At 35.6% G+C, this 124,183-nt stretch overlaps 3 protein-coding genes and 1 long non-coding RNA gene across 13 annotated transcripts; 2 read left to right on the top strand and 2 right to left on the bottom strand.

Moving 5' to 3' along the window:
* Positions 1 to 3,342: 3,342 nt before the first annotated feature.
* LOC6583620 (fat-like cadherin-related tumor suppressor homolog) lies at positions 3,343 to 42,802 on the bottom strand. Of its 6 annotated transcripts, none has more exons than XM_015162975.3 (23): positions 42,545 to 42,802; positions 30,815 to 31,690; positions 25,212 to 27,789; positions 25,050 to 25,156; positions 24,783 to 24,990; positions 24,655 to 24,716; positions 20,745 to 20,900; positions 20,263 to 20,635; positions 19,176 to 20,184; positions 18,909 to 19,094; positions 17,618 to 17,792; positions 17,252 to 17,514; positions 15,939 to 16,656; positions 15,678 to 15,861; positions 15,164 to 15,604; positions 14,687 to 15,087; positions 14,317 to 14,625; positions 8,870 to 14,162; positions 8,531 to 8,809; positions 8,268 to 8,450; positions 8,167 to 8,196; positions 5,157 to 5,285; positions 3,343 to 3,592 (listed from the first exon to the last, which is right to left on the bottom strand). In XM_015162975.3, the coding sequence occupies exons 2-23, from the start codon at positions 31,658 to 31,660 to the stop codon at positions 3,450 to 3,452; spliced, it is 14,073 nt and encodes a 4,690-aa protein (XP_015018461.1). In that variant the 5' UTR covers positions 31,661 to 31,690; positions 42,545 to 42,802; the 3' UTR covers positions 3,343 to 3,449. The 6 variants fall into 6 exon arrangements, with proteins under 6 accessions (XP_015018461.1, XP_032587488.1, XP_043866245.1 ...); XM_032731597.2 differs by having other exon boundaries at positions 8,268 to 8,447; XM_044010310.1 differs by having other exon boundaries at positions 42,620 to 42,802.
* Positions 41,808 to 47,734, top strand: LOC26528723. Of its 3 annotated transcripts, none has more exons than XR_006357711.1 (4): positions 41,808 to 42,127; positions 46,137 to 46,228; positions 47,028 to 47,184; positions 47,247 to 47,734. It is a non-coding gene; the product is annotated as an uncharacterized LOC26528723 (long non-coding RNA). The 3 variants fall into 3 exon arrangements; XR_006357712.1 differs by lacking the exon at positions 41,808 to 42,127 and adding an exon at positions 42,988 to 43,093 and having other exon boundaries at positions 47,038 to 47,184; XR_001449188.3 differs by lacking the exon at positions 41,808 to 42,127 and adding an exon at positions 42,989 to 43,093.
* A 3,681-nt stretch (positions 47,735 to 51,415) lies between these two features.
* Positions 51,416 to 60,981, top strand: LOC6583619 (mitochondrial import receptor subunit TOM20 homolog B). Its single transcript, XM_002009249.4, has 3 exons — positions 51,416 to 51,699; positions 51,780 to 51,855; positions 60,507 to 60,981. Exons 1-3 carry the CDS (start codon positions 51,570 to 51,572, stop codon positions 60,808 to 60,810), a joined length of 510 nt encoding a protein of 169 aa, XP_002009285.1. The 5' UTR covers positions 51,416 to 51,569; the 3' UTR covers positions 60,811 to 60,981.
* A 138-nt stretch (positions 60,982 to 61,119) lies between these two features.
* LOC122757508 lies at positions 61,120 to 64,074 on the bottom strand. 3 transcript variants are annotated; one of them, XR_006357568.1, is made up of 2 exons: positions 62,318 to 62,719; positions 61,120 to 61,874 (listed from the first exon to the last, which is right to left on the bottom strand). XR_006357568.1 is itself a non-coding variant. In XM_044009813.1 (2 exons), exons 1-2 carry the CDS (start codon positions 64,029 to 64,031, stop codon positions 61,840 to 61,842), a joined length of 453 nt encoding a protein of 150 aa, XP_043865748.1. In that variant the 5' UTR covers positions 64,032 to 64,074; the 3' UTR covers positions 61,120 to 61,839. The 3 variants fall into 3 exon arrangements, 1 of the variants encoding a protein (XP_043865748.1); XR_006357567.1 differs by having other exon boundaries at positions 62,350 to 62,719; XM_044009813.1 differs by lacking the exon at positions 62,318 to 62,719 and adding an exon at positions 63,614 to 64,074.
* Positions 64,075 to 124,183: the final 60,109 nt, after the last annotated feature.

Here is a 124,183-nt window from a genome sequence, read left to right as displayed (position 1 = left end):
TTCATGTTTAGTGCTGCGGTAAATAAAAAGAACACTTTATATTTCAAAAAAAGGAAAACATTACTAATAATATATACTATAAACTGTCAATTCCAATTTTTGGGTGCATTTGTTTCATTGTCTAATTTTTCTATATTTTGATGTCGTGTATTTAACTAAAAAATAAAAAAAAATGTTCGTTTTTAGTGAAGTATAAGTTACAAATAGAGGAAAGTAGTGATGAAGCTTAATTGTAAACGTGTTGTCTAAACCCTCTATTATTAGAGGATATTAACCGTTTTTGCTCCTTTTTGCTCCATTTCGAAAAAATAACAATTTTCTAGTAAAAGATGAGTTAAACGCTGAGAATTTGTAGACGTATGGTCAAGCAAAAATCGCCAAGTAGAGCAAAAAAAAATTTTTTGATTTTATTAAAAATATTTGCCAAAAACTAGCCGGAATCTATAAAAATTCAAAATAGGTCATTCATGGGTATAATATTGAGAAACTTAAAAGCCGAGGTCCTCGCGAAATAAAATTCTCCATAAGGAATTTAATTATGAAGAAGCTGGCACTCAAGTGCAAATAAAATTTGCTACTGATCTTGCAAGACAAGAGGAACACACTATTTGCTGTCTTTTCTTAGCCTTATATAAATAGTGAAAAATTTAGAGCGTTCTGCGCTCAAATATTGAAATATACATGAATAGCTATGCTTCGTATCCCATGTCCCAACTGTGAATATAGTTTTGATCCATTGATACCAGTTGATGGATAGGTGCTAGTATTCTTGAAGAAAGCGCATCAGAAGCTCGGAACAAAATTTATACAAAGATGAAACAACATTAGGGATGTTTTTCAGAGGGTATTAGACTTATCTGATCAACTCTTGTTGTCTTTGTCTTCAAAAGAGGCAAAACATTTCAAAATAATTAAATTTTCAAGTGAAGTGATTGGTTGCTCTGATTGAGCGTCCGTCAAACGCGCCTCAGTAAAGATAGGACGATATAAGCGAAACCGGAAATTCAAAAGGAAGACGAATTAGGTGAAAAATATTAAGATTATTGATGTTAATTTTCTAAATATGTTATAAGTGAAACAGAAAAAAAAAATTTTTTTTTTAAATTAAAAAAAAATTTTTTTTAAATAATTTTACAGGGTATAACTGAATTGTCATACACTTTTACATTTTTGTATTATATTATGACTTATTTTAATAATTTTTATCAGAAAATATGTGCTGTAAGCTTTATGTTGAATATTAGTAAAAATTATGTCTAAAGAACTCATAATTGAAATAACAGGTAACAAGGTGGAGGGGCGAAGGCATGGTCTAATACGATTAGAAAAATTCGAAATTCTAAATTAATCTATCTTAGGTGTATGTAAAATTTCAACCTACTAGCTCTATTTTTAGAATTGATGCCAAAATTTCGGGCTTTTTTCCTATAGTGCAGTGGTGGCTTGGTATGGGAAATTAATTGTTTAATAACTTTTCTGGTAAATTAAAAAAAAAAAATCCGGAATTCTATCAAGTGCATATGAATCTAAATTTAAAATTTTGCGACTCTAGCCTTAAAGATGTAGCAGATATAAATTTATTACTGGTTTTCGATGTGTTTAATCGATAGCAAAATAACGGGGCAAGTTATCGATTTTTGAAGCAAAACTCGATATCCGCGTGGTATACATGGACCTAGGAAAACAATTTCAAGTCTCTAGCTCTTATATCTTCTGAAATTGACGCGTTCAAACATACGTACAGACAGACAGACGGACAGGGCCAAATCAACTCAGCTCGTCGCCCTGATCAAGAATATATATGCTTAATGGGGTCTGCCACGCCTGCTTCTGTCTGTTACATATGTACATTTCAACAAAACCATTATACCCTGATTTTCCATTTTCAATGGGTTCAGGGTATAAAAATACCTATAAACGATCGCATTCCGATTTGCACACTGGGCCTAATCAGGTACATTACATTACATTATTTTTTAATTCATTCTGACAGTCAAGCCCACGATCATTGAAATAAAAGCATTTACTTACCTATAAACGCGATTCTGCAATTCGAGCCCAAAATTGTTCACACAATTCTAAGTTGTGGTAGGCACACGCCAATGTTCATGTCCCATGCATACACACACGCACATACACACATGCATATAGGCATTCAAATGCTTCAAGTGATATCCCATAATTGTGAGCATCGCGTCCCCTGCGTACAAACAATCAAACGTATGTATGTAAATGTGTGCAGTTCACAATATCTACGAAATGCTGGGCTTTAAAAATGCTACAGGCAGCCAGAGCTTCGTACACGCCCACAAATAATGATAAAAACGTAAACTTTTTGCACGAGCATGGTAAACAGTTTTGACGAGTTCGGAATACTCTTCACTCAGAAGGAAAGACATGGGTTCTTGCTGCGAAGAAATTTCAATTTTTGTGAGCTGCTGCTTGTGCTCACATGCATGCATACATATACATATTTGAGAGAGCAGAGAGCAAGGGAACATTGAGCATAAAGAGATCTTTTGTTTAACAGCCGACCATCTCGGTCGAGCGCATGAAGCGAAATGATTGTGCTTTCGTATATTTTCGTAGCCCGAACCTAAAATTGAGGAGCCGAGCAAAGACGAAGTTGTGTGGAACGCAAAGCTCGAAAAAGAGTGTACAAAACGCTTTACACTACGTGTCCGGTCTATGTATGTGTTCAATGGTAAGTGATGAGACGTTGAAGATGTTTCAGTTTTCATCTTCTTAATCGGTTTCACCTAAGCAATCTGAGATTGTTAAACAATTTTGAAAATTTACATATTCACTATGATATTTAGGGGTATACTATTTCCATTACATAGTTTTTTAAATCTAAAAACTTCTTTTTTGAAATACTTAACTTGCTCCTATATAAACTTTTAATATTTTGATTCAAGTTTGATATTTAAATATTTTTTTTTCGTGTTTTCGAAATGTTCATAATGTAAGTCAATTTGATTATTAAATAATTTTTTGGCAAAAATATAATTTCGCAATTATGCTTCCGACTTGATGCACTATGGAATGTAAATGCAAGATTTAGATATTTTAGCGCAAAAGCTATACAATATATATTTTATGATTGAATTTTATGCCGTGTAGGCGATACGTAGGGAATTAGAACCAAATATTAAGTCTACTATTCTGAGATCGACGAGTACCTTCATAACCCTTTTTCTGCCTATATTTAAATGGAATCATTATATCCTGCCTTTTTCAATTGGTTTAGAGTATGAAAAATGTTTATTTTTATATATACATATATAATTTTATACTCACTCTTCAACTATTTAAATATATTACTATAAAAACGCAGTATAGTTAAAAATATAATTATAGTTGTATAGTTTAATTTTATATAAAATCAGTAGAAAAAGAAACGGAGTCATGGCCGAAGTTAAAATCTATTGTTTTATACATTTAATATGTCATTCACTACTATATCTTCCTTGTAGCGGTTGAAAGTCTTCTAATTCCGAGTCTTCAATTTCGCAAAGTCGAACGGAGAGATTGCTGTCTGACCCAGACTTTCCAGTCGCATTTGGAAAAAGATATATTTCTTCTGAATTACCTGAAAACGAATACAAAGGTACCAATTGTTAAACTGTATACTTGAGAAGATTAAAACTATTAATCAGCGACCGCAAATAAGAGTTATGAATTTTAAAAAATTTAGGCTTAAAAGAAGCCCCAAGAAGAGACAGGAAATTACATATAATATATTTTTGTACGGCAAATTAAAAAAAAAGGATTTGCAATTTTTTGTAAAAAAAATCTTTTTAATAATTATAAATTTTATAAAAATCAAAAATAATTACAGATCAATTTTTATATAAAAATCAAATCACAGCTCTTGTTTTCAATTTTGACAGAAATCGAAGTTCTAAAAAGTACATATAAATTTACATTTAACATTTTGCGACTCTAGCCTTAAAGATATAGCAGATATAAATTTATTACTAGTTTTCGATAATGCATTTAATCGATAACAAAATAACGGGGCAAGTTCTCGATTTTCGAAGCAAAACTCGATATGCGCGTGGTATACACGGAACTAGGAAAAAATTCAAGTCTCTAGCTCTTATATCTCCTGAAATCGACGCGTTCAAACATACAGACAGAAGGACAGACGGACGGACGGATAGACGGACGGACGAACAGGTCTAAATCAACTCAGCTCGTCGCCCTGATCAAGATTATATAAGTTAAGCGCTCCCATACTAGAGTACTAGTGATTGGGGGACGCTGTGTTGGGTTCTTGTGAATATATAACAACTTTGTGTTCAATGAAATAATATATTTTATATAATTTGTAACAATAGGTCTAAACTCTCCCCAGTCCGAATATAAACTGAACTAAATCTGTTCAACTGGTTAGGTTCTCCCCTTGAATGTCTGAATGGACTCTCCAGCCTCCTTAGATTGTCGAAAGTCTTAACTCATCCCCATCTAAATATCTGCGTCCCGCAGATCAGGGTGCATATGTCCATTATAACGATATTCATCCAATATAAATTGTCCAATATAATGATAATTATCCAATATAAATTGCCCAATTGGATTGGAACAATTTATTTGTACTTGCCTTTTTAATAAGTTATTTTTATAGAATTATTGACACGTCACCATTTCCCTTTATTTCCGTGAAGAATGTGGGTCCCTGCTCGGGCGCCAGTTAAGCGCTCCCATACTAGAGTACTAGTGATTGGAGGACGCTGTGTTGGGTTCTTGTGAATATATAACAGCTTTGTATTCAATGAAATAATATATATAATATATTTTATATAATTTGGAACAATAGGTCTAAACTCTCTCTAGTCCGAATATAAACTGAACTAAATCTGTTCTACTCGTTAGGTTCTCCCCTTGAATGTCTGACTGGACTCTCCAGCCTCCTTAGATTGTCGAAAGTCTTAACTTATATACTGTGTGCGGTCTGCCACGCCTGCTTCTGCCTCTTACATACATTTCAACAAAACCATTATACCCTGATTTCCCATTTCCAATGGGTTCAGATTGGGCATCCTAACAAGTTCACAATAATAGTTTATTTCGTTTTTATAATATATAATACACATGTCGCCAATTTTTGCATCAAATGCATACGAATTGTAAATAAATATAATATACATTACCACTGATAGCTCTTCTTGGTAACTCCTTTTTCAGCATAGCTGTCTCATTATTGGAGCTTTCCGCCTCAGTGTCACTTGGAGTATGTAATGTAGGTAAATACGAATCAGGATGTCGCAAATATACTTTGCCTGGTAATGATGAAAAACAATAAATATTCTAAAATATTCATTTAAAATATAAATATAAATATATATAAAAGAGAGTTGTGTAAAAGTGTCTTAGCACTTATAACTCGAGATCTGCTGGACCAATTTTCATGGTTTTTGATTTGTTGGATTTGTCTCCTCCACGAGTAGGTCAGTAGATCTTTAAAATACTGAAAAAAATTTGACGAATACTTGAAAAACGCGGGTTTTTCCCTAAAGATTCAAATTTCCATTTATACTCAGTAGCCTTGACAACAGTGACTGTTTCGGTCCTATATAGAAGTAAATAAACAAATGTAGTCAGTCAGTCTACGGCACAGCCTCGAGCAGACCTGACTATTCAACAAATAAAAAAAAGACTATTCAACAAAAAAAAAAAAAAAAAAAAAAATTTTCCAAGTCAAATAGAAAAATATTTCAAATCAAAAATCTGCAAAAATTAAAAAAATCAAAAGATTAAAACTTTATAAATATTTCAAATCAAAAATCTGCAAAAATTAAAAAAAAAATCAAAAGAATAAAACCTGACTAATCAAAAATAAATAAAAAATTCAAAATTCGAAATTCAAAAAAAAAAAAGTTAATTATTAAAAAGTGTATGTTTGGCGCGTGCGTACAAAAGCTAAATATCTCGAATGTTCAGGTATTTGTTTGTCTCAAACATAAATTTGTGTAAATTATTTATATTTATATTTCTCGATTGTTTTATGTGGTTTTGTGCGAGGGCATATTCAGTGTTACTATTGATAAAAATGCCGCGTCCTAGAAGACCTAATCTTTCCCGGCGGACCCATAATGCAATTAGGCATCGGAATATCGCGAGTCAATTATCTGACGAAGAACGAGAAATCGTCCAAGAAAGGCACCGCGTTAGTACCCAGCAAAGAAGGGCCTTAATTCGTGCTTCTCAAAGAGAGGCAGCCCGTGAAACGGCAATAAGAGATGGTTCAAGGATTGATTTGAATCGAGCAGCGTTTCGATATGATTGCACCATTGACTATAGCTTGAATCGTTTAGTTTGCATTGGTCCAATGGACGTTGTTTACCAGCATTGTGGCGCATTGAAGTTTGCTGGTGAAACGCCCGGTTTGTGCTGCCTTAGTGGTAAAGTGACATTGCCATTAGTGGTCCCGCCACCAGAGCCATTGCGTTCCCTACTTTTCTAGCGAGCACTCAAAAATACAATGCCTGTTTCCAATTCGGGGCAGAGAAAAATCCAACAAATCAAAATCCATGAAAATTGGTGCAGCAGATCTCGAATTATAAGTTTTGTAACAAACTCTACTTTGTTTTATATATATAGAGACTGTTAGGCGGTACGAAGTTCGCCGGGACAACTAGTTTAAAATATAAACTAGTACAAGTAGTGGGCAATATTTCTTATTAATAATACAATCGCGCCGACCAGAATAATCGAATTCCAGAAGTACCAGAAACTTTCGTCCGTTTTTTTACCCTTGTGCACAGAATTATTCTTTGCATAAAGCGTTAAAAGTTTTATACAATAATTATAATAAAATTCGATCTTGTTTTCTCTCTTGAACTCACTCCCCCAGTAATGGAAACTTTGCTTTCAGATCATAGGAAAATCACACACAGTTCCCAAAGGTGAGCTGCTGCATAAACTAGATATTCGGGCATAGCTCCCACATTGTGTAGTGATTTCCCTTTTCAATTTATTATTTATTATATTTTCTTTTAATATTCTATAATTATTTTTAAGTTTCCTTAAAAATCTCTATATTCTTGGAATCAATAATACCACACAAGGCTATGAATTGCGGCATAGCCCCTCCGGACTGATGGTTATTATTGAAAAGTTTGTTTTCTGTAGGGTATATGACATATATATATATATGTTTTTTAATTGTTTCTTCTAAACTTGACTATATATTTTTCAATATTTAAAAAAATTTGAAACAATGAAATTTGAATGTTAATTCTAGAGTTGTCGAATTTTTAAGAAATATCGCATCGATGATATTTTAAGTTTTGGAAAAATATCAAAATGATATTTTTTTATGTAAGGCTGATGTCAGAGTGGCCGCGATAAGCGACGCGATGCTATAAGTGATAATTATCGCAGCGATCTGCAATGCGATGACATGACAGAGTGAAAGGTATCCGCAAAGAGAGAAATATTAGGAGTATTCAAATTGTTGTCATTGCGAGTGTTAAAATTTTAGTCTCAGTGGCAATGTTTTTATGAAAAACAGCAACGGGATCCATCCAATACTATTGACAGTTCAAGTATAATTGAGAGCAAATACATATATAACAAGTAAGAAAGCTCTAGTCGAGACTGCTCGACTACGAGATCCCCTGAACCCTTGGAGTAATAGCTATTTCAATAATTTTTTGCGTCTTTCAGCTTACACAAGAAACACGCACGCACACACACACCCACACACACACACGCACACACGCACACGCATACACAGGCATACATACATACACACACACATACACACACAAGCATAAACACGCATGGGCGGCAGTGTGCGCTTACTATGAGAACTCAATTATTTAATAACTTTTTTTCAGATTATGATTATAACATGGATATGCATGTATTTGCCAAAGCACAAGTCTCTAGTATTTAAAATACGCCTTTTACAAAAGTGAGGGTGAGGGGGTGAATATAGGGGTGGAGGGTAAATATTAACAAAAACCGAAATTGTATAAATTGCATACACCGAGGTAAGATTTACTTGGAGCTAGTGTACTTGGTTACTGCCTTTGTTACTTATTTCTTATCAAAGCTTACTTAAATAAATAAACAACGAAAAAGTCATGAAACTAATAAAGAATCACATAACAGGAAACTATGTATTTTGTAACATTTGTACGCAATTTAACTTACGCAAATGATTTGATTTAGATTGGAAAGGCACTGAATGCATGGAAATAAGATCGCTCCATAATTATTAAAAATCGATTTCAATTATCTAATATTATTCATACCTGTATTTAGTTTGTAGTCTTCATTCTCGCTTTTATTAAATGAACTGAGCCTTGAACGGGATTCATTATTTAAATTCGGCAATAAAAATGGTTGAACACAGCTTTCCATTTCTGAACCCACATATTCAAATACCATATCTTCATTTAGAGCATCTATATCTCTAGTTGGATCGATGTCTTCTACTGGAAATGTCAAATATTTATTGTATATTTTATTTTTTTACAAGTTTTTATTACCTATTCAGTTTATTTTACCAACTTACCATGAACTAAATATTTCCGTTTTGATTTAGACTCGTTACTGTCATTACTGTGGAAGCTTGAGGAGTCCGCGACTTCTGCGCCAGGAACTTCAGTTATGTCCGGTAAAGGATTATGGCTTTTCCGAACCCAATCGGAACAATCCCAGTGATATTGACCGTTTCCAGAGGAATCAACGAAGTTTCCATTTGATGTAGAATGACACACTTTAGGCATTGCAACCTGAATTAGTTTTCCGGTTGAAAGGCGGTTTACTGGAAAGCCATAGTCTAATCTCCGTTCTGTAAATTGATTTGATTTGTTTAATAGTCATTTTCAATAATCTATGCATCTACACTTACCGTTATTCAGCTTATTCTCGTTAAAAGTTTTTAGATGTATTTGTTCACACCACTCTTGCTTATGACCGGTGTCTCCGTCGATTAAATTGCTTGGATTTATATTAACATGTTGATTAGTTCGATTAACTTTTTGATATTCGAAAGGTATATTTTCAAGTTCATCACCAGCGGAGCCATAACTTCGTAAAATATCTAAATTATTCACAAATGTTGTGTTACTAACAAATAGGCTATCATTTATGGGAGGCGAATAGCTTATTGGGCGTTGACTGATTTCTAAATTGCTTATTTTAGCATTCGACTTGCACAGATTTTCCTTGTCGAGCAGTGAGTTAAGATTCGGTTGCTTCGTAGAGTGTTTATTTTTATTTTTTTCGTTTCGATTTCTGATTTTTGTAGATGTGTTTTTCTTAAAAGCTAGACAGACCAGTAATATGATGATGACAATGAATACGATAGTTATGCCCGATATTATTCCACTTATATGCTCCATTGAAAAGTTCTTTAATTTTGTAGAAATAGAATTAGAATAAAGAGGATCTCCGCAGCTTGCACCAGTAAGAAATGACGGACATATGCAACGAAAACTACCAGCTTCGTTAATACAAGTAGCTCCATTTCCGCATGGTTGATTTTCACACTCATTAACATCCATTTCACAATTTGGCCCTGTAAATCCACGGCACATGCAATGTGACACACCATCACCTTCTTCACATATTCCGCCATTTTTGCAAGGATTTGGAGTACAAAACTTTCCATATTCACATCTTCTTCCAGATAAGTGAATTGGACAAATACATGTGAAATTATTAACTGCTTGGTTTTCACAGCGCCCTCCAAATAAACACGGTGCTGAAGAGCAAGGATCCAAATCAATTTCACATAATTCTCCGGAAAATCGCGCATGACAAATACATTTGAAATTGTCATTTCCAACATCCTTGCAAACTCCACTATTTAGACATGGTTGGGTACCACACACTCCTAAACTGACTAGAACGTTTGCAGGATCACACTTAAACTCAACATTTGTGAATCTCTTAAGAGCAGCAATCGTACTACCTCCTGAAATGTATAAAGGTAAAGGCTCCATAGCAATTTTTATATTTGCCATACATCCGATAAAACCACGTTGAATATCTTCATAGCCAATAATTGATGGATGTGGCCGAACTTCAGCTCCAACGAATATATCATTTGACTGAATATTTAATATACCATTTACTCCAGGAGCACTACCCTGGGAAACATGTTTATTATCAACAATTAGTTTGGCACTGCTGAGAGTACGTTCCAATGTTATTGTGTGCCATGCGCCATCGGAAATATAAATGCTTGATACACTAACAACACCTTCTCCTGATCCTAAGTCGAATTTGTATCTTACAGCTCCATTTACAAGTTCTAATACATTATAATCAACTTTTCCGCTGGCATATAAGAGAGTTCCACTTTGTTGCACCGTTCTGATTTGTAGCGAGTAGGCAAATTGATTTTCCAATATGTTTTTGGCCTTCGCTTTATTAATTTTGTACTGAGCATAGCTTTTACCGCCAAATGATACTGCTGTTGATGAAAATTCATCGCATGTACCATTGTTGCACCTAGAAGATTTGATTTCACAGAATGAACCTGAGTATCCTTTTGGACATACGCATTGATACTTAGTTAAAGATTCTGATGGCAAACAGTTCCTCTGCGGAGGGCACGGTTCTGAAGAGCATGCATTTACTGTCTCATTACAGTACTTTCCATCAAATCCAGGTTTGCAAACACATTTATTTATTAAATTATAGGAAGGCGCTGCAAAACTAATAACATCAGTGTAAACAGTTGTAATATTGTTGGTTTCCATATTGATCAATTGTTTACAGATTCCGTTAATACAACTGTTTTCTTTACTTTTGCAATAGCTTGGTAATATTTCCTCAATGATTAAGTTTGAGTCGTGCTCAATTTCAATTTGTTTGCTGATTACAGATAAGCGAATTTCATCACTGCTGAAGAATGCGTCAGAATTTGGATTAATTTGTTGTTTGTGAACTGCAAAGACAACGTTTAAATCTGTAGAATATTGTTCACTGTTACCCAAAGAATTTCGAACTTGCTCCTGAACTGATATTAAAATCACGTCTTTTGGGCGACATCTCATCACGTTCCGTATGGATCGTATAAAGCCTTTTCTATGACTCAATAAGAAATCTGATGCAGAAATCTTCCTAAATCTAATCACTGTGGCTTCTTTAACCATTTCCATCGTTATCAGCTCAACGTTAATTTTAACAGTGGTGTATACCGTAAATTTTCCATCAGTGACAGATACATTTAGTTTATAAAGACCAATATCCAAGTTTAATGCTGAAAATATTTCACCAGTTTTTTCAGTAACTCTAAAGAGATGAGAAGATTGATATGTTTCGTCAATTGTTGAAGCAATAGAAAAGGTTAGTTCATCATATTGATCTTGATCAGTGGCATAAACTTTGCCTAAAAATGCAGTTGTAAATTCATCTTCAAAGGAATTTACATTAATCTCTAAAGGAGTTAAAATTGGAGGATATTGGCTCTCCTCAATGATTTTTATTGTCACCCAAGTGTCTGCATAGAGTGGAGGCGTGCCATTATCAAAAACGCGAATTTGTATTGTAAATGTATCTCGCAACTTGTGATTAAACCGTGAAGCTGTACTCAATGATCCATCTTGCTCCAATCGAAACAGTCCACCTTCATTTCCAGAGCGTATATCGTATGTATAAGGTATAGAATTAGGTGGCTCGTCAGCATCAGATACTTCAAAGGTAAGAAAAACATATCCCAGCGGTCTATTTTCTTGTAAGACTATGCTATAATTCGCTTTCGAAAATACTGGGGCATTGTCGTTTGCGTCCAAAACAATTATATTGACTTGTACAGTATTGCATTGCACCGGAGTCCCTAAATCACAGGCTTGCACATCCAGTATATATTCTGAAATAGTTTCTCGATCGAGTGTCCTTGCCAGATTTATTGTTCCGTTGCTATTGTTTATTTGAAATTGTCTTAAGCTATCGCCTTTCACAATATCATATTTAATGATGCCATTCAAGTTGGAATCCTCATCAGTGGCTTTAATATCTATTATGGGAGTATTCAGTAAACTATCCTCCTTCACACTGCTTCGAAATATGTTTTGCGTAAACGTTGGCATGTTATCATTAACATCATCTATGGAGATATTAACATATGCGATGCTGCTAAGCGGCGGGCTGCCTCCATCAATTGCTTGAACCGTAAGAAAATAAAATTTCGTTTTTTCAAAATCCAATGATCCATTGACCAATAACACACCTGTCCTGGAATTAATGTTAAATTTACGCTGTTCATTGCCACTTATTATAAAATATGATATTTCAGCATTAACACCAATATCTTTTGATGTAGCAAACACTGTGCAAACTTCATGCCCATGGGTGACATTTTCATATATATGATATGAATAGTGTCGCATTGTAAATTCTGGAGGATTGTCGTTTATATCCAAAATATTTATAACAATTTTTGCAATTGAAGACAGCTTTGGTCTCCCGAAATCCTCGGCGATAAGAGTTAAATTATACAATGATATAGTTTCACGGTCCAAGCTTTTTTCTAATTTTATTATTCCTGTTGACTTTGAAATTCTAAAATAATCACTATTTGTTCCTATTAATGAATAGCTTATCTTGCGGTTTATACCAAAGTCCTTATCAGTAGCATGTACTTTTGTAATCAACGTTTGTAATTGAGCATCTTCATGTATGCTTACTCTATAATAGGGCATAGTGAAAATGGGGGCATTATCGTTTATGTCATTCACAGTAATTATTATTTCAGACACACATTCTCTTAAGAATTCTTTCCCATCCTGAACGTGCGTAAAAATGTTATATTTTGAAATTCGCTCGCGGTCAAGAAGTTTTGCTACTCTTAAAATTCCACTATCTTTGGATATAGCAAAATCGTCGGAACTCCTCCCAGATAAGTAATAACGTAACTTAAAATCATTACTAGAGTCTAAATCTAATGCGTTCACTTCACCAATGGTTGAACCGACCGCTATCGATTCATTTATTGTAATGTGGTAACGAGGTTTCAAGCAGTATGGCATATTATCGTTAACATCTTTTATGTGCACTTGAACATTAGACTTGGCGGTAAACTTGCCGTCAGTGGCTAATATGCTTAAGTTGTAGAATGATATTTGTTCTCTATCAAGAGGTCGTGATATAAACAACTCTCCCGTTTTTCCAATTTGAAATTGCGCTTGATTATCTCCAGAAATAATGTAATACTCCATTACTTGCTTTTCGCTATCTGGATCTATAAGCAGCAAATTTTTGAGTACTGTTCCTGGAAGGGCGCTTTCTAATACAAATATCTGGTCCTTGGACAACTTGAATTGGGGTCCGTTGTCATTATAATCAATAACTTTAATAGACACTGGTATCTTTGAATCATGTTTTGGGTGACCGTTATCTGTGGCAATCACTTTAAAGTTAAACTCTGATTGTACTTCTCTATCCAAAGAAGACAAGAGAGTGATCATTCCGGTATAAATGTCGATATCAAAAACGTTTCGTATAGCATTTGATTCATCGTCAATATAGTAACGAACATCTCCATTCGATCCACTATCTGCATCAGTTGCCGTTATTTTTAGTATTGACGCTACTTTATCAGTATTTTCCGCGACATCAGCACTATAAATTATATTGTCAAATTTAGGATAATTGTCGTTTTCATCATTAACATGAATATGAACATCTGTATATGCATATAGAACAGGTAACGTTGCTGTTTCGGCAACTATTACAATATAATGTGTTTCCTGTTGCTCCCGATCCAATGTTTGCATTAAAATTAATTCCCCATTTTCAGATACTGTAAAAATTGAGCTCTTGTCTGAAGTAGAAAATTTTAATGAATAATTCCCATAAACGTTAAATTTAGTCAAGACAGTTCCCGGTGATGTAGATTCGATTATTTTAAGATTGAATTGAGATTTTTCAAACGTTGGAACCTTCACGTCCGAATCAACTATTTCAAGAGAAACCGGAATGTCGCTATGCAATGATGGCGCACCACAGTCAAACGCTCGAATGAAAAATTGTAAAACGCCCTTTTCAAGCTTTTCTGATTTCCTAATAATAACTATGTTTCCAGTACTTTCATTCAAATGAATTGTCTTTTCCAACATGGTTTTTATTGAGTTGGGGAAAATTGTATATTTAACAATGCCATTGACGCCTATATCTTTATCCATAGCCTTTACCTGAAATATAGAAATTTAATATTAGAAACGTAGAGATCTGGAGAAATTAAACTGTACTTGCAGTCGTCAAGATTTTTTTCTTTCATTTGATTACATATTTACATAATTACATTAATATTTGCATTACATAAATATTTGCATTATTTATACTTACTGCCAATATGGTATCAATGGGATTTATTAAAGAACTTATTACAAGCTTATATTCTTTCAAAGAGAATTGTGGCGCATTGTCATTAACGTCCTCAATGTATACTCTTAGTGTAGCAAACCCAAATTTACATCCACCATCAATTGCTTTTAACTGGACGACGTACTCATCTTTAATTTCTCGGTCAAATGAAACTTTCGATGTTATTATACCACTATTTCGGTCTATATTAAAATACTTTTTCATTTCTTCCGACGTGATTTCATAATAAACATTGGCGTATTGGCCAAAATCATTATCAACAGCTTTTACCTAAAATCAAAATTAAATCAAGAGTAATACGGAAAACAAACTGGCATAAACATATACAAACCGTGATTATTTTTTGTCCATTCGGAAGGTTTTCCGAAATTTTTGCTTCATATGTCACTTCATCAAATACTGGACTGTGGACATTTTCAGGGACTAAAATAATTTTTAATCTAGCATAACTTGTGTGAACTCCATCGGAAATAGAAATATTTAAAATCGTGACTGGTTTATCTGTAAAATTTAACATATTTTGAAGGTAAATAATTCCGCTTCGCTTATCTATGTTATAGGTTTGTAATTCATTTCCATCAACTATTTTGTATTGCAGAAAATTAATGTCAGACATGTCATTATCAAACGCTCTTGGCAATGCAACAAATTGACCGCGTGTCGCAGCTACTGACAGCTTCGTATTAAAAGAGGGCTCGATAAATTTCGGAGAGTTATCATTAAGATCTTTAACTGAAATAAACAAAAAATATATATATTAATACTTGATTTAGGTACAATTTTGGGAAGAATATAAATATTGATTTACCTGCAATAAAAACATTGCATTTTGATGATAATTGAGGAGAGCCGTGATCTTTAACGTGCACAACCACGTGATGGTGATCTTTTAGTTCAAAATCCAAAGATGCTTTCAAATATAAATATCCTTCATTAACGTCAATGTAAAAAGTATCGGAATTATTTCGACCATCGATTGATTCGATGAAATATGATAGTTTTCCATTAACGCCAGAATCCCTATCAGTTGCGTTTATTTTTAATATTTGTGATCCAAATGGAATATTTTCCGGTAATGTAATATTATAGTAGTCATTTTCAATATCGGGATAACAATCATTTACATCAATTACTGTTATCGATACTAAGACATCTGCATAAATTCCGGAAATACTATCAGTAGCTCGAATAGATATCTCATGTATATTTTTTTCCTCAAAATCAAGTTCGTTAACCACATACAAAGACCCTAAGAAAAATTTGAAGTATTTAAAGTTCACAAATCAAAAGTTTATATATACATAAAATGTTTGTTAATTTACCTGTTCTATAATCGATTTCAAAGAATTGTTCTGAATTATCAGCTGATATTGTGTAAATCAGTTTCCGTTTTAAAGGACTCTCAGCTTGGATAGATACAAATAGCGTAGTGTACATTTCAACATCTTCTTTCACGCTCACAGAATAAAATTGTTTTTCAAATATTGGCATAGAACGGTCAATAACCTTTTTAAAAGACAAGACAATTTTCAAATTTGGTATTAGCTTACAATATTTAATATACAGCATTTAATTAAGTATACCTTTATTTGAACTGGTACTTCTGTGCAGCATGAAATTACAGCCCCATCGCACGCTGCGACTATCAAGTCATATTTTCGATTATGACCTTCAATAATTTGTTTAATTGACAATTCTCCTGTTTTTCTATCCATTTTAAAAAGTTCCCCGTTTCCTTTTTTCAATTCATACCGAACTTCTCCATTTTCAGCACTGTCTAGATCGATAGCTTTAACTTTCATTATGATCGTTCCTTTTGTAAAGCCAACAGATACTGAAGCATAATATGGCATGTTGACAAACATGGGACAGTTATCGTTTATATCTAATACAGAGATATGAACTGAAGTGATTGCTCTGCGAATATTCGTATTGTCCTTATCAGAGATCGATGATTTTGCTTCAACAAATATCTTATACATGTCCTGCACTTCTCGGTCGAACATTACTCCGGTTGTCTTTATAGCTCCAGAAGTAATTCCGATTTCGAACATTTCAGTTGGATTAAGTATAATGTATTCAACATTTTCGGACAATGTATTTCCAATGACATTAATTAATCCTATTGTCGCAACTTTCGTTGTATTTTCAAATGTTGAAAACTCGTATATATTTTTTTTAAACACGAAGTTGGAATCAGCTATTGTCTCAATTTTAATATTTACGAGCAGAATGGTAGAATACAATCCATCAGAGGCACGGACGTGTAAAATGTATTCTTGACTTTTAAATTCATTATTTCTAAGAAAAAGAAAATTAAAAATATAAAAATTTCAAGTTGTCTACACCAAAAACATATATGTAAATTATTAATTTATTACAGGCTTAAGTTACTTAATACCGTGAGCTAAATCTCAATTGCGAACTATATTTTTTTACAACAAACAAACAAACAATTTATGATGAATATTTATAAAATATATTTCTCTGTCCGTCTGTCCGTCTGTCTGCCTATCCGTGTGTTTGAACGCGTCGACCTTAGAAGATATAAGAGGCAAGAGGTTGCAATTGGTTATTGTCCGTATTTTATCCAAAACAAAAAAGTATACCTTCTACAATATATATATATATATATATATATATATATATATATAAGATATACTTTTTTGTTTTGGATAAAGTCGATATCTGTATGTACGGACATTAATTGCAACCTCTTGCCTCTTATATCTTCTAAGGTCGACGCGTTCAAACATACGGACAGGCAGACAGACGGACAGAGATGGGTTCAGGAATTTATATCCTAATGTTTATATATTTTCTCCGATACAAGTAAGATTTAACAATTGTTGATTATTTAATTTAATAAAATATAGTAATATATATAATCATTTACCTTGTTGTTATTAATCCTGTAACGGGATGTATTTGAAAACATTCTTGGTTGTTTCCATCAACAATGTCATAACGAATGATGTCGTTATCGGCGTCAAATGCACAAACTCGATCCACAAATACATTTTCAAAAGTTGGTACAAACAATGTAACATTCAGGTCTCGATCTTTGAATACTGGAGGACAATCATTAACATTACTCACAATTATCATTACGTGAGCTGTTGTAACAGAATGTAACTTTGGTTTACCACTGTCACTGACCTGCAAATTAACAATTTTTAAATTTAACATAGTTTGCATTCAGCTTGCTTGTAAGAATATCTAAAAAAAAAGGGTATTTACTGAGTTATTAAAGGAAACTTACCGTTACAAAAAATGAATAATTTGTCTTCGTTTCATAATCCAGACTATGTAAAATTTCGATAGCTCCGGTAGTGGAATCAATCTTAAACATTTGGCTTGCCAAGTCGTCAAGTATATTGTATTGCAACATCGCGTTAGGTCCAACATCAGCATCAGATACATTTAGTTTTAAATGACTAATAGTATGTACGGTCAATAATATTTGTTTGAGCATGAGTATATGGATAAGAAAGCTCTAGTCGGGGTGGCCGACAAGTAACTCCGAATCATATGTATTTTTGAAATATACGCTTTTGGGTTTATTGGATAAAACAACAAAACCATTCAATTGAATCTTAACGTAAACGTAAAAAAAAACAAGTAAGAAAACTCTAGTCGAGAGTGCTCGACTAAATAGTACCCTGAACCCAAAAAATCAAAATGCCCATTTATTATGGCTGAAATTTCAATTTCGATGTATTTAAAAATATAAATAAAATACAAAACTCATTTAATAAAATATAAAAATATTTTGAAACAATTAAAACAGTTAACATCAGTTGCACCGATCGGGATTCGAACCGCGACTTCTCGATCGAGCGTCATGCAGCTAACACACTACGCCACCTCACTTCTGCAAGTGGTGCTGGCAAAACTCAAATAGATTCACTGCTGCAGCGCCATCTACCAAAACTAAACGAAACTAACAGCTGATGTGATTCAACGAATGTTTCTAGAAGAAGTTTGAATGTATGTGTGCACACGCATACGATGCTGTTGTAGCTGCTGCATGTGCGTTTGTTAATTGGCCAAATATTTGATTATTTTTTATTAATTTTTGTCTGAACGGAATTTAATGAAACTTTCAACATATGATTTACATATTATATTGAATATTTTAGAAATTAAAAAAAAAATTAAAAATCATTCACAATTAGCTATAGTGGCATCTGACTTGAACTTGAACTCAACGTCCGCGCTGTATATAAGGTCATTTAAAAAAAAAATGAAGTCTCTAGCTCTTATATCTTCGGAAATCGACGCGTTCAAACATACGGACAGACAGACAGACGGACAGGGCCAAATCGACTCAGCTCGTCGCCCTGATTAAGAATATATATATATACTTTGTGGGGTCTGCCACACCTCCTTCTGCCTGTTACATACATTTCAACATTATACCCTGATTTCCCATTGAAAATGTGTCCAGGGTATAAAAAACTACACAAAAAATTTGTAAGGAATATGTGTTTTTCGAGTTTTCTATACTTTATAGACGTAAACAGAATTAAAACTTTAAAAAATTTGCTTACCGTTTTTTCTTATCGTCAATTATATGTACATATGAACCCAAAGCAGCGGATTCCGAAACGCTTCCTATATATTCACTTTGCAGAAATTTCGGAATATTATCGTTCATATCTAAAACATGAATTATTACATTTTGACAAGAAGACTGGGAGGCCATATTCGTCGCTTTTACAGTTAGATTATAAATCCTGGAAATAAAAACGGTCCAAAGAATGTGAGAATATATGAATGATTTTATAATTATTATAACTATTGTACTGAATATTTACTTGATTATTTCATAATCGACATTAGTGTTGATAACAATAACACCTGTGGAGGGGTTAATTCGAAAGCTGTCATTGATGTTTCCAGATATTATATTAAAGAAAATAGATGAAGACGATCGAGCTTCAACTTGTGTTACAAATGACCCCACATTTAAGTTTTCAAACATTTCCAATGAAATCATATCGGTGAAAAACTTAGGGGGATCGTTATCAGACATGGTAACAATTATATGCACGGGGACTTGAGATGATAATGGAGGCTGCCCAAGGTCTACAGCCTTAACCTGCAGCATATATTCCTGCATTTTATTGATGTCCAAGGACGCAGTCAAATATATAATACCAAATGTTGAATCAATTTCAAACATACTTCCCACGTTGCCGGAAATTATTGAGTAACGAATTTCAGCATTTTTTCCACTATCTCGATCGATAGCCATAACTTGAACAATTTTTGAGCCTATTGCGGCACTCTCCGGAACTTTACTTTGAATAATTTTAGCTGTGAACTCGGGAGGATGATCATTATGATCATGTACATTTACTATTAATTTCGCGTAATTCCTCTTCCCTGGTGTCCCTTGATCCTTAACAAACGCAATTAATATGTGTTGCGATGTCTTTTCAAAGTCAAGTTTCTGGGTAACTATTACATTGCCGCTTATGGAATCTATTCGAAATAATGTTAGAGATGATGGATCTTGTGTAGCATGTAGTTGGTAAAATAATTTTTTATCCTCATCTCTATCAGTTGCATGGAGCTGCATAATGACAGATTCTTCCTCAATATTTTCTGATATATTAACATGATATATCTCTTTAGTAAATTGAGGTGCATTGTCGTTTGTATCAACAACTTGTATATATAGCCAAGTGTGTGCTATATTTGAGCCATCAGTTACACTAATTGATAGATTGTAAGAGGTTTGTGTTTCGTAATCCAAGTACTTTGACAACAGTACGTTTCCAGTATCTCTTCCGATGTAAAAGTAATTTCCTTCATTTCCTCCTATTAAAAATAAATTTCAAATTATTATAATAAAATCTATCTTCTTCTTCTTCTACATAAATAATTTATAGAACATACCACTGATATTATACCAAAGCTGATCGTTATCCTCGTCGATTGCCTGAATTTGCGTCACTAAGAAACCAGGCTTATCATTTTCCGTCAGATCTACAATGTTATTTATTGACTTTTTAGCGATTGAAGGAGAATTCGGTGAATTTGGTGATATAGGAAGAACCAGTATATTCACTAATGCTGTTTGACTTTTTTTAGGGATTCCATTGTCTTCAGCTTTAACATTAATTTCATATTCTGAGTCAGCCTCGAAGCTCTTTGTAAAAAATATATGCCCACTAAAACTATCAATACGGAACTTATTTTTCTTCTTTCCAGATTTGATTGAATACGTTATCCGACTGTTTTCCCCGTCATCGTTGTCAATTGCGTGAACCTAAATCATATAATTGAGATCCGATACAGATATAGATATATATAAGGTAGAAAATAAACAAATTATTCCGTAGGCAAACCATAAATACTATTTAGTAATTTATACGTACTTGAAATATAGATTCATTTATATGTGTCGTCGAAGGAACTTGTACTTTATACACACGTTGATCAAACACTGGGCTATTATCGTTAATATCTAAAACCGATACCACCACACGGGTAGTTGATGTCAATATAGGTGAACCATTGTCTGATATAGAGATCTAAAATAAATTGATATATATTAAGTAAAATTTAACTATTTCCAAATAATATATCAAAGTTTAAAGCAATATATCATAGTTTGAAGCTATTTTTTATATTTATTTTTATTACCCACCTGTTTGTACACACAGCATACGCAAAACAATTAAAGCTATAAATTGATTTAAGCTCTCAGCTCTATATTTTCAATTTCAAAACAATTCCTCCCCTATATTTTTCTGAAAAACTTTCCTATATTATCATCTATTAAATAATCATACCACTATAACGTTTTTTTATAGAAGACAACTAATAATTGCATTTTAAAGATATTGTAAGTTTCTACAATATAGTTTATAATACTCAAAAGGTATACTCAACATGAGCTGGTTGAGTCTACTTTCGTAGATATGCGAGATATACTCTTTTAATCGGTGTCATGGATATGGGCAAATAATGGATTGCTTGGCACAATAAATATATATACAGTGGTTCACAGCTTATTTCAACCCACACCACAAAAAAAGTCTGTTGGTCTATAAAATCTAAAATATGGGAAATATATAAAACTTAAACGTATGTTGTTAGTGTGGCGTTATAACTAATACAAAATTAATTAATTTATTTTAAAAATTTGTTTTTTTTTTCTTTGTTTTATTGAAAAAATATTTAAAAAATAAATTAATTAATTTTGTTATACCCTGAACACATTTTCAATGTCAGGGTATAATGGTTTTGTTGAAATGTATGTAACAGGCAGAATGAGGCGTGGCAGACCCCACAAAGTGTATATATTTTTGATCAGAGCGACGAGCTGAGTCGATTTGGCCCTGTCCGTCTGTTTGTCTGTCTGTCTGTCCGTCCGTCCGTCTGTCCGTATGTTTGAACGCGTCGATTTCAGAAGATATAAGAGCTAGAGACTTCAAATTTTTTAAAAAAATTTTATCACTAAAAATCGATAGTTCATCCGTTCTTTTTTATCGATAGAAAACTTTATCGAAAACCAGTTATAAAAACATATCTCCTACACCTTTATTGCTAGAGTCTTTAAATTTTTTATGTATGCTTATATGAAATTTATACAATTTTGGTTTTTGATAAAATTTACCCCCCACCCCTATATCCACCCCCTCACCATCACTTTTGTAAAAAGCGCATTTTAAATACTTGAGACTTGTGCTTTGGCAAATACAAGCATATCGATGTTATAATCATAATCTGAAAGTTTCATGAAGATCGTTTGTCCACAAAAAAAAGTTATAAAACAACTAATTTCTCATAGTAAGCGCACACTGCAGCCCATGCGTGTTTATGCGTGGGTGCTTGTGTGTGTATGCGTGTGCGTGTATGTATACCTGTGTGTGTGTGCGTGTGTGTGTGTGCGTGTTTCTTGTGTAAGCTGAAAGACGCGAACAATTGTTGAAAAAGCTATTGCTCCAAGGGTTCAGAGGATCTCGTAGTCGAGCAGTCTCGACTAGAGGTTTCTTACTTGTTTTAGTTATAACATCACATTAACAACCTGCGCACTATGCGCAAAAGTACCGATAGTGCGCATTAACTGTAAATTAAAGGTAAAGCCTTGAAATTTCGCGCACATGTTAGTAATATTAATACAATTTAGGATTTTTTTTTATTTGGGCCACGCCCTCACCCTTGTCCCCATACATGTGATTTATTGACCGATGAATATCGGTACGAGTGCAAGAAATTTCATAAATATTATAAGTTTTTAATGGAATATACACTACATTTGCATTTTAGTTGGCCTATTTCTGAGTAGGGAGGATAAATGTCACATCCATGCTTTTTATTAATTGCTTTTATGATGCGCTGCAATGTGGGCAATTTTATGAGAATTTATTTGTTTAATAATTTCTTTTGTAGACATAAAATCTTAATGAAACATTTAGAGCATAATCATATGGCTAAAATGTGTGTACATTCCAAAGCACAAGTCTCTAGTACTTGAAATGCGTGGTATCCAAAATCTGTAAATTACAAAATTTTTGTGTTTATTAACTCTATATACAACGCAAATTTGAAGTCTCCAGGTTTAAAAGTGTTCAAACTAGGCTGAAAAAACCAAGTAGATTTTTCGATTATTCTCGATAAAAAAGTTATCGGATGAGTTATCGAAAAAATAAAGCAAACTCGTACTGCCTATGGTATACACGAGTATGCATGCCAGATTTCAGCTTTCTAGCTCTTATATCTTCTGAGATCCTTTTGCTCATACGGACGGACGGACGGACAGACGGACAGGGCTATATCGACTCAGCTCGTCGTCCTGATCAAGAATATATATACTTTATGGGGTCTGCGATGATTCCTTCTGCCTGTTACATACTTTTCACAAAACCATTATACCCTGATTTCCCATTTTCAATGGGTTCAGGGTATAAAAAACGAGAAAAAACGAAGTCTCCTGTTGAGAGCGAGAGCGAGTGTGTATACAATTTTTCGGTTGTGTTCGTTATCAGAGCATACAGTTATTTGCAAGCTATGGTACTGAGGCATTCAATGATAGCTTATTTTCCATATCCCATAAATTGTCACTGCTCATAGTTTTTTGCAAGACAAGTTTTATTGGTTTCTTTTGATTTCTTTGATGAAACCAAATCAGCTTTCTGAGGCAAGTGCAGAAGCTAACTACCTCTCTAATCGGGATCCTACTTCATTATAGCTTAAGGTCTTCCGACCCCCCATATTCAGATTGTTGCCGTGGCAGTGTATCGTAAGCTTAACACTAGACGCTAGCCAAGGCGTATGTTTTTGCTTGAATCAATTCAGATTATGATTACATTTGCGCAAATTATATTTAATAAATGATCTAAAATTTTTGACTTTTTGCATAATAATGTCCAGTTGCACATAAGATATATTTTCGCTGTTTCCATTTTCAAATATACAATTTCTGACAACGCTGTCTTGCCTATTGTTGCTGTTCCAAACTTCTAGCAAAATCACGTATGTATCTGCAGCATACGATATTTGGCCAAATGGAGCAAAAAGCAGCAAAAACCCTTTATAGCATTTGATTAAGGAACGTTTAATGAATACCTTGCCACTTAAACATTTCACAACGGACTTTAACATTATAAGTTATCTTCCACGAAATACACAAATATTTTAAAGGTTACGGCTGAAAATTCAATTAGCAACACATTGGAGTATTTCACACTAAATCAAGAGGCACAGAAAATCTTTTGAAACATATAATTTAACATACTTTTGGACAAACTTTCCGTAATTAAACTTTTTCGTAAATTTTAATTGCAATGGACTTTTTTTACGCCGAAAGATGGGAATTATTTCTCACACTTTTTGCAATTCACAATGCAATCCTGAATCAGATGACTTCGACAAAGCTGAAAACATTACTGGCAGTCCCCAAAACTTAATAAAAATGTTTTTACCCCTATTCTTAATGCGATAACCGAAAAAAGTTGCGCATTCGAAAACAAAACTAAATTAGGTTTATGCCACACCATCGGTATTTTTGCCCATAGTGCTGCGTTTACATTTTTTGGATATTTCCAATAGTTTAGATTTTATAGACCAACAAACTATTTGTGGTACTGGTTAAAATAAGCTGTGAACCACTTTACATACATATGTTTGTTAAGGAGTCTACTGTATAAAGATTGTGAGGTCGATGTATACGGTGGCATATATGCACTTGGATACATCGACGTCCTCCCTGATCAAAATGTATACTCATGGGAACAATCCTTCTCGAATTTTCTGTTCTCATTGAATCACGGGTTAACTTACCTCTAAAATATGTTCTGCTTGATTCTCTCTGTCAAGTTTACGTTCTGTAGTTCTTAGAATTCCTAAATATTTTTAAATTTAATATTACTTATAATTATATTAAGTATTTCATTGCCTATTTTACTTACCTGTGTGTGGTTCTATGGAAAAATACCCAATCAGATTTCCAGATGTAATACTGTAGGTAATTGTTTGTGAAGGATCAATGTCGGGATCTGTTGCTTTGAGCTGAATAATTTCATGTTTTCCAGAGCTACCTTCTGTGACATTTACGTAATAGACTGGTTTGGTTGTCAATGGAATGTTATCATTTTCATTTTTAACATCGATATAAACCTTTAGGGCATTTGTTATTAGCAACATATACATAATTTACATTACGTGTCAAAGCTTACCATAACACAATTTGTTAAAGGCACGATAGCATTATCCTGAGCGCATAGTGTCAACCAGTAAAAACTCTTGGTTTCTGCATCCAGTTGGGTTAGAGACTGAATAGATCCTAAGGCAGAAATTAATTTAATAAATTGATAATAATAAGATTTGTTACTTCTTACCTTGTTTATTAACAGAAAAAATACCTAGCCCATCACCACCAGTGATAGAATATGATATTTTAGAATTAATATCCATTGAGTCCATGTCCCGCGCGGTAACATTCATGACTAAAGTGCCCTTTGGCATATTCTCTTGTATTTTTCCCTCATAAATGAAATCGTCAAATTCCGGGGCATATCGATTTTCATTTACATCAATTATTTCAATAATGACGGGCATATCAACTGTTAATGATGGGACTCCACAGTCTATTGCGCTTACAATAAGATTGTGTACCTGACGATTTTCATAATTTAAATAACCTTCTGTGCGTATAGCGCCAGTGTGTTTATCAATTTTAAAAAGATTTTGCTCTTGTGCATCCTCTTTAAGTGAGAAAAGAATTTCTGCACTTTTTCCCACATCTTTGTCAAAGGCTTCAATAACAGCAACGACAGTTCCTCTGGGCACATCTTCGCGAACTTTGAAAATATAATCTTGTACTCCGAAAATTGGTGCATTGTCATTAACATCATCAACTAAGACATATACCACGGCTTCTGATGATAAAGTAGGATATCCTAAATCTTTTGCAATAATATGTAACTCATATTTATCGTTCTGCTCTCTATCTAAGAATTCATTAAGAACAATGCATCCACTTGTTTTGTTAATAATAAATTCTTTGAACTCGATAAATAGGGTATAAATGATTTCTGCATTGATACCCAAGTCTGCGTCTGTTGCATGTAGACAATATACTATAGTACCTATTGGCGCATTTTCTGCAAGACGAAGTGTAGCTAACGATTTTTGTAAAATCGGAGGATTATCGTTTGCATCTGTTATTGTTATAGGAAGAATTTTTGAATCTGATTTTGTCGGCTGACCCAAATCATAGACTGTCAGGTTTAAAATATATTCACTTAACCTTTCCCTATCCAGGTAACCAATAATTTGTAGTTCTCCACTATCAGGATCGATGCGAAACACTGAATCGTAGTCACCATCTGCAATTGCAAATACGAGCTTTCCATTATAGCCCAAGTCTCGGTCTCTTGCCTCGATTACAGCTACCGTTGTTCCCAATTGTATGCTTTCATTTAAGGTGAGCTCTTGAGGAAAATTTACAAATTCAGGTCTATGGATGTTTTGACCATACCGACTAGGCGTTAATGCCAAATCGTTAACTTCAAAAGATGATACATTCTTAACATTGTTTTTCTCGGCCAATGCTAATGTTTCTGCCAGTCTTCTAGCTACACCAGTTTCTCGACACTCAAACGTTCCGTAGCCATGTAAACTATTGCTAAGATCTCTTGCGAAATCATCATCAAGATTTACATTGATAGTCAGCTCATCGGAAAAATGAGTGCCATCTGTGGCAGATACTTTAAGCACTCTTTCATTTACAGCAACATCCATCAAATTGCAACCAATAGATATTGTTCCAGTATTTGAATCTAAGTTAAAGCAACCATCTTCATTTCCAGATATGGACCGATAGGATATTACATCGCCCACATCGAGATCAACTGCAGAAATGGTAAATACTTCAGAGCCAATCGGTGCCGATTTAATTACTTTTCCGTGACAATTAACACGCTCAAATTGGGGCCTATTATCATTGATATTTCTTACAATAATATCTAAGGCAATTTCGGTTTGCCTTCTGTACGGTAGTCCCCAATCTGACGCACGCACAAGCAGTGTATAGTTTCTTTGCATTGTTTCATAATCAATTAGATTTGTTGTCTTGATAACTCCAGAAAAGTGGTCGATTTCAAATGGAACGTCATTTAGATTTGCTATACTATAAGATATGTATGCATTTTCACCAGAATCCTTGTCTTTCGCTGTGAGCTTTACCACAAAAAGGCCGGCTAATTCATTTTCACTTATTTCAATGGTGCTATTAATGTTTTCAAATATGGGATCATTATCATTCATATCATCAATAGTAATTTTTACTTTTGCAGATGATTGTTTTCGAGACCCAACATCCGCTTGATCAATGGCAGATACGGTTAATGTGTAAGTCGATTTTTTCTCAGCATCAAGGTGCTTTTGTGTATATAACATTCCCGAATCCGGATTTATTCTGAACTCTCCACCTTCGTTGCCACCAACCACTTCCAAGTACACCAACGCAAATTTCCCTAATTTGGGGTCGCTAACTTTTAGTCTAATGACTGGCATGTTAATCGGAGCCGTTTCTGGAATGGACACTTCATAAATTTCTTGTGTAAATATCGGAACATTTTTTATCTGCGGAATGATTTGTATCGTAACTGTTTTAAAAGTAAATTTGGAGGGTCTCCCACAATCTTCCGCTCGAAGAGTCAAGTTATAGGTGAAAATTTCATCATGTAACTTTGCGAATTTATTTAGTTCTATATAATATTCGTCTCTGGTATCTGCGGGAATTAATTTAAATATGCCATCTGGATTTCCATCTAGTATTTCCAACTTTTTTATTTCTCCATTTTTTCCAATATCCTTATCATTTACTTTTATTATCCCATAAATAAGGGAATCCGAGTTAGGTATCACACTCGAAAACGTTTTTGCATAAATTTCGGGAGCGTTTAGATTGACCTTTAAAAAACGAAATATTTTGTTTATCATTTATTTATTTCTTTATATACATTTTTACTATTACTTTTTCGAATATTTTATTAAATTGCATTCATACATGTATATATAGAAAATCGTTTTGGGATCTTATTTATTAAGTTTACTTATTATACCCTGAACCCATTGAAATCAGAAAATCAGATTTACTGTGTATATACATATGATGAATACAAACATTTTGTAATTTACATATTTTGGATACCACGCCCCCAATGTGTAAAAAACGCATTTCAAGTACTAAAGACTTAAGCTTTGGAATGGACATACATTTGAACATTATGATTACGTCCTAAAAGTTTCATTAAGATTGTACGTCTAGAAATTAAATTATTCAACAAATAAATTCGTATAACATTGCCCACATTGCAGCGCAGCCCAAGCGCAGTCGCTGCTTACTGCGCCGTCAGCAGAGCGCGTTGTTATACGTGCGTCTGGATGCATGTGTATGTATGTGTTTGTAAATATTTTAGTACATATCAATAATTTACCCTGTATAAATTACTGAGTTTGTTATTTCATTTATATTTTGAAACATAGCGAAATTGAAATTTTGAACCTTACAAATTAGATAGATTTAAATGTCACTCTGAACTGATCTGTCATGCCATTTAACAAAATTAAAAAAAAAAAAAGAAACCAAAGCGTAAAGGCGTAGAATCACTCAAGATTTTGCATGCATTTTCTACTTCGTAATTGTTCGGCTTTACAAACTCAGAGCACTGCGAGCGCTCAAACATACATGATACATACATACACATTTTCATATATACAAAAGTATTTTGACAACACATTGCAAAAACTCAAACCGCTTATTTCTGCGTGCTGAGAGAGTAACGGTACCCATTATATTTTTCAGAGAGAGCAAATATTAAAAGCTATAAGTGCCCAAAATATTGCATTGATAACATGACTCGTTCTTTTTCTGTAATTATTTGCATGGTAGATTGTCATTCTTTGGCTGGACAAAAGTATTTTGACATTAATATTTATTAAATAAAGTCAGACAAAAACTTAACAATGGTGATAGTAACAAAAATATTAATAAGAATTAAACCCTCCTTTAACATCTGCAAGCGTCTAGAGATCGATCTAACCAAATTTTGTAATTGTTCTATTGAAACATCCTGCTAAAGTCCTCAAACCTCAGGAATCCTCGGGCGTTCCTAATAAGTCTAAGCTAAGTTTTACTTTTGCATAAGCCCACACATTGTCTATAATATTGAGATCAGGACTCTGAGGTGGCCAATCTAATGTATTGACTTCAATATTCCCCGAAAATTCAGTTATAATATGGACCTTTTCTATTTTTGGATAATTTGGTAGTAAATTGCTCAAGAAGTACATTTTATATGATTGTAAGGTATTCCACGGAAATACCTGCATTATTCTTCGTGACCGATTGAATCATGCTTAACACGCGGGGACCTAAACAGCAACGACGTCTCCTCCTAATGAGCGTCATTAGGTCTGTCATCCTCTATGCTGCGCCAACATGGGCAAGAGCGATGGCAACGCCGAGCTACAGCCGAGGCATTTGCGCGATCTACAGGCTGAGCGCAATCAGAGTCAGCTGCGCTTTCAGGACTATCTCCGATGACGCGGCGCTCGTCATAGCCGGTATGGTGCCACTGGAGTATTTGGTCGCCGAAGCCGTGGAGCGGAATTCGCACGGGCCTACGCGACTCAACGCTGTCAGGGCGTACAGCATCGCACGATGGCAAAGAAGGTGGAGTAGCTCAGCTAAAGGGCGGTGGACGCACAAGCTCATCCCGGAGCTTGAACCATGGGTTAACCGCAAACATGGCGAGGTTAACTTCTACCTTACGCAGATCCTCTCGGGTCATGGATGCTTTCGGAGCTACTTGAAGCGCTTTGGCAACGAGGAATCTGACGAGTGCCCCTGGTGCGAGCGAGGGCATGTGGAAGACGCCAACCACATTCTTTTCGAATGTGGACGGTTCCTGGAGGAGAGGCGTCGTCTGGAAGAGGCAGTGGGCCGCTCCATCAGAGCGGACAACTTAGTCAACGCCATGCTGGAATCGGAGGAAGCTTGGGAACTAACAAGCACCTTCGCGGCCACGGTGATGATGGAGCTCCGCAGAGTCGAGCGATCGAGAAGACGAGCTGTCCCAGGCTAAGGTAGCGCATAGTGCTTGCGAAGCAATGCTTTACGGCCGTCCCGCAAGCACTGCGCGCTATCCTAGCCACCACGCAACTTGCAATTTGTAATAATTTTGTCAATAAATGAATATAAAAAAAAAAAAAAAAAAAAAACACACACACACATACACAAACATTTACACACACACATACACAAACATTTACACACACGCATACACAAGCATTTACACACACACATACACAAACATTTACACACACACATACACAAACATTTACACACACACATACACAAACATTTACACACACACATACACAAACATTTACACACACACGTACACAAACATATATACACACAAGCACCCACGCATAAACGCGCATGGGCTGCAGTGTGCGCTTACTATGAGAACTCAATTGTTTAATAACTTTTTTTGTGGACGTGCGATATTCATTAAACTTTCAGATTATGATTATAATATGAATATGCATGTATTTGCTAAAGCACAAGTCTCAAGTATTTGAAATACGTTTTTTACAAACATGATGGTGAGGGTGGATATAGAGATGGGGGTAAATTTTAACAAAAACCGAAATGCGTGCTATTATACGGGCATTTAAAAAATTTGAAGTCTCTAGCTCTTATATCTCCTGAGATCAACGCGCTCAAACATACGCACAGACAGAAACACGGACAGGGATAAATCGACTCAGCTCGTTACCCTGATCAAGAATATATATACTTTATGTGGTCTGCCTCGCCTCCTTCTGCCTGTTACATACACTTCAAGAAAACCATTATACCCTTACTTCCCATTTTCAATGGGTTCAGAATATAAAAATTAAACTTAAATAACGTCGTTTTACTTACCTGCTTTACAGTTATTGACACCTTCGCTTTGCTGGATTGATAAGACTGTTGGTTAATAGCTGCACCCCTGTCGTTGGCTAAAACAATAAGCTCGTAGTGTGAATTCTCAGCGTAGTTGAGCTGTTTCAGGATGGTTATATCCCCAGTAGTTGGGTGTATAGCGAAACTCTCGCTCTCTATTAAAAAGCTATAATAGATTTCACCATTGATCCCTAGATCAGCATCGTCAGCAATAACTTTTAAAATACTGTCGTGTTTTGGAGTGTCCTCAGGAACGGTTACCGCATACTCAGTTGGATAAAATAATGGACTTAAGTCATTTCGATCTAGTACTTTTACATGAATCGTCGTGTCAGTTTCATAGATAGAGTTGTTTTTACCATTGGCATAAGTAATAAGCGCCCGAACCTTTAGATTGTATTCCTCAGTTTTTTCTCTATTTAAAACGACATTACTCGTTCGCGTTCGAATACTTAAGAAGGCAAAGTTCCCAACAAGTCTTTCTTCGGCCTTAAACAGCTTCTCCTTATCGCCACTTATTATCCTATACTTTATATCGTATTTTGAATCGATTGTTATTCCGGCCAAGTCCTCATGTAATACTCCTTTAGCGTAGGTTTTACCAATACTGTTTTCTGGTATTGTAACATTATATGTTTGGTGGCTAAAGTCTGGTTTTGTAGCCAAAAGTGATTTTCCATGAGAGAGGTTAGCTCGGTACGCATTGTGTGATGAAAATGCAGGTTGAAGTAGGAAAACAAAACTAATTAATGATATCCACTGAAGTAAAAATCTTTTTTTTTTCGTAGCAGTGTGGGCATAATTGTTTAAATGCATATTAGACATTAGCTATTTTTCTCCGCATGGTATTCAGTCCTACAAATAAATAAGGATAAAATAAAAATAATTAAAACAATATTTACAATATTTTTTATATATTTGGCTAAATATACTCGTTCCACTTGTGACCGAGAAGTTTTAGAAAATAGATTATGACCTATCTAAGCTTGAGAATATTCAAAGTTTTCATAACTATTGCTGACCTCAGTGCATATTCACGCAGAGCTAGATGGAGAATGTTTATATACATATATTCTTGTTTAGCACTACGACCTAAATTTATCCATTATTTTTAATTTTTACGCATGATTTTAACAAAATCAGATGCTAGACGCCTGCAGCCTAAAATTAATTCAATCTCATTGCATTATGAAAATATCTTCCATTTACTTTATCTAACATAAAGGTAATTTAGAAATCTATGTCCCATAATACAGCTCTTTTTTACATAAACTATTTTAAGCTGCAGATCTACGTGCAGTGTGGAGTATCCTAGATTCTTCAGTTTTATGATTACTTTGCCTATGTCTATAAAAAGCTGAGCTCTAAGATAATAAAACCAATAGCTGTAGATTGTATGGAAGTCTGGACTTAATATGTATATATTCACCCAAATTTATGTAATTTTTATTTACAGTGACGAGCAAAACTGTAACACGAATTCAATGTTGCAACTTCAAGAGTTTGCACCCGGGTCATTTTTCAACAAATGTATTTATTAATAATTTTTTAATGATTAATGCATAGCTCTTTTGACTTTTTTTTGGTCATTAATGTCATTTGCCATCATTTTTGTGTACCGTCGCACTATTTCAGCAAGAATCGCGCACCAAATGTCCTTGTTCCTATCCCATAGCTCTATCATTCCACTTGGAGCCACCTATAATTCGCAGGCTGCGATTTCAAATGGCTCCATATATTTTCAATGATATTCATGTCTGAAGAATATTCAAGACACTCAAGCGACTTGAATCCTTGCCATATTGTCCACTTGTTTACCAAATTAGACGTGTTCTTTGAATCATTGTTCTGCATTTTTCAGTAGTAAAACCCATATGTTCACCTAATTCTCCCAAATTTTTTTGTAAAGTGATCAGGTACTATGCCGAAACGTTATTCCATCGATTAAAACCAAGAGTTCCAGCACAATTTTTATTTATTCTCCCTTAAACCAAAAGATGGCAGCCACCGCGCTTGACAGTTTGCCTTACTGCACTGTTACAGTCAACAGACTGGACTGTGGGATCTCTATGCTAATGCCAAGATTATCAATATGACTCAAAATGGCTGTTTAATGTTTCATCTGACCATATTAACAGTTTCAAGTCATATGGACCATTCTGGCCTGGCTTTAAGCTCGTTTCGGCATACTACCTGATCACTTTACAACAAAATTTGGGAGAATTAGGTGAACATATGGGTTTTACTACTGGAAAATGCAGAACAATGACTTGAGTGTCTTGAATATTCTTCAGACATGAATATCATTGAAAATATATGGAGTCATTTGAAATCGCAGCCTGCGAATTATAGGTGGCTCCAAGTGGAATGATAGAGCTATGGGATAGGAACAAGGACATTTGGTGCGCGATTCTTGCTGAAATGGTGCGACGGTACACAAAAATGATGGCAAATGACATTAATGACCAAAAAAAGACAAAAGAGCTATGCATTAATTATTAAAAAATTATTAATAAATATATTTGTTGAAAAATGACCCGGGTGCAAAACTGTAACATTTGACTTTCTTTACATTTTTATTTCTTATAATTATTCCAGCCAACCGAATGATTTCAAATTTTCAGGTAACATGGCTAAATATCATACTAACAAAATAAAATTAAGATCTTAAACATCCATAGAGTAGAAGCAAAAATATAGACTCTTCAAGTTGCAACATTGAATTCGTGTTACAGTTTTGCTCGTCACTGTATCTACATAAATACACAGAAACGTATTTCTTGGAGATCGATTACCTTAATAATAGTTTTCAACTTTCTCATATTTGTGTATTCACCAAAGCACTTAACATTTGGATTACATTTTGTGCAAATTTGGTGGGAATATAATCTCTGTACTCATTATATGGATATACATTTTAAATCTAAAGTCTGTCACACTTATATAATACGAAAAGTGGGGGAGTTATGAAAACAACAAGTAAGAACGTTGCAGTCGGGCGTTAACACTTTTTTTCCTAGCTCTACGAGTCCCAACCACTAATAATTTGAACAGCATGTCTTTTTTAATTTTTTGCAGTGCGCAATGTTCAACACATTATATTGTCAATACTACTAAGGATAAGGCATACCACTTTTTATACCCTGAACCCATTGAAAATGGGAAATCAGGGTATAATGGTTTTGTGAAAAAGTATGTAACGGGCAGAAGGAATCATCGCAGACCCCATAAAGTATATACAGTACCGAGCAAAAATGAGTGAATGTTTCACAACTTTGACTTTCATCACGCATAAAAATTAAACCATACAAGCAAATTAAGATTTTGTTTTTTATACTTGTTTATTAGTTTGTTCTTAACAAATAGAAAAAGTTGCAACGCTAAATCAGCTAAACTCAATTAATGAAAAATAAAAAACCAAAAAAATCCACATAAACTCAATTTTGCACGTTTCATAATTGCCAATACTTTGGCTCTTCTACTTCTCTTCTCAGCCGAAATCATCCAGATTTCCCCATAACTTAGCTCCTTGGGTATTCTTCTTAGTCGTAGATTGAGCATGTAGATTTACCGTGATCTTAGTCCTTTTAATATTCTTATTTGTAAAGCGATTTGAAGCACATTTTCTTTTCGCAACAAATTTAAAATAATTGATGAAATATAATTATAAAATGTGGAAAATTTCAGTCGACATTGAAAATAGCGGTGTGTGCTTGACCGGGAAGGGATTTCCTTCGCTTATTATTGCCGAAAAGCTTTGAATCAGCCGAAATTTGACTCCGAAAACTCAAGTCAAAGGTTGCAAAAAACTGTTCTCGGGCTCTGATGCTCGCCTAATGATGTCGAAAATTAAGAAAAACAAGCTGCTAGCACCAAAGGGTGTTTCTCTAGCAATTAATAAAAATGTTAGCAAATGGACTGCTAGAAGAGAAATTCGTGGCTTCGGATATGTATCATTCGTTAAAAAACAAACCTGCATTGTCCGAAAAGAATATGAAGGCGCGTTTGAAATTTGCAAGGGATCACAAAAACTGGAGCATTTATGATTGGAAACGAGTTGTTTGGTCAGATGAATTAAAATTTAACCGTTTCCAATCAATTGGAAAGCAATATTGCTGGTGCAGACCTGGGGAACGCATTCAACGACATCATGTAAAGGAAATCGTCAAACATGGCTGCGGCAGCATTATGGTTTGGGGATGCTTCTCTTAGTAGAACGTTGATCCTCTACATAGAGGAAGGATTATATGAATAATCTTCAAACCCATCTTCCCAAATTCACTGATAAATGTGCGTGTCCCCACAGAGAAAGGGTTTTCAACAAGATGGCGATCCAAAACATACTGTAAAGATTATTTAGGAATGGATAGGAAAGCAGAATTTTAAGCTAATTTTCGCTCCATACATATAGAGTCTATATATAAATCCTATCCCGACTTCAATCCTATTGAAAATCTGTGTTCAATAGTGAAAAGACGGGTGGGACAGTATGATGCAGCCCCAACGAACATTGACAGCTTATGGGAGCGCGTAGAAGCGGAGTGGAGCCAATTTCCGAAAGAAATGATTCAAAGTTTGGCTGAGAGCATGCCAAAAATAGTCAACAAAATTATTGCTAATAAGGGTTTTGGACTAAATATTAAAAATGTTTAGTTTTTTTTTAGTTTTTAGTAGTTTTTTTTAAACGTGCAAAATTGAGTTTATGTGGATTTTTTCGGTTTTTTATTTCTAATTTTTTTAATTTTGCTAATTTAGCCTTGCAACTTTTTTGTATTTGTTAAGAATACACTAATAAACAAACACACAAAAAAATTTGTTGATTTGCTGGTATGGTTTAATTTTTATGCGTGATGAAAGTCAAAGTTCTGTAACATTCACTCATTTTTGCTCGGTACTGTATATTCTTGATCAGCGTGACGAGCTGAGTCAATATAGCCCAGCCCGTCTGTCCGTTCGTCCATATGAGTGCGTCGATCTCAGAAGTTACAAGAGCTAGAGAGCAGAAATTTGGCATGCATACTCATGTGTACCATACGCAGTCATATCATATTTTTTCGATAACTCATCCGATAACTTTTTTATCGAGAATAATCGAAAAATTGATTTTGTTTTTTCAGCCTTATTTGAACACTTTTAGACCTAGAGACTTCAGATTTACTGTGTATATACAGTTGATTGATACGAAGACATTGTCGTTTACAGATTTTGGATACCACACCCCCTTCGCCCTCAATTTGTACGCATTTCAAGTACTAGAGACTTGTGCTTTAGAATGTACACACATTATTACTATATGATCACGCTCTGAAAGTTTCATTAAGATACTTTTGTAGACATACAAAAGAAATTATTCAACAAATAAATTCTCATAATATTGCCCACACTGCAGCGCAGCCCAAGCGCTGTCACTGCTTACTGCGCAGTTAGCAGAGCACATGCTTATACGTACGTGTGGATGCATATGTATGTATATGTGCATAAAAGAAGTTTAGAATGAATCGAATATCAGCTTGGAGGGATCAGGGTATCTCCCAGTCAAGCAGTCTCGACTGGAACTTTCTTACTTGTTTTCTCTTAACGATGTCAACAACAACATATGGGCAATCCTCTAGTGGCGAATGTGACATTCGTACGTTTTTGAATTAAAATAAAAAAAACGAATGCCAAAGCATTTTTTTTATTTTGACGAATAGTGAATCTTTTAGCTCTTGATTAGCTCTTTAGTTGGTGCTAAATCTCATTTTAGGCAGATGTTAGTTTTCAAGATAATCACAAAAAACCAAGAGGTTTGCAGGCTACAAAAAAGGTAAGTCGCTTTTAAAATGAACAGTTTAACCTGAGATTTTAGCGAAACCTTTAGTGACAATTGATTACGAATAATTTTAAATTATTTGATTCAAAAGTAATGAGTAGTTTTTTTTATTTTTTAGTTTTAATCAGGGTCGAGGATGACGTGTCGAATGGCATTTTTTATACCATACTTTTTTTTTTTTTATTTAATTTTTTAGTAATTTTACATGAATAAAAGCATTAGAAATGATTTTCAATATATTCAATTTATCAATTATAATAAAATAGAGAAAATTCGAAGTATCATATTTCATTGCATAGTGTCTCAATAATAAGAACAAAATGTGCAAAAGAAATGCTTTAAACAGAACTTTTGTACTAATTCGGCTTTGTGTCTCAATATTTCGAGATGTATTATGATAACATGTATAATTGGTTTATATTAATTAAGTTTGATAGATTAGTTATAAAAAATATGTCAGCAGAACATGCTTTCATTGACTTTGAATGCGGTTGACCTTTCTGGAGAAATTCCCATATTGTATATGAGTAATTTATTCAAACAGTAGACTTAAGAGATAAGAAAAATGTGCCAAACATCTGCGAAAGCTGCGTAATGTGATTTACTATCATACTTAAAACAATTATTTAATTAATTAACATTAGAATTGTTGAATGTCGCCATTGGCCTGTATTACGCATTTAACCTGTTTTGGTATGTGCTCTTGAGAAATTAAGCCACGCATCTCTTGCAACTTGATTTTCAAGTCAGAAATGTTCCTTTGTGGCTCATTTCGAAGCTTACTTAACCTGGACTATTTGATAGCCGATCTAAAGTCTCCATTTAATTCCAGACAAATTTTAGTTCGTTTGGCTGTGCGCGATGATGCTCCGTCCTGCTGAAAAGTTCTGGTATTCATGCCAGCAACAACCTTCTAAAATTTTAATGATTTTTCAGCATTAACCGTCCCTTCAATGAAACGCTGTTTTCCTAATCCTTTGGCAGACTTACATCCCCATACCATAGTGCTGGCAGGAAACTTAACTGTTTTAAGGCAGTAGTTATGGAATTTTTCTGCACTCTTCGGATGACACGCTTTTTCGTATCACCGACACTAACATCAAATTAAGATTCATCGCTAAATACGATGGTATCCTATTGCTTTTGAGTCCAAGACATCCTTTCCCGAGCCCCGAAGATGCATTGGTAATAACCAAACATGCTTTATAAAAACTATATCCAGTAACTTTTAAATTAATTCGCGTCCATTTTCGCTGGACAGTTTTTCCAATATTCTGCGACCACTCAGAAGCCAAATTTCTTAAAGATTGGCGACAACAATTGTTGATTGTTCAGATTTAACAATTTTAGCCAGTTGTCTTTCGTCGCTGGGTGCTATTGCTGATGCTCGCTCCCTATTTGCTATGTTATTTTCAATATTCCCATTTTTATACCCTGAACCCATTGAAAATGGGACATCAGGGTATAATGATAATGCTAGTAGTAGTATTTGCAGTCCATGCCTGAGTGTGTGTTTCTTGTGTATGCATAATGACGCGAATAATTATTGAAATATCAATTCTTAGAATTCAGGAGATTTCGTAGTCGAGTAGTCTCGACTAGAGCTTTAATTTTTTTTTCTTTATTTGTATCACCCCATGTACAGACGATCTAGACACATTTGATTGCTTGCTGATTTCCGTAAGTCTTCCCAGATTAAAAATAATCTCTAATCAATACTCTGATTTCGTTGCAATTGATCTTCAGCAATTTTAAAATTGCATGCTATATTGCTTTATTATTCAATGACTATAACTAGATATTGATTCTGATACATTGGTTGCTTTTCTTTAGAGATTAAGGTAAGCTTACGTAGCGTCCGAATTAATAATGGTAAATTTTTTCTTTTCTTTATTTCAGCATTCTAGCTTTCAACTCAATAAATTGCAGTTTTAACCCGAGCTCGCAAATGAGAGTTGATCGTTTTTTCGTATATGCTCTGCTTCGTATCATAACCGAAAAGCTTGTTCAGACACGATCTCGCTCTGAGCGACACTGTTTGTTTTCTTTAGAATCTGTTTCGGTCAGACGCATTGCAATGACTCATTCCTGTGACGCTCTCAAATGAGTGTCGCGTAAAGACTAATACGATTTTCGCTCACACAAAGACTCTCAGCAAAAGACAGTTTGACTAAAAAACTCAACAGAAATGATCTTTGCCTTCGTATGCATGTAAATACATGCATACATACATACATAAAAGAACGCAACAATCGCGTGTAATTACCCATACAAACGCAACTGACAGTTTGCTTCATTTAACTCAAGCAAACGATCAGTGTTTGACTTGAGCGAAACCAAATCAGAAATAACTGTCTCGCTCAGAGCGCGAACAGACCTAGGCCAGTCGCGACAAAGTCAGTTTCTGAGTTTTTTTTATTGTGTCAGTGAAAGACACATTTTTTTGCAGACAACGAAAAAGTGTTGACAGTTATTTGTGAGCTATTACTTATTTTTGTGTCGTCCGGTGTACCTCAGAGTATCGTTCATTATTTACTAAACTTTGGTCTAAGGAATTTACAGATCATTTTATTACCAAGCAATTATTTATTTTGCTTGTGCGTCCTATCTTAGAGTATTGCTCAGTTGTATGGTCCCCGCAACATAAACTGTACCAGGATCGTATTGAATAGGTTCAAAACTTTTTCTTCTTTTTGCCTTTTGTCATTTTACCATAGCCTTCAGCTCATTGATCTTTCATCGTGTTTGTTTTTCTGCATAAAATGATTATAGGTAATATTTTTTTTTTATTTTTATTTTGAAAGCCATACTGGGTAACCTAATAACGCCTTTGTGAGCTAAACTATTAATTCTGCCCATTTGGGCGCGCCGAAGGTAATATTGATTCGTCCTCTTTGTTGATGCGTCTTAATTTTTCGGTTCCGTCCCGAACACCTAGACACTATCGTCTGCTTCATTTACCTATGTGCACTACGGATTAGACTTTGGTGAGTCAAAATGAATGGCTCACTAAACTGAGCCACTGAGCTTGTTCTTTTAATATGGATTATTTTGGCTCATTAGCTCGTTTTGGTTCACTCGCTCATTTTGGCTCACTAGCTAATTTTGGCTCACTCCCTCATTTTGTTTGCGATCACTATCAGCTCATGAGCTATCAGCAAGTGAGCCAGTGAGCCAAATGAGTGAGTTGGCTCACTTCACAAAAAAGAGGAAGTGAGCCGGTTCACCTCATTAAGCTGTTTTTTTTTACGAATTATTCTTTGCTACTGCAAAAAAAATTTGAATGTTCACGCTCCAAAAATGTGAAAATTACAGGGTATTTTTCGATATGCCCCTATTTATTGATGATCGATAGAGGAGACTACAACTAACTCAACTGTCCAAATTTGAAGCTTCTAGCTCTTAAACTGTAGGCGATATCAACTTTTGCGTTTTGCCACACCTCTGTGGGCGGAAATACATATTCTGCCATAGCTTTTTGATCTTGGGTGGCAAGCCCGAGTATATATACCAAAACTTAGGTTTGTAGCATCATTAGAGACCAAAATACTAAAGTATAGCATAATTTGAAAAATCCCTATATCTTCGCCCCCAGTGGGCATAGGCATATCCGTCATAGCTTTTGATCTTGGGTAGTCGACGCGAATCTACATTCTAAATTTCCGCTTTCTAGCTCTTAAACTAATATGATTTCTGGCATATCGGAAAATCCATTTTCCGATTTAGTGCGGATTTGGAAAATTTTAACACTTTAAATCGGAGATATACACGAGTATGTGCTCCAAATCTCAAGTGTCTTGCTTCAATACTGCTGAAAAATTGTTCATACGGACGGACGGATAGAAAGACGGACATTGCAAAAACCAAATACTCTTATTTCACTTTCGTGAACGAGTACAAAAACTACAAATGGTATATTCGAGTTCCATTTAGTATTTCACAAAAATATTTTACTTTTATTTCTCACAGTACATTAACATTACTTTAATATTAATAAAACTTTCTTATATTAATGGAAAGCAAACAAATTGTTGAAAGTATGAAATTCCGCGATGCAACAAGTTGCTTAATTAGGTCTCAAACTTATTCATACCTATACATATACATTTACATACCTAAAAGTGTATATGAATAGACTTCTAAAACATAAAATTTTTATAACATAATTCCAAATTGCGACAATTACGAAGAAATTGGTTGACCCAATCTGTCAAAAAGGCATAATTATATGTGTATATTGCATTGTAATATATCCAGGATAAATAAACGAATATTTTCTAACTGAAATGGCAAACATTTCAGATTCTGATTTAGCAATACACTTATAACAAACAAAAAATAGTAGATTTCTTGGTCATTTGTTTTTGATTCACCTCCAATATTATTTATATTTTAAAAAACTTTATACAATATTTTAAGCTTTAAAGTCCGAACACTTCATATATGTGCCTGTACTAAGGATACAATCGCACAACAGTATTTATATTTTGAATTCACTATATTTTACTTTAGTCGTTTTATTAATGAAAAGATTGTATTATGTATATATTTTGTTTTAATTGATTATCATTTCTTTATTTAATTATTTATACATCCACTATTTTTAACTAATTTATATACTTTTGTATTGGAAATTTTAATCATTTCTTTTTTGATATACATATGATTTATAACTGTATATTGGCATAAATCACAATAGCATTCAAATTAACAACATCCTCACTTTTATTTTCCCCATAGGTATTATAATATACATATATTGCACCTAATTACTAAGACGTTCTGTGCTTCACCTCATTGACCATAATATTTTTTCATTTTATATCATAAGTGTGTATAATTATTGAACACTCACACATATGTACATACATATCATTCATATTTATATGGGTTCGCTTTTGGGCACACTTTTGACATGAACATACATACATACATATGTACATATACATACATATTTAGGAACGAATTAATATGTGTGACGTCGATGCTTGAGAGTTAAGTTTGGCAAGAAATTGAGCCGGCGATTTATTTCTGTTGCGTTGCGTTTCGATAGGTAACCACAGTACATTTATTAAACTTTAATTAGTATTGGCGTGTTTGAATGCATCAAATTATATATTTCATAAAATAAGTTATGGTAGTGTCAAATGAACAGGACATAGTTTTAGACTTTTTTAAACTTAAACAAATTTTCTATTTCTTGTATACATTGAAATGTAATGCATTATTATTATTTATTTGTTATGATCCAAAATGGCTTAAAGGCATATTCTCTCTCCCGTACGCGACGTATAACAAACATATTACTGTTATCGTCAATGGAGTTAACGGAGGTAGATCGGTAGTTATCGAGTATTTTCCACTCACTTGACGATCACAGCGTTGCCAGATTTTCTGAGTTCACATTACATGTCCATGTAATTGAAATAACATGCCTTCAATACAAGTGATAAATCAAGAAAACGGGACCAAAAGACTAAGTAATACATACATATATACATATGTATGCATAAGTATAAAGCCGTGTTACCATAATTTCACAAGCTTAACTAGGTTCACATAATCGAAGTCTGTATGGATGTATATGTATACAATGTTAAAAATATTAAGCATACACATACACATTTATAGTAAAATAAATAAAACAAACAAATCTAAGTATTTTCAATGACTTATGATTTGAATGCAGCTTACAAAATATACAACATTTACTTTATGTTTATTTCTAAAAATAAAGCACAATAATTTATTAGCCTATTAATTGAATTAAAAACATTTAAACAAGCTGAGCCCATTCAAAATGTTTTTACAAATTCACAAATTTTAAATGCACATACATATAAATGCATACATGTATATGTATATGTATTTATATGCATATGAACATGGCTTTATACCTATATATTTGCTTTGCATGTAAGCATTGGTGATAAGATATGTCACATGCGTATTTTTTAAAATCACTTTCATACTTTTCAAATATTCACTAATTCACAGAAACCACATCAAACATATTGCATTTGTGATTATTAAAACCAAAACTATTGTATATGTATGTATATGTAACGTAGACACCGCACGTTGAATTTATTATATATCGTCCGCCGCAGAAAATCGCACGTACGAGCCGCATCAGAGTATGTAACTAACTGTGGATTTCTTACTCGATGCTCATACATAAACGAACACTATCAATCTCGTTTGCCCACCAGGCCAACATTAACAGACCATACCAAAGAGAGCAGTTTATAACATGTTAGCTACGATTGTTTCTTTTAACAGTGATGTTAGCATCTGTGCGTGTGGTTCTCAATGTTAACAAAACGGTTGCATTAACATTTGTCTGCAAGCTAACAGCGTGTAACATCGAACCATTCTGTACTCGAGCTTCAGTTAAAAGGCAATATTACTTGTTTCTCCGTTTGTTTGGTATACTTCTGCTTTAGGTAAAAGTTTATATTTCCAAGAATACAAGTAACATAATAATCAATAATGCCGAAAATAAAATATAGTACATTCTCATTCCATGGGAGATGGGCTATTAGGGTGACCATCCGTCCTGGAATTCCGGAATACAAGCCTTATACACGCGCTCATTTGTATGTGTGTATGTATGTACATACAAATGCGTGCTCTGGCATATTCTAAGAATCTCGTTGCGATTGATTTGTCTTTGCATTGTTTTTGAATTTCCAGCCGCTACACTGGCTTTTCTTTGCTATGTTTCGTCATAACAATAATGTGATTTTGTTATACTCATTCACGAAAGTGAATCAGTATATTGGTTTTGTGCAATGTCCGTCTTGCTCTCCGTCCGTCTGTCCGTATGAACGCAATCTATTTCGACGCTATTGAAGCTAGCGACTTGACATTTGGAACACATATTCGTGTATATCTCCGATTTATAAAGTGTTAAAATTTTCCCGATCCGCCCACTAGGGGCGTGGCAAAGCGGAAAATGCATTTTCCGATATACCAGAAATCATGTTAGTTCTGAAGCTGAAGCTGAAATTTGGTATTTATGTCCGCGTCGACCACCCAAGATCACAAGCTATGGCGGATATATCTCCGCCCATTGGGGGCGTGGTAAATCGGATAAAACTGTATCTCCTAAAGTTGTAAACTTAGAATGCTGAAATTTTGCATGTCAGCTAATGTTATGATTCTATAAAGTCTAAAGACAAAATTAGAAGTCTACACCCATTAGGGGCGGGGCAAATCGGACCTGAAGATATAGTGATTTTTCGAATTCTGCTATATTTTGGATACTATTGATGCCAGAGATCTCAAATTTTGTATATATACTCAGGCTGATCACCCAAGACCAAAAAGCTTTGTCGGATATATGTCCGCCCACAGGAGGCGTGGCAAACCGAAAAAGTTTATATCTCCTAAAGTATAATAGCTAGAAGCTTCGAATTTTGATAGTTGAGTTACTGGTAGCCTCCTCTATCGATTCCTCAAACAAATAATTTTTATGCCTCGTTAGGGGCGTGGCATATCGAAAAATACCCTGTAATTTTCACTTTTTTTGAGGGTAAGCATTCAAACTTTGCAGTTAGGGTACAGTTATCTCGTTTTAAAAACTGACCAAAAATGAGGTATCTACGCCCAGTTAGGGCGTGGCAAATCGGAAAAACCTGTATATTCTACAGTATTAGAGCGAAACTTAACTACTAAATTGTTGATGGGATGTGAATGAGTATTCCGCAGTCGGTAACGCCCGACTGAAACGTTCTTACTTGTTTTAACTGTTGGTCAAAACGACGCGGTGGTGTTGTAGGCTGAAGCGCCGGCGATTTTTATTTTAGATATTTTGACATGAACATGCTATTCGGTTTGGGTGCGGTTGAGATCCCGCGGAAAACTCGTTTATGTAAATTGCAAATTTTTTTGTTATTTTAGCATTTTTATATATTATTAATTTTTCAAAAATGTTTCCTTCCGTGCTATCAATGCCTATTAAGGCTGATGCTTATAAATGCCGCAATATGGGCACTATAAATGCCGATTGCCACGCCCCTAATGGCTGTAGACTCCTCATTTTTGGACAGTTTTTTTAACGAGCAACCAGTAACCTAAATGCAAAATTTGAATTCTTACGCTCAAAAAACGTGAAAATTACAGGGTATTTTTCGATATGTCACGCCCCTAAAGAGGCGTAAAAATTTTTGGGGCATTGATAGAGGAGGCTACCAGTAACTAAACTATCCAAATTTGAAGCTTCTAGCTCTTAAACTGTAGGAGATATAAACCTTTGAGGTTTGCCACGCCCCCTATGGCCGGACATATATCTACCATAGCTCGTTGGACCTGGGTGGTCAACCCGCGTATATATACCAAATTTCAGGTCTCTAGCATCAATAGTGTCCAAAATATAGCCGAATTCGAAAAATCACTATATCTTCAGGTCCGATTTGCCACGCCTCTAGTAGGCGTAGATATATAATTTTCTAATAATTTTTATAGAATTAAAACATCAGCTGAAGTGCAAAATTTCAGCATTCTAGGTTTATAGCTTTAGTAGATACAGTTTTGTCCGATTTTTCCACGCCCCCAATGGGCGGAGATATATCCGCCATAGCTTGTAATCTTGGGAGGTCGACGCGGACCTACATACCAAATTTCAGCTTTCTAGCTCTTCAACAAACATGATTTATGGTATATCGGAAAATGAATTTTCCGATTTGCCACGCCCCTAGTTGGCGGATCGGGAAAATTTTTAACACTTTATAAATCGGAGCTATACACGAGTATGTGTTCCAAATTTCGAGTCTCTAGCTTCAATAGCGCCGAAATAGATTGCGTTCATACGGACAGACGGACGGACAGCAAGACGGACATTGCACAAAACCAATATACTCATTTCAAGTCTAAATAGACATTTTGAAAAATTCCAAACTTCAAGAAGTTTGTGTCGAGACAAGTCAAGAACATTGTTTAGAAAAATAACGCAGAAGTACAGTTTTTTTTTTCACCACCTCACCCACATATTTTTAAAAGGCGTATTTCAAATACTAGAGACTTATGCTTTGGCAAATGCACGCATATCCATGTTATAATCATGATCTGAAAGTTTCATGAGGAAAGTACATCCCCAAGAAGTTATTAATCTGAAAGTCTGAAAGTACATCCACAGAAAGTTATTAAACAATTAAGTTCTCATAGTAAGCGCTCAATGCAGCCCATGCGTTTTTATGCGTGTGTGTGTATATGTGTGGTGTATGCGTGTGTGTGTGCGTGTGTCTTGTGTAAGCAGAAAGGCGCGAAAAATTATTGAAACAGCTATTGCTCGAAGGGTTCAGGGGATCTCGTAGTCGAGCAGTCTCGGCTAGAGCTTTCTTACTTGATGTGAAAGGCTTTATTTTATAAATTTTAATTATAATAATATTGCATTTGCTGTAAATAGGGGGCGTGTCAAACCCCATAATGTGTTGCCTGTTACACACATTTCAAGAAAACCATTATACCCTGATTTCCCATTTTCAGGGTATGAAAACGTCGCAATCTGTAGCCAACGAGGAGATAACAAGAATCCCGAATATGTGTACATATGTTTTCAATGGATTGCATCGTAATCGGTAAGCATGCTGGACAAGAAAAATAGAAGGTAGACCAACAATCGAGCTCGTTTTAGCCTATTTAAGGCTAGATCTAGCCTATTTCAAAATGAAATAGCCTGGAAAAATGTCAAAATGCCTATAGCCATAAATTTAGCCTTTTTATTATATTTTGGTTTTGTTATTTTTACCATTTTATATTATTTGGTTATCTATAGAGGCAAAGCGAACCAAACTAAACTTTTTTGTAGACCTTTTTGTTTAATATGGTATTTACCATTATATAACATGGTAAATACCATAAATTAATTCTGAAATACCATACCATTCGTATTAATAAATGGTATATTTTTGTTGAAAAGTTTTCGTCACATTTTGATTCGTTGATCGCGCTCAAAATTGTGAAATTGTGAAATTGCTACATTTGCAATGGAAATTTTATCACTTCCGTGGTCAAATGCTGCAATTGAACGAGTTTTTAGCCAAATGAATATCATAAAGACTAAGCTCAGGAACCAAATGTCAATAAAGTCATTAAATGCGATTTTGCATATAAGGTTTGTTTAAAAAATATTTAGTTGCTTGATGTATATAAAAAATATATCTTATATTTATTCAGATATGGATTGCGGCGGCATGGCAAATGTTGCCATAATTACGAATTGCCTGAAAAATATATTTATCTTATAAGTTCCAGCGATAAATACGCAAGTCCTTCAGACTGTGAACTAGATAATATAATTACACAATTAAACATTTAAAATTTATGTTTTGTTTAATTTTTTGCTTTTTTTTTAAGCCAGTTTTTTCGAATTTTTAGCCTATTCTAGCTTATATTTTTGTGAAATTTGGCCTATTTTGTCGTTCGAAATCTGGCACCACTGCCATAGACACCTCACCCCAGAAAGACGAGTTCCAATTCTGAAGTAGAACGGGCAATTCTCAATTGCAATAATCACGAATTCACGCATTTCAATGTAAGCGCTTTTTAACATTTAATTTCTAAGCATACAATAAAATGATTTATTTGATATTTCAGAAGTAAAAATACAAAAATGCAAGTCAACTTTAATTACGAAAATGTACTTAAATACCAAAAATCAGAATTACATAGGATATGTATGCTTCAAACTAATACTAATAAAAATTCCCAAGTAGAAATAATAAAAAATTCAAATTTCCCAGTGCCAAACTGTATGTAGATGGTTGCTAAAATATAAATACAAATATTTTCTTTTATTTAAATTTCCCTATAACACTCCAGATATGAAAAATGAATTTCAATTCCCAATGCCCTGGTGAAGCAGGGGTATAAATAAGGAGACACAAACAGTAAAGTCTTATACTGCCCGGATTTTCGAAGTTATTTGTATACGAATTAAACACAGCCTATAAAGTCTTATATTGTACATGTTTTCGATGTTATTTTGTCATGAACCCCAATAGATTTCCTTGAAAAAGTACCAATAGCTGAAATAAAGCAAAAGTTCATAAACTAATACCAGAAGAAAATCAAACAAAAACCAACATATTTTGCCCATATTTTCAATGTTATTAAAAACCCCAAATAGATTTTTATTTTCGAAGTCCTTAACAAAAGGCAACAACCAATTGCCGAAATTATTGACACTCAGACTTCGTCTGAGTTTTTCAATTTTATCTATTTCTTTGCACTTTTCCTTTTTTTTTTTTTTTTTTTTGTTTTAGGTACCCTAAATACACTGATAACGTTCAGTTGTGTTTTCTATTCCAAAGGCGAAAAAAATGTTCACACTATTAAAATTAATTTTACCAAAGTGAGACAGACGGCGAAATAACAGGGCTGCCAACTTAGCGTTTTAATGGCCAAATCTGGCCTTTTTCACCTGCTAATTGCAGAAAAATTGTAACACTAATCAGAGATCACATAGACTATACATGTAGAACAAACTTTTCTACAGCAGAAAATGTTAAGTTGGTTGACAACTTTGCTTCGTATTTGCTAGGCTCGTATTTGCTCGGCGACCGAGCCGAGCAAATACGAAGTATAGTGGTCAAACAACTTAACATTTTCTGCTGTAGAAAAGTTTGCTCTACATGTATAGTCTATGTGTTCTCTGATTAGTGTTACAATTTTTCTGCAATGTCTATGTGTTCTCTGGTCAGTGCTTATGATAACGAAAGCAAAAATAAGCATAAATAAATAATATAGCTATTTTTATTTGATCAACAATTAAAAATAAACGTTAAGCTTGCATTCAAATTTAATCTGGAGCATCTGATCATCAAATTACCAGAGTCGGACTCCCCGACTAAAGCCTCATCTGTTGTGATTAAGAATTTCACACATTTTAACAAACTATTATACCCTGATATACCATTTTCAATAGGTTGAAGGTATAACAAGTGAAAACGCTCCAGTTCAGACTGCTCGACTACAGGAACATCTGTACCCTGCAATTTGAGGGCTGCGTGACTTCACTCACAAAATACGTTCATTCGATATGAATTTGAATGAGTAAGTTAGAAGCATGCAATGTACTGAGTGAGTAGGTGTCATAACTTTCTGCCTGCAGCAAAATGATCGAGAAATAAAACCTTATAATGTAATGGAAGACGTGCCAAAGCAAAATGAAGTCGGGCCACTCCTTATTTTTAAAATTATTGTTAAAATGTATGTAACACGCAGAAGAAGGCGTGGCAGACCCCACAAAGTATATATATTCTTGATCAGGGCGACGAGCTGAGTTGATTTGGCCCTGTCCGTCTGTCTGTCCGTCCGTCTGTCCGTCCGTCCGTCTGTCCGTATGTATGAACGCGTCGATTTCAGAAGATATAAGAGCTAGAGACTTAAAATTAAAAATTTTTTAAAATGTCCGTAATTACAGAGCGGATATCGAGCTTATCATTAAAAATCGATAACTCATCCCGATCTTTTTTTTATCGATAAAAAACCTTATCGAAAACCAGTTATAAAATTATATCTTCTACACCTTTATTGCTAGAGTCTCCAAATTTTTTATGTATGCTTATATGCAATTTAGGTTTTTGTTAAAATTTACCCCCCACCCCTATATCCACCCTCTCACCCTCACATTTGTAAAAGGCGTATTTCAAATACTAGAGACTTGTGCTTTGGCAAATAGTTTCATGAAGATCGTATGTCCACAAAAAAAGTTATTAAACATAGTAAGCGCACACTGCAGCCCATGCGTGTTTATGCGTGGGTGCTTGTGTGTGTATGTGATTGTGTATGTGTGTGTGTATGTGTGTGCGTGTGTGTGTTTGTGTGCGTATTTCTTGTGTAAGCTGAAAGACGCGAAAAATGATTGAAATAGCTATTGCTCCAAGGGTTCAGGGGATCTCGTAGTCGAGCAATCTCGACTATAGCTTTCTTACTTGTTTTTTGTGCATTTATGCTGTCTAACTCTACATTTCTTTTATGCATTATTCTTTTTGACTAAATCCTAGATCAACTAAGATCATTCATTCAAGAATTTAGATATGTATATATAAATGTATGTCTGTATTTTAATAATGCAACATCAATTTAGTTGTTACATTTTGTATTCGAATTCGATTTATATAGATAATCATTGCGTCATAAAGCCCACGGGTGTAATGACACTTTTAAATGTGACATAACGCACGCAGGACATTATTTCCCTTTCTTTTTTTTTGGGCATTATGACACCCTGAAAGTCAGTCATTTGACTGAGGTGCAAATTGCTGTCAATTTCCGCCTCTTCAGAATCTGAAGATAACTCTTTATATTTAAAGCTGGTGTTTGTCATAATTTTCATTTAACAAATAACTAAAAAAAATGATAGTACGGAAATGTTTTTGCTCTCTAAATCCTTGAGAAGGTCTTCATTTTTATTGTTTTTTGTTTTTTGCGCATTGTGCTAAGAACTTTTTTTTTTATTATTATTATTATTATACCCGGAACCCATTTTCAATGGAAAATCAGGGTATAATGGTTTAGTTAAAATATATGTAACAGGCAGAAGGAGGCGTGTTAGACCCCACAAAGTATATATATTCTTGATCAGCTGAGTCGATTTAGCCCTGTCCCTCTGTCTGTCCGTCCTTCTGTCCGTATGTATGAACGCGTCGATTTCAGAAGATACAAGAGCTAGAGACTTCAATTTTTTTTAAATTGCCGTATATATAGTGCGGATATCGATTTTATCACCAAAAATCGATAGCTCATCCCGTTATTTTTTATCGATAAAAAAACCTTATCGAAAATCAGTTATAAAATTATATCTCCTTCATCCTTAAAAGAAATACAGTCTCCAAATTTTAAATGTATAAGTTTGTAAAAGGCGTATTTCAAATACTAGAGACTTGTGATTTGGCGTGCTATGAAGTTGCATGAAGATCGTATGTCCACAAAAAAAGTTATTAAACAATTATTATAGTAAGCGCACAATGCAGCCCATACGTGTGTGTGTGTATATGTGTGGTGTATGCGTGTGTGTGTAAGCAGAAAGACGCGAAAAAATATTGAAATAGCTATTGCTCGAAGGTTTCAGGGGATCTCGTAATCGAGCAATCTCGACTAGAGCTTTCTTACTTGTTTTTCTGAACGCTTTTTTAGGCGGTAATAAAAATTTTCGATGTAAACGATTTACAGTGACGCAAACTGTATATCACCATCAATGGCACTGGCTAACATAACTTACGAAGTATAGGCCTCATCTCGAAGAAGTTCGAAAAATTAAAAGATTTATCAATCTTCTTTCATTGTGTCTTAGCGCCGTTATACGCTATTTAACTTTTGTAGTGGGTACTAGTTCACATTTAAAAGTGTCATTACGCCCGTGGGCTTTATGACGCAAAAATATGAGTCTCAACGCCCATATAGCACTGGGCGTCATGACAAGAGACAATTTTAAGCCTACTGTAAAATGTTGGACTGTATAGAATTTTAAAATTTATTATGTATATATTAATTTTTTATATATGTATTAAAGGTATGGCAAATCGGAAAATGGATCAGCAATGTTTGGGACATGAGTATCGGTAACGTCTTGTTTTATTTTATATTTTTGTTGCAGGCTCATTTTTGCTTTATGTTTTATATTAAAAATTTAATATAAAAAGTTACTATTTTTTGTTTATTATTACATCTCTCACATTTATGTTGGGAAAATCTTGTCATAGTGTATATAACAAAAATTTGTTCCAATTCCATTAATTTGATTTGTTTGCATTTTTGAATTGTTATTAACACAACGCTAAATTTATTGGAAAATATCGTGAGTCACATTTCACCTTAAACGTCTCATCGATTTTTAAAGCAATCGATACTATCGACTCGTACATCGATTGCTTAGCAGCTATAGTGTGGTTTATGGAGTAAAAAAGCTACGGAATTATGATTGAAATAAACAAAACTGCAATTGGAATTGCAGCAGGTTTGGCTGGAACGTTGTTCATTGGATATTGCATTTATTTTGACAACAAACGCCGTAGTGAACCAGACTACAAAAAAAAAGTGCGCGATCGTAAGTAAATTCTGTAACAACCAATGTCTTATGTACAATTTTATAATTTATATACATATATATGGATAACATTAAAACAGGTCGTCGGCGTAACCGTAAGGTAGGATCTGCTAAACAGGGAATGCCAAATTTGAGTGACCATGAAGCTATAGAAAGGTAATGAACTATTGAATTTCTATATTACATAATACAGGATGCACGTGTGTACGATTCGTATACACATAAAATTCCTATTACGGCAAGTTTAAAAGGATTAGTCATGGCTCTGTAATTGTATGGCTCTGTAAAGTTCTTCAGAGCATACAATTTGGTCATACGCTTAAACTATTTTTTTTTTTATACACTTCGCGTCATCAGGTTAGCGCCCCCCCTTACACTCATGTTCTTTTACGTTTTTCTCTTTGCCTATTGCACACAACTTCTTGGTTTTTTTTTTATTTCATTATCATCATATGAGATGTCTCTCATACCAAAAAAAAGCGCGAGTGAAAACCCGTTATGTTTTATTTTCTATCCTTCTCTATTTTCGCAAAAAATGTGTGCACTTATTTTGCGTCATCAGATTAGCGCCCCCAAATGCAATTGTAATTATCTTGCTTATTTTGGCAATTACACTCACCAAATTTTTTGTGAAGCTCAAAGTATTCAATATATTTATAGTATGGGTAAAGAAACAGTTTTATCTTTGGTTGAAAATCAAAGATTGAGGCATACTTTGAATCTAGACTATGCAACCAGAAAAATGCTGAAAAATCAGGAAAAAACAGAAAACTAAGTGGCAATTTTCTTACAAATAGGGAAAACTATGGAAAAAACTATATAAGCGGCAATAATCAAGTGATTTCAGAAGGAAATAGAAGAGCATTAGTTCGGGAAGCTTCGAATTCCCATGAATCGACCACTAAGATTAGGGATAAAATCGGTCTTAAGACGAGCTTATCAACGGTCCAAAGAGCAATAAAGAAAGTTAATTACCTAAAGAAACAGAATGTAAAAAAAAGACACCAGTCGATATGCTGAGAAAAGAAATACGCATTAATTTTGGCCGGGCGAACATGACGTGGCCTATCCAATGGCAGCATGTTGTCTTTTCTGATGAGAAAAATTGAATTTGGAAGGAACTGATGGATATAATTATTATATCCATGACCTACTCATAGAAGAACATTATTTGGAACGGATTCCAAGCCGCTGCGGTGGGGGGGTGGTGTGGCATTGATGTAGGGTGCAATATCTTACTACAGCGCTTGTAAGCTTCAATTTTTGACATCGCGCATGAACGCATAGGACCATAATATCGTGTTTAAAACTGCTGTTCCGCATTTCTATAACCTGTCTGAAAACCGGCATTAGATTTTCCAGCATGATAATGCCCCAATTCAGACCGCCCGATCCCTGAAGTCCTGGATTCAGGGCCAAAAAATTGATCTCATGGAGTGGCCACCATACTCACTCGACCTTAATATCATTGGAAACGTCTGGGGATGGTTGGTCAGGAAAGTATATGAGTCCGGAAAGCATTATAGTACAAAGACAGAGTTAATCGAAGGTACTGAACACGCTTAATCAACCATATCCTTGAATAATATTGAACAACTTTATAATTCCATTCCTAATCGAATTTTTTTAAGTAATTTCAAACAAAAAACGGCACTACGCACTACTAATATTACTTAAAAATAACAATAGCTTAATATACAGGTGTTATTTTTGGTAATTAACTTAAATAAATTGAATTTAGCGCAGGGGGCGCTAATCTGATGACCAAATTTTTGTTACATGTTTTTTGTACATTTTACAAAAAAAATTATTACAAAATAATCCTTATTGTTACAGTAGCCATTCTTTTTGTATTTTAAAGAGAAATAAATGGAGTATAATGTAAAAAAATTTCAAAGATGGAGCTCTGCTGGTTTAGATTTTATTTAGCTTTGAGCTTGAGTGTAAAGGGGGGCGCTAACCTGATGACGCGCAGTGTATATGCAACTTTAGAAAAACTAACTGTTTTGATTAGTCATCATTTCGCACCTAAAAGTGCAGTCTAAGTAAAACTACATTTTTTAGCCTTTCACATATGGATACTTTCGTGGCCGCAGTAGAATTTGTTTTTTGGAACAGACTTATGTTAATAAACAAACGATTATTTACATATTTAAGTCTGTATTGTATCTGAAATAAAAAATGAAAAAATTCATAACAGAATTGAGAAGATAAAAATATGAATATAGTTACATACGACCTTAAGGTGGAAAGAAAGTTATGGAACACAGTGCCGCTCAGCAAAAAATAATTTAGGAGATCGTGAACATACTATGTTTATGCCCTGAACCTATTGAAAGTGGGAAATCAGGGTATAATGGTTTTGTTAAAAATATGTAGTATATGTATATAATAAATGATATCTGCTGAGTCGATTTAGCTCTGCCCGTCTGTCCGTATGTATGAACGCGTCGATCTCAGAAGATATAAGAACTGGAGACTCCAAATTTTTTTGTCCGTATATATAGCACGTTATTTTTTATCGATAAAGAACCTTATCGAAAATCAGTTATAAAATGATATCTGCTACATCTTTAGAGTTAGAGTCTCCAAATTAATAAATGTAGATTTAGATGCATTTTATAAAATCTCGATTTTTGTTATAAGTTTTCCCCTTCCCCTATATCCACCCCCTCACCCACATATTTGTAAAAGGCGTATTTCAAATACTAGAGACTTGTGCTTTGGCAACAGCATACATTTTAATGTTATAATCAGAAAATTATTATTGCAGCCCATGCGGGTTTTTGTGTGTGCGTGCATGTGCGTGTGAGTATGTGTACTTCTTGCTTAAGCAGAAAGATGCGAAAAATGATTGAAATAGCTGTTACTCGAAGGGTTCATGGGATCTCGTAGTCGAACAGTCTCGACAAGAGCTTTCTTGTTTAAAAATCTTTTTGTAAAAGTTACAAAAAAATTTATAAAAATAGGGTATCTTAAATGATAATGCCTTTCTTTCCGATGATAGACATATCGGAAAAGTTTTTTTTTTACAGTAGCAGGATTAAGCTATTTGCCATGATAGCTCGGGTGTTTGTTTAGTTTTGTTAAGGATATTAATATTCTTCCTTGTATATATCTTATATAGAGTCTATTAAAACACAAAACAACTATTTAGTTAAACAAAACCAATCATTTTGCAAAATTTTGGGGATTCAGGTCCGAATCGAAAATTTTATTGAAGGCGAAAGAGATATGCATTTGATTAAATTTGTCTTCATTCCTTTACCTTTGTTCAGCTTAATATTTTTTTCTTAGTATTACATTCTTGTCAAAATACTTACAGTGACGAACTAATTTATTGGCACAGCAAACTTTTTAAAGCAATTTTGTAATTGTTTTTTAACGGTTTTTTAGTGAAACAAAAAATTTACTAAATAGAAATAAATCATACAGTAAAAATATTGCGAAAACATCAACGTACTTTTTTTTTATAAATTCAATAATCAATGAATGAATAATGAACAAAATTATTTGACATCTTCACTAATTTTTTTCCATTCCACAATAAGATCTCGTTTTAGGTCGGCTTGTTTTGTTATTACCCGTTTTGAGATGCGCCTATCCAATTCTTTCCAAAGTGTTCAATTCTATTTAGGTCTGGAGCGGTATTATACGCCAGTCATATTTTGACGATATGGGCATTGTCATGTTGAAATGTGAACGAGCTTGGTAGTTGTAGCTTTTCAGAATTTGTTTTAAAACAAGTAAGAAGGCTCCAGTCGAGACTGCTCGACTAGGAGATACCCTGAACCCTCTAAGCTGATATTCTAATCATTCTGCACTTCTTTTATGCACATGCATCCACACGCACGCATAAGCCCGTGCTCTGCTAACTGCGCAGTAAGCAGCGACTGCGCTTGGGCTGCGCTGCAGTGTGGGCAATATTATGAGAATTTATTTGTTGAATAATTTCTTTTGTAGACATACGATCTTAATGAAACTTTAAGAACGTAATCATATGGTGAATATGTGTGTACATTCCAAAGCACAAGTCTCTAGTACTTGAAATGCGTTTTTTGTAAATTGGGGGGAAAGGGGGCGTGGTATCCAAAATCTGTAATTTACAAAATCTTTGTATCGATTGTCTTTATATACAACGCAAATTTGAAGACTCCAGGTCTAAAAGTGTTCAAATTAGGCTAAAAAAACAAAATCAATTTTTCGATTATTCTCGATAAAAAAGTTATTGGACGATTTATTGAAAAAATAAAGCAAACTCGTACTGCGTATGGTACACAGGAGTATGCATGCCAAATTTCAGCTCTCTAGCTCTTATAACTTCTGAGATCGACGCACTCATACGGACGGACGGACAGACGGACAGGGCTATATCGACTCAGCTCATCGCGCTGATCAAGAATATATATACTTTGTGGGGTCTGCCACGCCTCCTTCTGCCCGTTACATACTTTTTCACAAAACCATTATACCCTGATTTCCCATTTTCAATGGGTTCAGGGTATAAAAATATTTAGATACAAATGTTTGTCCATTATACCGTCTACAAATTCGGGCACACCTGCAGAAGATATGCAACCCCAGACCATCACCCCACAACCACCGTGCTTAACGTTTGGCGTAATATTGTTTTTGTGAAACGAAGTATTTGGCATTCTCTAAGCAGTTTAAAGCCCATCCGATCGAAATATATTGAATTTCCACTCATCACAGAAGAAGACTTGACTTCAATAATCAGATGGCTTGCTAAAATTTTCCTTAGCGTAGTCCAAACGCTTTTTTTTTATAAGCACCTTTGATGCACGGTTTTCTTCTAGCCACACGCACTTTGTATTTGGCCTTGTGCAGTACTCTTCGTATCGTAATCGATAATTTCGAACGATTTTCCAGCATTCATGGCTGTTCAACAACTTAAGGCGACCTGTATGTTTATGAACAGATTGCGGGTTTCCTTGGAGTGCTGCACGTAGCTTCGAATAGAAAATCGGTTTTTTCCATTATCTTTCCAGTTTATTCAATAAATTTGACTTGATCGTGCAAATGCAGGATAATTTTCCTCTGAGCTATCGATGTCTCTTTTAGCTTAGGTGCCAGTATTAAGAAAAGTAAAAAAATATGATCAATTCTTACAAAATTTTCTATATTAAAATTCAAATTTGCGAAGCTTTAAATAAAGAAAAAAAATTGCCAAAATGACTTTGCCCAATCCACTATGGGTAAAAATACCGATAGTGCGGCATTAACTGTAAATTTAAAGATAGACCCTAGAAATTTCGCGCACACGTTAGTAATATTAATACAAACTTTCGGATTTTTTTTTTTAAATAATAATAGCTTATTTTCCATATCCCATAAATTGTCACTGCTCATAGTTTTTTGTACTACATAAGTTTTATTGGTTTCTTTTGATTTCTTTGATGAAACCAAATCAGCATGTAGCAATATGAGCTTTGAATTATTGCTCTCTAAGGCAAGTTCAGAAGCTAATTTACTCTTTAATCGGGGTCCTGCTTCGTTATAGCTTAAGGTCTTCCGACCCCCCATATTCATATTGTTGCCGTGGCAGTGTATCATAAGCTTTACACTAGATGCTAGCCCAGGCGTATGTTTTTGATTAAATCAATTCAGATTACGATTACATTTGCGCAAATTATCTAAAATTTTAGACATTTTGCATAATAATGTCCAGTTGCACATAAGATATATTTTCGCTGTTTACATTCTCCAATATAAAATTTCTGACAGCGCTTTCTTGCCTATTGTTGCTGTTCCAAACTTCTAGGAAAATCACGTATCTATCTGCAGCATACGATATTTGGCCAAATGGAGCAAAAAGCAGCAAAAACCCTTTATAGCATTTGATTAAGGAACGTTTAATGAATACCTTGTCACTTATAAGTTATCTTCCACGAAACGCAGAAATGTTTTTAAGGTTACGGTGAAAATTCAATTAGCAACACATTTTAGTGTTTCACACTAAATCAAGAGGCACAGAAAATCTTTTGAAACATATAATTTAGTATACTTTTGGACAAACTGTCCGTAACTACAGTTTTTCGTAAATATTAATTGCAATGGTCTTTTTTACGCCGAAAGATGGGAATTATTTCTCACACTTTTTGCAATTCACAATGCAATCCTGAATCAGCTGACTTCGATAAAGCTGAAAACCGGCAGTCCCCAAAATTTTATAAAAATTGTTTTTACGTCTATTAAAATCTCCTTAATGAGAAAAAAAAAAAAAAAAAAAAAAATTGCGGATTCGAGATAAAAAAAATTAGGGTTTTGCCGCACTATCGGTATTTTTACCCATTGTGCAATCGGTCAAATTGTTAAAAAAAAAAAAAAAACAAGTAAGAACGTTGCAGTCGTGCGTTACCGACTGCGGGATACTCATTCAACATCAGCACTTTAGTAGTTAAGTTTCGCTCTAACACTGTAGAAAATGCAGTTTTTCCCGATTTGCCACGGCCTTACTGGGCGTAAGCATCTAATTTTTGGTCAGTGCTTAGAACGAGATAACGGTACCCTAACTGCAAAGTTTGAATGTGAAAATTACAGGGTATTTTTCGATATGCCACGCCCCTAAAGAGGCGTAAAAAATATTTTTAGATTATCGATAGAGGAGATTACTAGTAACTTAACTATCTAAATTTGAAGCTTCTAGCTATTATACTTTAGAAGATATCAACTTTTGCGGTATGCCACGCCTCCTATTGGCGGACATACATCCGACAAAACTTTTTGGTCTTGGGTGGTCTGGCATCAATAGTGTTTAAAATATAGCAGAATTAAAAAAATCACCATATCTTTAGCTCCGATTTGCCACGCCCCTAATGAGCGTAGAAATAAATGTTTGCCTTTAGACTTTATAGAATCATAACCTTAGCCGATGTACAAAATGTCAGCGCTCTAGCTGTAAAACTCTTGGAGATACAGTTTTATCCGACTTGCCACGCCCCCAATGGGCGTAGATATATCCGCCATAGCTCGTGATCTCGATGCGGATCTATATTCCAAATTTCAGCTTTCTAGCTCTTTAATAAATATGATTTCTGGCATATCGGAAAATGCATTTTCTGATTTGCCACGCCCCTAGTGGGCGGATCGGGAAAATTTTAACACTTTATAGATCGGAGATATACACGAGTATGTGTTCCAAATTTCAAGTCTCTAGCTTCAATAGCGCCGAAACAGATTGCGTTCATAGGGACAGAAAAAAACCAATATACTAATTCACTTTCGTGAATGAGTATAAAAAAACCAAAAAATACTAAGTGTGCCAATAATTTTGATCAGCAAAATTTTGGGTTTTTTTTTTTGGTTATTTAATTTTTTTTAAATGTACGATGAAGTTTTTCGGAATATTTTTTTTTTGTAAAATTTCAAAAATTCCCTATTCTATTTGGTTAATATTTTATTTCATTAAAAAGACGTTTCAAAATATTTGAAAAATTGCTATAAAGTTCTAAAACCTTGCTGTGCCAATAATTTACTTCGTCACTGTATGTCGCGCCCTAAATTTAAATTTAATAAATATGTTTTTAAGTTTCTATGGAAAAATCTGTAGTGGCATATTTTTAAGTTTCTATTATATATATATAACAAATTAAAAATAAATAAAAAGTTCTGAATAAGTCCGTAAAAAAGTTGTGCTCAAAGTACGCAAAACTTTTTTCGTTAAAAAACTATGCCGAGTAATGTATGTCGTGGTTAGTTTTTATACCCTTAACCCGTTTGAAATGGAGGCATAGCAGTTTTCATAAAGTGTTTTGGGCGACAGGCTGAGTCGGCTTTTAAAGAATTAATTTTTTCGTTATACAGTATGCGTCATTGAAAATCGTACAGCCAATATGAATTTAAAATTTAGCTCTTAACTTCTAAAGTAAACATTTTTGTACAAAATATTTTTTAAACGGTAGGTTGTACCAAAAGGTTTATTATAATGTTCATAAAACAGGCGTTGCTACTACCATTTTTTTCTTAAAATAGGGCAACACCTCAAACTGTACGAAAATCTAGTGTCACTAAAAATCTTACAGCTGTTTAATTTAATAAAATTTCGGGTATTCCAAAAACTTTTCCAATTGAGAGAGAGAGAGAGAGAGAGAGAGAATGTAGTTGGAGGTGTCTTTCATATCAATAAACCCATGATGATTTTCTTGTGTATGCAGAAAAGCAGCAAAGAACTTTTTAAATATCACTTTCTCGATGGGTTGTGAAGTTCTCGTACTCGAGCAGCCTCAACTAGAGCTATGATAATTGGTAAAATATAAATTATAGGGAGAGAGAGTTGAGCGGCACTGTATATATCAAATTCTCATAACTTAAAAAAATTCCAGAGAATCAAGTATGGGAAAAAGGCTGAAACCTTTAATAATTATAAATAGTTTAGGATACTAACAAATTTTAAATTGTTTGTGTCGGGAACGGCTGTAAACAATTTGCTGTTTGCGTAATTTTTTGAAAAATCATCAATTTATAATAAAAATATAGTGTGTTTATCAGGCAAAAGGATCCGTCGCATACCCACACAATAAATTAAACGAGGTGCCGTGCTGAGCCTATCTATATCTATATTAACCATCAGAAAATGTATAAGGGCTAAATCATATTATTGTTTTTTTTGTTTTTTTTTTTTTCATATCTGTCAAGGTATATCTGTTAATACTGATTTATTTTTTGGATATTAGAATATTTAGATATTTATTATATTACTTTAATGCCTGTTAATTTGGTTTTAATATAAACTATATACATTTTACACATATTGAACTGTAAGACTAAAATATTATTATAAATTTCAGATATTTCCTTCAAGAAATTCAGCTAGGTGAAACCTTGATAGCTCGTGGTGATTTCGAAAGCGGTGTCGAGCATTTAGCTAATGCAATCGTAGTGTGTGGTCAGCCCGCTCGATTACTACAAGTGCTTCAATCCTCTCTACCGGCTCAAGTGTTTGCTATGTTAATTATCAAAATGCAAGAATTCGGTAATAGGCCTTCAGAATCTAACGAAGGATTGGTCGCTGGAACTCGCTCTAGCCAGAATGAGAGCTCTTCAAATATTTTAGAAACTTCCGGATCTGCAACCGTTGATGACTTAGAATAATAATTACAAATGAACAAAGGAGCCTAGTATATATATTTCAACAAGATAAGGGCTTCATATTATAATTTAATAAAGTTCGATACATGTGTAATGTATGAATATTAAATTTTAAACTTAACTGATTGATTATAATAAGCATTAATTTTTAATTACATTGTATTCCTCCAACAAGCCACCTATTTATCATAAATTTCGGTCAAATCGCCCTCAAGACTGGTAACTATATTATCTTTAAAATTTGGATGTACTTAAGTTGTGCAAAGATCTTTAAGAAAACTCCTCCGCCTTTCAAGATCGAATGCAAATTAGTTTTTCATTCGCAGAATCTCCTGAGAAATTTAATTGATTTGATGCTTGGACCAGTCAGTAGGAATGACGGCTACTGGGTCCATCTACTCTGACATTCAAGAAGTCATAGATGATGATCAATAGACCTACCTATAAATGAAAACTTGGTTTTCCCCTAATTATTCTGCTTCGACCTTTTAATAGGTTAAGTTGATAGGTAAGACGGCAACTGGGCCCATCTACTCCTACATTCTAGAGGTCAGAGATAATGACCAATATACCAGCTGCACATGATAACTTTGTTTTACCCTATCCCATAATGCAAAATATCTTATGGAATTTCTTTTGATTTATGATTGGAGTCTTTAAGAGGTCGAGCCGATGTTAAAAACGGCGACTATGTCCATCTACAAAAAGCTTTCATCGAAGCAACATTTATAAGGAAATTGCCCACTGTTTCAAAAATTTTGCAGTACAGACGGCGACTGGGCCCATTTGCAAAGTTTTCCTCAAGAGAACAATTTGCCATTGGCATCTATGTTAAGCTGAACTTCGCAGTAAAGACGGCCAGTGGGCCCATCTGCGACAGCTTCCACTGGACCGTTGTGATAAAGCAATTGGTATCTATCTTCATTCGTCATTACTCCATTTACAAATTTGTTTACAAAATATTTATAATATTACTAATGCGAGCTCGACAGTGAAAATAGCCACTACTTGTCAAATTAAGATGGTTCCAAATCATCGCCTTTGAGCTAAATGCATCACCGTTGCAGCTGAAAGATTTAATAATACAAGTGGATTAATAAAATGGGAGTCGTTGTCAAAGCTATACAAATTTGGATATTTTTAGCAGTACAAAAATGAATTATGTGATGTTGCTTTTAATGCTGAAGGACCCCGCATGCTGTCCACCATTAATTGAAGGGGTAAGTAAGATTCTATGTACTATCGGTAATTATAGATTGAAAGTTAAGTAAGTTTTCCTTAGTACGAACTATATTTAAAAACAGAAATATGTATGTATATACAGTGTGCCACTAAAGTCACCGTACTCTTGTTGTATTTGCGCGAATCACCCTGAAACGTGGCCAAATTTTTGTTAAATTAAAAAGTTTTAATGCAGGATTATAAACTAATATATTTTCTTCTAAATTATAAAAGAAAAACATTTACTTTTAATTTTAGTTCCATAATATTACAGCGAATGTAAACATACCCAAATATTTGCGTCAACAAAAGTCTACGTACTCTTATTTTCTTGCACTGTCTGGCGTCAGCATTCGTCTTAGAAATAAAGGGCCCATAACATTTCTGGCTCAGATGGGCGTGTCCGCGTCTGGAGGAGACCAGGATAAGCATTGAACCCCAAAAATACAATAAAAACCGTAAAACACTGCGGCGGAGGTATTATGGTTTGGGGTTGCATAGCTGCAGCAGGAGTCGGAAATTTGGAATTCATCGACGGAGTGATGGACCAATATGTGTACATTGATATTTTAAAAAAAATTTAAAGAGCAGCGCCGAGAAACTTGGAATTGGGTCTGATTTCTGGTTTCAACAGGACAATGACCCAAAACATAAAGCAATGAATACTAGGTTGTATCTCGCGTACAACACTCCACACCATTTAGAGACGCCGCCACAGAGTCCGGATATATATCCAATCAAGCATGTTTGGAATATGCTCGAAAAAAAAATAAGGAAGCACCAAATCAGCAACAAAAACCGCCTGCGAGAGGCATTACACCAGGAGTGGTGTGCGTTAGATCCCAAATATATCGAAAAATTGGTGCTTTCAATGCCAAATCGCCTCAGAGAGGTGATTAAGATGAAGGGTTATCCCACAAGATATTAAATTTGAAGTTTAATTAAAAAGATTGTTCCTTATAGTTAGTAAGTTTATATTAGTTTGTAAGAGTACGTAGACTTTTGTTTACGCAGACATTGGAGTTCCTTTTGTTTTTAATTAATATTATTATGGTAAGTTTGAAATTTCACTGTTTTTCTTTTTTAGTTTAGAAGAAAATATATTAGTTTATAATCCTGCATTAAAATTTTTTATTTAACAAAAACTAGCTGGCCCGGCAAACGTTGCATTTCCCTCTATATTATTTCTAGGTAAAAAATTGTTGAAAGCTATGTTGTTCAGGTTGGGATACACTTTTATTAATTTATTAATCGGATTTTCATTCAAGCACCTTGTGGTAAACGACATTCTTCGTTTTTTGGTCAGGTGCAAGAACAAATAATGCGGATGGTTTGCCAACACGTGAGCATGCCACCTACAATTGACCATGAGAAAAACACGCATTTTCTAGATTGAGGCCACAAATAGTCAAAGATTGGCCCTGTGATTTGTTGATCGTAAAAATTGTATTTTAGAACCCCTAATAGGGTTACGACTCTTACAGCTACTCTCTACTAAATTAAGAGTGATAACTTTTTTTGTGTACCAAAAGCAAACAGAATGAAATGTATATAAAGTTAAAATGAAAACAATGATTGATTTTACCATTCAATGGATTAATCATTTTGATATTGAAGTGATATCCATCGTCTTTTTGACAAAACATCAGTGGGTATTGTAAAGCGTCATATGAACGGTGCGTTTCAGATATTCTTTGTAGTTGCCCAGTACTGCGTCGTGTTAGCACAATATCGCGTGCTTCCAAGCTTTCACCGACAATCAGGATTGCGACTTCATAGATTGTTGCAGCATTAAATGTGCGTTCATGTGTTCCAGCTGGTGTTTTATCTGCTCTGATTACTACTTTATAGTCATCTCTTGGCATGCACTCTAAAGCAGTCTTGAACAGCTTGACCAATGCATGATGTTCGTGAAGCATTTGCTGCAAATTTTGGAGAATTGCTCTTTTCATAGCTGTGTTGATTTCTTGACGCCCTTTAAGTTGTTCTTCCGTATTGCCCATGAAGTATATTTGCAAGAATTTGTGCTGTGCATCTTCAATAGGTTACAGTGATCCAATGCGATGGCAAATCTGGCCTTGAATCTTTAAATTCAAAGCCATAGTTATAGTTAGATTTACAAACACTTACAGAAATCTAACAAACTAAATTATTCCAAATTTGTTTTTATACCCTGAACCCATTTTCAATGGGTTGAGGGTAGAGGTGGGAACGGGCCGACTTTTTTGCACCCGGCCCGATCCGCCCACGGTCAAAAGCTCAAAAAATTTAATTCTCAAAAATTACAACAAATTTTTTCTTCTAAAAATAACAAGTTAATTCTTAAAAATTACAATATTATTTACAGAAATATTACATGTTTTTATATAAAAACAAGTAAGCAGTAAGCAGTAAGCAGTAAGCAGCGACTGCGCTGCAGTGTGAACAATATTATGAAAATTTATTTGTTGAATAATTTCTTTTGTAAACATACGATCTTAATGAAAGTGAAACTCAGAGCGTAATCATATGGTAAAAATGTGTGTACGTTCCAGAGCACAAGTCTCTAGTACTTGAAATGCGTTTTTTACAAATTGGGGGCGAAGGGGGTGTGGTATCCAAAATCTGTAAATTACAAAATCTTTGTATCCATTAACTTTATATACAACACAAATTTGAAGACTCCAGGTTTAAAAGTGTTCAAATTAGGCTGAAAAAACGAAATCAAATTTTCGATTATTCTCGATAATAAAGTTATCGGATGAGTTATCTAAAAAAGAAAGCAAACTCGTGCTGCGTATGGTATACATGAGTATGCATGCCAACTTTCAGCTCTCTAGCTCTTATAAGTTCTGAGATCGACGCACTCATACGGACGGACGGACGGACAGGGCTATATCGACTCAGCTCGTCGTGCTGATCAAGAATATATATACTTTATGGGGTCTGCGATGACTCCTTCTGCCCGTTACATACTTTTTCACAAAACCATTATACCCTGATTTCCCATTTTCAATGGGTTCAGGGTATAACAAGTAAGAAGGCTCCAGTCGAGACTGCTCGACTAGGAGATACCCTGAACCCTCCAAGCTGATATTCTAATCATTCTGGACTTCTTTTATGCATACATACATACACATGCACTTATAAGCACGCGCTCTGCTAACTGCGCTGTAAGCAGCGACTGCGCTTGGGCTGCGCTGCAGTGTGAGCAATATTATGAGAATTTATTTGTTGAATAATTTCTATTGTAGACATACGATCTTTAAGAAACTTTCAGAGCGTAATCATATGGTTAAAATGTGTGTACATTCCAAAGCACAAGTCCCTAGTAATTGAAATGCGTTTTTTACAAATTGGGGGCGAATGGAGCGTGGTATCCAAAATCTGTAAATTACAAAATCTTTGTATCCATTAACTTTATATACAACACAGATTTGAAGACTCCAGGTTTAAAAGTGTTCAAATTAGGCTGAAAAAACGAAATCAAATTTTCGATTATTCTCGATAATAAAGTTATCGGATGAGTTATCTAAAAAAAGAAAGCAAACTCGTGCTGCGTATGGTATACATGAGTATGCATGCCAACTTTCAGCTCTCTAGCTCTTATAAGTTCTGAGATCGACGCACTCATACGGACGGACGGACGGACAGGGCTATATCGACTCAGCTCGTCGTGCTGATCAAGAATATATATACTTTATGGGGTCTGCGATGACTCCTTCTGCCCGTTACATACTTTTTCACAAAACCATTATACCCTGATTTCCCATTTTCAATGGGTTCAGGGTATAACAAAAAAGAAGGCTCCAGTCGAGACTGCTCGACTAGGAGATACCCTGAACCCTCCAAGCTGATATTCTAATCATTCTGGACTTCTTTTATGCATACATACATACACATGCACTTATAAGCACGCGCTCTGCTAACTGCGCTGTAAGCAGCGACTGCGCTTGGGCTGCGCTGCAGTGTGAGCAATATTATGAGAATTTATTTGTTGAATAATTTCTATTGTAGACATACGATCTTAAAGAAACTTTCAGAGCGTAATCATATGGTTAAAATGTGTGTACATTCCAAAGCACAAGTCCCTAGTAATTGAAATGCGTTTTTTACAAATTGGGGGCGAATGGAGCGTGGTATCCAAAATCTGTAAATTACAAAATCTTTGTATCCATTAACTTTATACACAACGCAAATTTGAAGCCTTCAGGTCTAAAAGTGTTCAAATTAGGCTGAAAAAACCAAGTCGATTTTTCGATTATTCTCGATAAAAAAGTTATCGGATGAGTTATCGAAAAAATAAAGCAAACTCGTACTGCCTATGGTATACACGAGTATGCATGCCAAATTTCAGCTCTCTAGCTCTTATATCTTCTGAGATCCTTTTGCTCATACGGACGGACGGACGGACGGACAGACGGACAGGGCTATATCGACTCAGCTCGTCGTGCTGATCAAGAATATATATACTTTATGGGGTCTGCGATGACTCCTTCTGCCCGTTACATACTTTTTCACAAAACCATTATACCCTGATTTCCCATTTTCAATGGGTTCAGGGTATAACAAGTAAGAAGGCTCCAGTCGAGACTGCTCGACTAGGAGATACCCTGAACCCTCCAAGCTGATATTCTAATCATTCTGGACTTCTTTTATGCATACATACATACACATGCACTTATAAGCACGCGCTCTGCTAACTGCGCTGTAAGCAGCGACTGCGCTTGGGCTGCGCTGCAGTGTGAGCAATATTATGAGAATTTATTTGTTGAATAATTTCTATTGTAGACATACGATCTTAAAGAAACTTTCAGAGCGTAATCATATGGTTAAAATGTGTGTACATTCCAAAGCACAAGTCCCTAGTAATTGAAATGCGTTTTTTACAAATTGGGGGCGAATGGAGCGTGGTATCCAAAATCTGTAAATTACAAAATCTTTGTATCCATTAACTTTATATACAACACAGATTTGAAGACTCCAGGTTTAAAAGTGTTCAAATTAGGCTGAAAAAACGAAATCAAATTTTCGATTATTCTCGATAATAAAGTTATCGGATGAGTTATCTAAAAAAGAAAGCAAACTCGTGCTGCGTATGGTATACATGAGTATGCATGCCAACTTTCAGCTCTCTAGCTCTTATAAGTTCTGAGATCGACGCACTCATACGGACGGACGGACGGACAGGGCTATATCGACTCAGCTCGTCGTCCTGATCAAGAATATATATACTTTATGGGGTCTGCGATGATTCCTTCTGCCTGTTACATACTTTTCACAAAACCATTATACCCTGATTTCCCATTTTCAATGGGTTCAGGGTATAAAAAGGAGCAAATCAAGATTTGCGTCTAATAGCCTTGTTCGCCTTTCATTTAAAATTTTTCCAGAAGAGGAGAATACTCGCTCGCTTGTTGCACAGCTTACCGGAATACATAAAGATCCGTTGCCTCCTGCCAAAAATCTAAGATTGACAAGTTTGAATTATAACGTGTGGCATAATATTTATCAATTTCTAAGTCAAAAACTCTAGAAATTCAAGATTACAGTTTGTCGGAGAGTTTTCAATTCTCGCGTCCTCAATTGAATCATACCCACGGTACCCGATAAAACCCCGGCACGTGCCCTTCTCTAGTTCAGGGTATAAAAAAGGACGTAATATAATGTAGTTATTTAAAATAGAATGATTTTTTTTTTTTTTTTAATTATATTTTGAAATCTAATAGTTTCTTATAATTTATGTCTTTTCGTTTAATTTTATGTTTTCCTAAAAGTATTCGAGCTCTCTTCTGGGCATATTCTACTCTAAACTTATTTGCCTTCCAAATACAAGTTCATATTGACAATAATTATGAGTTGCTGATGGATTTATATCGAAGTTGTCGCCATGTAAGAATTATATCAAGGTTGTCGCCATGTAAGAATTATATCAAAGCTGTAGTTTAATCCATTTAGTAATAAGTACGCAGATATTTTGATGCAGACCCCTGTAGGTCCTTTCGGTTTGAGTTTTATTTCATTAATTATTCCTAATTCGATTACAATTGTCAAGTACAGCTAAAATCGGTTGGCTGCGCTGCCAGTGATGCCGGAAGAGCAGCGGTCTGCTTATGTATATACAGAGGTGGTCAAAAGTATTTACACACCGAAAATTTTTCCGCATGCTCTGCTTAAAGAGCTTTTTATGTTGTTTTTGTGAACCGTTTTTGAAAAAAAGCTTTTGTTACATAAAGCCTATTCTATGTAGAAACGATCGGCTGAAATTGCTAAAATAACGGTACATGCTAATAAATAGAGCGAAAAGAACAATTACTTAGAGGTTGTCAAAAGTATTTACACAAATTTTTTTTGGCACTCTAAATCAGTCAGGATATTTGCCAATATTAAATCACCATGATTTTACATTGGGAAACAGACTATTTCTAGCCATTGACTGGCTACTGCAGCAAGATAATGCTCCTTGCCATAAAGGATCAATACCTTCAAAGTTTTAAGGGACTTAAACTAAGCCATTCTGCCTTGTTCTTCGCAAAGTCCGGGCCTTAACAAATGAAAATGTTTGGGTAATGATGAAATCTAACAGATTATTCAACAAGGACTGAAAACAGGATGATATCATTAAGGAAATTACCGAAATTTGGTGGAAATTAACAATTGACTTTGCCCGATCCATGGTGGCATCAATTCCAGCAACGCATCGGGTTGTAATTGACGTAAAAACAGGAATAACTAAACACTAATTTAAAACAAGTAAAAAGACTCTAGTCGAGACTGCTCGACTAGGAGATACCCTGAACCCTCTAATCTGATATTCTAATCAGTCTGCAATTCTTTTCGACACACATACATACACACGTACATATTAGAACGCGCTCTGCGTGCGCGTGGGCTGCGCTGCGGTGTGGGCAACATAAGAATTTATTTGTTGAATAATTTAATTTCTAGACGTGCAATCTTAATGCAACTTTTAGAGCGTAATCATAGGGTGAAAATGTATGTACATTCCAAAGCACAAGTATCTAGTACTTGAAATACGCCTTTTACAAAGGTGAGGGTAAGGGGGTGGATATAGGGGTGGGGGGTAAATTACAACAAAAACCGAAATGATAGAAAATGCATATAAGTCTACATTTAAATATGCAAGCTACATTTAAATATGCAAGCTATAGCTCTAAAGGTGTAGGAGATATAATTAAATAACTAGCTTTCGATAAGGTTTTTGATCGATAATAAAATATCGGGAGTAGTTATCGATATATAAAGAAAAACTTGATATGCGCGTGATATACACTGACCTAGGAAAAAAAATTTCAAGTCTCTAGCTCTTACATCTTCTGAGATCGACGTGCTCATACATACGGACGGACGGACGGACAGACAGACGGACAGGGCCAAATCGACTCAGCTCGTCGCCCTGATCGTGAATATATATACTTTGTGGGGTCTGCCACACCTCCTTCTGCCTGTTACATACTTTTAACAAAACCATTATACCCTGATTTCCCATTTTCAATGGGTTCAGGGTATAAAAAAAAGCCCTTTGTTATATAAAACAAAAATCCAAAATAAATAACATTAAATAAAAGCAATAAACATTGTTTAAGTTTTGTGTAAATACTAAAGACGCAAAAAAATGTGTGTAAATACTTTTGACAACCTCTAAGTAATTGTTCTTTTCGCTCTATTTATTAGCATGTACCGTTATTTTAGCAATTTCTTCAGCCGATCGCTTCTAGAATAAGCTTTATGTCACAAAAGCGTTTTTTCAAAAACGGTGAACGAAAAAACAAAAAGCTCTAAGCAGAGTATGCAAAAAAATGTTCGGTGTGTAAATACTTTTGACCATGTCGCCGGCAGAGCGGCGGTCTGTTTACATATAAATGTATATATCCAATATATATATTAATATAAATGTAATTATGCATAAATGTATGTATGTATGTACATGTATGTATGTATGTATGTATGTACATAAATGTGTATATATATGTATAAATGTTTACATAAAAATATGTCAAAAATACTCAGCAATGTACTCAAAGGGCTTTGCACTCGAATGTTATGTGCATAAATATTGTAACAAAGTCGTACAATATATTATTAATATTTTAATATGTTTCACTGAACATGCTACAAGTTGTAGCCTACAACACGAAATACTGTAACCATACGTCCCAGTCAGTTTTATCAAGTGATATATGTATATGAGCGAATGTACTCATTGAATGTCCTATGGCTTCTTTTAACGGTACCTAATGTCTGGTGGTGGTGTGCTGTAGACGATATGCTGTCTATTTTTAAATATTTGCACAAGTCACTTATAATGGAATTTTTGTATTCTGTGCCCATGTCCGTAATGAACGTCTTTATTGGTCCGTACTTCAAAATAAAAGCTTCGAATATTGCTTTTGCGACAGTGCTGCGCTTTTATTTTTAATCGGAATAGCTACTAAATGCTTAGTCAAGTCACATATTAACGTAACAGCGTATTCATTTCCGTTTTCCGAACGTGGTAGTGGACCAATCGTGTCTACTATCACTCTGTGGAAAGCATTTATTGGTGTCTCAGTTTTAATAATGGGTGATCGATTGTGTTTCGTCGTTATTGATGTACTCTTTTACATGTTTCGTGATGTTTTTCTAATAATATTGTCTCTTTAGTTTTGCTAGCGTTTTTGTTATGCCTGTATGACCCCCTTGTATCGGATCGTCATGAAATGTAGTGTTAAACAACTTCTTTTGAGTGCTGGATCGCTAATGCTCTCCGTATTTTATTCAAGTCAATTCTTAGCCTAAAATACATAAAGTTTACATAAAGAATTCTGTCGCTAAAAGCAGCGGCAGAATGGGAGTATGCTGTATGTGTGTATATATGTTTGTATGCATATGCAGAAGGCATATACATTTTATTCATATATTGTATACACTACAATATTGTGAGCATATGCTTATATGTCATACAACATACTACACCTCCCCTTTTTTAAAAAAATAACGTAATATAATGTAGTTATTTAAAAAAAAAAATAAAAATTATTATTATTTTTTTTTCTATTCGTTATGTTGTATTCTTAAGAAAAATTATTTTTGGTTTTTACATATATATTAAATTTTTTTTTTTTTACCAAAAAAGTTTTTGGTTTTTTTGTATCATATTTTTTTATTGTTTTTTTTTTTTTTAATTTTTAATTTTTTTATTTTAACAATGTATTGCAAATTTGTTTTTTTTTTTTTTTTTAATTTGTTTTTTTTTTTTTTAATAAAAAAATAAATAGATTTTATTGTTCAAGAGATGATAAATGAAATGATAATTATTATGTAAATATTTTTAAAATATTTTTAAAATATTTTTATTTTTATTCATTTTGATTATCTTTAAATTGGTTGATCATACCAATTGTATGTCTTCATCTGTTTCCATGTCCGTAATGAACGTCTTCATTGGACCGTACTTCAGAAAAAAAATTTTTGAATATTGCTTTGGCAACAGTTGTTGCACTTTTATTTGCAATTTCAGACAGTAAAATTATCATTGTGTGTAAACAGTATCGCTTCTCGATCGTTGTTAACTATTATTAGGGTCACCGGCTTGAGTAGCGCTACTCTAAAATATGTTATTGCCCTTATTATTAAAAGAGTCTGTTGAAACTAGTTCAAAGATCTTTTGCACGGTGCCTCTTGTGTTGGCTGATTATATATACACCGGCTTGTCATGCAAGCCTTTGGAAAATCTGACCTAAGTTCCATTGGAGTACAAAATCGCTAACATCAATTCTTGCTATAATTTCTTCATGTTTCTAAAAACATGTCGATTTGTTATATGCAAGGCCACTACTTTTCATTATTCGTCATTACAAATAACGTTGGGCTTAGAAGCGTTTGTTAAGAGATTGCATAGGCAAATCTTCTTGAACATATCCTGCAGGAATTTTTCTGTTTACTTGCCTGGTAGTGACTTCAGGTCCTTTATAAAATTTTGGTCTTTGCCACTGTGGTTGTATTCTAGAGCCCCGCGACCACACGGGTGCATTTAAGGCAGACTTTAGTTACATATTAAATCATAATTGATTTGTATGTTAGATATTATTATATCCATTATAGGTATTATACCAAGATATTATATGACGAAATAGGTAATAAGTTCAAGGCTGAAATCGACAATATCGAGTCAGCAAGAACACAAAATTTCAAATTGAAGAGGGTCAATACAAAGTTGTGTAAAATTAAAAATTTTTTTAAAATTGGTATTACAAAAAAATTAGTATATACCCTCTCATTTCTTGAACAATAAATATAGATTTATAAAATTTTTAAAATACAGTAGTATATATGTATATATATATTTTTTTTTTATTATTATTATTATTATTTTTTTTTTTTTGGGTGATTCAGGTATTAAAAAGAAAATAGTTCCTATTCGACCAACGCAGTGGTCTTCCTGGCTAGTATTTGCATGGCTTTACGGTCCATGCGCTATATCGAGCAACGCAATCGTCGCTCAGTAGTACAATTTTTTTTTTTTTTTTACAATTTATTTAAAATTATATCTTAATATAATATAATAATAACAATAATATTATATGTAGATTCTGCCGTTGCGCGCTCTAAGGTAGCGCTGCCGGTTCACATTTCCTGTTGATTGGGTTGGCCCAGCTTGGCGCGCTGGGCGGGGCCGGTGCAGGTCTTCGCACTGGCTTTTTCATATTTATAGATGCTGATGATTATAGGTGAATATAGATGTCAGTTGTTGCTGGTGATCATTGTTTTGATGCTGTCGCTGTTGTTGTTGTTGTTATTGTTGCTGTTGCTGTTGCTCTTATTTTCATTTTAGCGTTTAAGCTGCGGCGTGGACAAGAACGTAACAATGCTTACGTTGCAGATCCCACGCTGCAGGCCGGTCTATACATAAGTGACCGATCATATTACGGCACTTATGTATAGCTGTTATAATATAAATAAAGCAACAAAGTGTTGCTATGTTGTGAGCATGATACTCTTACTTATATTTCGGGCAAATGTCAACTTCATATATTGTATACACTACAATATTGTGAGCATATGCTTATATGTCACACAACATACTACAGTAGACAAAATTGCTTTTTTTTCTTTTTCATTATCTATTTGAGTCAGTAGCGCTTGAGTAGAGCTACTCTTAATGATTTTACATTTTCATTGCACATTTGTTTGAAAGTATCTATTGAAATTGATTCAAAGATCTTTTCGCTCGATGCCATTTTTAGTTTGCTGATTTTAGATACACCGGCCAATCAAGCCTTTGGAAAAACTGATCTAAGTCGAGAAATCCATTGGAGTACAAATCGCTATCTTAAATTCTTGCTCTAACTTTTTTTTTTCCATGTTTCAATAAACATGTAAAATCTGTTAGTCGCAAGGTCACAACTTTTCGCACCTCGTCATTTGTGATGACTTCGTATACGTTGGGCTTAGAAGCTTGTTTGCCTTTACAATAGTCCTTTATTTTCTGCGCGGAAATTGTTTTGTCTACTTTGTTGCCTGGTAGTGACTTTCAGTGGTAGTGACTTTCAATTAGTTTGGATATTTTTATCCTTGATAGGGCGTCTGCCACGAAATTGTCTTCCTTTCAGATACTCGACAGTGAAGTCATATTCTTCTAATTCTAGTCTCATTCTTGTTAGTTTTGTACTGGGGTTTGTCATTGAGAACCATTATGTTAATGGTCTGTGATCCGTTTTTACACTAAAGTGTTTGCCATAAATATATGGTCTAAAATATGTAATTGGCCAGTGGATTGCTGCTAATTCTTGTTCTGTTGTTGATTTATTGCTTTCACCTTTGGTGAATGAGCGTGAAGCATATGCAACTGGGAGTTCTTTATCTCCATAATTTTGCGTTAGTACAGCTCCACATGTGTATTTGCTTGCATCTGTAATTATGTAAAATTCTTTATTGAAATCAGGGTATTTCAATAAGGTGGGCTTAATTAAAGCTTTCTTTAAATATTCGAATGCATTTTGGCATTCCTCAGACCATTGGAAATTGACATTCTTTTTACATAATCATAAGTGCCGTGAATATTCGGTGGTTTTTAATGAAACGTCTATAATAGTTGCAGAATGCAATGAATCTAACGCTATCAGCGTCCGTGGGGACTGGATATTTCTCGATGACATCATATTTTTTGTCATCTGGTAAAATACCATTATCAGTACACTTATGACCTAGAAATGTCACTTCGTGCTTGAAGAAAGAACATTTTTCTGGATGTAGTTTAAGATTATGTGTTCTGCACCGGTCAAAAACATCTGTTAAGTTTTTGATCATGTGTTTTTCAAAACAACCGATGACAATTAAGTCATCATCATCATACAAGAAAGCTTGTGAAGGACTTAATCCGGAAAAAGATATTGTCATCATTCTTTGAAAAGAATTTGGCGCTATTTTTAAACCGTAAGGTAATCGTCTAAAACGACATGAACCATTGCTGGTTGAAAAGGACGTTAGATTTCTAGAGTTTTCTTCTAATTCTATTTGATGAAATTTGATGAACCCATTTTCAATGGGAAATCAGGGTATAATGGTTTTGATGAAATGTAGGTAACAGGCAGAAGTAAGCGTGGCAGACCCCACAAAGTATATATAATCTTGGCGACGAACTGAGTCGATTTGGCCCTGTCCGTCTGTTCGTCCGTCCGTCCGTATTTATTAACGCATCGATCTCAGAAGATATAAGAGCTAGAGACTTCAAATTTTTCCTAGGTCCATGTATATCACGCGTATATCGAGTTTTTCTATAAATATCGATAACTACTCCCGATATTTTATTATCGATTATTTATGTTTCTTACACCTTGAGAGCTAGAGCTTCCAAATTTTAAATGCAGACATACAATGTATTTTATACAATTTCGGTTTTTATTAAAAACTAGTTGTCCCGGCGAACTTCGTACCGCCTAACAGTCTCTATATATATAAAACAAAGTAGAGTTTGTTACAAAACTTATAATTCGAGATCTGCTGCACCAATTTTCATGGTTTTTGATTTGTTGGATTTGTCTCTGCCCCGAATTGGAAACAGGCATTGTATTTTTGAGTGCTCGCTAGAAAAGTAGGGAACGCAATGGCTCTGGTGGCGGGACCACTAATGGCAATGTCACTTTACCACTAAGGCAGCACAAACCGGGCGTTTCACCAGCAAACTTCAATGCGCCACAATGCTGGCAAGCAACGTCCATTGGACCAATGCAAACTAAACGATTCAAGCTATAGTCAATGGTGCAATCATATCGAAACGCTTCTCGATTCAAATCAATCCTTGAACCATTTCTTATTGCCATTTCACGGAGAAGCACGAATTAAGGCCCTTCTTTGCTGGGTACTAACGCGGAGCCTTTCTCGGGCGATTTCTCGCTCTTTGTCAGATAATTGACTCGCGATATTCCGTTGCCTAATTGCATTATGGGTCCGCCGGGAAAGATTAGATCTTCTAGGACGCGGTATTTTTATTAATAGTAATACTGCCCTCGCACAAAACCATATAAAACAATCAAGAAATATAAATATAAATAATTTTCACAAATTTATGTTTGAGACAAACAAATACCTGAACATTCGAGATATTTAGCTTTTGTACGCACGCGCACAATTATTATTTATAAAGTTTAAAAGTCCAAAAATATAAAAAGCCAAACATACACTTTTTAATAATTAACTTTTTTTTTGAATTTCGAATTTTGAATTTTTTACTCTTTTATTTTTGATTAGTCAGGTTTTAATCTTTTGATTTTTTTTTTTTTAATTTTTGCAGATTTTTGATTTGAAATATTTATAAAGTTTAAAAGTCCAAAAATATAAAAAGCCAAAAATACACTTTTTAATAATTAACTTTTTTTTTTTAATTTCGAATTTTAAATTTTTTTTTTATTTTTTGAACAGTCAGGTTTTAATCTTTTGATTTTTTTGAATTTTTGCAGATTTTTGATTTCAAATATTTTTCTTTTTGATTTGGAAAAAAAATTTTTTTTTTGTTTATTTATTTTTTTTTTTTTTGAATAGTCTTTTTTTTTTTTTTTTGTTGAATAGTCTTTTTCTTTTTTTTTTGTTGAATAGTCAGGTCTGCTCGAGGCTGTGCCGTAGACTGACTGACTGCATTTGTTTATTTAGTTCTATACAGGACAGGCTACTGAGTATAAATGGAAATTTGAATCTTTAGGGAAAAAACCGCGTTTTTCAAGTATTCGTCAAATTTTTTCAGTATTTTAAAGATCTACTGATCCGCCTCGTGGCGGAGACAAATCCAACAAATCAAAAACCATGAAAATTGGTCCAGCAGATCTCGAGTTATAAGTGCTAAGACACTTTTACACAACTCTCTTTTATATATATAGATTACGCCCCACCCCTATATTCACCCCCTCACCCTCACCCCCACCTTTGTAAAAAGCGTATTTCAAATATACGCGAGTTGTGCTTTAGCAAATACATGTATATTCATATTCAGCTTCGGCGACTAAGTCCTCCAAAGGCACCATGCTGGCCGAGCGCCGCGTCGTCAGAGACTGTTCTGAATGCGCAGCAGACTCTGATTGCGCTCAGTCTGTAGATGGCGCAAATACCCCGGATGTAGCTCGGCGTTGAAATCGCTCTTGCCCATATTGGCGCAGCATAGAGGATGACATAATTCTTGAGAGAGCTCTACAAGAATCAGCTGCCTTTTTATGCACATATTCTTAGTGCTCGCGGAAAGTTAATCTTGTGTCTATCATGACACCAAGATATTTTATCGCCCTCTTTGATGCAATGGTGACGCAGCCGATCTTTATATTGGCAGCTTCCACTATTTTGCGACTGCTGACTAGAACGACTTCGGTTTTCGAGCTCGAGCTCAGCTCATGTCAACCAGCTTCGTATGCGATTGATACTTGCACTGCACATATCCTCAGTATCTTTAAGCTCCTTGCCTATGGCGACGACGGCTACATCATCAGCAAAGCCAATGGTGTGCGCACCTGCTGGTAGTTCCAAGCGTACATGATATTCCATAGGAGTTGCTCCAGCACTGAGCCTTGGGATACTCCAGCTGACACTGTATGAGTTTGAGGACCGTCACTCGTGTTGTATACCAGTGTTCTTCCTCTGAAGTCGCTCTTTATTATCTCTTTTAGATATTTAGGGATATTATATTGTGATAGCGCATCCAGTGTCATATCCCAATTAGCTTTGTTGAAGGCATTCTTTACATCCAGGGTCGCGATGATGCAGTAATGCTTCGTCCCGTGCCTCCATCTGGTGCCTTGGATAGCGGAAGTTGCCAGGCCAACAACTTTTTCTAGTGCATCAGCCGTTGACCGGGCGTTCCGGAAACCAAATTGATTAGGTGACAGGCCTCCGGCGCTAGCAATAGAAGTCTCCAGTCTAGAGTAAATCAGTTTCTCGTTTGTTTACCTTTCCCATGGTGTCTAAGAGACAGATCGGTCTGTACGAAGATGGCTCATCTGGGGGTTTGCCAGCCTTGGGTAGCAATACCAGATTCTGGGCTTTCCATTTTGCCGGGAACGTCTCTTGGATCAGGCATTCGTTAAATAATTCGGCGAACGTACTTGGGTGCAAGGCGCGAGCTAGCTTTAACGCACGATTTGGGATCCCGTCCGGCCCTGGAACTGTGTTAGTTCTAAGACTTCTGAGAGCGTCTGTAACTAAAACAATTTGAGTGCTCGTTGAGCTCTGATCAGCAGCCTCGGACACAGGGGCATGAATGGAGCTTAATCGTTCTGGAAAGAGCGTTTCCACAATTGATTTAAGCTTCAAGCGGTCCGTAGGCTGCACCTGTCTACCTGAGTATAGTCTTTTAACTACTATCTTATATGCCCTGCCCCAAGGGTCATATTCGGCTGAGTCACACAACTCTAAGAAGCATTCTCTTTTGCTTGTCCGAATGGCCTTCTTCAACTCTTTTCTAGCTGCCTGGTAAGCTAATTGTTTCTCAAAAAAACATAGACCTACCGTGAGACCGTTGATAGCTTCTTCTCGTCTGGCTGCATTTGCGTCGAATGTCACCTATTTGTGCATTCCACCAATACGTAAGCTCCTGCTGTCGCGTGAACTGTTTGCGACGTAACATGCTCCTATTGCAGGCACTCTGAATTTGGGCTACCATTTGGCATGCTCTGGCCTCAGCATTACCAATTGTGCCCAGAGACTGAATAGCCTCGGAAAAGACCGCGGGATCAAAAGTATCCAGCCGATACGATTCTCTCCGCAAGGTTGACGCCCTGGCAGGTGGCTCACTTATTGTGAACAGAAGTGCCGTATGATCGCTGTCCGTATAGCTATCGTAATGGCTCCATGTTGCTTCTCGAAAGAGGAATGAAGTGACAAAAGTAATGTCAATTACAGATCCGTATCCAGCCCGACTGAAGGTGTACTCGTGGCCAGTGTTGAGCAGTGCAACATCTAGTGTTGTGAAGATCTCCAGTAGGATACGGCCTCTGGCATTTGTTGTGTGGCTGCTCCATTCTATCGCTGCCTACTGCGCAGTAGCAGAGCGCGTTCTAATATGTGCGTATGTATGTATGTGTGCCGAAAAGAAGTGCAGAGTGATTAGAATATCAGATTTGAGGGTTCAGGGTATCTCCTAGTCGAGCAGTCTCGACTAGAGTCTTCTTACTTGTTATTAATAGTAATACTGAAAATGCACTCGCACAAAAGCACATAAAACAATCGAACCATAGATAATAGCTTATCAAGAAAAATCATAGATAACCTATGAAAACACATTTACACAGAATACATTTTTGTTACATGAGAGCATGGCCGAAAACTGACACTGTTATCAGCCCACTGAGTCGCAATGACAATGCAAAGATCCTCAATAGCAATAGGGAAAATAACGTGTTTTTCAAGTATTCGTCAATTTTGTAGTATTTTTTTAAGATATAACACATAACACGACTTTGTTTTATATAAGTTAAGACTTTCGACAATCTAAGGAGGCTGGAGAGTCCAGTCAGACATTCAAGGGAAGAACCTAACCAGTTGAACAGATTTAGTTCAGTTTTATATTCGGACTAGAGAGAGTTTAGACCTAATGTTGCAAATTATATAAAATATATTATTTCATTGAACACAAAGTTGTTATATATTCACAAGAACCCAACACAGCGTCCCCAATCACTAGTACTCTAGTGTGGGAGCGCTTAACTGGCGCCCGAGCAGGGACCCACATTCTTCACGGAAGTAAAGGGAAATGGTGACGTGTCAATAATTCTATAAAAATAACTTATTAAAAAAGCAAGTACAAATAAATTGTTCCAATCCAATTGACGAAGTACTTCTGCGATTTGCAAAGTAATGGGGTGAAAGTCCTTGCCATAACATAATAATACAATAAATAATAACATAATTTCTAGCAAGTGTTAGTGCACTAGATAATTCTATAACATAAAAGAAATCGTGGCTAAATGGTGGTATTGACAATACCTAGGTTCAAATCCGTGCCGAGACGAGTCTTAAAACGAAAATACAAAAAATTTGCAGGCATAATGGTGGTACGAGATTGATTATCGTATCGAGGTTCAAATCCTTGCCGTAAGACAAATGTCATAAATAATAAACGTCACAATTTCCACCTGTGTTGAATGATGGGTTTCCGTATAAATTAAAATAAACCTAGTGGTCAAAGTTAAGTTTAAAGCACTAACTATATAAAAAAAATTAAAAGGCGGTGGTCTGGAAATATCTAATAAAGAAGCAAAGCATAAATATGCAAAAATAAAAACATGAATTGCAGAGACCTTCTATTCGATCGTGGAATAACCCTTACCCTAGTAGGTCCTAGAACCAAAGAGGAATACTTTGGGCTTCCCTTTCGGAAGAGAATAAGTCTGGCAACAATATATAAAAGAAAAAAGTAAAATAAATAAATAAATGAAACGAAAGTAAGAGAGAGACCAGATGATTGTGGTATTGCTGAGGAATTGCCGCACTTTTAACATACAAATAATTTATACGATGGCACGTCAGTGCCTCTTTTGACTTTACTGACGAATGTTCTTTATTCATTATATTCTTATGGTTAGAGCCGCATAGCTGCGCTGCCTGATACGCCAGCAGCGGAGCGGCTTCGTACATATACATACATATATGCTTAGGTATAAGTGTTTATGTTTTAGCTTAAGGGTCTGGCGAGAGTCGCAGAAGGAGAGGGGGTAATGTGTCCACTTGTTTACGAAACAGTCGCACATGTAAAGTATGCCGACTCAGCGGAGTTGGTACTCGCGCTCTGTTAAGGCACATGCACTTGAGAGTGATCATGTTACCTCTTATGTTGTGACTGCGAGTTATTTATGAATATTGCAGTTTAATTGTAACAATGTATTTGTGACATTTTTTGTATATGTAAATATGTATGTTACTGAGTACAGTGAACATTTGATAAAGTGGACATACTACATCTCCCTCCTTTTGAAAAATAACGTAATTTTAATGGAGTTATTTTCTGAGTTATATTACTTATCCAAATGTTTTTTTTTTTCTCAAGCAGGTTGATCATTCCTGTTCTTGATTTTTTTTTTTTTTTACTAATTTAATTATTTTTATTTTTATTTTTTTTGTTTGTAATTAATCGATTATGAATTAAACATTTTTAATCGATCTTTTGTAAACAATATTTATTATAGAACAAAAAAGAACTGTTTAATTGCAGTGTCGGGCAGCGAATGCTCTCCGTATTTTATTCAAATAAAGTCTTAGCCTAAAGTACATAAAGTTTACATAAAGAATTCTGTCGCTTATAGCAGCGGCAGAATGGGAGTATATAACATGCTGTATGTGTGTGTATATATGTTTGTATGCATATGCAGAAGGCATATACATTTAGCGTTTAAGCTGCGGCGTGGACAAGAGCGTAACAATGCTTACGTTGCAGATCCCACGCTGCAGGCCAGTCTATACATAAGTGACTGATCATATTACGGCGCTTATGTATAGCTGTTATAATATAAGTAAAGCAACAAAGTGTTGCTATGTTGTGAGCATGATACTCTTACTTATATTTTGGGCATATGTCAACTTCATATATTGTATACACTACAATACTGTGAGCATATGCTTATATGACATACAACATACTCCCTTTTTTTAAAAAATAACGTAATATAATGTAGTTATTTAAAATAAAAATTATTTTTAATTTTTTTTTTTTTTTTATATATATATGTGCTATGTTGTATTCTTAAAACAAAATATTGTATATTTTTTTTTTATTTTAATTTTTTTTTAATATATTTTTTTTTAATTTTCTTTTAACATAAATTTTTTTTTTTTTTTTTTTTTAGTAATTAAAAAGAATTTTTGTTTTTAATTCTTTTTGTTTTTTTTTTTTTTTATAAAAAAAAAAATACAATATATAAACATTTTTTTTTCTTATTGTTTTTTCTATATAACGTATAACCACATATAAAAAAAAATTCAATGCATTTTAAAAAAATTGACTCCATTGTTCAAGAAATGATGGCCTTAGTAAAATGATAATTATTATGAATTTTGTTTTTATTCATTTTGATTACCTTAAATTGGTTGATCAGACCAATTTTATGTCTTAATTTATTTTTCGAAACTGTCTGGTGGTTTTGTGCAGTAGACGTCATATCGTCTATCTTTAAGTATTCGCACAAGTCATATGTTGTTTTATACTCTGTTTCTGTGTCCATAATGAACGTCTTCATTAGACCATGTTTCAGAACAAAAGTTTTGAATATTGCTTGGCAACAGTTGTTGCACTTTTATTTGCAATTTTCGATAGTAGAATTATCATGTATTGTAAACAGTATCGCTTCTCGATCGTTATTAATTATTATTTGGGTCACCGGCTTGAGTAGCGCTACTCTAAAATATGTTATTGCCCTTATTATTAAAAGAGTCTGTTGAAACTAGTTCAAAGATCTTTTGCACGGTGCCTCTTGTGTTGGCTGATTATATATACACCGGCTTGTCATGCAAGCCTTTGGAAAATCTGACCTAAGTTCCATTGGAGTACAAAATCGCTAACATCAATTCTTGCTATAATTTCTTCATGTTTCTAAAAACATGTCGATTTGTTATATGCAAGACCACTACTATTCATATTTCGTCATTAAAAATGACGTTGGGCTTAGAAGCGTTTGTTAAGAGATTGCACAAGCAAATCTTCTTGAACATGTCCTGCAGGATTTTTCTGTTTACTTGCCTGGTAGTGACTTCAGGACTTTTATAAAATTTTTTGTCTTTGCCAGTTGAGAATCTTAGTCGCCTTTTACGACAAGCGTCTCTCACTGTGGTTGTATTCTAAAGTCCCGCGACCACACGGGTGTGTCTAAGCAGGTTTTAGTTACATTTTAAATTATTAAAGATTTGTATGTTGGATGTTATATATCCATTATATGTTGCCAACACAAAACAGGTAATAAGTTCAAGGCTGAAATCGACAACAGGTAATAAGTTCAAGGCTGAAATCGACAATATCGAGTCAGCAAGAACATAAAATTTCAAATGAAAAAGGGTCATAATGAAGTTGTGTAAATATAAATCAGATCAAATTTATAGTTTTTTTTTTGTAATTAAAAAAAATTAGTGTATACCCTTTCATTTCTTGAACAAACATAAAAAATTTATTTATATTTATATATTTATATATATATATATATATATATATATTTTTTTTTTTTTATTATTTTCTTGTTCCTACTCGACCAACGCAGTGGTCTTCCTGTCTAAAATTTGCATGGCTTTACGGGCCATGCGCTATACCGAGCAACGCAATCGTCGCTCAGTAGTACAATTTTACAATGTATAATTAAAATTAAATTTTATATCTTAATATATATTATTATAGCCTATAACGTTGCGCGCTCTAATTAGCGCTGTCGGTTCACATGATCCTGTTGATGGGCCCTGGGCGTGGCCGGTGCAGGTCCTTGCACAGGCTTTTTCTGCATTACATTGGCCCAGCTTGACGCGCTGGGCGTGGCCGGTGCTGGTCTTCGCACAGGCTTTTTTTCATCCTTTTTATATATTTTGACCGATCGCAGTTGCTGGTGCGTGGCCGCTGTTGCTTTTGCTCATTCTTGTCGCTGATGTTGCTGCAGTCGCTGTTGTTGTTGTTCTTGTTGTTGTTGCTGTTGTTCTTGTTGTTGTTGCTGCTGTTGCTGTTGTTGCTGTTGCTGCTTTCGTGGTTGCTGTTGTTCTTGTTGTTGTTGCTGCTGTTGCTGTTTTCGTACGCTTAGTACATACGAATGTTGAAGTAGATTGGTTTATTCGAAGAGAGCGAAGCCCATGGCGTTATCTTAGACTTGGCCTCTTACTTCTTTGTTGCGGGTGCCGCAGCAGCGGCACCTCCAGTACCAGCGGGCAGAACACACTTATTTTAGTCTTTTTGGTTTTTAACACAATATATTAAACAGGCACGAAAGTGACACTTGTCACGGTCGCCATGTAAACAATATTTATTATAGAACAAAAAAGAACTGTTTAATTGCAGTGTCGGGCAGCGAATGCTCTCCGTATTTTATTCAAATAAAGTCTTAGCCTAAAGTACATAAAGTTTACATAAAGAATTCTGTCGCTTATAGCAGCGGCAGAATGGGAGTATATAACATGCTGTATGTGTGTGTATATATGTTTGTATGCATATGCAGAAGGCATATACATTTAGCGTTTAAGCTGCGGCGTGGACAAGAGCGTAACAATGCTTACGTTGCAGATCCCACGCTGCAGGCCAGTCTATACATAAGTGACTGATCATATTACGGCGCTTATGTATAGCTGTTATAATATAAGTAAAGCAACAAAGTGTTGCTATGTTGTGAGCATGATACTCTTACTTATATTTTGGGCATATGTCAACTTCATATATTGTATACACTACAATACTGTGAGCATATGCTTATATGACATACAACATACTCCCTTTTTTTAAAAAATAACGTAATATAATGTAGTTATTTAAAATAAAAATTATTTTTAATTTTTTTTTTTTTTTATATATATATGTGCTATGTTGTATTCTTAAAACAAAATATTGTATATTTTTTTTTTTATTTTAATTTTTTTTTATATATTTTTTTTTTAATTTTCTTTTAACATAAATTTTTTTTTTTTTTTTTTTTAGTAATTAAAAAGAATTTTTGTTTTTAATTCTTTTTTGTTTTTTTTTTTATAAAAAAAAAAAAAAATACAATATATAAACATTTTTTTTTTCTTATTGTTTTTTCTATATAACGTATAACCACATATAAAAAAAATTCAATGCATTTTAAAAAAATTGACTCCATTGTTCAAGAAATGATGGCCTTAGTAAAATGATAATTATTATGAATTTTGTTTTTATTCATTTTGATTACCTTAAATTGGTTGATCAGACCAATTTTATGTCTTAATTTATTTTTCGAAACTGTCTGGTGGTTTTGTGCAGTAGACGTCATATCGTCTATCTTTAAGTATTCGCACAAGTCATATGTTGTTTTATACTCTGTTTCTGTGTCCATAATGAACGTCTTCATTAGACCATGTTTCAGAACAAAAGTTTTGAATATTGCTTGGCAACAGTTGTTGCACTTTTATTTGCAATTTTCGATAGTAGAATTATCATGTATTGTAAACAGTATCGCTTCTCGATCGTTATTAATTATTATTTGGGTCACCGGCTTGAGTAGCGCTACTCTAAAATATGTTATTGCCCTTATTATTAAAAGAGTCTGTTGAAACTAGTTCAAAGATCTTTTGCACGGTGCCTCTTGTGTTGGCTGATTATATATACACCGGCTTGTCATGCAAGCCTTTGGAAAATCTGACCTAAGTTCCATTGGAGTACAAAATCGCTAACATCAATTCTTGCTATAATTTCTTCATGTTTCTAAAAACATGTCGATTTGTTATATGCAAGACCACTACTATTCATATTTCGTCATTAAAAATGACGTTGGGCTTAGAAGCGTTTGTTAAGAGATTGCACAAGCAAATCTTCTTGAACATGTCCTGCAGGATTTTTCTGTTTACTTGCCTGGTAGTGACTTCAGGACTTTTATAAAATTTTTTGTCTTTGCCAGTTGAGAATCTTAGTCGCCTTTTACGACAAGCGTCTCTCACTGTGGTTGTATTCTAAAGTCCCGCGACCACACGGGTGTGTCTAAGCAGGTTTTAGTTACATTTTAAATTATTAAAGATTTGTATGTTGGATGTTATATATCCATTATATGTTGCCAACACAAAACAGGTAATAAGTTCAAGGCTGAAATCGACAACAGGTAATAAGTTCAAGGCTGAAATCGACAATATCGAGTCAGCAAGAACATAAAATTTCAAATGAAAAAGGGTCATAATGAAGTTGTGTAAATATAAATCAGATCAAATTTATAGTTTTTTTTTTGTAATTAAAAAAAATTAGTGTATACCCTTTCATTTCTTGAACAAACATAAAAAATTTATTTATATTTATATATTTATATATATATATATATATATATATATTTTTTTTTTTTAGTTATTTTCTTGTTCCTACTCGACCAACGCAGTGGTCTTCCTGTCTAAAATTTGCATGGCTTTACGGGCCATGCGCTATACCGAGCAACGCAATCGTCGCTCAGTAGTACAATTTTACAATGTATAATTAAAATTAAATTTTATATCTTAATATATATTATTATAGCCTATAACGTTGCGCGCTCTAATTAGCGCTGTCGGTTCACATGATCCTGTTGATGGGCCCTGGGCGTGGCCGGTGCAGGTCCTTGCACAGGCTTTTTCTGCATTACATTGGCCCAGCTTGACGCGCTGGGCGTGGCCGGTGCTGGTCTTCGCACAGGCTTTTTTTCATCCTTTTTATATATTTTGACCGATCGCAGTTGCTGGTGCGTGGCCGCTGTTGCTTTTGCTCATTCTTGTTGCTGATGTTGCTGCAGTCGCTGTTGTTGTTGTTCTTGTTGTTGTTGTTCTTGTTGTTGTTGCTGTTGTTGTTGTTGTTGTTTTTGCTGTTGCTGCTTTCGTGGTTGCTGTTGTTCTTGTTGTTGTTGCTGCTGTTGCTGTTTTCGTACGCTTAGTACATACGAATGTTGAAGTAGGTTGGTTTATTCGAAGAGAGCGAAGCCCATGGCGTTATCTTCAGACTTGGCCTCTTACTTCTTTGTTGCGGGTGCCGCAGCAGCGGCACCTCCAGTACCAACGGGCAGAACACACTTATTTTAGTCTTTTTGGTTTTTAACACAATATATTAAACAGGCACGAAAGTGACACTTGTCACGGTCGCCATGTAAACATATTTAAAATTAAACAAAAAGAACTGTTTGGTTTCAGTTTCGGGCAGCGAATGCTCTCCGTATTTTATTCAAATAAAGTCTTAGCCTAAAGTACATAAAGTTTACATAAAGAATTCTGTCGCTTATAGCAGCGGCAGAATGGGAGTATATAACATGCTGTATGTGTGTGTATATATGTTTGTATGCATATGCAGAAGGCATATACATTTAGCGTTTAAGCTGCGGCGTGGACAAGAGCGTAACAATGCTTACGTTGCAGATCCCACGCTGCAGGCCAGTCTATACATAAGTGACTGATCATATTACGGCGCTTATGTATAGCTGTTATAATATAAGTAAAGCAACAAAGTGTTGCTATGTTGTGAGCATGATACTCTTACTTATATTTTGGGCATATGTCAACTTCATATATTGTATACACTACAATACTGTGAGCATATGCTTATATGACATACAACATACTACACTTTATGTACTACTTGTTTTTTATTTTTATTATTTGAAATTGTTATATTATCGTTTTTTCCTATGCTTTCTACTTTGTATGGTTCTGTATATTTAAAATCTAACTTATGACCTGTTTCGTTATTTAGTAGAACCCTATCTCCCATTTTTAATTCAAAATCTAAACTATTGCTATCGTAATAAATTTTTTGTTTTTTCTTATTTGTTTCTAGCATTAGCCTAGCTCTCTTATATGCCTGTTCTAGTATAAATTTTGATTCCTTAGCATTGTCTTCTACATTATATAGTGGCTTAATTCTATCTATGCTATTAAAATCTTTTGGCAAGTTTGACATTTTGCCGAACACGAGCTCATATGGACAATAGTCATGTGCCATAGAGGGTGTTGTGTTAAAACAATATACGAAGTATCTTAACCATACGTCCAAATTTGTCTTATCGACTGATATGTAAGATCGTATGAACTCGTTAAATGTTCTGTGGCTTCGTTCCACGATACCTACTGTCTGGTGATATATATATATATATATTCTTGATCAGGGCTGAGTTGATTTGGCCCTGTCCGTCTGTCTGTCCGTCCGTCCGTCTATCCGTATGTATGAACGCGTCGATTTCAGAAGATATATTTTAAAATGTCCGTAATTATAGCGCGGATATCAAGTTTATCTTAAAAATCAATAACTCATCCCGATCTTTTTTATCGATAAAAAACCTTATCAAAAACCTGTTATAAAATTATATCTCCTACACCTTTATTGCTAGAGTCTCCAAAATTTTATGTATGCTTATATGCAATTTATGCAATTTCGGTTTTTGTTAAAATTTACCCCCCACCCCCATATCCACCCCCTCACCAACATGTTTGTAAAAAGCGTATTTCAAATACTAGAGACTTGTGCTTTTGCAAATACATGCATATCCATGTTGTAATAATAATCTGAAAGTTTCATGAAGATCGTATGTCCACAAAAGTTATTAAACAATTAAGTTCTCATAGTAAGCGCACACTGCAGCCCATGCGTGTGTGTATGTGTTTGTGTATGTGTGTGTGTGTATGCATTTGTGTGTGTGTTTTTTTTTTTTTTTTTTTTTTATTTATTTTTTTTTTATATTCATTTATTGACAAAATAAAAAATTGCAAGTTGTGTGGTGGCTAGGATAGCGCGCGGTGCTTGCGGGACGGCCGTAAAGCATTGCTTCGCAAGCACTATGCGCTACCTTAGCCTGGGACAGCTCGTCTTCTCAGTCGCTCGACTCTGCGGAGCTCCATCATCACTGTGGCCGCGAAGGTGCTTGTTAGTTCCCAAGCTTCCTCCGATTCCAGCATGGCGTTGACTAAGTTGTCCGCTCTGATGGAGCGGCCCACTGCCTCTTCCAGACGACGCCTCTCCTCCAGGAACCGTCCACATTCGAAAAGAATGTGGTTGGCGTCTTCCACATGCCCTCGCTCGCACCAGGGGCACTCGTCAGATTCCTCGTGGCCAAAGCGCTTCAAATAGCTCCGAAAGCATCCATGACCCGAGAGGATCTGCGTAAGGTAGAAGTTAACCTCGCCATGTTTGCGGTTAACCCATGGTTCAAGCTCCGGGATGAGCTTGTGCGTCCACCGCCCTTTAGCTGAGCTATTCCACCTTCTTTGCCATCGTGCGATGCTGTTCGCCCTGACAGCGTTGAGTCGCGTAGGCCCGTGCGAATTCCGCTCCACGGCTTCGGCGACCAAATACTGCAGTGGCACCATACCGGCTATGACGAGCGCCGCGTCATCGGAGATAGTCCTGAAAGCGCAGCTGACTCTGATTGCGCTCAGCCTGTAGATCGCGCAAATGCCTCGGCTGTAGCTCGGCGTTGCCATCGCTCTTGCCCATATTGGCGCAGCATAGAGGATGACAGACCTAATGACGCTCATTAGGAGGAGACGTCGTTGCTGTTTAGGTCCCCGCGTGTTAAGCATGATTCTCGAGAGAGCTCTACAAGAATCAGCTGCCTTTTTATGCACATATTCTAAGTGCTCGCGGAAAGTTAATCTTGTGTCTATCATGACACCAAGATATCTTATCGCCCTCTTTGACGCAATGGTGACGCTGCCGATCTTTATATTGGCAGTTTCCACTCTTTTGCGACTGCTGACTAGTACCACTTCGGTCTTGTGTGCCGCTAGCTCGAGCCCAGCTCCTGTCAACCAGCTTCGTATGCGATTGATACTTTCGCTGCACATATCCTCTGTATCTTTGAGCTCCTTTCCTATGGCTACGACAGCTACATCATCAGCAAAGCCAATGGTGTGCGCGCCTGCTGGTAGTTCCAAGCGCAGTACGCCGTCGTACATGATGTTCCATAGGAGAGGCCCCAGCACTGAGCCTTGGGGTACTCCAGCTGACACTGTATGAGTTTGGGGACCCTCACTCGTGTTGTATACCAGTGTTCTTCCTCTGAAGTAGCTCTTTATTATCTCTCTTAGATATTTAGGGATATTATATTGTGACAGCGCATTCAGTATCATATCCCAACTAGCTGTGTTGAAGGCATTCCTTACATCCAGGGTCGCGATGATACAGTATTCCTTCGTCCCGTGCCTCCATCTGGTGCCTTGAATAGCGGAAGTGGCCAGACCAACAACTTTGTTAAGCGCGTCCGTTGTTGACCGGGCCTTCCGGAATCCAAATTGGTTTGGTGACAGGCCTCCGGCGCTTGCAATCGCAGTCTCCAGCCTAGAGCAGATCAGTTTCTCAAACACCTTTCCCATGGTGTCTAAGAGACAGATCGGTCTGAACGAAGATGGCTCATCTGGTGGTTTGCCAGCCTTGGGTAGCAATACCAGATTCTGGGCTTTCCATTTTGCCGGGAACGTCTCTTGGATCAGGCATTCGTTAAATAATTCGGCGAACGTACTTGGGTGCAAGGCGAGGGCTAGCTTTAGCGCACGATTTGGGATCCCGTCCGGCCCCGGAGCTGTGTTGGTTCTAAGACCTCGGAGAACTACTGATATTTCTTCCTCTGTAACTAAAACAATTTCAGCAATTTCAGTGCTCGTTGAGCCCTGATCAGCAGACTCGGACTCAGGGGCGTGAATGGAGCTTAAACTTTCTGGAAAGAGTGTTTCCACAATCGATTTAAGCTCGAGACGATCCGTAGGCTGCACCTGTCTACCTGCGTATAGTCTTTTAACTACTATCTTATATGCCCTGCCCCAAGGGTCATATTCGGCTGAGTCGCACAACTGTAAAAAACATTCTCTTTTGCTTGCCCGAATGGCCTTCTTCAGCTGTCTTCTAGCTGCCTGGTAAGCTAACTGTTTCTCAAGAAACGTTGGCCTACCGCGAGCCCGTTGGTAGCTTCTTCTCGCCTGGATGCATTTGCGACGAATGTCACCTATTTGCGTATTCCACCAATACGTAGGCTCATGTTGTCGCGTGAACTGCTTGCGGCGTAACATGCTGCTATTGCAGGCACTCTGTATTTGGGCTACCATTTGGCATGCTCTGGCCTCAGCATTACCAATTGTACCCAGAGACTGAATGGCCTCTGAAAAGACCGCGGGATCAAAAGTATCTAGCCGATACGACTCCCTCCACAATGTTGACGCCCTGGCAGGTGGCTCACCAATTGTGAACAGGAGTGCCGTATGATCGCTGCCTGTATAGCTATCGCAATGGCTCCATGTTGCTCCCCGAAAGAGGGATGAAGTGACAAAAGTAATGTCGATAACAGACCCGTATCCCGCCCGACTGAAGGTGTACTCATGGCCAGTGTTGAGCAGTGCAACATCTAGTGTCGCGAAGATCTCCAGTAGGATACGACCTCTGGCATTTGTTGTTGGGCTACCCCATTCTAGCGCCCAGGAGTTAAAATCTCCAGCTATAATGGCCTTCCGACCCCCTAGCATCCTCGGCAAGCTCGTCGAGCACCGTCGTGAATTCACTGAGCTGCATGCTGGGGGCCAGATAGCAACTGTAAAGCCACAAGCTACCATATCGGCCACGTACGAACCCATTGAATGACTTAACATTCGAAAGTACGTTCGTTGAGTTGCCGCATACCCACAACGCAGCTTTGCCATTAACGTCTGATGACCATGTCCTAGGGCAGCTGGTTCTACAGTGGTGAGGCTCACTGAGAAAAGCTACATCTATACATTTTTCCCTAATGGTCTGCTCTAGAAGATCTTGGGCAGCAACACAATGATTTAAGTTAAGCTGCAAAAACCTTAACATTTCATTTTACGAGCAGCTTCACGGTAAGATGGGCACTTGAAGCTGCCTGCTGAATGGTCCGTCTGCTTTTCACCTTTCCGGATGCAGAGGCTACATTTTGGTGGCTTGGTGCATGCTTTGGCACTGTGACCCATTTCTCCACACCTGAAACAGGCGCCCTTTAAGTCACAGTCGCTGCCGCAGTTTGCTGCCATATGACCGTAATCGAGGCACTTGAAACAGCGTTTAGGCTGCTCCACGGCTCGGATACGGCAAACTACCCATCCTATTCTAATTTTGGACAGCTCGAGCAGAGTTTTAGCTTTCCCAATTGGAAGAGCAACCGTAGCTCTTTGCTGTCCACCAAAAGCTGGCCGAAGCGATTTGATAGCCTCAATGGGGAGTGAGCTATCCTTCAACTCCACCCTAATTGCCTCCAAGATCTCCTCTTTGGTCGCTAACTCATCTAGATCGCGAATCTCAACTTGCGCCGATTCGGTAAGTGTTTTAACTACCGCTCGGTCTCCCAAGGCCTTGCCTACAGCTTCGTGCAGAGCCTCAGCGCTATGCTCCGGCTTCCTACTCAGTTGCAGTAAAAGGTCCCCCTTAGCTGTCTTCCTAATGCCTTGAACGTCGCTGCTCAGATGCTTCAAATTTGGGTCGTTTTTAACTACACGAAGCATGTCCGCGTAGCTGCAACCCCCTACGCCTGAAATCGCAATCGCGTCAGTCCTGGGACGTTTTTGCATAGGCTTTCGCCCTTTGACGACTGTCCAGCTGCTCTGGTTTGTCTGTCGGGCGGCCTGGTTTGAAGTTTCAGATTCAGCTGTAGCCCGTAGAGCCATTGGTTCTTTTGGGTTCGCTGCACTTCTATTGGGCCTCGGCTTTTTTGAGGGAGTTTTCCTCTGTTCGGAGGCAACTTCCCTCGACCGCTTGGGAGTATTGCTACCTACTGTAGCACTAATGCTCGCTGCCTTAGCGTTTTCGCCTACTTTTTTGAGTGGCGTGGTCTGCACCTCACAGTTTTTAACCGAACGGTTGCAGAACGCTTCGGCCGTCTTGTGAAGGCTGACCAGCCTAGCCAGCTCCTCTCTCATTAAGGCATTTATATGCCGCTGACCCCCAAATAAGGCAGACAGACCCTCTAGTGTAGCTCCTATTTGAGCTAACGCTTCTTTTAGTGACTTGGGTGAAGTCGACGGCTGCGCCAACACCCTCTGTTGTTGCTGCGGCGATCGCTGCAACGAGGAACGACGCGCAAAAGCTTGCAGCTCGTCCTCCATCATGGCATCCATTTCTGCTCCGACTACAACGGCGTGAAGCCTGTAGTGGGCAATGGCTACTAATAAAATCTGAGTTTACAACCCGCAGTAACTTAAACCCAACTTGACTAAAGCGAGAGCCCGAAAGTATGCACTACTTTTAATAACTGCTACTTCACTCCAGCAGCTAGGTTGCTGTCTTTGCTAAGGCTTAGCAACTCACCAACGTTAGTGAGCAGCTGATTGCCCGATGCAATTTCCAGCACTACTAACAGCTGTTAGAGTGAATGCACCTGATTTTTCTTATTGCGCAAGTGTGACGCCTAAAGTAACAAAATTTACGCGCCCACAAAAGACAAGGAAAGGAAAGAAGCCCTGACGCCAAAACACTGACGCTATCGCCCCCCTCTCTTGCACCACCGAATTATACCGCTTGGGAATTCCACGAACCGCCGCGCAGTAAGTCTCTGGTAGTTTTTTGAGGTCGCTGGGTACGCCGCGCCCACAGCAAACACGTTGACTTCAGTTCTTTCCACTTTCACAGGGGAAAACACAGTTCAAGCTATTGTCTACGATGGACCACGATGACATCGACCGCACTCCGTGAAAACGCAACTCGAACCATTTGTGTGTGTGTGTATGCGTGTGTGTGTGAGTCTGTATGCGTGTGTGTGTGTGTGTGTGCGTGTTTCTTGTGGAAGCTGAAAGATGCGAAAAATTATTGAAATAGCTATTGCCCCAAGGGTTCAGGGGATCTCATAGTCGAGCAGTCTCGACTATAGCTTTCTTACTTGTTTTATATATTTCGATATATCTTTTGTCATTTTATTCCAGTGATAAAGCCTTTTTATTTTGGCTATCGTTCTGGCTATTCCAGCATGACCTCCTTGTATTGGGTCGTCATGGAACGTAAACAGTATTGCTTTTTTTTCTTTATTATTATCGTTTGATAATAGGGTCACCGGCTTGAGTAGCGCTACTCTTAAAGAAATTAAAATTTTTTTGCCCATTAATTTAAAAGATTCTATTGAGATAATCTCAAAGATCTTTTCGCTCGGTGCCACTTTGAGTTTGCTAATATTAAGTATACCGGCTTCTGATTCAAGCCTTTGAAAGAATTGACCTAAGTCAAAAGTTTCATTGGTGTACATATTGCTAACATCAATTCTTGCGATAACACTCTTTCCGTGTTTTAATAAATATGTGATAGATATGTGAGTGCCCTGTGATCTGTTTTGACAGTGAAGTGTCTACCATAAATGTATGGCCTGAAGTACGTTATTGCCCAATGTATGGCTGTTAGTTCCTGTTCTGTTGTGCTTTTATTACTTTCTCCTTTAGTAAAAGATCTTGTTGCGTATGCTACCGGGAGTTGAAGTCCATCTTTATTTTGGGTCAGGACTGCTCCACAAGCTTGCTTACTGGCATCCGTTATAATGCAAAATTCTTTGCTGAAGTCTGGGTATTGGAGAAGTGTTGGATTCATTAATGCCGATTTTAGATTCGAATTTGACATCTTTTTTGCATAACTTTGTTATGTGACGAGAATAGTCGGCGAAGTTCTTAATGAATCGTCTGTAGTAATTACAAAAAGCTATAAATCTTCTAGCGCTGTCCGCATCATGTGGGACTGGGTAATTTTGAATGACGTCGTATTTTTTGTCGTCGGGTAAGATTCCTTTATCTGTGCAGTTATGTCCTAAGAAAGTGATAGTTTCTGGATGTAACTTTAGGTTGTGCTGCCTACATTTCTCAAAAACATTAGTTAAGTTTTTGAGTATATGTTTCTCGGAGCAACCAATGACTATTAAGTCATCCATATAAAGGAATGCTTGAGAGGGTTCAAGTCCAGAGAATGCTATAGTCATCATTCTCTGAAACGAATTTGGCGCTATTTTTAAACCGAATGGTAACCGCGTGAAGCGATATGAACCGTTGGTTGTTGAAAATGAAGTAATATCTCTTGATCTTTCTTCGAGTTCTATTTGGTGAAAGCCTGACATTAAATCTAGGCATGAAAAGAATTTCGCTCTACCTAGTTGATCTAAAATATCATCAATTCTAGGGAGTGGAAATTTATCGGACAACAATTTTTTATTGATCTGACGATAGTCAATTACTAATCGCCATTTATTCTTTTCAGAATTTGGAAGTGTTTTCTTGGGCACTAATAACAAAGGGCTATTATAGGGGGATACGGACGGTTCGACTATTTTGTCGTCAATTAGTTTTTGGACTTGTTTCTGAATTTCTTCTTTTTGGCTATGAGGATTTTTATAATTTTTTATATATATCGTTCATCATCTTTCAATCTCAGTTTTTGTTTATAGAAATTATTTATGGTACAATTTTTTCTCTTTTTTCTGGAGTTGTAACTACTTCGTAGTTTGAAAGTGGTTCATATTTTAAACTATTTATGCTAATGAATTGGTCTTCGTTAGTTGTATTGAGCATTCTTAAGAATGCGTTTTGAGAATTTACTATGGTATTTGCTATGTAAACACCATGTTGAATTTATTGATTTGGAAGAGGTATACTTTCTTCTTCTGAGTTTATTTTAATGTTTCTGACTACTTGAGATCTTGCTGGCAGAATTATGGAGTTGTTGCCAGAACTGTATGTTATTTGAACATAAATGGGATATTTTAAATTGTTTGGTCTAATTATTAGCCAGTCTTCAGTAGGATTGAAATCCAATAGGCAGTTATATTTCTTTATAAAATCGATTCCTAGTATTCCATCACATGGAATAGCGAAGTTTGTGTTCACGATGTGAAAATCGTGTGGAATTATATATTTTGTGGTTTGTATTTCTATAGAAGTAAATCCTTTGGATTTAGTAACTTCCTTACTTATTCCTTGTATGTTAATTATATTGTTTGTTTGGATGTTTTGATAAAAATCCGAATTTTCTTTTAATATTGAGATGTCTGCGTTTCCTGTACTAACGTTTGTGAATTTTAGATATATATTTTGGCTGAGATTGATAGTGTGAATTTCTGATATCTTTACTGCTGATTTTCTAAAGGGTGTTGGGAGTTTCCGGAAGTATTTTGGGCCACCCTAACATTGCTATTATTATTGTTTTTATTGTTTCGGTTATAACCGCTGATCTGCTGGTTATTTCCTCTATTGTTTCCTCTATTACTTCTATTATTGTAATTCCCTCTATTGTTTCCTCTATAGTTGTTATTTTGGTAGTTGTAGCGATCATTATTATTATTATAACCGCGGCCATTGCCTCTACCACGACCTCTGTTATTGAAATTACCTCGACCCCTTTGGGTGTAGAACACCGTGTTGGGATTTCTGGTCATTTGTGTACTACATTGTACATATTTGGCTATGGCCTCATTCATTGTTTTGAAGTTTCCAGCCTCAAGGATTGTTTTTAGGTTACCTTGTTCGCAATTTTTAATCATTGCGTCAATGGCTTCCTTGGTACTGAATTTATCAGCATGTTCTGCTGGTAAACCTTGATCAATATACGAAGCCTCAAGAAGCCTTCGTAAATTGTCTATTTCGGTCGTGAATTTTTCGGCCGTTTTTCTTTTTTGTATAGTTTTTGATAGTTTGGCCTTTACTACGTCGGATGTTTCACCAACTATAGTATCTTGAAGTTTCTTTATTATTGCCTTTATAGATGTTTCATCTTGGACTTTATATAGTGTTGAGCTAATAATTTTTGATTTTTTTTACTTCAACAGCTATACCTTCAAATGTGCCTTTAGTAAGATCTACTAACTTCAAAGCTCTTATGAATCTTTGCAGATGTATTCTTTGTCCGTTGAATTCCGGAATGGCATTTGAAATATCCTTTATGTAGGCTCTTTGATCGTTTATATCTGTCATGATGTTTATTTTTGTATCTACTATACTTGTATTAGAGTCTATGTCTGAATCTTCTTCTAGTTCATTATCGGGTTCCGATAATGTAAATAGGGCTGGTATTGTTAGATCGTTTAGATCAAAAGAAAAATCTTTTATCTGAGTTTCGGATTCAGAATCGGAATTTTCATCAACTGATTCTATGTCTGTCGATGATTGTTGTTTGCCAGTGAATATGTAAAATATTGTATCCAAACATCCCAATCAGTTTTGTCTGCAGATATGTACGAACGAACGTATTCGTTGAATGTTCGATGACTTCGTTCTATTGTCCCTAAAGTCTGGTGGTGATGTGCAGTAGATGTTATGTTGTCTATTTTCAAATATTTGCACAAGTCATTTATAATGGAGTTTTTATATTCTGTTCCCATGTCCGTAATGAACGTCTTCATTGGACCGTACTTCAGAATAAAATTTTCAAATATAGCTTTGGCAACAGTTGTTGCACTTTTATTCGGAATTGGAATGGATACTAAGTATTTTGTTAAATCACATATTAACGTAACTGCGTATTCATTACCATTTTCCGAGCGTGGTAGTGGACCTATAGTGTCTACTATCACTCTGTCAAAAGCATGTATCGAGGTTTCCGTTATTGTCATTGGAGTCTTTACTTTTGTTGTTATTTTTTATTTTAGGCATTTCATTCATTTCTTAATGTACTCTTTGATATGACGTATCATATTTTTCCAATAATAATGTCTTTTTACTTTGGCCAAAGTTTTTGTAATGCCTGTATGACCTCCTTGAATTGGATCATCGTGGTATGTAAACAGTATCGCTTCTTTATCTTTCTTATTATTTATTAGGGTCACCGGCTTGAGTAGCGCTACTCTTAATGTTTTTAATATCTTATTGCCCATTCTTTTGAAAGATTCTATTGAAGTTATTTCAAAGATCTTTTCGCTCGGTGCCACTTTGAGTTGGCTGATTCTAAGTATACCGGCTTGCTTTTCAAGCCTTTAGAACAATTGACCTAAGTCAAGGGTTCCATTGGTGTACAGATCGTCAACATCAATTCTTGCTATAACTTTCTTTCCATGCTTCAAAAAACATGTATTATTCGTTATGTGCAAGGTCACTACTTTCCGTATTTCGTCATTGCAAATGACTTCATATACGTTGGGCTTAGAAGCGTTGTCAAGTGTTTGCATAGGCAAATCTTGAACATTCCCCGCGCGGGATTTTTTCTGTTTACTTTGATATCTTGTAGTGACTTTAAATATACTTTTAGTAATGTTTTTTAAATCTTCAATAGTGATGCGTGAGAGTGCATCAGCTACGAAATTGTCTTTTCCCTTCAGATACTCTACAGTAAAGTCATATTCTTCTAGTTCTAATCTCATTCTTGTAAGTTTTGAGCTGGGGTTTGTCATTGAGAACAAATATGTTAATGGTCTGTGATCTGTTTTTACAGTAAAGTGTTTGCCATAAATATATGGTCTAAAATATGTAATCGCCCAGTGGATTGCTGCTTTCACCTTTGGTGAATGAGCGTGAAGCGTATGCAACTGGGAGTTCTTTATCTCCATAATTTTGTGTTAGTACAGCTCCACATGCGTATTTGCTTGCATCTGTAATTATGCAAAATTCTTTATTGAAATCAGGGTATTTCAACAAGGTGGGCTTAATTAAGGCTTTCTTTAAATATTCGAATGCACTTTGGCATTCCTCGGACCATTGGAAATTGATATTCTTTTTACATAATCTAGTTATGTGCCGTGAATGCTCGGCGAAGTTTTTAATGAAACGTCTATAATAGTTGCAGAATGCAATAAATCGTCTAGTGCTATCAGCGTCCGTGGGGACTGGGTATTTTTCGATGACATCATATTTTTTGTCATCTGGTAAAATACCATTATCAGTACACTTATGACCTAGAAATGTCACTTCGTGCATGAAGAAAGAACATTTTTCTGGTTGTAGTTTTAGATTGTGTTTTCTGCACAGGTCAAAAATATCTGTTAAGTTTTTAATCATGTGTTTTTCAGATTTTTAAACCGTAAGGTAATCGTGTAAAACGATATGAACCATTGCTAGTTGAAAATGACGTTAAATTTCTAGAGTGTTCTTCTAACTCTATTTGATGAAATCCAGACATTAAGTCTAGGCATGAAAAATATTTAGCTCTCCCTAATTGGTCAAGAATATCATCAATTCTTGGAAGTGGAAATTTGTCAGATAATAGCTTTTTATTAATTTGACGATAGTCTATTATTAATCGCCATGGTTTTTATCTGAACCTGGTAAACCTTTTTTGGGTACCAGTAATATCGGACTGTTGTATTCGGAAACTGAAGGCTCTACTATTTTATCAAGAATGAGTTTATTGACTTGCCTGTCTACTTCTTCCTTATGAGCGTGTGGTATTCTATAATTTTTTATATACACTGGTTCTTTATCTTTTAATCTTAGTTCTTGCTTATACAAATTATTTGTAGATATCGATTCGGTTTCTAGTCCGAATATATCTGTATATTTTGTGCAGAGGTTTGTTAAAGTTTGTTTGAACAGAGGTGGAAAGTTCTTAATTAGTTTTTTCATGACATTATTTTGTCTCTCTTCGCTAATTTCTTGGACTATCTCGTAGTCACTTAGCGTTTCTACTTTTATCTTGTTAAGGTTTATTACTCTAATTGAATTGGTTGTATTTAATATTCGGACAAATGTATTATTTTTATTGGAAATAGTGTTTCCAATAAAAATTCCTTCTTCGATTTCCTGGTTTGGAATAAGAACATTTTGTTCTTTAGAAGTTATATTAATTTGACGGACTACTTCAGCACGAGCTGGAAGTATTGTGGCATTATTATCACATGTGTGTATGATTGGTATATGTATTGGATAATTTAGATTATTTGGCCTTAGTATTAGAGAATCACTTGATTGTGTGAAATCTAATTGGCAATTATATTTTTTAATGAAATCTATACCGATAATGCCATTGCTTGGAATTGGGAAGTCTTTATCGACTAAATGGAAATTATGTGGTATTACATGTTTGCCTGTAGATAATTCTACGAATGCTAAACCTTTTGAGAAAACTGAACCTTCACCAATGCCTGATATTTGTGTTGAAATGTTGTTATTTACATTATCAAAGATATCTATATTTTCTTTGAAAATTGATATATCTGCACCTGTGTCTATTAGTAGTGTATAAACTTTTCCTGTATTTTCGTTGTTAATTTTTATAAAGATGCTAAAACTGAGATTGAGTGTATATATTTTTTTGTTTAATTGCTCTGAGTATCTGAAGGATTCTGTCCGTTTCCCGAATTGCTTTGGGTAACTCGGACATGGTTATTGCCATAATTATTATTATTATTATTATGGTAGTTTTGGTTGTTGCCTCGGTTGGAATTATATCTTCCTCGATTGTAACCTCGTGTAATAAAATAAAACATTCGACTGCAACGTCTTTGTCGTTTTGGGTTTGGACAGCGAATGCTCTCCGTATTTTATTCAAATCAAATCTTAGCCTAAAGTACATAGATTTCTTATTATATATCTCTGCCGCTGAAGGCAGCAGAGCAAGAGAGCGCAGTATGTATTTATGTATATACATATATGCAAAGGGCATATACATTAGTTCGCTATATGAGCTGTTGAGTTGTCAAGCGGTCAAATGCTGACACGGCTATATGAGCCGATGTTGCAGAAGGCAGCAGTGGACATATATGTAAATATATACAAGCGGCAGCCGTTGGCTTGCCAAACGATCAATTGCTGACGCGGCTATTCCCATGCGTCTTGCATATGAGCGGTCCACTTATGTGGCCGATAATATTTGGAGTACATTTATGTTTACTTGATCGCTTCTTGTATATGTGTACATAGTGTGTGTGTGTTGGATATATATTATTATATGAGACATACTACACCTCCCCTTTTTAAAAAATAACGTAATATATGGAGTTATTTAAGAATAATATATAATATATATAATAGGTATAAAAAAAGTATATATATAGTTTTTTTTTTTTTTTTTTTTTTTTTTTGTTCATGTAAAAATAAAAATGAAAGATAAATATATGGTAATATAAAATGTAAAAAAAATTTTTTTTTTTTTTTTTTGTTTGTTTGGTTGATCAGACCGATTTCATGAAACCTTTTAATTTTTGTATCTTTTTAGCCTATCCTTATGTACTTTCTGTTTCTTATTCTTACTATCCTTAATGAAAACATTTTCATTATCATCTATTTTATCTATTATATATGGTCCTATATATGCTGGGTCTAATTTATGCCCTGTTTCGTTTCTTATTAGCACTTTATCTCCTACATTTAAATCAAAATTTTTAGCATTTTTATCATATTCTAATTTCCTAAGAGCCTTGGCTTTTTCTAGCATAACTATTGTTCTTTTATATGCTACTTCTAATCTAAATTTTATTTCCTTAGCATAGTCTTCTAAATTATATAATGGGTTAACTATATTATTTTTATTAAAGTTTACGAATGGTCTCGGTAATCTACCAAAGACTAGTTCGTATGGACAATACTCATGCGTTGCTGATGGTGTAGTGTTGAAACAATATGTAAAATATTGTATCCAAACATCCCAATCATTTTTGTCTGCAGATATGTATGAACGAACGTATTCATTAAATGTTCGATGACTTCGTTCTATTGTCCCTAAAGTCTGGTGGTGATGTGCAGTAGATGTTATGTTGTCTATTTTCAAGTATTTGCACAAGTCGTTTATAATGGAGTTTTTATATTCTGTTCCCATGTCCGTAATGAACGTCTTCATTGGACCGTACTTCAGAATAAAATTTTCAAATATAGCTTTGGCAACAGTTGTTGCACTTTTATTCGGAATTGGAATGGATACCAAGTATTTTGTTAAATCACATATTAACGTAACTGCGTATTCATTACCATTTTCCGAGCGTGGTAGTGGACCTATTGTGTCTACTATCACTCTGTCAAAAGCTTGTATCGGGGTTTCCGTTATTGTCATTGGAGTCTTTACTTTTGTTGTTACTTTTGATTTTAGGCATTTTGGACATTTCTTTATGTACTCTTTGATATGACGTGTCATATTTTTCCAATAATAATGTCTTTTTACTTTGGCCAAAGTTTTTGTAATGCCTGTATGACCTCCTTGAATTGGATCATCATGGTATGTAAACAGTATCGCTTCTTTATCTTTATTATTATTTATTAGGGTCACCGGCTTGAGTAGCGCTACTCTAGAATATATTATTGCCCATATTATTAAAAGAATCTGTGAAACTAGTTCAAAGATCTTTTGCACGGTGCCTCTTGTGTTGCTGATTATATATACACCGGCTTGTCATGCAAGCCTTTGGAAAATCTGACCTAAGTCGAGAATTCCATTGGAGTACAAAATCGCTAACATCAATTCTTGCTATAATTTCTTCATGTTTCTAAAAACATGTCGATTTGTTATATGCAAGGCCACTACTTTTCATATTTCGTCATTACAAATGACGTTGGGCTTAGAAGCGTTTGTTAAGAGATTGCATAGGCAAATCTTCTTGAACATATCCTGCAGGAATTTTTCTGTTTACTTGCCTGGTAGTGACTTCAGGTCTTTTATAAAATTTTGGTCTTGGCCAGTTGAGATTCTTAGTCGCCTTTTACGACAAGCGTTCTCTCACTGTGGTTGTATTCTAGAGCCCCGCGACCACACGGGTGCGTCTAAGGAGGTTTTAGTTACATTTTAAATCATAAAAGATGTGTATGTGTTAATGTATTCGTTTTCGAATTCATGAAGTTTGATAAATTCTTTATGCTTATGCAAAATATTTAGGGAGTTTATTATGAAATTGGGTTCTCTCTTAAAATTAGATCTATTCTGTCATTCATTTTAGATGTTATTTGCCGCCCTGTTCAAGTATCTACGTTTAATTAATTTGTTATGCTTGACGTAAACTGTTAATAAAAATTGGCAGACAGTTGCTATTGTCATAATTAATAACAATATCCAAATAGCGTTTAGATCATCTGTATGATCGATGATTTTAACATTATTTACGACATTCGCCGTATTATCTTTAGCTTGACTATCGTCGCTTCCGAACCAACCCATTTTGGAATTTTAATTATTTTTTTTTTGTAGTTTCGTGAAATCGGTTTTATAATTAAAATTAAAATTTCTCTTTTTTTTTTTTTTTTTTATACTTGAAAAATACAAAGATTTTAAAAACTATCCTTTCATTTTTACTTGATTATACAAAAAATTATTATTCTTTTTGTTTTTTTTTTATATATATATATATATATATATATATATATATATATATCAATCCTATCTTCCCTACTCGATCATCGCAGTGATCTTCCTGCCTATTAGGTGTATGGCTTCACGGGCCATACGCTAGCGGGCAATGCAATTATCGCTTCCGCTTTACAATTGTTTTCTTAACATTAATTATGTGTATGCATCGCAGTGCAAAAAAAAAAATTTTTTTTTTTTGTTCTTAATTTTTAGTTAAACTAACATCAGCTGGTCGTCACCGGTTGGTTCGCTGATGTTCCCTCGATGGCGGCCCTCGTAAAAGGCGGCCTGCCTTTCACGCTGTTGTTTCTGCTGCTGATGTCCGGGGCCTATGGGCTCAGGCGGTACCGGTGCTGGCCGCACAGGTTGTCGTGCAGTGTTTGCACGTGTAATTGCAATGTGGGCTTCCTAGAGGTCCCTCGCAGTCATTTGGGCACGACTTCTTCGGTTTGTCTATGGTGACTTTGGGCATTGTCGCATTCTCAGATTTTCAAATTTCTAGTTCTTCTTTATTTTTTCTGCCGTCAGTTGGTATCTGCGATGTCCCACGATGTCCATATTGTTGTTGCTGCTGTCGCTGTTGTTGTTGTTGACATTGTTAAGGTTTATGTGTAGATGGCGAAGTCCATAGCGTCATCTTCAGACTCGGTCAGAATACACTTATTTAATTTGTAGACAGCGACAACTGTCACGGTCGCCATGTAATAAAATAAAACATTCGACTGCAACGTCTTTGTCGTTTTGGGTTTGGACAGCGAATGCTCTCCGTATTTTATTCAAATCAAATCTTAGCCTAAAGTACATAGATTTCTTATTATATATCTCTGCCGCTGAAGGCAGCAGAGCAAGAGAGCGCAGTATGTATTTATGTATATACATATATGCAAAGGGCATATACATTAGTTCGCTATATGAGCTGTTGAGTTGTCAAGCGGTCAAATGCTGTGTTGAGAAATTATTAGTCGAATTGTTTTGTTTGATGAAAGCATTTATTTATGATGGCACGTCCGTGCCTTCTTAGACTTCGTTTTATATTCAATTTACAGAATGTATATTATATTCTTATAGCTAGAGCCGCATAGCTGTGCTGCCGGTTACGCCAGCAGCAGAGCGGCTTCGTTCATATACATATATGCTTAGGTATAAGTGTTTATATATTAGCTTAATGGTCTGGCGAGAGTCGCAGACGGAGAGGGGGTAATGTGTCCACTTGTTTACGAAACAGTCGCGCATGCAAAATATGCCGACTCAGCGGAGTTAGTGCACTGTTGAGGCCAATGCACTTGAGAGTGATCATATTACTTCTTATTTATGTATGTTTAATTGTAACAATGTATTTGTGACATTCTTTGTGTATGTAAATATATATATGTCTTGAATACAGTGAACATTTAATAAAGTGGACATACTACATCTCCCTCCTTTTGAAAAATAACGTAATTTTAATGGAGTTATTTTCTTAGTTATATTACTTATCCAAATATATTTTTTTGTGTTTTGTTTCAAGCAGGTTGATCATTCCTGTTTTTGATTTTTTTTTGTTTACTAGTTTAATTATTTATATTTTTATTTTTGTTCCCTTTTTTTTTTGCAATTAATTGATTATGAATTAAACATTTTTAATCTATCTTTATGTACTACTTGTTTTTTATTTTTATTATTTGAAATTGTTATATTATCGTTTTTTCCTATGCTTTCTACTTTGTATGGTCCTGTATATTTGAAATCTAACTTATGACCTGTTTCGTTATTTAGTAGAACTCTATCGCCTATTTTTAATTCAAAATCTAAACTATTGCTATCGTAATAAATTTTTTGTTTTTTCTTATTTGTTTCTAGCATTAGCCTAGCTCTCTTATATGCCTGTTCTAGTCTGAATTTTGATTCCTTAGCATAGTCTTCTACATTATATAGTGGCTTAATTCTATCTATGCTATTAAAATCTTTTGGCAAGTTTGACGTTTTGCCGAACACGAGCTCATATGGACAATAGTTATGTGCCATAGAGGGTGTTGTGTTAAAACAATATACGAAGTATCTTAACCATACGTCCCAATCTGTCTTATCGACTGATATATAAGATCGTATGAACTCGTTAAGTGTTCTGTGGCTTCGTTCCACGGTACCTACTGTCTGGTGATGGTGTGCGGTTGAAGTTATGTTTTTAATTTTAAGATTTTTACATAAGTCTTCAATTATTGAATTTTTATATTCTGTACCCATGTCCGTAATGAACGTCTTCATTGGACCGTATACCAGAATAAAATTTTCAAATATAGCTTTTGCTACTGTTTTCGCACTTTTGTCTTTAATTGGGATTGCTACAAGGTATTTTGTTAGATCGCAGATTAAAGTTACTGCATATTCGTTTCTGTATTCTGATTTGGGTAAAGGACCGATCGTGTCTACAATTATCCTGTCGAAAGCTCTCTGTGGAGTTTCGGTAATAGTTAATGGAGTCTTTGTGTGTTTAGTCGTTTTAGACTTTTGACACTTTGTAGTATGTCCACTTTATTAAATGTTCACTGTATTCAAGACATATATATATTTACATACACAAAGAATGTCACAAATACATTGTTACAATTAAACATACATAAATAAGAAGTAATATGATCACTCTCAAGTGCATTGGCCTCAACAGTGCACTAACTCCGCTGAGTCGGCATATTTTGCATGCGCGACTGTTTCGTAAACAAGTGGACACATTACCCCCTCTCCGTCTGCGACTCTCGCCAGACCATTAAGCTAATATATAAACACTTATACCTAAGCATATATGTATATGAACGAAGCCGCTCTGCTGCTGGCGTAACCGGCAGCACAGCTATGCGGCTCTAGCTATAAGAATATAATATACATTCTGTAAATTGAATATAAAACGAAGTCTAAGAAGGCACGGACGTGCCATCATAAATAAATGCTTTCATCAAACAAAACAATTCGACTAATAAATTCTCAACATGGCGACCGTGACAGGACCTTTTAAGGACTAACCGGATCAGCAACAACAGCAGCAGCAGGCCCAGAAGTACAGCAGCAACGTCGACAAGGACGACAAGTAGCCGCGCACATCCAGCGAGGAGGACTACAGCGAGAAGGCCAAGAATGCCAACAGCCGCATCAACTGAGTGAGTAGAGGCTCTGAGCTATGCCTAAAAATAGGCGCAGTGGAGTTAAAAGAAGGCTTAAGAATAAAAAAGCCGAACTCCTAAAGCTGTTATTTGCCACCAACACGAAAATAAGTTGGGAAAGAGGCAATAACATACAAGCTGAAATCGACAATATCGAGTCGATTCAGCAAAAACATAAAAGCTCAACCTCTACAAACGAAAATAAAACCAAGAAAATAAAAGTTATTAATGAAATTAAATTTCAAGATGTACCACAAAAAAAGCAACTAAAAACAAAACCGGAAGAGACATGCCCTGCTGACTGCGCTGGACCACTAGAGAGCCCTCACTGCGTATATACATGCATGAGAAGGACCAGCACCGGCGCCCCAACAGCCTGTGCGGAACCAGCACCGGCGCCCCAACAGACCAAGTGCTATAGGGCCGGCAGCGCTACATAGAGCGCGCAACATATTTCTATATATATATAAAAATAAATTTAAATTTAAAAGAAAAATTGTTAAACTAAGAATTAAATTAAGTCATGAAATGTAAAGATATGTTTGTAATACTGAGCGATAATTGCGTTGCTCGTAATAGAGTGTGGCCTGACAGCCATACGAAACATTAGACAGGAGATCACTGCGCTGATCGAATAGGGAAACTATATTAGAATGAAAATATGACGAAGTGAAAAAAAATTTATTTTATATTATAAAAAAATTTAAGTTGATTATGAATTTAAAAAAAAAATATATATATATATATAATAAATATATAAGAAATTTATCGAGAATTATTATATTATCGTTTCATACTTCTATGCGAAGTAATAGCATAAGTAAATTTGAAGAGATATCAGAAAAATTAGTCAAATTAGGAGTAGCACCCAAAATGGGACTCGTAGACACAAAGGTAGTGGATTCCACTGCTAACGTAATAAACAAAATTGAGTCAAATAATATGGACTCTAAAATAACAAATATATTGCTGTTTATAATCGTCATTATTATGAGTGCATCTGTAATTTATAAAGCATATTTGCTGCATAACAAATGCATTACAAAGAGGGCCTTAAGCCAAGCTAATGATCTAGACAAGATCTAAATAAATGCACAGACGGTCTAAACAGGAATAAATTTAAAAAAAAAAAAAAGAGAAAACTTTTATATATGTCTAATAATAAAAACACACTCAGAACACAAATATTTGTCTAATATATAGGAAACAACTAAAATGTCAAACGCACGTATTAGGGACCTATGTCAGCAAGTCCTCAGCAGAGAGCCAGAATACCTAGTGAGATCATTAAAGGTGTTTCAAAAGCACAAAAAATTTATAAGCGTATATGAATTCTCAGGAGAATATATGGAAATGTTCGGTGGTGTTACATGTCCATTATATGGTCTGACCCAAATCGAGCAAGGTCTTGTCTTAGCGACAACAATTCCTTATTTACAGGCTAAAATTGTAACTGAATATAACCCCATTCTAGGACAATCCAATAAAGTTATGGTGCGATTGCATCGCTAAAAAGCTTTTAAATCCTAAGAATGAATTGGGAACAACTCAGCCTCCATATACGCGAAATAAAAGAAAAATTTAGCAAGTCTTATAAATGTGTAACACAGAATAGGACAATACAAAAAGAAACATTATGTAAGCATGCGAAAATTCTCGTTGATTCATTCAACGACGCACGAACGTTAGTAAATGACAATAGAGAAATAATAGACAAATCAAATTGGACAAAGATTTCAAAACTATTGATCAAACTACGTTCGAACCTTATAAACGTAAAAGAAAAATATAAGTTAGATATATTCATACCAACCGTATTGAACACACCTCTAGCTATATTCACTAACATAGAATCAGCTGACGAAAATTCCGATTCTGAGTCCGAAACTCAGATAAAAGAAAAAGATCTAAACGATCTAACAATACCAGCCCTATTTACATTATCGGAACCCGATTATGAAATAGAAGAATATTCAGACATAGATTCTAATACAAGTATAGTAGATAGAAAAATAAACATAATGGCAAATATAAACGAACAAAGAGCCTATATAAAGGACATTTCAAATGCCATTCCGGAATTCAACGGACAAAGAATACATCTTCAAAGATTCATAAGAGCTTTGAAGTTAGTAGATCTTACAAAAGGCACATTTGAAGATATAGCTGTTGAAGTAATAAAATCAAAAATTGTTGGCTCAACGCTATATAAAGTCCAAGACGAAACAACTATAAAGGCTATAATAAAGAAACTTCAAGATACTATAGTTGGTGAAACATCCGACGTAGTAAAGGCCAAACTATCTAAAACTATACAAAAAGGAAAAACGGCCGAAAAATTCACGACCGAAATAGACAATTTACGAAGGCTTCTTGAGGCTTCGTATATTGATGAAGGTTTACCAGCAGAACATGCTGATAAATTCAGTACCAAGGAAGCCATTGACGCAATGATTAAAAATTGCGAACAGAGTAAATTAAAAACAATCCTTGAGGCTGGCAACTTCAAAACAATGAACGATGCCATAGCCAAATATGTACAATGTAGTACAGAAATGACCGGAAATCCCAACACGGTGTTCTACACCCAAAGGGGTCGAGGTAATTTCAATAACAGAGGTCGTGGTAGAGGCAATGGCCGCGGTTATTATAATAATAATAATGATCGCTACAGCTACCAAAACACCAATCAAAATAACTATAGAGGAAACAATAGAGGAAATTATAATAATAGAAGTAATAGAGGAAACAGTAGAGGAAATAACCAGCAGAACAGCGGTTATAACCGATACAATAACAACAATAATAACAACAATGTTAGGGTGGCCCAAAACACATCGGGAAACTCACAAAACCCTTTAGAAAATCAGCAGTAAAGATATCGGAAATTCACACTATCAATCTCAGCAAAAATATATATGTAAAATTCACAAACGCTAGTACAGGAAATGAATTAGTCTTTTTAGTCGACACCGGCGCAGACATCTCAATATTAAAAGAAAATTCGGATGTTTATCAAAACATCCAAACAAACAATATAATTAACATACAAGGAATAAGTAAGGAAGTTACTAAATCCAAAGGATTTACGTCTATAGAAATACAAACTTCAAAATATATAATTCCACACGATTTTCACATCGTGAATACAAACTTCGCTATTCCATGTGATGGAATACTAGGAATAGATTTCATAAAGAAATATAACTGCGTATTGGATTTCAATCCAACTGAAGACTGGCTAATAATTAGACCAAACAATTTAAAATATCCCATTTATGTTCAAATAACATACAGTTCTGGCAACAACTCCTTAATTCTGCCAGCAAGATCTCAAGTAATCAGAAACATTAAAATAAACTCAGAAGAAGAAAGTATACTTATTCCAAATCAAGAAATTCAGCATGGTGTTTACATAGCAAATACCATAGTAAATTCTCAAAACGCATTCTTAAGAATACTAAATACAACTAACGAAGACCAATTAATTAGCATAAATAGTTTAAAACATGAACCACTTTCAAACTACGAAGTAGTTACAACAACTCCAGAAAAAAGAGAAAAAATTGTACTAAGCCAGCTATCAAAAAATTTTCCGCCATTATTCCATAAACAGCTAACGTCACTGTGCGTACAATATAGTGATGTGTTTGGTTTAGAAACCGAACCAATGACCACAAATAATTTCTATAAGCAAAAACTGAGATTGAAAGATGATGAACCGATATATATAAAAAATTATAGAAATCCTCACAGCCAAAAAGAAGAAATTCAGAAACAAGTCAAAAAACTAATTGACGACAAAATAGTCGAACCGTCCGTATCTCCCTATAATAGCCCACTTTTATTAGTTCCCAAAAAGACCCTTCCGGGCACTGAAGAAAAAAAATGGCGATTAGTAATTGACTATGGCCAAATAAATAAAAAATTGTTGTCCGATAAATTTCCACTCCCTAGAATTGATGATATTTTAGATCAACTAGGTAGAGCGAAATTCTTTTCATGCCTAGATTTAATGTCAGGTTTTCACCAAATAGAACTCGAAGAAAGATCAAGAGATATTACTTCATTTTCAACAACCAACGGTTCATATCGCTTCACGCGGTTACCATTCGGTTTAAAAATAGCGCCAAATTCGTTTCAGAGAATGATGACTGTAGCATTCTCTGGACTTGAACCCTCTCAAGCATTCCTTTATATGGATGACTTAATAGTCATTGGTTGCTCCGAAAAACATATGCTCAAAAACTTAACTGATGTTTTTGAGAAATGTAGGCAGCACAACCTAAAGTTACATCCAGAAAAATGTTCATTTTTCATGCATGAAGTCACTTTCTTAGGACATAAATGCACAGATAAAGGAATCTTACCCGACGACAAAAAATACGACGTCATTCAAAATTACCCAGTCCCACATGATGCGGACAGCGCTAGACGATTTATAGCTTTTTGTAATTACTACAGACGATTCATTAAAAACTTCGCCGACTATTCTCGTCACATAACAAAGCTATGCAAAAAGGATGTCAAATTCGAATGGACGGCGGATTGCCAAAACGCCTTCGAACATCTAAAATCGGCATTAATGAATCCAACACTCCTCCAATACCCAGACTTCAGCAAAGAATTTTGCATTATAACGGATGCTAGTAAGCAAGCTTGTGGAGCAGTCCTGACACAAAACAAAGATGGACTTCAACTCCCGGTAGCATACGCATCAAGATCTTTTACTAAAGGAGAAAGTAATAAAAGCACAACAGAACAGGAACTAACAGCCATACATTGGGCAATAACGTACTTCAGGCCATACATTTATGGTAGACACTTCACTGTCAAAACAGATCACAGGCCACTCACATATCTATTTTCAATGATAAATCCGAGCTCCAAACTCACCAGAATAAGACTTGAACTAGAGGAATATAATTTTACGGTAGAATTTCTAAAGGGAAAAGACAACTACGTAGCCGATGCGCTATCTAGAATAACAATAACAGATTTGAAAAATATACAGACAAATAATAAAATTCTGAAAGTCACTACCAGAAATCAAAGTAAACAGTTAAATTCCTGCGCAGGAAAAGAAAAAGAAAAGGAGGTCTTGCAAAAGCAGACTCCAAATGCTTCTAAGCCCAACGTATACGAAGTCATTGTAAATGACGAAGTACGAAAAGTAGTGACCTTGCGAATAACAAATTCTTTATGTTTATTAAAACAAGGAAAGAGTGTTATCGCAAGAATTGATGTTAGCAATATGTACACCAATGAAACTTTTGACTTAGGTCAGTTCTTTCAAAGGCTTGAATCAGAAGCCGGTATACTTAATATTAGCAAACTCAAAGTGGCACCGAGCGAAAAGATCTTTGAGATTATCTCAAAAGAATCTTTTAAATTAATGGGCAATAAATATTTAAAATCTTTAAGAGTAGCGCTACTCAAGCCGGTGACCCTATTATCAAACGATAATAATAAAGAAAAAGAAGCAATACTGTTTACGTTCCATGACGACCCAATACAAGGAGGTCATACTGGAATAGCCAGAACGATAGCCAAAATAAAAAGGCATTATCACTGGAATAAAATGACAAAAGATATATCGAATTACATAAAAAAATGTGAGAAGTGTCAAAAGTCTAAAACGACTAAACACACAAAGACTCCATTAACTATTACCGAAACTCCACAGAGAGCTTTCGACAGGGTAATTGTAGACACGATCGGTCCTTTACCCAAATCAGAATACAGAAACGAATATGCAGTAACTTTAATCTGCGATCTAACAAAATACCTTGTAGCAATCCCAATTAAAGACAAAAGTGCGAAAACAGTAGCAAAAGCTATATTTGAAAATTTTATTCTGGTATACGGTCCAATGAAGACGTTCATTACGGACATGGGTACAGAATATAAAAATTCAATAATTGAAGACTTATGTAAAAATCTTAAAATTAAAAACATAACTTCAACCGCACACCATCACCAGACAGTAGGTACCGTGGAACGAAGCCACAGAACACTTAACGAGTTCATACGATCTTATATATCAGTCGATAAGACAGATTGGGACGTATGGTTAAGATACTTCGTATATTGTTTTAACACAACACCCTCTATGGCACATAACTATTGTCCATATGAGCTCGTGTTCGGCAAAACGTCAAACTTGCCAAAAGATTTTAATAGCATAGATAGAATTAAGCCACTATATAATGTAGAAGACTATGCTAAGGAATCAAAATTCAGACTAGAACAGGCATATAAGAGAGCTAGGCTAATGCTAGAAACTAATAAGAAAAAACAAAAAATTTATTACGATAGCAATAGTTTAGATTTTGAATTAAAAATAGGCGATAGAGTTCTACTAAATAACGAAACAGGTCATAAGTTAGATTTCAAATATACAGGACCATACAAAGTAGAAAGCATAGGAAAAAACGATAATATAACAATTTCAAATAATAAAAATAAAAAACAAGTAGTACATAAAGATAGATTAAAAATGTTTAATTCATAATCAATTAATTGCAAAAAAAAAGGAACAAAAATAAAAATATAAATAATTAAACTAGTAAAAAAAAAAAAAAAAATCAAGAACAGGAATGATCAACCTGCTTGAAACAAAACACAAAAAAATATATTTGGATAAGTAATATAACTAAGAAAATAACTCCATTAAAATTACGTTATTTTTCAAAAGGAGGGAGATGTAGTATGTCCACTTTATTAAATGTTCACTGTATTCAAGACATATATATATTTACATACACAAAGAATGTCACAAATACATTGTTACAATTAAACATACATAAATAAGAAGTAATATGATCACTCTCAAGTGCATTGGCCTCAACAGTGCACTAACTCCGCTGAGTCGGCATATTTTGCATGCGCGACTGTTTCGTAAACAAGTGGACACATTACCCCCTCTCCGTCTGCGACTCTCGCCAGACCATTAAGCTAATATATAAACACTTATACCTAAGCATATATGTATATGAACGAAGCCGCTCTGCTGCTGGCGTAACCGGCAGCACAGCTATGCGGCTCTAGCTATAAGAATATAATATACATTCTGTAAATTGAATATAAAACGAAGTCTAAGAAGGCACGGACGTGCCATCATAAATAAATGCTTTCATCAAACAAAACAATTCGACTAATAATTTCTCAACAACTTCTCACATTTTTTTATATAATTCGATATATCTTTTGTCATTTTATTCCAGTGATAATGCCTTTTTATTTTGGCTATCGTTCTGGCTATTCCAGTATGATCTCCTTGTATTGGGTCGTCATGGAACGTAAACAGTATTGCTTCTTTTTCTTTATTATTATCGTTTGATAATAGGGTCACCGGCTTGAGTAGCGCTACTCTTAAAGATTTTAAATATTTATTGCCCATTAATTTAAAAGATTCTATTGAGATAATCTCAAAGATCTTTTCGCTCGGTGCCACTTTGAGTTTGCTAATATTAAGTATACCGGCTTCTGATTCAAGCCTTTGAAAGAACTGACCTAAGTCAAAAGTTTCATTGGTGTACATATTGCTAACATCAATTCTTGCGATAACACTCTTTCCTTGTTTTAATAAACATAAAGAATTTGTTATTCGCAAGGTCACTACTTTTCGTACTTCGTCATTTACAATGACTTCGTATACGTTGGGCTTAGAAGCATTTGGAGTCTGTTTTTGCAAGACCTCCTTTTCTTTTTCTTTTCCTGCGCAGGAATTTAACTGTTTACTTTGATTTCTGGTAGTGACTTTCAGAATTTTATTATTTGTCTGTATATTTTTCAAATCTGTTATTGTTATTCTAGATAGCGCATCGGCTACGTAGTTGTCTTTTCCCTTTAGAAATTCTACCGTAAAATTATATTCCTCTAGTTCAAGTCTTATTCTGGTGAGTTTGGAGCTCGGATTTATCATTGAAAATAGATATGTGAGTGGCCTGTGATCTGTTTTGACAGTGAAGTGTCTACCATAAATGTATGGCCTGAAGTACGTTATTGCCCAATGTATGGCTGTTAGTTCCTGTTCTGTTGTGCTTTTATTACTTTCTCCTTTAGTAAAAGATCTTGATGCGTATGCTACCGGGAGTTGAAGTCCATCTTTGTTTTGTGTCAGGACTGCTCCACAAGCTTGCTTACTAGCATCCGTTATAATGCAAAATTCTTTGCTGAAGTCTGGGTATTGGAGGAGTGTTGGATTCATTAATGCCGATTTTAGATGTTCGAAGGCGTTTTGGCAATCCGCCGTCCATTCGAATTTGACATCCTTTTTGCATAGCTTTGTTATGTGACGAGAATAGTCGGCGAAGTTTTTAATGAATCGTCTGTAGTAATTACAAAAAGCTATAAATCGTCTAGCGCTGTCCGCATCATGTGGGACTGGGTAATTTTGAATGACGTCGTATTTTTTGTCGTCGGGTAAGATTCCTTTATCTGTGCATTTATGTCCTAAGAAAGTGACTTCATGCATGAAAAATGAACATTTTTCTGGATGTAACTTTAGGTTGTGCTGCCTACATTTCTCAAAAACATCAGTTAAGTTTTTGAGCATATGTTTTTCGGAGCAACCAATGACTATTAAGTCATCCATATAAAGGAATGCTTGAGAGGGTTCAAGTCCAGAGAATGCTACAGTCATCATTCTCTGAAACGAATTTGGCGCTATTTTTAAACCGAATGGTAACCGCGTGAAGCGATATGAACCGTTGGTTGTTGAAAATGAAGTAATATCTCTTGATCTTTCTTCGAGTTCTATTTGGTGAAAACCTGACATTAAATCTAGGCATGAAAAGAATTTCGCTCTACCTAGTTGATCTAAAATATCATCAATTCTAGGGAGTGGAAATTTATCGGACAACAATTTTTTATTTATTTGGCGATAGTCAATTACTAATCGCCATTTTTTTCTTCAGTGCCCGGAAGGGCCTTTTTGGGAACTAATAAAAGTGGGCTATTATAGGGAGATACGGACGGTTCGACTATTTTGTCGTCAATTAGTTTTTTGACTTGTTTCTGAATTTCTTCTTTTTGGCTGTGAGGATTTCTATAATTTTTTATATATATCGGTTCATCATCTTTCAATCTCAGTTTTTGCTTATAGAAATTATTTGTGGTCATTGGTTCGGTTTCTAAACCAAACACATCACTATATTGTACGCACAGTGACGTTAGCTGTTTATGGAATAATGGCGGAAAATTTTTTGATAGCTGGCTTAGTACAAGTTTTTCTCTTTTTTCTGGAGTTGTTGTAACTACTTCGTAGTTTGAAAGTGGTTCATGTTTTAAACTATTTATGCTAATTAATTGGTCTTCGTTAGTTGTATTTAGTATTCTTAAGAATGCGTTTTGAGAATTTACTATGGTATTTGCTATGTAAACACCATGCTGAATTTCTTGATTTGGAATAAGTATACTTTCTTCTTCTGAGTTTATTTTAATGTTTCTGATTACTTGAGATCTTGCTGGCAGAATTAAGGAGTTGTTGCCAGAACTGTATGTTATTTGAACATAAATGGGATATTTTAAATTGTTTGGTCTAATTATTAGCCAGTCTTCAGTTGGATTGAAATCCAATACGCAGTTATATTTCTTTATGAAATCTATTCCTAGTATTCCATCACATGGAATAGCGAAGTTTGTATTCACGATGTGAAAATCGTGTGGAATTATATATTTTGAAGTTTGTATTTCTATAGACGTAAATCCTTTGGATTTAGTAACTTCCTTACTTATTCCTTGTATGTTAATTATATTGCTTGTTTGGATGTTTTGATAAACATCCGAATTTTCTTTTAATATTGAGATGTCTGCGCCGGTGTCGACTAAAAAGACTAATTCATTTCCTGTACTAGCGTTTGTGAATTTTACATATATATTTTTGCTGAGATTGATAGTGTGAATTTCCGATATCTTTACTGCTGATTTTCTAAAGGGTTTTGTGAGTTTCCCGATGTGTTTTGGGCCACCCTAACATTGTTGTTATTATTGTTGTTATTGTATCGGTTATAACCGCTGTTCTGCTGGTTATTTCCTCTACTGTTTCCTCTATTACTTCTATTATTATAATTTCCTCTATTGTTTCCTCTATAGTTATTTTGATTGGTGTTTTGGTAGCTGTAGCGATCATTATTATTATTATAATAACCGCGGCCATTGCCTCTACCACGACCTCTGTTATTGAAATTACCTCGACCCCTTTGGGTGTAGAACACCGTGTTGGGATTTCCGGTCATTTCTGTACTACATTGTACATATTTGGCTATGGCATCGTTCATTGTTTTGAAGTTGCCAGCCTCAAGGATTGTTTTTAATTTACTCTGTTCGCAATTTTTAATCATTGCGTCAATGGCTTCCTTGGTACTGAATTTATCAGCATGTTCTGCTGGTAAACCTTCATCAATATACGAAGCCTCAAGAAGCCGGTCGTGAATTTTTCGGCCGTTTTTCCTTTTTGTATAGTTTTAGATAGTTTGGCCTTTACTACGTCGGATGTTTCACCAACTATAGTATCTTGAAGTTTCTTTATTATAGCCTTTATAGTTGTTTCGTCTTGGACTTTATATAGTGTTGAGCCAACAATTTTTGATTTTATTACTTCAACAGCTATATCTTCAAATGTGCCTTTTGTAAGATCTACTAACTTCAAAGCTCTTATGAATCTTTGAAGATGTATTCTTTGTCCGTTGAATTCCGGAATGGCATTTGAAATGTCCTTTATATAGGCTCTTTGTTCGTTTATATTTGCCATTATGTTTATTTTTCTATCTACTACACTTGTATTAGAATCTATGTCTGAATATTCTTCTATTTCATAATCGGGTTCCGATAATGTAAATAGGGCTGGTATTGTTAGATCGTTTAGATCTTTTTCTTTTATCTGAGTTTCGGACTCAGAATCGGAATTTTCGTCAGCTGATTCTATGTTAGTGAATATAGCTAGAGGTGTGTTCAATACGGTTGGTATGAATATATCTAACTTATATTTTTCTTTTACGTTTATAAGGTTCGAACGTAGTTTGATCAATAGTTTTGAAATCTTTGTCCAATTTGATTTGTCTATTATTTCTCTATTGTCATTTACTAACGTTCGTGCGTCGTTGAATGAATCAACGAGAATTTTCGCATGCTTATATAATGTTTCTTTTTGTATTGTCCTATTCTGTGTTACACATTTATAAGACTTGCTAAATTTTTCTTTTATTTCGCGTATATGGAGGCTGAGTTGTTCCCAATTCATTCTTAGGATTTAAAAGCTTTTTAGCGATGCAATCGCACCATAACTTTATTGGATTGTCCTAGAATGGGGTTATATTCAGTTACAATTTTAGCCTGTAAATAAGGAATTGTTGTCGCTAAGACAAGACCTTGCTCGATTTGGGTCAGACCATATAATGGACATGTAACACCACCGAACATTTCCATATATTCTCCTGAGAATTCATATACGCTTATAAATTTTTTTGTGCTTTTGAAACACATTTAATGATCTCACTAGGTATTCTGGCTCTCTGCTGAGGACTTGCTGACATAGGTCCCTAATACGTGCGTTTGACATTTTAGTTGTTTCCTATATATTAGACAAATATTTGTGTTTTGAGTGTGTTTTTATTATTAGACATATATAAAAGTTTTCTCTCTTTTTTTTTTTTTTTTTAAATTTATTCCTGTTTAGACCGTCTGTGCATTTATTTAGATCTTGTCTAGATCATTAGCTTGGCTTAAGGCCCTCTTTGTAATGCATTTGTTATGCAGCAAATATGCTTTATAAATTACATATGCACTCATAATAATGACGATTATAAACAGCAATATATTTGTTATTTTAGAGTCCATATTATTTGACTCAATTTTGTTTATTACGTTAGCAGTGGAATCCACTACCTTTGTGTCTACGAGTCCCATTTTGGGTGCTACTCCTAATTCGACTAATTTTTCTGATATCTCTTCAAATTTACTTATGCTATTACTTCGCATAGAAGTATGAAACGATAATATAATAATTCTCGATAAATTTCTTATATATTTATTATATATATATATATTTTTTTTTTAATTCATAATCAACTTAAATTTTTTTTTTTATAATATAAAATAAATTTTTTTCACTTCGTCATATTTTCATTCTAATATAGTTTCCCTATTCGATCAGCGCAGTGATCTCCTGTCTAATGTTTCGTATGGCTGTCAGGCCACACTCTATTACGAGCAACGCAATTATCGCTCAGTATTACAAACATATCTTTACATTTCATGACTTAATTTAATTCTTAGTTTAACAATTTTTCTTTTAAATTTAAATTTATTTTTATATAGATATAGAAATATGTTGCGCGCTCTATGTAGCGCTGCCGGCCCTATAGTACTTGGTCTGTTGGGGCGCCGGTGCTGGTTCCGCACAGGCTGTTGGGGCGCCGGTGCTGGTCCTTCTCATGCATGTATATACGCAGTGAGGGCTCTCTAGTGGTCCAGCGCAGTCAGCAGGGCATGTCTCTTCCGGTTTTGTTTTTAGTTGCTTTTTTTTGTGGTACATCTTGAAATTTAATTTCATTAATAACTTTTATTTTCTTGGTTTTATTTTCGTTTGTAGAGGTTGAGCTTTTATGTTTTTGCTGAATCGACTCGATATTGTCGATTTCAGCTTGTATGTTATTGCCTCTTTCCCAACTTATTTTCGTGTTGGTGGCAAATAACAGCTTTAGGAGTTCGGCTTTTTTATTCTTAAGCCTTCTTTTAACTCCACTGCGCCTATTTTTAGGCATAGCTCAGAGCCTCTACTCACTCAGTTGATGTTGCTGCTGTAGTCCTCCTCGCTGGATGTGCGCGGCTACTTGTTGTCCTTGTCGACGTTGCTGCTGTACTTCTGGGCCTGCTGCTGCTGTTGTTGCTGATCCGGTTAGTCCTTAAAAGGTCCTGTCACGGTCGCCATGTTGAGAAATTATTAGTCGAATTGTTTTGTTTGATGAAAGCTTTTATTTATGATGGCACGTCCGTGCCTTCTTAGACTTCGTTTTATATTGAATTTACAGAATGTATAAATTATAACAAGACTGTTTTTATTTCGAATCTTTTTATTTTACTGCTCGACGTGTGAGCTTTTCGGGAGAAGATTATAAACTAAACTTTTATAAAACTAAACGGCGGCTCCAAGCCATCGCTGCCGGCGGCCGGGCCGACAGAACGCTGAGCTTGCGTCTTCCATGGATGATCAGCCCGCTTCTGCGTGCTGGTGTCCAAGCCATTGCTGCCGTCGGTCAAGCCGACAGAACGCTGAGTTTGCGTCTCCCACGGATGGTCAGCCCGCTTCTGCGTGCTGGTGTCTAATTTCGCCTGCAACTCTGTCGCAACGGCGTCCGGTGTAGAAGTTGCTGACTTGTTGTCAGCACTATTTGATCGGCGCGTGTTAACTCCTCCCCGGGTAGGTTGAAACCCGTCCTCGGGTTTCCCATTGGTCGGCTTCCGTTGACATATTTTAAAACCGAGAACTAGGAGGAAGACAAGAGAGACAATGATAGTGACGCAACCAATTGACCTCGATGACAGTTCGGCCTTGAGATTACTGATGTGGCGAAGGTTACTTAAACTCAGGTCGTGCAGGAACGGAAGGCTCAGGTGTTCTCGGAATAGTGTGATGTTGACTATTCCTGACGTCGAAACTGCTGGTTTTTTTCTCAGAACACCCTGATGATTTATGTAACGGGTTCCGTTCAATGAGATGTGGTCATCGAAGGTGACTAAATAAGTCCCCGTGACCTGCTGGCTAGTTCCGGTGCTGCCCACTACGTCGATAGTGGCGCTGTTGATGATAACGACGCCTTCATCGACTACGATTATGGGCTTTAGATGCCCAAGACGTGTAGCGCATTGTGCAGTGCCGCCTGAGACCAGCTGTTGGGCACATGTTGTTTTCTGCATTTGTTTGCAGAAGGTGGTGCTCACTGTAGAGGCGCAATCTCGCACGGCGAAGGTTTTTGTCCCGCAATCGGCCACCACGTCGCCTTCTTCTAAATCTATTATTATATTACTATGCTGAACGGGAAAAATATTGATTTTTTTGCAGTGTAACTTAGGTTTAGGGAATTTGATTAAAAAATATAGTAGTTGGGAATTTTGAAAAGCCTTAATATTAGATACCTCTAGTAGGTCTGTTACGCTAACATTGGTGAGTTGCTCATTTAGTTCTTTTACATCAATGCTGTCGAGTATGAGTGGGCTAATTAAATTTATTTTTGCAAGTGAAATTGAGAGAATCAAATCTTCTAAGTCTGAAATTATCATTCTGTTTTTCGCCAAGATAGTCGTATAAAGATATTCGACTTCAGTTTCTGGTTTTTGAATTGTATTGAGAGCTCTTGAAATTTCGTTGAGTCTTACTTGAATTTTGTTATTGATCTCGATTTGCTTGTTTTCGGCATCTACTAATTGTCCTTGTTTAAATTTTATCTGCTCCCAGTCATCGAAATCTGGGGTTCCTGCTATTACCTTAAGGGCACTACCTATCAAATTTATGCTTCTGGCCTGTCTATGGTGAACGTTAAGGGTACTAATTAAAGTGGCTATGTGTTGTAAGTCGGTCTTAAGTACCTGTCTCATATGGTCTTTGGGTAGTCCGTCTATTAAGTTCCATGTCTCGTCAACATATGTCTCGTATATCGTCAGGTTAGTTGTGTGTCCCATGTAGCCGTATTCGTCCCAAATTGTCACGTCCCCGTCTATTATAGGTATGTAGTCCGCGTGCGTATAGTCATTAAGTCTCGAAGTCACCTCAGTTCCAGTCAGAGCCACTATTTTTAAAACTAGAATATATTTTATCCTAAGGTAAAAGAGTGTAATTATTAAAAAGGATGTTTTTTTGTTAAAAATTTAAACAAATGGTTTACTTAAGGTTGTCCTTATGGACCACCCTCCCCTTTATAAGGACCGTTGTCCCAAGGTCTGCTTCAACCACTGCTTCGGTGAACAAGGGTGAAAGTTTATTTCCCAGTCTCTTGTTAGACTTTACCCATACTTTCTCTCCTATTTGGTACGCTTTTCGGACCCTGTTCTTGTTATGTTGCTCCAAAGACTTTTCTTGTGCTGACGTGAGGTTGTTTTTTATCTGCACTGCAACGTTTGTAGGGATATTATGAATAATTTCTATCGGCTGTTTCTTTGTCACCGAGTGGATCGACCTATTGTACTTTATTGTCGCAAGGAGGGTACTGTCAATAGTATCTTCAATGTGATTTCCATTTTTTAGGCAACGACTTATATCCCCTAAAGTGCCGTGAAAACGCTCGACCTGCCCGTTAGATGTACTATGTAGGGGGGGTGCGTTTGTGATCACTATGTCAAAGTTGTTTGACAACATTGCCCTGATGGTCTCTGAATTTAGTGATTTTTCGTTATCGCAGTAGATTGTTTTTGTCTTTGGAAAAAAATTTAAAAGTTGCAAGAGTGGAGCCTTTATGTCCACAATTGCTCGTGATCGGATTGGTTGGACGACAGCAAATTTGGAAAATTTGTCAATACAGGTTAAGAAGTATTTCCCATCTGTGGAGTAAATGTCTACATGTAACATTTCTCCAGAATATGAAGGTAAAGGGGTTTTCCCCAGTTCTTGCCTGATCGGGTGTCGATTGTGTTTGTTCATAGCGCATACTCGACAGTTTGCTGCTATTTCAGTTGTTAACCGGCCCATTTTTGGAAAAAAATAGTCCCTAAGTATTTGCTGGGCATTCTCCTGTGCTGCGCGATGAGCGCGATTGTGCTCCGTTATAGCTATTTCTCTTTGTTCTGTAACGTCTGATATATCTATCACGAAACTTTTAGAATGTCGAAACGTTGTTGAGGGGAATTCCTTCACTAGATTGTGTTGAATGAAGGCTAGAATAGGAAGTTCACAATATATTGCGTTAGTCACCTCGGAGTTTACAACCTCTCGTAGAGTTTGTATTAATGTGTTGCGATCGGAAAACTGTACAACGTGTCGGGTTTTCGTTCTAAACAAGATATATGTCTTGTGTTGTGGGACAGTGCTTTCCTCCAGTATAATCTGATTTCGGAAGCAGTTTACCGGCTTATCTGTTGTCTCGATTGTGTAAGTTAAGGACTCTTCGCTGTGGATCGTAGCGGCATCAGATTCTGCCGTGTCTTCCAGAGCGTTGATATTCTGGCGAGACAGAGCGTCTGCCACAAGATTTTCTTTGCCAGGCTTATAGATGATGTTTGCGTTATGCTCATCAATGAAAGCCTTCCAGCGCTTTATTTTGGCATTCGGATTTTTATCCGATACCGCAAATGTTAGCGGCTGGTGATCTGTGTAGATGTTAAGGTTTTTAACACCGTACAAGTAATTTCTGAGATTTTTCAGTGCCCACACAATGGCTAGGAGTTCTCGCTCATTTGTGGCAAAGTTAATCTCATTGTCTCGCAATGTGCGCGAGATCATTGTTATGGGGCGTCCGCCCTGAGATAGCACAGCGCCGAGCCCTTGGCCTGACGCGTCTGTTGTCAAGTCAAATGGTCTTTTAAAATCGGGATATGCCAACAGCACCTCCTCGGACGCTAGCAACTCTTTTAATCTGTTAAAGGCATCTAACTGGGTTTGGTTTAATTCGAGTTTCACCTTCCTCGAATGGTTGGCGCTTATTTTCCCATTTTCGCCTTTCAAGATCTCCGTTAGGGGTCTTGCAATGCTGGCGAATCCTGCTATGAAGCACCTGCAATAACTTGCTAACCCTAGGAATGATCTAAGGTTAAACAATGTTGTCGGTGGTTGGAAATTCTTTATGGCCTGCACTTTGTCGGTTGATGTCCGAATTCCACCTCTGCATACTGTGAATCCCAAGTATTCCACCTCCTTTTTGAAGAATTTAGACTTTTCTTGAGAAACCCTCATGCCTGCATCCCTAAGTCTTTTCAAGACCCACTCAATGTGTCTTATGTGGTCTTCCTTATTGGGGGAGAAAATTATTACGTCGTCCACATAGACGTAACAAGTTTTTCCAATTTGATCCCTGAGGACATCGTCTATTGCCCTCTGGAAAATACTAGGGGCGTTTTTAAGCCCAAAGGGAAGTCTGCAAAATTCATACTTCCCATTGTTTACAGAGAATGCAGTTTTTTCTCTGTCTCTTTCCGCCAATTCTATTTGGTGGAAGCCCGATTTAAGGTCCAGTGTTGTGAAATATTGGGCCTCACCCATATTCGAGAATATGGTCGAAATAGTTGGGATAGGGTATTTATCGTCGGTTGTCTTCTGATTTAACTTCCGAAAATCGATTACCAGGCGTTTTTTTTTATGGCCAGATTCGTCGACACCTTTTTTGTCGACCACCCATATTGGATTGTTATATGGTGACTTTGAGGGTCTAATTATGCCATTCGCCAGAAGTTGTTTAACTTCTGCGTTGACAAATTCTGACACGCCCATAGGATACGGGTATAGCTTAGAGTATACCGGTTCGTTGTCAGTTGGAATTGTGGCAATAGTGTTGATATTGTACGGTAGGGATTCGTTAACGTCTGCAAAGGCGTTAATCGTTCGGTCAATCATTTGATTGAAAGTGAGTCTGACTGCGGCAGGAACGTCCGCGTCACTAATTTGAAAATGGTTCACTTGTTGACATGTTGTGAACTCAATTTTCTCTGTGCCCCGGTCATGCTTTATGATGTTATTGTTCAAATCAATGTGAGCGTTAATCTGTTTTAGTAGATCAAGGCCAATTATGCCGTCGAAATCTTTTAATGATTCTAGCTTGAAAAAGTATGATTTTACACTGAATAGGTCAATGAGACATTTCTGTTCAATTTTTGTGTGTCCATGGATTGATTTAACTTGAAAGGGGCTATTTACTGGTTTCCAATGCGCCAGCTCGGGAAGAGGTTTAATATAGTTTTTAGAGGCTCCTGTATCTATCAAAAGTTTGATTGTTCGCCCTGCGACCATGCGTCTTACAAACGGTAGCAGGGAGCTTCCACTAAAAAATTACAGCTCTCTGCTCCTGACAGGTCATCTTCGACCGCCTCTGCTTCATGATGTGAATAAGATTCGTAATTGTTATTATCGTTGCTTTCTTCTTGGGGTAGGTGATTGATGTTCTGTTGAGTCCTCATAGACCGGTCCCCATAGTTTTGATTGCCTCTATAGCCCTGAGTGGGCTGCCTAAAGCGTGAGGAGGAATCCACTTCCATTGGTTCAGGGCCACGCCCTTGTGAGTTTAGGGGTTGAGAGCGCTGTTTTGAGCTGTTTACTTTCGGCTGACTCTGGTTATCTTTGTTACCTTTCTGAAAATGAGGATTCTTCTTCTGAGAGTTACCTTCATATTCTTGTTGGCTGCTTTGACGCCAATTCTGGGTCCTTTGACCACTGTTTTTCTGCGGTTTTTCTTCAGCATATTTTGCAAAATTAGCCGCAAAGATGCTTCTTTCATTGCTTGACTCAGCTTCTTGTGCTAGAGCCAGAGCGGTTGGGAGATCGTGAGGCTGTGCTGGGAAGACAGCCCACCTCAGGGATTTTTTCAGTCCGGAGACGAATGTATGGAGGGCATCGTTCCTGAATTTTTCGTTCAGAACGGCCGCTCTAGCAGGGTCATGTGTCATTAAGGTTTTGTTTGTTAGTAATGTCAACTTTTTCCCAACCTCATCATAGTACTTCGCTAGTGATTGGTCGCCCTGCCTAAGAGTGCTTAACTGCTGTTGGATCACGTGTACTGGTGTTTTGTCGGCA

The sequence above is a fragment of the Drosophila mojavensis genome, unplaced genomic scaffold (assembly GCF_018153725.1).
Source record: "Drosophila mojavensis isolate 15081-1352.22 unplaced genomic scaffold, ASM1815372v1 contig_74, whole genome shotgun sequence".
NCBI lineage: Eukaryota > Metazoa > Arthropoda > Insecta > Diptera > Drosophilidae > Drosophila > Drosophila mojavensis.
The sequence above is the reverse complement of the archived record's forward strand: the minus strand, read 5'-3'. Positions and strand labels throughout refer to the sequence as shown.

Coding starts and splice junctions, on each gene's coding strand:
- LOC6583620 (XM_015162975.3), bottom strand. CDS start 31,660: ATGTCTAATATGCATTTAAACAATTATGCCCACACTGCTACGAAAAAA. Junction 24,717..24,782: donor TTCCATAGAACCACACACAG/GTAAGTAAAATA, acceptor AAAAATATTTAG/GAATTCTAAGAACTACAGAA. Junction 8,197..8,267: donor AGACTACAAACTAAATACAG/GTATGAATAATA, acceptor CCATGCATTCAG/TGCCTTTCCAATCTAAATCA.
- LOC6583619 (XM_002009249.4), top strand. CDS start 51,570: ATGATTGAAATAAACAAAACTGCAATTGGAATTGCAGCAGGTTTGGCT. Junction 51,700..51,779: donor CAAAAAAAAAGTGCGCGATC/GTAAGTAAATTC, acceptor ACATTAAAACAG/GTCGTCGGCGTAACCGTAAG. Junction 51,856..60,506: donor GACCATGAAGCTATAGAAAG/GTAATGAACTAT, acceptor TATAAATTTCAG/ATATTTCCTTCAAGAAATTC.
- LOC122757508 (XM_044009813.1), bottom strand. CDS start 64,031: ATGGGCAATACGGAAGAACAACTTAAAGGGCGTCAAGAAATCAACACA. Junction 61,875..63,613: donor AATGATTAATCCATTGAATG/GTAAAATCAATC, acceptor TAAATCTTTCAG/CTGCAACGGTGATGCATTTA.